General features: G+C 44.7%; 3 protein-coding genes across 3 annotated transcripts; 2 read left to right on the top strand and 1 right to left on the bottom strand.

Moving 5' to 3' along the window:
• The first annotated feature begins 50,490 nt into the window (after window positions 1-50,490).
• Window positions 50,491-88,694, top strand: GLRA1 (glycine receptor alpha 1). Its single transcript, XM_054389027.1, has 9 exons — window positions 50,491-50,546; window positions 65,543-65,673; window positions 69,797-69,864; window positions 78,316-78,539; window positions 82,052-82,134; window positions 82,792-82,929; window positions 83,433-83,647; window positions 84,409-84,555; window positions 88,380-88,694. The coding sequence occupies exons 1-9, from the start codon at window positions 50,491-50,493 to the stop codon at window positions 88,692-88,694; spliced, it is 1,377 nt and encodes a 458-aa protein (XP_054245002.1).
• Window positions 88,695-105,180: 16,486 nt separating this feature from the next.
• On the bottom strand, window positions 105,181-123,826 carry G3BP1 (G3BP stress granule assembly factor 1). Its single transcript, XM_054389045.1, has 12 exons — window positions 123,810-123,826; window positions 112,271-112,384; window positions 111,011-111,092; window positions 110,504-110,677; window positions 109,586-109,676; window positions 108,999-109,092; window positions 108,397-108,601; window positions 107,538-107,639; window positions 106,845-106,956; window positions 106,316-106,441; window positions 106,099-106,208; window positions 105,181-105,528 (listed from the first exon to the last, which is right to left on the bottom strand). Exons 2-12 carry the CDS (start codon window positions 112,363-112,365, stop codon window positions 105,322-105,324), a joined length of 1,398 nt encoding a protein of 465 aa, XP_054245020.1. The 5' UTR covers window positions 112,366-112,384; window positions 123,810-123,826; the 3' UTR covers window positions 105,181-105,321.
• Window positions 123,827-128,035: 4,209 nt separating this feature from the next.
• Window positions 128,036-132,512, top strand: ATOX1 (antioxidant 1 copper chaperone). The gene is made up of 4 exons (XM_054389155.1): window positions 128,036-128,057; window positions 129,257-129,332; window positions 130,410-130,567; window positions 132,321-132,512. Exons 1-3 carry the CDS (start codon window positions 128,052-128,054, stop codon window positions 130,541-130,543), a joined length of 216 nt encoding a protein of 71 aa, XP_054245130.1. The 5' UTR covers window positions 128,036-128,051; the 3' UTR covers window positions 130,544-130,567; window positions 132,321-132,512.
• The last annotated feature ends 11,667 nt before the right edge of the window (window positions 132,513-144,179 follow it).

Below are 144,179 nucleotides of genomic sequence, written 5' to 3'. Positions count from 1 at the left end.
TAGCTGCTGTTAAGTCAGCTACAAGCACATGCAGCTCCATGCACACCCAACCTTTCAGCATTATTGCAGAAGCACAGCATGATCTGCCACCACAGTCATCCCAGACCACAGCCAGGACCGCAATAGCAGAGCCTCTGGCCATGGAGGATGTGCTGCCAGTGACAATGCCAACAGGGAGGCTGCTGCAGCTGAGAACTGAGATGAACCACTAACCAGCCTGGGCAGAGGGATCTCTGCTTCCTGAGAAAGGTTTTGACTGGGAGATAGGTGCAATAGGTCTGTGAGGGCAAGGTGCATCCAGGATGGAAGAGAGAGAAAGATAACTGTGGGGACAAACAAACTGCATAATTTCAGGAGAGCTGAGAAGTCAGAATCACTGTAGCTACAGGGCAAATCCAAGACAGTCTCTGAGCTGCAGACCTGCTTAGATTTGCAGATACCACAGGCTAGAGCTAAGGTACATTTGTGGACTTGAACAGGAGCTCTAGTACGTGGAGAATTTGGCTCAAGCCCTTTTCAGCTAAGGGAAGAGAAATATCTCTTGCCTGTGACTGCAGACTCATGGCTATGATTTCAATCCTGATTATGGAACTGTCTCCTCTCCAGAAGGGGCAGATCTGACAGTCCTGGTTTGGACTGCATGGGTGGGAGTCAGCTGGCTGCTTCCAGCCACTGGCAGCCTGGACTGTTAGACACCAAGTTGTGTGTGCATTCAGTGTTGGGTAACACATGGATGTTGATCTACACACATGCATCTTCCAGAACCCCAGATTACTGGGTCCAGAGTAGAGTTCCCAAACTTCCGGCTTTGGCTTGTCACAGCACTGAGGGCCTCTAGCTGAAAAGCCTTTTTAAAGCTCCACAGGCAGGTAAAGATGGGCTTCAGGAGCAGCAGCCTTCTTGCAGTGCAGTGGTCAGTTCACCACACCCTGCGCTCTTCTTCTCTCGCTAATGTTTTTTGCTGTCTCTGCTCACCCTTTGTCAGGAGGCAGCCTTCCAGCTCTGCCTTACACCAGTGTGTAAATATGCTGACATGCAAAGTGCATGTTTCCCTACTTGCAGGAAACATGCTGTGTAATGAAAGAGTCTCCCAGCAGGAAGAACACAACTTGTGTGCCAATTACCTTGGCACGCACCACGGGATCAAACAGGACAAGAGCATCGCGGTAGCTACAGCAAAGCTGAGCTTTCCTGCCAGCCTCTGCACTCAGCTTAATGCTGCCTTGTAATGAAGTCATTTTGGCCTGCAAGACATGCAAGCAGATGGGCTGTCATTCAGGGGCTACCAGCCTGCACCATCCCTTCCTTGGGGTTGGAACTTATTAAGGTCGGTGTTGTACAAATGCAATCAAGTAAGCAAGCTGGAGAGATGTTATGACAGCAATAAAAAAAGTGTGTCCTGCTTCATCAGCACTTTGGGAAAAAAATTAGTTTAAATGCCCTCAGTGGCAAGCAGCATTTAGTGCTGCTCAGAGCAGGAGAGGGAGGCAGGAAAAAAAAGACTACACAGGATTTTTAAAAACAAAACTCCAAGGAAGTTTGGCACAAGGAGTAAATCACAAGAGACTGTCTCCCTACAGTGCCCTGCTGCATGCAACTCCTTCCTCATATAAAGCAGTGCCACATGTAGCCAAACACAAGAGCAGTGCCAGCTCTTGCAGTACAACTTACCCTACTCCAAGATGTTAGTAAAATCAACATCTCCATCTCTTCAAGCAGCTGCAGCATCTCCCCTTACGCTGCACCATGCAGCCACACCATGGGTTTGGGTTTTACAACACAACCACAGCCACCCACCAGGATCTACAGTGCCCAACATCACTGCATCATTATTCCTATTTTGCCTCTTTTTTCCCCCCTTACATTGCCATGGGGACTTGAGAACAAACTCCACAGTGAAGCTTAAAACACAACTCCAATTCTAGAATCTCATTTTCACTTATTCTAAAATATTTTCTTTCTAGACAACCAAATTTGCTCTGCAATAACTTTTCCTTTCTTCTGAGTGAAACTATATCAGATGATTTTCAAATCTGTGGAAGTGGCTGGGGAGAAAGAAGAGAAGAATAATATACATCCTGACAACTTTTCTTAAAAGTAGCCAACCAAACTAAATAACATCATTTAGTGAGAAAGAAAAAAAAATGCCTCAAGGCTTGAAACTAGACATCACAGCCCTAAAATACTAGTGAGATGCTGTTGAGAAAAAGGGCAACTGAAGGAAAAGGGAAATAATTCTGCATCAGCTCTCCAGAACATCCCTCCACAGCAATTGATCCTGTGCCCTTCTTTCAGGGAGAAGAAATCACAGCCCCATATTGACCTCACTGCATGGTCTCTCTGCCAGCCCTTATAAGTTCATGGTCTGCTGTCCCCAGGCTGCTGCTGGGCCAGTTTGCATGAGGAAAAGCATAAATGTCACACTGAAACACACACAGTGGTGTTCTCCCAAAGCAAGTAAATCTTAGGACCAGTAAGCAGGAAAAAAATGACACCCACAAACCAATTGCAAAATCAGGCCAGTTCCAGGCCCTTAGCATGTTTTGTTCCCTGACAAATACTTGTCAGATGGAAAGCTCTCCTTTAGACAAAATCTACTGTTCTCTTACTTTCCAACTATGAACTTAAAGCCCTTGGAGTACACAAAGGGTCCTGATAACAGAGGACAAGAGACACCTCCCTCTTGAGATGGAAATTATGGCTGGGAAGCCCACATGCTTCATTCAACACCATCACTTCAACTGGGAGACCAGACACAGCTTTCCCACCGCAGCACTGGAGGCTTTTAAGTGGGATGCTGAAATTAGAAACAGAAACTGGTCACCCTGGGCTCTCACCAGGGCAAAAGATGATTCAGTCCACCGAGGTCTTAACCCTGTGCAGGTGCCTTTCACACTCTCTAGACTGAAAGAGGAAGTGTTTTGGATTAGATAGATGCTTCAGGGCCAACGTTTGGTGGGCTGAGCCTGGGGCATGAGCCATTGGCTTTCGATGGGAAGGTTAAAAGGATTTCCTGTCCTTGGAGAAGAGCAGCAAATGACTCCCCCAGTAAAAAAAAAAAAAAAAAAAAAAAAAAAAAAAAAAAAAAATCATATTTTACCACTTTCTATGGGAACTAACCAGAACTTGTCTACATACAAAGCCATTACTAGTGAGGGACCAGGAGACTCTCTATAGCTCATCAGCCCCACAGGTAAATAAAACAGAGCCCAAATAAATAATCTCCCTTACCTGTGGCAAGCCACCTGGCCCACATTGCACCAGAGGAGTCAACCATCTTTCTAACCATGTATTTCTTCTCAGCTTTTCTCCAATACATTTTCAAAGACTGAAACTCTCTCTCTCTATGGCTCAGGTAATGAAGAACAAGATGGGAAAAATGTACATCAATGCCTTGTGAGCAATCTGTGCTATGCACAGTTGGCCAGAAAGAAATAAGGTGTTGAATAAAGCCCTGGCAAGGGTCAAAGCTACTTTGTGATAAATCATTAGTTTGCCTGCTTCCTGAAAGTTGTTCTTCCAGATCAGTGATATTCTGGATGAGGCTTACAGCGGATATTTTTCCTCTCTCAATGAGGATCACCAACTCTGGCACACATAGCCTGCAGCTCCTCCAGCAGCAGAGGCAGAGCTTGTGAGGTGGCTGCACTACAGACCTCAGCCCAGTGGGCTCAGGAACAGGCTAGAACACTGAAAGCACAAGCTGGAGGAGCCCAGAGTGTGCCTACCCCATCTCTCATACTAAAAGGAAGACTGATTTCTCTCTATGCAACTGAGCAAGCCCGGGATGCTAATTAGCTTATCTGCTCCCCAGTTTCTTTATCTGTCTCTTTCCTCCACACTCTTTTACATCTTTCATGACAGCTTTCCTTGCACTGCTGTCCCAAGGTTCAGTGTGTACCTAAGCAAAAAGCTCCTGAGAGCATCTTAAGGCACAGGATTACACTTCAGCAAGCAGGAAACTGAGATCACGATCAAGATGCTTCTCTTTATGCAAACACACAGTGCTAAAGAGGTGTGCCCAAACTGGACAAACTGTACTGCATCTACTCTCCCAGTGCCATTCAGGTAATGTTGAACTATGCTCTTATGGCCTTTCCCTCCACAGCATCCTGGTTTCCAAGCTAAAGAAACAGCCCTGGGAATAGGAAAGTGAATTTCAGGGTAATTGGATAGGAAAAGAAATAAAGAAAAGGGAAATAGCTGCATGTGGCCTGAAGGCTGCTCTCTAACCCTCCAAGCTCCTTTCTAACGCACCTGAGGTTCCTAAAAATTTATTGCTGTGAAAAAAAAAAAAAAAAAAAGAGATAAATTAATCCATTCAATTTTCCCAGAACTTCTCAGTATATAAATCTTGGCGCAAACCCACATCATGGAGCTGCTGTTCTGCCTTCAGCAGACATTCAGCTACACCAAAGCTCTTCCAGCACAAGCACCTCAGCCAAGCAAAAAGAAATTCCTTCTGTCCTTAGTCTCATACTCTGAATGAGCAATAGTTTGGCCCTGAAGATGTTGCTGTGAGGAAGGAGTTTAGGTAATACAAGACTGATTCATCAGCTTGGCATCTCCCAGTGAAGTGCTGGGTGAACATGACCTCTATTTGTCAGGAGGGAGAAGACTCAGAGGTGACTGAAGTAAAATGTAACTCTGAAGAGCATTCATGAGATGATACGAAACTATTTAGGGCTATGTCAAATGTGGGAAGCAGGTGGCATAAATGAAAAAGCCTGGGAAAGGTCAGGCCTCGAAGGAATTGAGTGAGAATCTCTCTGTGCAAGGGAGAACTGATCTGAAATACTCTCTTGCCAGAGGCAGCGAGGGAAGAGAAGTCAAGTAAATAGCTTTGAAGGAACGGTAGGATAGAATTAACCTCATTTTAAGCATCAAAAAGTGAAGTATGTAACCTAGGCTTGTCATCCAGGCTCCTTCAACAGCAGAAAGAGAGAAAGAGACAGTAGGGAGCAAGAGATCCTGGCTAGCTGTGAAAATGCCTGCTAGCATGGAGCCAGGAACTTACTCAGAGTGAACTGGCTGAGAGATGAAGCTAGGTGTGCAAAATCCCAACCTTCTTCACCACAGAGCTCCTGAGAAGGTGACAAACCTTTGCCAATATCAGTTTAATGAGGTGTCTCCTTAGAGAAGCACCCCACCAAACTTTAAGACCAGCTACATGGATGTGAGCCTGGCCACAAGAATCAGCAAAACAAAACAGTCTTTACAAACCTTTAAAAACCTGGGAGGGGGGTTATGGAAAAAACATGGGGAAATCCAAGGACAGCTGATGAATGCTAATGGAATAAATGCAGCAAATACATTCTCTTCGATTCCTCTTTGCCTGGATCTATAGCAATTTCAGGAGGAGTGATTGGGTTATAAGATAAATTGCATTCATTCCTGATAAAAGGACAAGGTTACATTTTCTGACAAGTGTTCTTCAGTATGCCACCAGGGTAGTTCCAGTAACAGGTAATAAAAATGAATCATGATAGGATTCTTAGGAAGGTCCCAGCAGTTAACAGGAGAAACCCTTTCATGGCTCTTTCTTAGGAGGTACTCAGCTTTCCTAGGCATAACAGGAAAGTTTTAAGCAGTCCCATTGTAAAGTGCATCAGATATAAATTAAGCCACATGCTGAAATTATGTCTTAGCTGTGGATGCTACTTAAGAATCCTCCAAGTAAAACCAGAGGCACACAGCTGGATGAAGGCAAACTGCCTCTATAGCTAAGTAGCAGAGGAAAGGGATGCCAGGGGATCACAGGAGGAAAGTGAAAGACAGAATGAGTTCTGTTGTGAGCACCAAAGGCTCAGCAGTTGCAGAATGGAAAACTATAATCACCATTGTGCTTCAGGGTCCAGAGGCACTGAGCAGAAATTCTCTCTCTGCTTTGCCACCAGACAGCACCATGCAGGGAGCAAAGGATAAAGCATTTTCAGCCTTTCCCTATCCTATGGATTTGTCATTACTGCAAACTAGTTTTACTCATCTGTCCTGAGTCTAGCTCTTATTTTGACTTATACAAACATGTCTTTAGCCCTCTGTGACCCATGGGCTGAGCCTGGCTGTAGACTTCCCAAAGCTGCCTGGTCTTGCTCAGCCCAAGTTCCCTGCTAGCTCTCCATGGATTTATATTTTAATGATACTTTCTATGCAGTGCCATGACAGCTGGCTGTGAAGAGGCTACATGCATGAGATACTTCACCAAACCATCCTTCCATGTATCAACTCTACACATGTTAATCACATCAAGAGCATAAAATGTATCAAATCTGATATTTCTCTTAGGTCAGCTTCTTTTTAGCCTTAGGCTTTTGCATCAGTTTCTCCTCACTTTTTAAACACATTTCCACCATCATAACACAGCTCCTCCACCACTAAAACCCCAGTGTGGTCAGACTGCAAAAGAGCCAGGGGGAATCTCTCATTGTAGGCTGCAGTCAACAGGACATAAATGCTGTGGAAAGTGGTGGTGGTGATTACGCAATACATAAATCACAGGGACAGTATTTTTCTCTCTTGCCTTTGCACAGTTCCCATACATCACCATGACTCAGTGAAGTTCTCCCAGTGGGGACAAATTCCAACTTCTAATGCACTTTCCATCCGATTCCTCCACAAGAACAGATGGGTTGCTGTCCTAAGATATTGCATTTTGATAGTAATATATTAAACATGCCTGTGTGTCAGGACAATTGGGTTTGGGGACCCAGTAGTCATCCCATTTCAGTGGGTTGGAGTTTTTGTGGTGTATTTTACCACTAATGAGAGAAAGCCCCTCCAGCCCCATGGCTGTCCTCTTGCCTCCCCTCTTCTCTAGTTTTTCTGGTTGCTTCACCAGACTTCCTAGAAGTGATAAATCATGTAAATTCAATTTAGGGATTATCCCCCTGGCTTTGAAGGCAGGCAAAGTTAGCTCTCTGCTTGTAGCATGTTAATCTTATAACATTCCTCCATCCCTGCTTGGCTGGAATTTTTGTTGAGGAGTGGGGGAAGAGCAATACCTATGGCCAACCTGATCTAGTGTGAGGTGTCCCTGCCCATGGCAAGGGGGTTGGAACTAGATGATCCCTTCCAACCCTGACTGATTCTATTCTACAAAGCATTTGGGACTTGCAGACAGCATCCTGGGCACTGTCCAAACTCTCCTACTGCTGCATAAGTACAATTGCTGTAATCCTGAAGGTCTCCAGAAACTCACTGCATTGCAAACTTCATCACAGCAGTACAAAGCTGATGCTACCATTTCCAAACCCTTCCCTAGTCTTGCTGATCACTTAAGGATTCCTCTCAGCCATGACAAAGACTGAGCAGATCCCCAAATCCCTTGCAGTACCTCTTCATGCATGTCTGTCTGTCATCATTCCTCCCTCCTCATTGCAAAACTGGAGGCCAGCACTCCTTCACTAGACATCTGCACTGGCAAATCTGCAGAGGAGATGCATGAAACAAGAATTCCTGCTGCCTGCAACAAGATGCTATTTCTGGCCTGTAAGGAGAGCCTTTGGTCCCAAGCTGAGGGTTACAAACAGTGCCCAAACAGATTAGCCAAGCAAGCTTTCCTTTAGCTATAAATTGCCTTACTAAGGAAACATGCAGCACCAGAAGAGATTTATAAACCAGTTGTTTCATGGACATCCCAGGTGGCTGTCTTTCATCTCCTTTGCTACTATTTCCTTTAGGCTTGGATAGTTTTTATCATAGGTTGTTTTTTTCCTTTTTGCTTTCTTCCCATGCCTGCACAGTTTTGGCTTCCGCAGCCCCAGAAAGCAGGTTTATGACATGCTTTTTTTTTTTTTTTTAATGTATCAAAACATGCCCTTTTGATTCTTTTTTTTATAAAAGCAAAGTCTGCTCACTCAAGGTTAATAACTCTCCCACTTCAGCTGAACAGAAGAGAGTCCTAAATGTTGCTGAGAATTTTAAAACCAAACTCTCAAGTCCAGAAATTCCCTGGGCAAAACCAGCAGTAAACTTCAGAGAAATCTCAAGTGGTCCTTGTGAAAAAAACATAAGGGAGGGAACCATCATTTCAGCCAGCTTTGACCACCCAGGACTCCTCTAGACACTGCTGCCAGGACATCAGAGGAACAAGGTAGTCTGCAAGCAATTCACATGTTTGGCTTTGATCTTTCACACCAACTGTGTGATGTCACTGGATTTTAATCAAGCTCTTCAGAGCTTTAGCACACTGTTAATGCACTGAAGTTAAGCAACTCAGCTGGTTTCAAGCCTTCCACACAAGAAGCTAAACATTCTTTTAATCTTTACTTTTTCCTTGCAATCCAAGAGGGAAAAAAAATTTAAAAGTTGAGCAAATGAAAAACATTTTGTTGTTTTACCATTTCCACAGTGGATTTCCCTGGGCTTTAACTCTCTGTTTTTACAGGAATTATATTTTTTTTTAAGAAAAGGTTTTAATCTGAAAGGAAGGAGACTTACCAGATCAGGATTGGAGGGAGCATCTCATAGACAGAAGGTGGAGAAATCCAATTTTATACCTTGGTAGAGTGCAGAGGAGCACACAAGGAGCCCAGGTCAACAACATTAGTGAGAACAGGAAGATGGAGGACCTAGAAAGAAAAAGGAGGACATTTTCATTTTAATAACCACAGAGCAGATTCATAGGTAGCAGCCAAGGTCTCATGTGAGCAACCACATTGGCACCTTCAGATATTTTTAGCCCAGCTTCCTATGGCTGAGTACATGTAGATCAGTACTTCCTCTGAAATGCTTTTGAGTAATTTAAACCATAATAGAAAAGGGAAGAAGAGTTTCAAAGATACCCAGAAATGACTTGTCCCACTAGTATTAGTGGCCATGGAGAGGAGAAACTTGATTAATAGTCCTACTGAATAGAAAATACTCAGGTTCAGTCTTGATGAGACACCCAAGAATCTGCAACAAAAAGGGGAGCCGGACCCATGTTTAGCCAGAGTTATAAACTGAGCCCAGGACACCAATCACAGAATCCTTCAAGTAGGAAAAGATCTTTAAGTTCATCTAGTCCAGCCATAAGCCAAACACTGCCAAGTCCACCACCAAACCACATCCCTAACTGCCACATCTATACATCTTTTAAATACCTCCAGGGGTGGTGACTCAACCACTTCCCTGGGCAACCAATGCATCAGAAAGACATCTCCTAGCATCTTCTCACTGCACAGTGCACATCACTACAGATCTGGATGCTCCCTGAGCTAGGCTAATCCCCAGGTTGTTTCAGAATTTTTTTGGATGTGGTAGGTCATCTCCCAACAAGGGAAGCATGATGCAAAAAACCCAAAGCCAATAGAGACTGGACAGACCACAGTGCATTACTAGCCAAGCATGCAGAGAAATAAGCATGACAATTTTTCTCACAGTACATCATACTTTTTCATGGCAGCATTCAGAACTAAGTCAGATTTACAACAAAATGGTGCTCAGCTTCTGCTTTCTTTACTCAGAGCAGCTGATCTTACACAGAATCCTTTGGAAAAAGCTTTGCCAGCTATCACTGCTTCTTTTGTCTTCCACCCTGCTCCTATTTGCCAGGGAGGAAAATGAGAGCTTTGCTCTCTGGGGACAGCTTAAGCAGATCATACAACTTATTCAAGTTGTATTCTTTCCCCTTGACTTCATGTTCAGCTCAGCACCAGCTGGATATGATGTCACTAGTGAGGCGAGCTGAGCAACAACTGGAAAGCAGGAGTAAACTGTAAGGAGAGCAACAGAGCCAGGAAAGGCTCCAGGAGGGCTCACTAGTGGCCCAAGAATTCACTCAAGGAGACACCTTTGCTGTACAAGAAAAATAACCTTTCCTAACACCCTGAATCTATTTTTGTTTGGTTTTTTTTTTTTATACCTTTAGTGTCAAGAGCAGCAAAGCAACATTTAGAATACAACCAAACCAACCTCCCTGCAAAGCATCACATTTTCTAACACAGCAAATCATAAACCTCACAGAGGACAAAACAAAGGAAAAGATCTTGATAAAGAAAATGCCAGAAAATTGTGATATTGATTCCAGCCCCCCTGCCAGAGCAGGATCACCTAGAGTGGGTCACACAAGAATGCATCCAGGTGGGTTTTGAATCTCCATAGAAGAATCATAGAATCAGTCAGGGTCGGAAGGGACCACAAGGATTATCTAGTTTCAACCCCCCTGCCATGGGGGAGAAGACTCGACCACCTCTCTGTTCTAGTGTTCTTAAAGTGCTTGTAAATGTTTTGCTGGTGGGGAAGACAAGTTGCCATAGGAATAACAGAAAAAAAATAACCCTCAAGTGCAGAGAAAACCCAGTTCAGAGCAGTGATAATTCTTAAAGCAACTAATTAACTGAACACTCAAAAAAAAAAAAAAAAAATCCATTTCTACAGCAGCTTCTACCCCAGTCACAAGTTGAATCCCATCAAAGTTCAATGAAGGAGACATTTTCCCCATATTACACCTGGGAATGCTGAAGCACAAAGCAATGAAACACTCAGCAAGCCTTGCATTTGTGTGCCTCCTCATACTGCTTTACTTCCTGTCTAGAAAGGAGACAGCAAAGCTCTTCCCTGGCAGGCTGTGCCTCTGGATGGCCACAGACTCAGTGAAGCAGAGATACAATGCAGTGAGCACAACCAGGAGTCCCACAGGGGAGCAAAGGACTCCTTGTGCTGCCTGAAAGGGAGACAGCTGCCAGGAGCTGCTGGGGACAACACTCTACATATGGTAACACAAACAAAAGCCTGCATGGGGCCATAAACACACCGTGTTTGTTACCCTGGAACACCCTTGAGACAGAGCATTTCTGTCCCTGTTTCTACCCTGTGTGTTGGATCACTTGGAAACAGTTTGTAGAACATAATTGTGTGGAACCTGACTCTCCAGCAAGACTCTGTGGGTGAGATTTACTTCTCAGCCAGGGCACTGCTTTGGAGCTCATCTGCACAAGCTGAGTGTGAGGAGGGACAACCCTTTTCATTTAGACACAGGATGCATTTGTAAAAATAATAACAATAAGGAATGATGTATATATTTATATTAGTGTTACCTTTTGCTTTTCAATGCCATCAAAATCTCTGGGTGGAACAGGCTGTCCTTTCAAGAGGAGCAAAATTCTTTGCCTACACATGAATTTAAATCATCAAGAGCATCGAATCAGTCCTTAGATCAACATTTTAAGGGAACATTGAGGGATTAGAGGATAATTGCAATTCACCTGTTAAATGCAACTAAAGGATTGGGGGTGAAAGGGGTGGGTTTGTGGATGTTTTTGTTTTAAGCATGGGAATCACCCTCAAGGAACCCAAAATCAGCCTACACAGATTTAGTGCATGTGGCCATTCGATGCCATTCCAGGGACCAGGAGGATAACAAAGGTTAGTGGATCCTAAATCAAATCAATTTGCCTTGGCCTAGTGTAGATATGGTCAAAACTACAGCAGAGCTCAAATTATGAGCAAAAGATTTTAGCACAAAAGCTGCTGAGTATTTCCTATACCAGGCTGCTGCCACTGGGAAGTAATGATGTAGCAAGACAGAGGACAGGGGACACCAGCAGGCTTAAAGAGCTCCAAGGACAGCTGCAGACCAGCAGCCTGGTCTAGTGAACAGCACCCCTGCCCATAGCAAGGGGTTTGGAAGTGGATGATCTTTAACAGCCTTCCCAACCCACATTCTGTGAGTCTCTAATTGTTTCTGGTTGCCCTCGTGACCAAAGCATCGCAGCCCTCCGCAGCAGCTCCTGTCAGCAGTGCTGGGCCATCACAAATACATTCAAGTTCTCTCTCTGTTGGCACAAATCACTCTCTGGTTCTAAGTCCCCTGTTCCCTGCTCCTTTCCAGAAATCAAATCTAAATCAAAATATTCTGTGCAGCAAAACTGCCTTTCTAGATTATTACCTTTCCTAGCACAGTATCTTCTCCCCCCTCATCAACAGAGTCATTGATGCCAGGTTTACAGCTGCTAAATAAATCAGCTGTTGTCAAGCCAGATAAGATTTTCTATCAGGTGGAGGTAGAAAGTTTTCCAGTGAAGAGCATCAGCATGGCAGGGGCAGTGACTCACAGCTAGAATCAAAGTTTCTTTGAGAAATAACAGTTTCAAACCAGTGATGCCCAGAAGTCAGCTGAAGAAAGTTTTGCTTTTTGCCTTGTGACCTTTTAGCCCTCCTTCCCCACACCCAGTGGGTATAGAGGAAAATACCAACTGCACTCCAGTGCTACCTAACAACCTCCTGAAGTGACTGCTGCAGATGTGGTCAGCAAGTCTACATCTCACATATGTAGGTAATAACTTCAGTCTGCTCTGCCTGTTCCCCACGTTATTGACTCTCCTGAGACATCATAATCCTCCCAGAGTTCATTTCCATCCATTCTAGGAGGAATTCATTCAGCCTGACCTTTTCCTAGCAAATATTTAGCATCCTCTGTGCACATATTTAAGAAAAATTCCTAACAAATAACTCAGTTGAAAATAATTTCCCCCGAGGAGGGAACGAGAGAACAAATATGTGCCAGATGCAAGTCACACTGTTCACTGCACTCCTGGAAGGCACTCAGATACTGGGATGCTGAGAGCAGTGGGGGAATCGAGGTGGGACACAATTACCCATGTTAGAGTCAATTAATTTTCATTTTCTTTTCCTACGAGGTCCATTGCTGAAAAGAAAAAAAAACCCAAAAAACAAAAACCAGAAGTGATGAGGTTTGATGGAAGCACTTTACAAGGTGAGAGGATGGCAGAGCAAGGCAAAGAAGAGCATCAACACCAGGTTTGGGGTTTGTATTCTTTTTTTGCCTCTCTTTTTCAAGACTTTTGCATACTGACAGGTTTTGATGAGACTCTCTGGTTATTGCTATAAAAATATTACTGCTGGGATTTTATATCTAACGTGTGGGAGTTTATGTTTTAGCTGGCTGGTCTCAGACAAATGTTGACTGCAACCTTTTCATCTCAACAGATTCATTTGGGGGGGAGCTATTTGCACAAAAGTGATTTCCAGGTTGCAGCAATATTGTATCAGTTTCAAGGTTAAAAAAATAAAATTAAACAAACCATTGCATCTTTTTGGAATTTGTGCTTGGGGGGTTTTTTAATGTTAATTTGAAACACTCACATTTCACTCAGAGTACTTCCCCTTCTCTATTCTTACATAGACATGTAGTGAGATCAATGACAAATAAAAATATTGCTGATGATCATTTGGGACAAATCTTGAGGTTGGATTAAATCTTCTTCTATTGTAAATTAAAAGTGCAGCTGCAAAATAAATAACTAAATAACTACATAAATAAATAAATAAATACAATGTCTTTGGAATTAAACAGGTAAGAAAACTTTATTTTCAAAATAAAATAAAAAAATAACTCCCCAATGCCTCACTCTCCACAAGGAAGAATGTCAGAAATTTTCTAGGTATTTGGACAGGAAAAAAAAAAAGGATGAAATTTCAACACTCTTTGTGAAAAAGACATGCTGAAATCATCCATCTCTAACTTGATGCATGGCAACGGAGAGGAAATTCATGTGTTAGGGCACTGGCCTGAAAGATAGGACATTTCTATTCAAATTCCCAAATGGAGAGAGGTTTCTGGTTAGACTCTAGGCTTTGTTGTGTCTCAGTCAAGGAAGCTGTGAAAAGTAATAAGAAAACAGACTCTCTATTCCCTGATACACTTACTATGATAATAAGGTGGCATGGAAATTCCTTGGATGTATGCCAGTTCCTTCCAGCCACACTCACCTGCTCCTGACAGCCAAATGTTTACTGACAATAATTACAAGCTGAGATCATCAAAGATGCCTGAGGGATTTGGGTGCCCATGGGAGCTGGCAGCACGGAAGCTCTCCGCCTATGGATTTTGCTGAGGCTCCAACTGATTGATTTCTCTCCCACCCCAGCACCATCTCAAGTGCATGCATGCAGAACAGCAGGAATATTTCCAGAGGTATCATCTTTGTGTCAGCTAGGCAGAGAATCCTGTGTGGCTGGAGGCTTTACATGCAGACAGTAAAATATGAACTCCCCCTCCAAAACACCAGCACCTTGCTGCAGAGTTCTAGTGCACACCTTTGAGCAGGGATAATGCCCCACCACTAACATGCAGAAAAAATTGCCATTTGAAAGCACTTGAACAGCCATATAAACTCCACCAGATCTTCCTCTGCAGGCTTCTCCCTGCTCCTTTCCAGAAATCAAATAAAAATATTCTGTGCAGCAAAACTGCCTTTCTAGATTATTACCTTTCCTAGCACAGTATCTTCTCCCCCCTCATCAACAGAGTCATTGATGCCAGGTTTACAGCTGCTAAATAAATCAGCTGTTGTCAAGCCAGATAAGATTTTCTATCAAGTGGAGGTAGAAAGTTTTCCGGTGAAGGGCATCAGCATGGCAGGGGCAGTGACTCACAGCTAGAATCAAAGTTTCTTTGAGAAATAACAGTTTCAAACCAGTGATGCCCAGAAGTCAGCTGAAGAAAGTTTTGCTTTTTGCCTTGTGACCCTTTAGCCCTCCTTCCCCACACCCAGTGGGTATAGAGGAAAATTCCACCTGCAGAGCCAAAGGAAGGGATGCTGAGAGGGAGAAGGGGGCCAGCAGCACACTCCCAGCTGAGACAGGTGTTTTGCTGTCCATATACATGGATCCTCACTCAAAGCTTTAGCAATACCTAAGGCTTTAGCTACTTCAGAGACATCTCCTGTCAGTCATAAAAGTAAAGAGGATGCCTTAAGAGAATGAGAGAGGCTTCAGCCTTATAAATCAACTTGTCTGCAGACAGCTTTCCTTGCTGTTCCATCACAGATCCTCCCACTCTGTGATGACCTGGCTACTACATCAAGTGTAATTAACCCTGTGCCCTCAGCACAGGCACAAGCCAGTCACACTGCTCAGGAGAGCCTTTGAAGGCTGATGGAGTTCTGTGCTGTGTTCTGACACTCTGATGCTTTCACCCTCATTTCCACTGTGACTATTTCAATTTAAAGGTGAGGGAAAGAGCTCTCCCATAATGGAAGATGCCATTTAATCCATTTTTTTCCTGTTTCCTCTTCTTTTGTTATTGCTACGGATTTTGGAAGCTTCTTGATAACTGAACCCAGTACATGCAGTTACTCAGGAAGTAGATTGCCCACCTTGTTTCCTCCTTTGCTTTTCCTCTCTCTCCAGGAAAGGTTTGTGTCCATCACACCCCTTCTGCTTTTCTTGCAGAACACACAATGGCTGCTAGGAAAGAGAACAAAATTCTCCTTTTCAAAGTAGAAGTAATTTGTTTACACTTCTCAGACTTTCAGAGGGCAGGAGAGGGATCAGATCCCTTCTTTGTTCTTTATTGCTTTAAACATTTGCATAAAAATAAATTCTTTGTTATTTAAACACTCATCTGCTTAGCTTGAGATTAAAGTTATAATCCTCTATTAACTATATGTCAGTCAGACTGCCAGAGGGATGGCCTGGAAGTTCGACTCTGCAGTGCAGGAGCCCAGGCTTGCATTTCCATATGCATGTGGTTCTGCAAGCTTCAAGGTCCTTCTCTTTCAATAGTGGTCTTTGAAGCCTGGAACCACTGCTGGTATCACTACCATTATGCCAGAGCTCAGAAGGCCCTTGTGGAGGTAGCCAACCTCTCCATTAGCTGTTAGAGCATTGGGTGATTGTGCATCTCCAGCCAGCAACATTGAACAGCTCCAGAGCAAAGTGTACCCAGATCACCTTGGGGACATGGTGCTCCTGCACCCATGAGTTAGGAGTGTGTCTTTCATAGAATCAGTCAGGGTTGGAAGGAACCACAAGGATCAGCCAGTTCCAACCCCCCTGCCATGGCCAGGGACACCTCACACTACATCAGGCTGGCCAGAGCCTCATCCAGCCTGGCCTTAAGCACCTCCAGGGATGGGACCTCAACCACCTCCCTGCACAACCCATTCCAGGCTCTCACCACTCTCATGGGGAAGAACTTCTTCCTTATGTTCAGCCTGAATCTCCCCACCTCCAGCTTTGTTCCATTCCCTCTACTCCTGTCACTACCTGATAGTCTAAAAAGTCCCTCCCCAGCTTTCTTGTAGCCCCCTTCAGATACTGGAAGGCCACAAGAAGGTCATCTCAGACCTTCTCCTCTCCAGACTGAACAGCCCCAACTCTCTCAGTCTCCTCACAGGAGAGGTGCTCATTCTCAATCTTTCATCACTTCAATGACCTCAGTCAGACTGGAAACAAGCAAGGAGCATTATTAGATAGGTCTAAAGATGTCTCCTCCAGCACAAGCAAGAACAACTACATTTTCCTCATGTGTGGACAACTCCTCTAAAAATCAGTGGCATGAAGTCAGCAAGAGACAGGAATCAGCTGGGTGCTTAGGGAAGCAGAAGTTTCTAAATTCTTTTTTCTTCAAACCTAGTAAACATTTATTCTTCATTTCACTTAGGAACATTGAATAAATTTGATTTTCAGCACAGAGCAGGGGCAGACAGTCCTGCTACAAGGAGATGAAATGGCTTTAGTCATTGTATCTGGGATTCCTTTGTTCAAGGCAGGAACAGAAAAGCCTAATTAAATGCATTAGTAACCACAAGGTAGTTAAATGTCAATTGATCATTATAATATAGAGGGCAATAAAAGGCTAAATAATTCCTGAATGGTAAACATAAGCATACACAACACAATAAGTAAAGTAGTTTTTGTTTAAAAGGTGACACTTTTCCTCTGGGAAACTGCTCCCACTTTGTACTTTTCTGGGTTTTCCTTTCATTGTGCTGAAAGCCCTGGGTTTGAATTAATATTATTATGCCCTGCTTGACATAGTTTTATCTCTGAACACAAAAGCCATTAAAACAACATTTGTTTTGCTCAAAAATTTGCAGATTTTTTTTCCTCCAGCAGAATCCAATTCTGAAAATTATTCTTAAGTTCAAAGTTCTTCCTAAAATTCTTGCCCCTCTTTTGCCCAGAGCCACGTAGACATTTGATGGCATCTGAAAGGCCTCTTCTCCAGATCACTGTCAGGATGGAGTCTGAATGATCACTCCAGAGGAGAGTGGGTTGGGGTTAGAAGCAGTCTAGGGCATCACAGGCTACTTCATCTGACATGAAACCATAGTGCCTGCAACTTGAGAGCTGAGGATAGAAGGAGCCTCCAGGATGAGGATTATAGAAGTACAGAAAGAAAAGGATTTTAATGACTCTGGCTCTGGCCAGCCTGATCTAGTGTGAGGTGTCCCTGGCCATGGCAGGGGGGTTGGAACTGGCTGATCCTTGTGGTCCCTTCCAACCCTGACTGATTCTATGACTGATAATTATTCATCAATTCTTTCCTTCCCAGTTTTCCTACAGAGACAGAAGAGTCTTGGGGAGGGAAACACCAAAAAACCAACCAACAACAAATGCAAAGAAACAAACAAACAGTCTTGCAAGCAACCAACACCAAACATGTTGAAGCTTTTTTAGGACAGAATAAAATCATCACACTGGAAGTGACTCTTCTAGCTGTCTGCAAGTGCAACATGGGAAATGTCAGGACAACCCATAATCCCAGACCACCTCTTTATCCACCTGTCCCACTTCCTAGAGGACACTTTTCCTTGTAACAGGAGTTATTGTTTGGTCTGGGTGTCCCCGGTTAACCCAGAGAGAATCTCCATCCCAGTCTGTGAAGAAATCCTGTCCATCCCCCTGCATTTTTGTACTTTAAATTGCTCATAAACTTTCACTGAGTTTTAGTGAATTTGCCATTAGGGAGGATTTATCCCTGTTTTGAAATAGAGCATATTAAAAAAAAAAAAATCCTATCAAAAGGGGTTAATAAGGCAAAAGAATAAAGAACTTGACTAAAGCTACACAGAATATTGTGATTGCTGCTGCACTATCAGCTCATCTAACCACTACTATATATTCCCTCTGAAATACTAAACAAGCCATGAAATTAAAAACTCCTGTGCCCTACCTTTAGTACACTGGGAAAAAAAATGAAAAAAAAAAAAAAAAAAATCAAAGGATCTCCACAAAGGCTTAATTCCTTACTGAAAAAGGCACATAGCTTTTATTTAAAACTTCTTTTTGAAAGCAAAAAATCTTGTATTTGGAATGAGGAGGAGTAAAAAAAGAAAGGACCAAAAAGAAAGAACTGTTGTGATATAGCTAAAAATATACTAAACCATAAAAAGGTGCAAACTTGGCATTACTCCTTCAAAAATTAACTATTGTGGTCCCAGGGAGGGGGAAAAAATATTTTTTAAAAAAATAATAAAAATAAAAATAATAAAAATAAAAATAATAAAAATAAAAATAATAAAAATAAAAAAAATAAAAATAAAAAAAATAAAAATAAAAAAATAAAAATAAAAATAATAAAAATAAAAATAATAAAAATAAAAATAATAAAAATAATAAAAATAATAAAAATAATAAAAAAATAAAAAAAATAAAAAAATAAAAAAAATAAAAAAATAAAAAAATAAAAAAATAAAAAAATAAAAAAAATAAAAAAATAAAAAAAATAAAAAAATAAAAAAATAAAAAAAATAAAAATAATAAAAATAATAAAAATAATAAAAAAAAAAAAATTAAAAAAATAAAAAAATAAAAAAAATAAAAAAAATAAAAAAATAAAAAAAATAAAAATAATAAAAATAATAAAAATAATAAAAATAATAAAAATAATAAAAATAATAAAAATAATAAAAATAATAAAAATAATAAAAATAATAAAAATAATAAAAATAAAAATAATAAAAATAATAAAAATAAAAATAATAAAAATAATAAAAATAAAAATAATAAAAATAATAAAAATAAAAATAATAAAAATAAAAATAAAAATAATAAAAATAATAAAAATAAAAATAAAAATAATAAAAATAAAAATAATAAAAATAAAAATAATAAAAATAAAAATAATAAAAATAATAAAATATAAACTTTAAAAGTAAACAGTAAAAATTAAAAATTAATTTTTAATTTTTAAAATTAAACATTTAAGTTAAAAATTAAAAAAATAAAAATAAAAAAAATCCAACAGTAACAACATCTTGATCCCAAGGGTACTTCTAAACTATTTTGGAATTGAAGAGTCAAAGAATGGCAGCAAATTTCCAGGGTCTAAATGGTGGCCTGGTTTGAGCTAGAACAGAATTCTCTTCAAGGAAAGTTGAAATCTGCCTAAATTTTCCATCACCTGAGCCCAGGCAGCCCAGACAGTTTTTCTTTTTGGCAGCATGGCTCATCTGCTTTTATCAGTCATTCTCATTTCCATGTTCAGTCTAGCCCAGTAGTGAGGAACACGTTTCTGCCTTCATCCAACATTGCTCTGTTTCCCTGCAGCTTGCTTCATTTAACAGATCCATGTAGTGATGCTGGTGATGTGCACAGTCTCAGGGAAACAGAAATAACTTCTTAATACAGAGACAACACTTCAGTGGTATCTTCTTGTATCAATGGAGAAGGAAAAGGAAAAGAAAGCATCTGAATCCATTGTGGAATGAGGTAACAAATGCAGATCTTCAGCATCCATCCTCTGATGTACAAGGGAAATCAACTACCTGTTGATTTGCTGTCCTGCAAGCTCTATCTTCCATGCCACCACTAATGACCCACGTTTGACTAAAGCAGGGCTCCTAAGTTTCCTTTCACAGCCCCACTTTGTGCATCTCTGTTGGATTTAGCATGTACGAAAGCTACCTTCAGTTCTTTCAGCTTCCAATGCCTAAAATGAAAGAATAATTAAATATATATATATATATATATATATATATTGGGCAGGAGAGAAACCTTCTTTGTGGAATTACAGAATCACTATCACAGAATACATCTGGTTGGAAGAGACCTCAAAGATGATCCAGTCCAAACTTAGACCCAGTACTTAAGGGTCAACACTAAACCATGTCCCTAAGCACCAGGTCTTTAAACACCTCCAGGGACTACTCTGGACAGACCATTTCAATGTTCGCTAACCTTCTCTGTGAAGATTTCCTAGCATCCAGCCTGAAACTCCCCTGGCACAGCTTGAAACCATTTCTTCTAATCCTGTCACTTGCCACCAAGGAAAAGAGGCTGCCCCCTCCCCACTCCAACCTCCCTTCAGGTAGTTGTGTTGTCCCTTTGACAAGAGTGTAGTTTGCTTGTAACTGAAGGGGTGTTTGTGATGTCCTTAAGGTTGAAAAGCAAAACCAGTGACTGGAGGTGTGTTTGGCATGTCCCTAAGGCTGAAAAGCAAAACCATGAATCCCTTCCACTGACCAACTCAGCTGAGGTGAAATCTGAACCACAGAGCACCACACAGCTAAAGGCAGAATTTACTTGCATACAAAGAATGAACAGTGCAACAAATAAAGCAGCCTACTTGAGCTCTGGAATGCTGAAATATTAAGCTTGCTGGCAAGAGAGAGCATATGAACCTATTGTTTTGCAAAGTGCAGCTGAATGTAGCAAAAGCAAACATTGAATAAGTAACTAGAAAATCCAGGGGTTTGAACTGTATTTTCTGATGCCTGTAGCCAGACAAACCACTTAGTCTGTTTTGCTTCTACAGCTGGAGCAGATTTTCCATAAACCACCTGCCAGGCAGGTTTTAAGTGCAGGGGGGAAAGTATTTTCAAAACCTAGGTAATCTCATTTCCTACTCTGAAGTCATATCTACTGAGCTGAGACCTAGGGGACATGACTGGGTTCTTCCACGGAAGAAGTTTGACTCTAGAGCCTACAGAGAGTGAACTACAGCACCATTATTCTGAATTAAGTTCTTACAACAGCAATGTCAAGAAAGTTTGACTAGAGACCCTCAAACAGAGTAGCTCCACATAGCTACCACCACTGACACTATTTTCCATGTCCATCTTCCTGCCTGCATTGCCTGTGCATGAAATCTTACACCAAGGGATCTCTGCAGAGTATTCAAGGAATAAGACACAATTGCCATTCCATCCCCATGTTCATTGTTAAGCTAAATTCCTTCTCAGGAGGGAAAATACCAATTGCAGGAGAAGGAAAAGCAGAAAGTCCAGGCTCATTATGCAATCAGTGAAAAATGCCTCGATCAATGCAACGGAGCCTTAACAACTGCATGCAGGTAAATATTTCTCAGCATCTCAGCAAGTGCAAACAGCAAATTCATTGGGCACACCCTTGAATTTAAAAAGGATTCAGAAAAGCCAAGAATCAACACACAGTAGTGGACACAGCATGATAGATTAGCAGTGACTCAATGTTTTATGCAGGCATTGATGCTTCATACATCAGACAACAAGCTAACAACATTGGCTTCTTTCATGTCTTAGGTTGCAGTCAAAGGGCTGGAATTCAGTTTCCTCTTCTACCTATGGTATTTGAATTCACATTTCTCAAAAAGCACCAAACAAACCACAGATTCCCCAGGGCCCTTGCTCACCAGATGTGGTATCTGGGCTGCTCAGAATACAAAGCACTATCCTACACAGAGCAGGGACATGCTCTTGCCCTTGCTGAATAAATAAGGATTGGGTATGAAGTACAACTACTGAAGCAGTAGTTCACAGTCTCACAGTATATCAAAGGTTGGAAGGAACCTCAAGAAATCATCAGGTCCAACCCCCCTGCCAGAGCAGGATCACTTAGGGTAGTCTGCACAGGAATGCAGCCAGGTGGGTTTGGAAAGTCTCCAGAGGAGACTCCACAACCCCCCTGGGCAGCCTGTTCCAGTGCTCTGTCACCCTCACTGTAAAGAATTTTCTCCTCAAGTTGAGGTTAAATCTTCTATGTTCTAGTTTGAACCCATTGTTCCTTGTCTTATCACTGTGAAGCACCCAAAAGAGCCTGGCCCCCTCCTCCTGACACCCACCCCTCACATATTTATGGACATTGATCAGATCCCCTCTCAGTCTTCTCTTCAAAACTAAACAGTTCTTGCCTTCATTCACACAGACAAAAACCCTGCCTAGCACCTCGCTGGTAGGGAAGTCTTCCATGAGACAATTAAAGCAGGTTTGAACACATTCAGGCAGAGGAAAGGGTTGAACTTAAGTCTCCCAAACAACAGGCAGGCAGGCTGTAAGGAAAAACTGCTTTTTAAAGCAATCCTCTGCAACCACAAAGATAATTCACTAGTAAATAGGTAATTGTCAAAGATCTATTCCAATTTTCATATTTTTTTTATCCTTACAGTGACAGTGACTGAGAGGATTTGAAGAAGACTTTGTCAAAAGTGGACTTCTGTAAACCTGCATAAGCCTGTAAGAGTACACAGCTGTTTGGCCACAAGAATTTGACATCTGCTTCTACAGGACAGAGGAAAGCTCACCATGTATAGATCCAGTTTCCTATGCTGCTTCTTTTGCTTATTATTCACAGACAATCCCCTGGCATGGGCGAATCTGCAGATTGTCTCCTTATAGCTGTTTTGGTGTTCTTACTTCAGTAACAAACACGATGGGTTGGGAAAGACCAGGGAAGTGCTATTCACTTCAGCTGAGAGATGGAGTTTGTAGACCATAACCCTGCACAAAAGTTGTGGGGTCACTTCTACTGCTCATGCTCAATCAGGCCAGAAGTCCACAAAGCAACGTGGGCTGGGTTTAAACTTCAGTAAGCAACACAAAATGGTCATTTCAGATTTTGAGAGGTAAGAAGAGGACCTGTGGCTTCTGCTGTTTGAATGCAGGCCACCTACATCCCTCATTTTCACTGTGACAGAAAGGTAAATGGAGTTCCCTCCCTCACCCAGGGAAATACAAGGCAGAAGATTGCAGTTATTACAACCACCCCTGATTTGAAACAAAGTTCAAAAGCTTGTCTTCTTTAATCAATCTTCCAGCAGACTAACAGGGCTGCAAATTTCACTTTCAGGGAACCAAAGCAGTACAGCTAAAAAAAGGAGAAAAAAAAAAAGAAATAATCAGATTTTTTTTTTCCTTCTGTTCTCCTTCTCAAAAGCAAAGCACAAGTGAAGGAGCTCAGATGAGAAAGTTAACTGAACTGATGATATAGGCAGCCACACCACATTCTCTGAGGAAAGCAGAAGGTAAGAGGTAATAAAATATTTTGGCTCCAACCCCACATGCTGGCCAAGCACTTTCAGTGGTCAGATATAATAAATATTCAGCAATCTCTGGGTATTGTGGTGTTAGCAAAGTGCCTCTGTCAGGGGAACCATTTCTGTGGCTGAGGTGAGAAAATAATAGATGCCCACTTGGCAGAGGTAGCCCCAGACATGTCCACTCAGAGCACATGGATCTCCCTAGGTAAGTGTCCAGCTGGAGGTTCTCAAGGAGTCCATTAATGATTTGGTTGCACTGTAAAGGAGTGGGGAAAGGGGTCTTAGCATGTGTCTGGAATTCAAGGTTCAAGACAAAAGAGAAGGGGAAGAAAAAAAAAAGAAAGAAAAGAAACATTCACAAACAAGAATAAGATCAGAAACTCATCTAAATATATTGTGCTATTAGAATCATAGAATCAGTCAGGGTTGGAAGGCACCACAAGGATCAGCCAGTTCCAACCCCCCTGCCATGGCCAGGGACACCTCACACTACAGCAGGCTGGCCAGAGCCTCATCCAGCCTGGCCTTAAACACCTCCAGGGATGGGGCCCCAACCACCTCCCTGGGCAACCCATTCCAGGCTCTCACCACTCTCATGGGGAAGAACTTCTTCCTCATGTCCAGTCTGAATCTCCCCACTTCCAGCTTTATTCTGTTCCCCCGAGTCCTGTCACTACCTGATATCCTAAAAAGTCCCTCCCCAGCTTTCTTGTAGGCCAAAGCAGCATCCACAAACATGCACAAAAATGCCTTTTTTTCCCCCTTCTGCACAGAGCAGCAAAGAGCTCACAAGGAGCTCACAAATGCACAAACAGAAAGATAGTTGCAGAAACATCGTTAGCATGAAGGCATCTGAAATGCTTCATTTCTTTCAGTCCAGATAATTTAGACTGAATTCCTTCCAATGCAGAATCTGTGAACCTGTGTTAAATTTACAGGCATAGTGTAATAATTTTGTACATTCAATATAGTTTACAAAAAAAAAAAAAAAAAAAAAGGAAATTAGAAATGTGCTATCTCTACAAATCTTAAAGAGATACATTTATTTTTAGGTTGTCATGATTTAACGCTACTTTTATTCCATACAAGTGTCCCCCTCTTCCACAAAAAGCACTTACCTAGGTGTGGAAGTCCCATCAGGACAAGGGAATGGCTCATATGTGAATGGAAACTGAGAAGAATCTGTGTTTATTAGCCTCTGATGAGCTGCAGAAGGAACTTGATTAGAAAAATAGTAACCACACAAATTTCAAACTCAGGGTCCTGTCTCTGGCAGCGAAAGCAGATGAGACATATCTGAGAACACAGAAACCCAAAACATTCAGAACTCAACCACTTTCTCTGCCTCTACAGCATCACATCATTGCTATAAATTTCCTGCTGTCCCTCTCTGTCCCTTAGGATTCCTCTGCAGCGTTGTTTGTGCTGCTGCAAGACTCCAGCTGTTGGTTCATTCACTTTCATTTCTGGTTTGTTGCTCTGAGCTGCAAAACCTCTGCTTTCCAGAAGGTGAACAAGCCCTTTGATTACTGTGAAATGTCCTCTCTGGATGCTTGGCTCAGCCAGTGCAAGAGCAAAAATTGCAGCTGCCTGATAGAACTTCAGCTCTACAGAAGTTCAGCACCCCATTCCTTCTGCCCTCTGCCCCACTAATTTGTGTGGCCATCTCATAATGTGAGGACTTCAGCCTTGTTTGGATTGCACTGGTCCTTTTTTTCTTCCTCTTCCTTTCTTTTTTTTTTTTTTTATATATGGATCAGTTCTTAAACCCATTTTCCCCTGAAGGAAATACAAGAAATGTAAGAGTCATGCTCTGCTTTCCCAGAGAAGAAAGCCATTTTCTGCATTACTCTCCTGCCAATTCTCAAGCATTGCATAGGAACTGGACCAATATAAACCATCCTTCTATCAGCTCAAGCACATCCCCAGAGGCTGAGATATTTGTAGAGTTAAAGATAGCTATTCTCACTAAAAAAACCTGCTCTCCCTTCCCCCTTCACTGTACTCTTAGAGCATCTCTGGAAACAGCTTAGTGCTGCAGAGAGACATGACTTCAGAGAGCAAATTGATTAGAAGTAGAAGGAGTTGTGTGTTAAATCAAGGATGGAGAGGAGGGACAGGGAGAGGCTGGAGGCAGCTGCAGGATTCCCCTGGGACCACACAAAGGGACAGCTGAGCTAGTGCTGCACCCATCCCCTGCAGCAGTGCCTCTGCAAAGCACCAGGTGAGTTCCACAATGCAGCAATCCACCCTGCCCAGCATCTACCTCTGGCACAGATGCATCTCCAAAGAGAAAGAGGCATCCATCAGCATGCAAGCCAGATCTCACCAAGTCCTCTTGTTATTAAGTAGCTGAGACACAAAGCTTTTCATTGTTTGTACTTTCACTGAGCTACAAGACACCCTGGAAAAGAAAAGGACTGACCTGCAAGCTCCAAGTGCTGGCCTAACACCCATGCACTAGGGAAGGGTTCCCCAGCACCACCTGGTTAGCACAAAGACTGTCCCACAAAAGTCCCCAAGTGTGGCACACTACATCATTTGCCACTGCCAGGCTGCAGGTACAACCTTGAACCTTTTCTACTCTACACACCAGAGGGTTATGCCTGTATGAGGGCTGTAAGAGGACAGTTTCAAACATGTGCAAGGGAACTCTGAAAAGCCTCTGGTATACATAGTCACGTTGCTTGAGAGGTTTTCATGGCTACCACTACTCCTGCTAGCTATAGAGACCCACAAGAGCTCAGGTAACATCTGCACAGCTTTGTCACACAGTCTTACCTACCCCAAGGCTTGTGCTCTGGCAGCCAGTGAACCTGGGCTACAGTCCCAAGGTCTGTCACAGGGCAAGAGCACTCCAAAAGACACCACAACCCAGGCTGGCACCCAGCAGTTCTGCTAATGCAGCAACATGGGGACTGGCATCACAATGCTGCAGCATGTCTGACAGCTACCAAGATCCAAGCAAGTGAATTGAATGCTGTCTATGCTGCAGCACAGACACACCCAGAGAAACAGCACCACAGGGTAGTGTATCCAGCATTGACACCATCTAGGAGGACAGCAAAGAGTGAAGCAGCTGTCCCCTTTGCAGTGCAGGACTGAGCCTCAAATGCACAGTTCACACTCTCAGTAAACAACTGGAAAAAGGGCAAAGTATGAAACTGCATGGTGCTGATTCATCTGCAGATTACACATTAACAGCATCTTCTCCAGAGCCCTTCTGGCATACCAAATGGATCTGGTTCAAATGTAACCTCTCCTTTCCTCCAAATGAAGGAGGAAGGAGCAAGAGGAAGCATCTGCAGCCAAGCCAGGATTTTACATGCATGACTGGGACAGGGAAATAAGGCAAATAGCAGCAACCAGTGCTGGCAGTTCCAGAAGCAGCACCAAATCTTTGGTGAAGGCTCATTTGTAGTTGTCAAAAAGGGTATATGCCAGTGGGAGAACACCTTACATCTCTAGTGTACAATTTTGAGGGATACTATGCACCCCTGAGCCATATAGGGAACAGGTATGCAACAGAGCCAAGCAAGAGCTTCCTCCGTTCATTTGCAGAGACTCCATTGTTTGTGAAATCAAACAGTGTAGGTCTGGGATGATGAAGAGCAAGCAGCACCACAAATCCTCTCCAAATGCATCTAGGTACTCAGGTGGCGTGAATGTACTCTCCATCATGATGCCTTCAAACAGGGGAGGTCAGCAAGGTTAGCATGGGAAATGCCACTAAACCTGTCTGCCACACAGACAGCCCTACTCCTCTCTAAAACACCTCGGAGGCATGAGCTCAGAAGGTGTACAAGAAAAATTTCTGTAAACCACTCACTTCTGACTGGTCCCACCTAGAGGCCATACCTCCAGCAGTTTCAATTCATATTTGAGCTCCACCTGACAGAGCAACTTCATCTAAGCCCAATTGCATGTAGCCAGGTCAGTGTCTCCAAGCACATATGTGATAGAAGTGCTGAGCTGGATGTGGTGCTTCATACACTCAGGCTCAGTGAAGGCAAGACCAGGAAGCCAACTCCACTAGAAAGAGCAATAAGGTTTATTTCCCTGTTACACAAACTTCCTGCTTAAAGCAGGGGGGTTGTCCATCACTATGAAGCTTGTGCTGCTCTCTTCAGCAGATTTTTTTTTTTCTTTGCATGAATTCTAGCGTTTTTCTGCTGAGAAAAATCTGGTGTTTGAGTACCACTGAGGGATCCCAGCTGCATAGCAATATCTCTGCTGAAATTGATACCCACCACTGTAATCCTTCTTTACCAGCATGAGGAGCACCTTCATCATGTGGAGCCGTCAAAGGCATTCTTCAATTACCAGGCTGGGCTCTGGGAGGCTTGATGCTCCTGAAGAGGTGAGGTAGAAGACAGTATGTCTGTGCCATAAGCATATTGCCCACCTCTGGAGAAGTATTTTGTGGAAAAAGCTGCTGCACCTCCAATACCACCAGTCACTCTCTTAACCTCAGGCTCCAGGTCCCTATAGAGCTCCTCTGAAGGATGTGAGTAATGCAGAGGACTGTGTCAGATGCTGCTGGGAGAGTCTGTGGAAGGCATTCAGCTGTGACAAGAGGAAGGCAAACAGCTCATTGAGTGGCCTTATGGATATTTATGTTATCCACATATCCATAAAGCCCCACACACCTTAGCACTGGGGTCAAATCAGGTCACAGTGCCAGGGAGAGCAGTGTGAAGACTTTGGTCCTTTGCAGGCATGAGTGATTGAATGAGTGAGTACATGTATCTGGCACTTCATGGGGCACTGAGCTTTAATGGGCTGGGAGAGAGCTCTGTTCATCCTGCTGAACAGAGACCTTCCCTTCCCTCCTCTCCATGCAGATCAATGTGACATTTGGATAGAAGTCATCCCTATTCCTTCTGACTACTCCACCAGGGCCAGTTACTGGCACACAGGTTCTTCTCTGCAGCTCAGAGATCAGCTGCCTCCTGGTGAGGTGGCCCAAAAAGAGAAGGCAACATAAGAGATCTCCCACCCAAGGAATACAGCACTGCTTATGTTGTCTCTGTCCTCAGAAGAGCAGAAGATATGACATTTGCAATACTGATCAGTGTAAAGGAAATTGTACACAGAGAGCTGGTGTGCTAAGTGCTATCATATGGACTAGTAAATAGCAGGCTTCAAGCAGACCAGAGGAGAAACTCCACCTTGAATGTTGTTAAGCTATGAAACTGCTTGCCACAGGACATTCAGGGTGCCAGCTGTCTGCCAGCGTTCAGAGAGCAGCTGGAAAAGTTCAGGGGAACAAAGTCCCACCAAGACAGAGGTATTATGTCTGGTCTAAGCAGCTGCTGAGCAGCAAACCGCTGGAAACCCTTGCCCTCTTCTTCCAATTCTCCCACAATCATCCATTTCTGATACTGCTGGAAACAAGAATTTCATAGCTAGACCTCTTGCTGGCTCAGAACAGCTCCTGTAGGATCAGCAAAGAAACAGAAAACACCAGAGCTTTGGAGGAGATTTCAAACCAGTCTCGGGACAGTTATTGGTGTTGAAACAGGCCAGGGAGAGCTTGCAGAGCTTGCAAAGTGCCATACCCACGGCTAGACGTTGGGCTGAGGCTCTGCAAAGCAGCAGGTGTGGTCAAAATAAATGTGTAAGAGATGGTTAGAAATTTCCACAAGACAACATGAGCTAGATCTTCAAGATGAAAGGTAGAACTGCACACTGATGGGAGGAGTAGGGGAAGAAGACTGATACCAACTTAAGCTTTTATTACCTTATTTGCTTTAAATAAATATTAAACAGACACTGCTAAGCTCAAGAAGACTTGAACTAAGCTGATTATACTGCAATCAAAAAAAAAAAAAAAAATCACTTTTGAAGCCAGCTGCGAATCTCCACAGTGAAGATTATACTTGTTTGACAAAAATCAGTTTAAATTTGCACTGCGCTTTCGGAGCTGGGGCCACATCCTGGCAGAGATAAACTTTAAACGTCTCTGATGTTTCCTCCCTCTACACCGGGAGATTCAAATTACTCAGCCCCTCCAAACCGGCTCCGCTCAGACTCCAAGCTGGCCACCTGCGGCTCAAACACACAACTCCTGCCACTTGAAAGAGAAACACCAAAAGCCTCTTTCAAAGAAAACCCTGCAGGCGGTTGTGTTTGAAGAGGCAGAGACAAAAGCCTTTGCAACAGTCTTCAGAGACTGTCCTGGGCACTCGACTAACTGGCAGATTTCCCCGGGGAGCCCGGCTGTTTTCCTCCCTTCTGCAAAGGGCAACTGCGTTGGCAGATCAAGCAGGACTCCTCAGCTTGGGCAGATGAAGCCCAAACGCGTGTTCCCTGCTATGGCACATTCTGCTCCTCTCATTGAGTCACAGAACTGCCTAGATTGGAAAAGACTTTTAAGATCGAGTCCAACCATTAGCTTAGCACTGACAAGCCCTTGACTAAACTATACCCCTAAGCACTAGGTCTACAGGACTCCTAAGTACATCCAAGGATGGGGATTCCACCACTTCCCTGGGCAAGCCCTTCCAATGCCTTGCTAACCCTTTCAGTGAAGAAATTTTTCCTGATATCCAACCTACACCTGCCTTGGTGCAACTTGAGGCCAACCTCTTGCTGCTCTGTACCAGGCCAGATACCACAAGGCACTCAGCACTCAACTGAAGTTCAACAGGAAAGAGCCTCCTTGGAAAGCAACATATATCCAACAGTAGCTGCACCTGAGGCTTGGGATCACTTCCACACAAGGTTCTTTCTTTTTTTTCCCCACTGAGGATGTCCAACTTTGACCTCTGCCAGCCTGTAAATTGTTCCCAGAGTTAGTGTTGCTGCTAGGTCCATATGACTCAAAGATGTATATGCACCTCACCAGTGCAGGTACTGATATAATCTCATTGTCAGCATATAAATGTGTCCAGGCACCCTGCTTCTCATCTGTCATACTCAAATCCCTTTAAACCTTCTCCCTCCCACTGTTTCTGATCTACAGAGAGCCTGAAAGCAATGCACTGGCTCCTTAGGTGAGGTAATAGCATTGTGATCTTATTCCTTCTTCAGTGCAAATGTCACTTCTCAACTTGAGTAATTAGGCTTTGAATAGAACACTTTTCCCCCCTCTCAGCCCCTGCTTGTACAATGCTCCATCCTGCTTTGGCCCTAATTACAGGCAACAATAAATTCAGCTCCACAGTGCTTTTCTGAAGAGCAATTTGGGTTGACTTTTGCCAGCACTAATGACTTCATTAATAGAGGGATTTTCCCTCTCCCTCCCCTCTTCTAATCTGTTGCCTTAAATAGCATCACACACATCGGTGGCTCTCCCAGGCCACAGCAGCTGATGCCTCTCCCTGACCCATCTTCTCCTTTCCTCCAAGGGGCAGGGATGCAGAGTGCAGCACCTCCTGACCTTTCCCTTCTGTCAGAGGAGATGGAAAGCAAGCACGATTAATAACTGTTTGCTAACTAGCACCAGGAGGATCACTCCTCAGTTCACAAGTGTGTCAGACAGAACTGCTGGGCTCCTACCCAGCATTGTGGCTTGGAAAGCAGTTGATACTGGGAAACCAATTTAGCTGATGGCACAAACAGGAAAAAGACAGCATCCAAACCTTTCTAAAAACTTAGTGGTTTTTTTTTTTTTCTTCACCAAAACAAAAACATCTCATTTATCTGACAAATTAAATATTTCAAGTGTCAGACAGGGAAAAAAATGTTCCACCTCAGCAAAGGACTGGAAGGGGTAGATGTTCTCAAAAGATTAACAGCTTTCTGCCTATCCCTCATACAACACAAACCTTGACACCCCTCCCTCCCCCAAAAAAGGGGTGTGGGGGAAATGCAGGTTCTTTCCCCCCCCCTCAATTTGGTGACATCTTTGTCCCTAAGCAAACTTTCCTAACAATGTGGACTCTGTGAAAAAATCTCTTCCTCAGCTTTGGTCCCCATCAAATTTAAGCAACATTTGCAGGCACAGAAGTTGTACTTGACAAGTTACCATTAACCTCAGTCTAAGAGGAATCCAACTTCGAGGTACTGGAGGGAAATCACTACATAGGTGACTTTTCTTGCATTGTCTCTACACAGTGGGTACCAGACCCTGGAATTCCAGATTCCATTTTCCATATGAAAAAGTGTTTTGCATTTTTCAGCTTAGAGGTTTTCCATATACACATCCCAAACTCATAAATTATTTCAGTTCCTCTCACTTAGTACACTGTCATTCTTGTTCTGGAGCTGGACCAATGTCCACTGACCTGAAGAGCACCCAGGGCACCCCCAGGTATTTCTCTTCTTGGATCATTTATAGTATAAATCTAACCTAAAGCAGCAAGTCTGAGGCAAGGAAAGAAGGTCCTTGTGTGAAGTACAGAGAGCTAACAATGATTCTGGAGATTTCAGCTCTGACTTCATGCTTGGCATTTTTTCCCTTAAGCCCCTTATTTGACAAAACTATTTTCTCCTATCTCTCTGCAACTCATTGATTATCCTCTCCTTCCCTGATGAATCACTGCAATTTATCATTAAATTAGGAGATAAAATAGGTCTATTTGCTCTTAAACAAGGAGAGTAACCATTATCAACAGGATATTTCTCTGTTAAAAAAAAAAAAAAAAAAAAAACTTATTCTCACCAAATGCAGGAGTAGCACTGCTTAAAGCAGCCCTAAGGTGATGCAAGTTGAGAGGGACAAGCAGAGGTGAGATTCTGCTATATAAATTCAAAGGATCGAGCTGAAAGCAACTGTGAAAGAAAACACATGGCATTATGACCACGATTCACTCTGGGGTTTCCTAAGAGAACAACAACAAAAATAGTTTAACTTGCACATGAATGAGGCTGCCAGGAACTCAAATGACAGAACAGTCTAGACAACAAAAGCCTTCTCTCCCCACACACACACACACCAGTAATTAATCATTCAACAGAAAGTTACACAGGAAAAGCATTCAACCAAATATGAAGAAACTTTCTGCTGGGAACGCACACCAGCCTCTCATATCCTCTTTGTAACATACGAGTCTCAGAAGCTGTCCCTCATCAGATCACTGAACTCTAATAACATCAGCACAAGCACAGAATATATCCTCAGCTCCACTGTGGCCAGGCAGGCAGGCCTGACCCTTGTGAACTCCTCTGCATCATGCCATCCCCTGGACACAAGCTCTGTGAAATTAAAATTGCATTTACCACGATGGATTGGATTTGATCTGCTGTATCAGGGCAGTGGCAAAGCCACAATGTTTCCTGGAGCCTGTTTGCACCCAGAAACAGTGTCAACAAGAGGTAGGTCAAAGCCTGAGAAGAAGAGAGCTCCAGCACACCCCATGCTCCTCTCCAGGAAACCACTCCACTGCAAGGATTACACTTCTCTGCTTGCCTTTCCTCCCATGTTCAACCACCTTTACTGAAATTCAACCTGGCTGGGCTCTAACAGAAGTCAGGCAGCACTCAGAACCACAGACAACAAAAATCTTCAGTATCATTCCCTACCAGTCCTCAGATCCAGCCTCTTCACAGGTCTAGTGACTTGATTCCTACCTCCAGAATTTAGGAAGTTGTTTTCTTCCATTCTTGGATGTTAAGGAGATAATCCATCTCCTGCCCCCACAGGTCTGCAGTACAGCAAGAAGAAAGAATTAAGATTTTATGCCACTGCCACTGCTTGCCTGTGATGCTCTTTCTTCTGTGGGCCAATCTGGGCAAAACCAACCCTCCTGAGCACCCTTCCCAGATGTCATTGTACTACTCTGCTCCAGATGTGATCCCTTCTGGAAAAAAACACTCTGGCTGAGCTATTCACAGGCCTGTGTCAGATTCCTGTAATGAAGGAATCTATTAATTCCAAGTAGAGGCTCATCCTCTACAGAGCTGCTGATAAAATGGAACTGATCAAATGGAGGTAATTTAAAGGTCAGATGAAATCCAACTCATGTTCATCATGCTTACAATGGAACATCATCAAGATGCTTCACTGACAAAGGAGCATTTTTATGGTTTTGTGTGGTTTTTTTTTTTTTTGGTTGTTTTTGGGTTTTTTTTAAATAGAAAAAAATTTGCTTATCTGTAACAGAGACTCTAAATGTCTGATAGGAAGCCTTCACACATTAATCTACCCAACATCTGGCATCCTTCTGCCTGCCTGGGTGTCCCTTTCTGGAAATTATATCTCCTATCATATTTTTATCACACTTTAGAGGGGGGGAAAAAAAAATGGGGGGGGGGGGGAGGGGGGGGGTGGTGGTAGTGGAGAAGTGGATTATGGACAACTAAATGCAGCATTCACATGAGCAAAGGCTGAAAATGATAGGGCTGCATTAATTCCAGCATGCAAGAGAGAAGCACAGCACAAGTTACTGCTACACTTAAACATATTCCTCCCCTTTTGCTCTGTGCCCACAATGGTCTCAGCCAGCACAGTTCAGCTGCCTACAAGAAAGCTGGGGAGGGACTTTTTAGGCTATCAGGTAGTGACAGGACTAGGGGGAACGGAATAAAGCTGGAAGTGGGGAGATTCAGACTGGACATGAGGAAGAAGTTCTTCCCCATGAGAGTGGTGAGACCCTGAAATGGGCTGCCCAGGGAGGTGTTTAAGGCCAGGCTGGATGAGGCTCTGGCCAGCCTGCTGTAGTGTGAGGTGTCCCTGCCCATGGCAGGGGGGTTGGAACTGGCTGATCCTTGTGGTCCCTTCCAACCCTGACTGATTGTATGATCATCCATTTTCTTCACATTTAGCCCAGAAGCTACACAGATTGGCCTTGGAATCAAATATTAGGTCTCTCTTACATCTGTGTTGTGTTAGGTCACTAGATGAAAAGGAAGTTCTTCTCCCTTTTGCCCATGAGATAAGCTACATCAAAGAGAATGTTTGCACTGCAACACAAACAAGCTTTTCATAGGAGGCATGAGCTGACCCCACTGAGAGATCCAACATATTCTATACCAATCTTCAATTCTCCTTTGAGTTTGGATCAGAGCATTTTCCCATCTCAGTGCCCCATTTTCAGAACAGAACTTGAAAGACATCACTGTTGGCAGGTAGGCACTTCCAGGGTGTTCAGCTAAGGCCACCAAATGGCTCGCTGGCACTGTGAGGTACTACTGTGCTACACAAGGCTGGTTCCACTCTGAAGGAGGTGGCAGCCTAGCTGCAGCTGGGTAGATTAACCTTCACATGCACATGGTTTTGTTCTCCACCATTGGAGCACCTGGAGGCAGTCACTGTGCATTGCCAGGTTCCCTGGGGGTTTGGTCTTCTGGACAGTCCAGCTTGACCCACTTCCTCCCTTTTCTCATCTAGAGGTGCTGTGTGTTCACCTTGCCCCAGAGCACAGTAATTGAATGTCACCTGTTGGCCACAACCTGAGATAATCCTCAACTGTCATGCAAATGGCAGTTCAATGGCTGATAGCAATTAAATCCACCAGAATGTGTTTGTGTGGGAGTTGAGCCTAAATACAATTAGGATTTTGGGAACCATTCAAGCAGACAAAGCATTTGGACAAAGAATCAGCATGACCAGAGAAGCAGGAGGAGCTGCAAATTGATGCCTCTCAAGTCAGAGCTTCCTGATGCAAATGAAAAGCAGAAGTAAGCAGTGGGAACCAGCATAACAAAAGGGGCCAGGGGACTACAGCAGGCATCCCTCTGAGCACTGGGACCACTGGGGTTTCTGCCTTCCAAGCTTTGGCTTGTCACAGGTTTCTCCAGAAAATCCTGCAGGAGATTTCAGGCAGTGCCTTGAACTGCTTACCCTCTTCATGCTCCCCTGTCACAGTATCCCTTATTGGCACCTGATTGAGACAGAAGCCTACTTTAAAGCTGGATTTACTACAGTGTTGCTAATGCTCTAATATTGTACATGTTGAGACACTCCAGAGCCCATGGGAACAGGGACGTCCATGCCATGAAATCCAATCCACATACTCTTTGGCTCTGGCCAGTCTGATCTAGTGTGAGGTGTCCCTGCCCATGGCAGGGTGGTTGGAACTAGATGATCCTTGTGGTCCCTTCCAACCCTGACTGATTCTATGATTCTACTCTGCTTCATCCTTTATGCACCCTGTTTGCTGTCTGAACTCAACATGCTCCAACAACCCCATCAGGACTACAGAGCAGCTGGGTTTGTCTGCATCACATGAAGCTTCTCTGCAACCAGAATTCAGCTGGGATGAGGTCCAGATAAACTTTGCCTAAGAGACAAGGCTCATCTGGTTGCTGTTTCCTACTGCAGCAAAAGACATTTGCAGTCAGATCTCCCCTTCCCTCCAGTCTGTTCTCTCCCTCCATCCTTCACATGCTCCTCCCCAAATCCCTATAATTAATATTAAACGTTACAATTTTGTCCTATTAAAACAGATTGCCCTTTCCAGAGGCAGATTAAAGAGTTTCCACTAGGGATTTCTTCTCTCCTTTACAATTTTGTTTCTGTGATCAGTGTTGTCTGTCTCTCTCATTAGCTCTTGAGGGAAAAGGAGTGGGAGGGAAAGAAAAGACAAACACTTATTAGCAACCCCTTTGAAGAGCTACAAATTGTGAATTAAACCAATTATTAACTCCCATCTTACAGGTTCCCCTTTTTGCCTCTTTCTGCTTCTCCTATGGGAGTGGTAATTGGGGAATCGCACAAATCACATGAATCAAGTTGCACTTCAGTAATTTACTGGGCAGCACAAATCACCAGACTTTCTCTCCTTTTCTTGGGAGGGGAGGATGCAGTTGCTCAGTGAGAAACACATGCAGAAAAAATCCTAGAGCACTTAGAGATGTGAGTGTGGAAGTGCATGTTCATTCCCATTTGCATGACTCTTCCTCTTTGGTTCTTGGAGCAGGAAACAAATACACATTGGCCCTGAGGCTGCTCCAGTTGCATTCCCAGCTAGGTCCTCCATGCAATTTTAGCTCTGAGTTCTGAAGGGGTACTTAGGGACAGACCTGACTCATCAGACATGTCACCTGCACTCAGCATCACAGGAGCTGGCAGAAAGTACCCATGCCATCATCCCTGGCACACACACCACCATACAAAAACCCATGCACCATCATAGCCAAACTTTTCGACTCCTCACTCTGACTCCTCATTAACAGAGGTGTATCCAAAGGTAACACAAGCCCAGAAGAGCAAGAAGTGCTCATCCCTGTTAAAAATCTGCATTTACCACCAAACTTTTTGGCCAGATTTGATGATCTCTCATATATACTCCACATCCACTTGTGTTTTCCCAGAGACAACTGGGAGACAGCTGAGATTCTCCTTCTCCAAAGCACCAGCCCCAAGGGAGAGACTGATCAGATAATATCACTGAGGGCTTTGGACAGCAAGTAAAACACTTTTGATCTTGTCAAGTGAAAAACAGCATGTGCATTATCTGCATTATTAAAACCTTTCATAGTAAATGACTATTTCTGGGACTGTGCTGGTAGGCAGATAACTGAATTTAGACACTCACAACATCACCAGAAAAATCTGGCCAGTGCCAACTCACTCTGGACAGCTCATCATTCTAATTAAATAGATGCATATTCTCATGAGAATGAAACTGTATGAAATATGATGCATGCTTACAGTGATTAAGCTATTTATAACCTAAATGCACTTATTTAGTGGACAGGGAGCCTCTCACAAAACCTGAATTAAATGCAGAACTACCTGTAGAGACACAGCAGTTATTTTAAAACCTTTCAGAATGCAGCAGCTCTTTCAGCAAAGAGAACTTAATCAGTCCCTGGAGCTTTCCCTCCTTCTGCTAGGACCAGGGAAGTGCAGCTGTATTGATTTCTACCATACAGCCTAGCCACGTGAGCCTTTTTATTGGGCCAACAAAGTGTTTAACAGAAATCAGGTCCCCAAGGTCTCAGGTTTTATATAGGAGCACAGACACCCCCCCTACAGATAGCTGATGCAACCTTAACTAGAATTTACAAGACAATGCATCATATTACCCAGTGCCAGGAGCAGGGCCTGTACTTCAGAGTGCCTGAAGTCCATTCTCACACCCTCTTTAATTTGTTTAATTGCTTTGTCCACCTTCTGCTGTTACAGCAATTTCCACACTGGATTTTTCCTTGACTTTGTGCCAAAATAATGCACATTTCCTGAGGGTTAAAAAAAAAAAAAAAAAGAAGGAAAAAAAAAAAAAAAAAAGCATCCCTCTGTATAATTTATAGAGGCATTACCCTGTTCCCAGGGATTATGAGTGAAGATTCAGGAGGGCTGGGAGATGTAGCTCTTACACTTCCCAATGAGACCTGTCTAACTTTAGGCAAGTTATGAGTCCTTGGAAATCCTCAGTTCCCTTAAGCTCATAGAATTTCTCATAGATTTCTGTTTTATTTGGATTAAAAAGCTGCTTGAGCACGTTCTTACAACAAAGCCCCCCAGGTGTGATCCTTCCTGCACTGTTTCCAAGGGAACACCAGTTAAGTGAGAAGCAGGCCATCTCCAGCATCTGAAGACCATTTGTATGTGGGATCAAGATTCCCTATGGAATCCATGAAGTGGTTGAAACCTCAGTGTCAACTCTTCGTCTCAGTATGTCCAAAGAGGAATTAGACAAGTAGGAAAATTGCAGTCTAGTGGCCACACATCTTAGAACAGGAGTCTTGAAAAGTCCAGAAGTGACTTCTAAAGAGATGGATGGCACTTTTACATAAGAGAAAGAGGTTTTGGAAGTTCTTTAAGATATTGCTGGGAGTTAGTATGCACATCTTTGAGGTGGACAGACAACACAGCCCACATTTGCAAGCACTTTCCCTTTGAGAGACTCCAGTGGATAACTTGGAGACACAACAAAATACCTTTCTGGAAAGGAAGAAATGTCCATCATGGGAAATTGCTAGTAAATCTGCAGGAATGTTTCTACCTACATAAATGCTTCCTGAGTTAAATGTTACATAGACAAGAGTGTAATGATGTATAGGGATTTACAACTCATGCTACAAGGGTTTGGGAGCTATAATGTTATACTGTGTTTCCACAACTCATGTATCAGAAGGGTTAAAAAAGGTGTTAGAACTTCAGGTTACATTTTCTATCCAGAAAGCTCATGCAGGTGTGATTGGTTATTACATATATACATACAGACACACTCAAAAGTATTATGTTATATCATTTGTGTGTGTATATATATGTATTTGTTACAATATTTGGCTATTCCTTCCCATACAGCTCCCAAATACCAAGAAAAAGTGCATTAGAGTAACTAGGGTCAACGCAATAAAGCTCTCAAGAACTTAACTCAGTAACCAAGCTCTGGCCTTCTGACAGAGTTCTTCCACTTTAAATAATACAACCGCAAAGAGTACAACATCAGAAAGATCTCCAGTGGTTTTTGTCCACACAGAAGTCAGGTGACAAACAAGACAGTTCTGTTTCTCCCTAATACAGAAGTGGGCTGCTTCAAACCAGCACTGCTCCCTGCTTTAGTATCCCTATCCCAGCCCAAGATGGTTTAAGGGTAAAATAAATAAATACATGCTCAGGGTGACAGGATGTTAGGGGTTGGAAAGGACCTCCAGAGATCATCAAGTCCAACCCCCCTACCAGCGCAGGGCCATAGAATCTAGCACAGGTCACACAGAAATGCATTCAGAAGGGTCTTGAAGTCTCCAGAGAAGAAGACTCCACAACCTCTCTGGTGAGCCTGTTCCAGTGCTCTGTGACCCTCACAGTGAAGAAGTTCCTCCTCATGTTGAGGTTGAACCTCCTGTGCTGTAGTTTATATCCATTGCCCCTTGTCCTATCCCAGGGTGTAACTGAGCAGAGCCTGTCCCTTTCCTCTTGACCCCCAGCTATTTATAAACATTTATTAAATCCCCTCTCAGTCTTCTCTTTTCCAGACTAAAAAGCCCCAGGGCTCTCAGCCTCTCCTCATGCTGTCAAACAAAACTCTCCACCAGTGGAAGGGGTTGGTTTTCCCATGGGTTACCCATCTGGGAGGAGAGGGAGAGATTTGTTCTCATGAGCCAGGATCGTCTCCTAGATCACAATACCTAACACAAAGAGTTAAAAAGCTGAGTTGCATTTGCACTTCCCTCTGCAAGCAGAAATGTGCATGGACAGGTTTTAGCATCTGCCACATTCAGCCTATGAGCCAAAGGAGAATACAACCTCACAAGCCTGTCATTGAAAGGTGCCCATCGAGTTGATTTACTGCCTTTTGTTTGCAGACCACAGCTTCATAGTTTCGGTAATCAAGCAGCAAACACAAAGCGAGGCCACGTCTGGTCATAGGCACAGAGATCTAATGAGAGGATTGCAATTCCCCATGTCTCAGCCAAGCTGTTTCTCACCCTCAGTGTTCCACATCTACCCTGAAACCTAACAAAGCCTTTTCTCTCTGCACAGCCTACATAAATCACTCTTGTCCAGTTCAATTGCCTCGGTAGAGAACTATTTCCATGGGGAGGGAGGGCTATACAAAAGGAAAATGCCGACATGGTACAACATCAGGAATGGGTTGCAATTGCTTTTCTCTGGCTCGCCCAAAGAGAAACGCATGATAACACACTGATTTTCTTTTTGCCATAAAGAATTGTACCTGTGTTTGGGAGAAAAATCAGAGCTAGGACATTTTTACCAAAGGAAAAAAAATCCATTGTGTTTATGTCCCGAGGTTTATGCTCCCATTCCTTGTGATACACACAGACCACCAATGCTCAGCAGAAAATTTCAAAGGCTTTGCAGCTTTTGTCTTTGCCAGGCAGGCAAGGGAGTAAAGGCAGCAAGAGAACAACACTGCAAAACTTGTAACCAGTAGCACCTCAGCACAGTAGCACTGTAGACACAAAAGCCATCTGCCTTAAGGGTCACCAGAACCCACAGTTAGAAGAGAATTTTGCTTCTGGAAGGAAACAGTGATTGTGTAGCTAAGCTCAAAAGAGTTGAGGTTGAGGAAATTCAGAGTCCTCCTCCACCATACACCTTTAGGAATACTCACTGTGTAAGAAGAAGGTCATAAATATCACAGGAGAATCAAGAGATTCCGTTGATTAGTGGCAGCAATCGTTTAGAGAAGGAGTCTTATCAAGAGCTATGATCAAGTAGAGCATGTGCAGGTTTTCATCAAGGAGGAGCATTCCCTCCTTTCAGGTCTGGCAGAGGACAAGTGCTGTGGTTTAACAATCAATGGTTCAGCCAGTTCCTGAGCAGCGATTGGCCCCTCCCAGACAAATTCCCCCAGTTTAGCCCTTTGGCTAGTTGGGGTCAGCTGTGCTGGCCATGCTCCCTCCAGCTTTTTGTGCACCTGCTCACTGGCAGGGCATGGGAAACTGTAAAACCCTGCACTTGGGCTAAGCACTACTTGGCAGCAGCTAAAGCATCCCTCTGTTATCAGCATTGTTCTCACACTAAATCCAAAACACAGCACTGAAACAGCTACTAGGAAGAAAATTAACTCTCTCCTAGCCAAATCCAGGACAAGAAGTCACTAAAGATTCCCTTTGCTGAATCCAATGAGTAGTTTACACTGTCTAATACACTTCTCCAGCTTCTCAGTCAGGAGTATCACGTGTGGAAAATGGAGCACACTGAGCAAACTTCCCATTTCCTCTGTGGGGGAAGCTTTGCCCGAGCCCCAGGCAAACAATACACTGAGAGACGTCATGAAAGAAGGCTTGTAGCTGTCATAGGGTTTAACTCAGCAAGCTGCAAATACATAGCCCAAGGCTAAAACAGCCTACTTAGCAAATGTGTTAAAATCTCTGTTCTCTCTCTCTTACCTGAGGCATGAGATACTGCACCTGAGGCAAGGATTTTAGGTGAGGTAAGCATCTCAACACTACCCAGCTGAGATTTTCAGGTGGCACCTTTCACCTCCACTAGGATTTCCAGAAAGAGTTACCAGTAAGCCTAGTGCAGAGGTGCCTGTAGTAACTCAAGCCTATGTTAGCTGTACCTGAAGCAGAGGAGTAAAAGCTGGGTGTTTCTGTAAAAGCCAAACACGTAGCTCAAGACAGTGATGCTCAGGTAAATTTCTGCAAGTCCACAGAGGCACAGTTTCAAACAATGCAACACAATATGGCTGAGTCACGTCTTTTGCCTAAAGATCTTTCAAAATGACTTACTGAGAAACGTCTGGTTTGGATGGCAGTGAGGAGCCAGAGCTGCCACTCCTCAAGAGTGAAATAACCTGAAAGTGCACCCCTTAAATCGGCCAATTTCAGTGATACTGAAGCAAGAAACGCATTCTTCCACAGGGATGCCTGGAGTGATACACTTTCTCTCAGAAGTGCTTTTCAACTTGAAGGCATTTCAGATGGGTGAGAAGCCCTTTCTTCTGCTAAAGCAATGTGAAAACCTGCCTTACTGTCAGCACTTCTGGTGCATTGGAAACCGATTAACAGGAGCACTTGCATCCCTCTCTCTTTAGAGCTTCATTAAAGTGGATGGTGGGGGGAGGTCAGACAATTTTTTTATTCATTAAAAGAGGGATCTTAAAGACCTTCTTTCTGTCCTTTAGATGTCTGACAGACAAATACGAGAGGAGGGGAGAGGAGAGGAGGGGAGAGGAGGGGAGGAGAGGGGAGAGGAGGGGAGGGGAGGGGAGGGGAGGGGAGGGGAGGAGAGGAGAGGAGAGGAGAGGAGAGGAGAGGAGAGGAGAGGAGAGGAGAGGAGAAGGAGAGGAGAGGAGAGGGAAAAGGAAAGAAGGGAAAAGGAAAGAAAAGAAAAGCAAAGCAGCATGGTTCTTTCACTCTGGAAGCTAAATGATGCTACTTGACCCTATGAGTGAATTGGTGCACATAAGAAAGTGTTTCAGTATTTAAACACTTGGACACTGAGGAGCCACTTCAGCATCACTGCTGTCATCCCCTGATTTGCTTTCCAAGTCTGCTGTTTGCAGTCAAAATTTTAATCTCAAGAGTTCCACTTCTTGGTGTCTCCCCCACACACACACTCACTATTGAATTCACAAGACAAATGAAGCAATGAAAGTATGCAAAATCATTATTTTCCACTTCCTCTTATGTTTTTTGGTTGGTTGGTTTCGTTTTGTTTGTTTGATTTTTGGTTTTGTTTGGGTTTTGTTTGGTTTTTTTTATGACAACAGCAAAGAGGGTGATGTGAACAGCTCTGCCTCTGTGCAAGCATCTCTCACAACCTGGTGCCTGCTCACCTCAAAACAAACAGATGGTTTCTTTCATTTGCTGGGAAGGCACAGAGTAGAAAAGTTCTATTTTCTGCTGTGCTTTGGGGCTGCTAAGGCAGCAGCAATGGGCTTCACAAAACTAAAAGCTAAGGAAATATTTCCAACAACTGCATGATGCTCAGCATCTGAGAAGTTCTGGCAAGTCTTTGGCTGATTTTACATTCACACAGTAATGTCACCAAAAGAAGTTTTACTGGCCAAGGTCTTTGAAAGAAAGAGTGTTTCTGGGTTCTCTGGGATTGCCTGGTAATTACACTGCACAGGTCAGAAAATAATTAACTCATGACCTGCAAATCAACTTCTAATGGGAGTAGCAGTGTGAGGGTTTTAGGGCTACAACGCCCATACTGCTTTCTTACACTGCATAAATTACAGCAGTGGCAAGCCTATGATGTGCAGCAAGATTACTCACAGCTCATTATAGATGACATGTGAAACATGGAAATTTATTAATCAATCAGCACTGCAAAGGGAAAAAAAGGACCATCAGTTCTTCTTTATTTCTTCCTTTTCAGGGATTACTGCCTCCACCTGATTCATGCAACTGACACAGGAGGCAAACACACTTTCAGGTCAGGAAGACCTGAATGCTGTACTCAGGAATCACTTCACTTGGCCTTCTGCAAACATGTAGTCTGCCATGAAGTCGTCCCAGCACTGGAGCTTCTGAAGGGTGTATGGTCACAGATAAGATATCACTAGACTCATGGGGGCTGTGTTTCCAGTGATGAGAGATCAATACAGCCCCTGATCTACTTGTCAAGAAATATATTGGCCAAGAGTGTGGAGGTTAAGGACAATCTATGTAACTGCACTTTTTGTAGTGAATGATGTAAGGGAGGAACCTTCATGTTTATGACAGTCAGCATAAAGTGTGTATATGCCCTTACATGAAGGGGAAGATTATAGGCACTGGTAGAAACAGGACAGAAAACTTAGATGTACCTTGTGGGTACTTCAACTGGGAACCTGTACAGCCTGAAGGGAAGGAGGAGAATACGGAGACCTCAGCAATTCCATGCACATGCACTTGACTATTAGAAATGCTTCTGAAAGCAGAATATTGAGGAGAAACTTCTTTACAGTGAGTGACAGAGCACTGGAACAGGCTCCCCAGGGGGGTTGTGGAGTTCTTCTCTGGAGACTTTCCAAACCCACCTGGATGCAGTCCTGTGCAGATTACCCTAAGCGATCCTGCTCTGGCAGGGGGGTTGGACCTGATGATCTCTTGAGGTTCCTTCCAACCTCTGACATACTGTGAGACTGTGAAATATCATATATGAATAAAACACATCTTGTGGACGTGGGTGTGCAAGGCTGTAAAAACCCTGCCTGGCTTAGCAAAGTATCAAAGAAAGATTCCCTCCAGTTTTTTTTTTTCTTTTTTTCTTTTTTTTTAAATAAAAAGGTAGTAAAAGATTAGTTGACAGGCAGCTGTCTGATCCCTGGTTCCTGCACACTGTTCCTCTGCTCTGCATATTCTGCACTTGGCCATCCCATCAATTGCTCACATTGCCAGTAACACACCTCAGAGCTTTGTTCCTCTCTACATTTTTCATGCTGGGTGCAGCTCCTAAGAAAGTGTCCTTAGGAAACCAGGAGATAATTTTAGAAGACTGTACCAGCACCCACAATGGAGTACTTTAAGCTCCAACATATTGACCAAAGTCAACTTTGTTCATTTTCCTCTTTCTATGGTTAGACTTATAACTTGTTTAAACAATGAGGTAAAAGACTGTCAACAGTTATACTTGGTCAGAATTTCAGCCAAAATTATCAATCATCTACACTACAAAACCTCCAGCTCTATTCCTAGTGGCCTTTGAACCTTAGCCAGCAAGTTCTGCAGAATTTACTATGCAAAACTCCCCAGTGGTTGTTTTCCACAGATCCGCTGCCTGTCAAAACAGAATTCATCAAACTTGTCACCAGAGTTCTTGGAAATGTGAATAAGATGAATCTTTACATCAGTTCCAGTGAATTCTCTTTCATGTGCACATCTTTTCAGTGAAAAAAAAAAAAAAAAGAAAGAAAAAGGAAAAAAGAAAAAAAGAAAAAGGAAAAAAGAAAAAAAGAAAAAGGAAAAAAGAAAAAAGAAAAAAGAGAAAAGAAAAAGAGAAAGGAAAAAAAGAAAAAAGAGAAAAGAAAAAGAGAAAAGAAAAAAGAAAAAAGAAAAAAGAGAAAAGAAAAAGAGAAAAGAAAAAAGAAAAAAAGAAAACAGAAAAAAAGAAAAAAGAAAAAAGAGATAAGAAAAAATAAAAAAAGCAAAACAACTGACTAAACACTTAACTTTACAAAAGACTGCAGGGACTTTTTATGGTGTTATTTTACCAGTCATTAATAAAAAGTGTCCCAGTTTCTCAAGTTTCTGAGAAAACTGTGTTCCACTGAGCCATCTTACAGAGAAATTGCTTACTACATGTGGAAAACAACCGAGCAGGAATTTACTTTACAGACTCCTTTGTAAAATCCCCTGAACTTCATTTTAATTTAAAATTTGTTTTTCATTTGCTCAGTGTCAAAAGGCAAGTAGTGCTGCTGTAGCAGTTTGAATCTCTGCCTTGTGAAGCACAGCCCAAGTTCTGGGGGCACTGTTTTCTCATTAGCCACTCTCCAAAGAACAAACTGACAATAATGGATTTAGTATTCCCAAGATATGCTGAGTGTACTTTACTGCCATGCTAGCCACTTCTTCACAGAGAATGCTGCCATTTATTTGGGGAAGGAAGGCAGTGTCTCTCCATGAAGGAGAATTTGGGGGATTTTCAACCCACCACACCCCCATCTATGAATTTATTACCAGACTTTTCATTTTAAAAAGGCAGAAGAAACTAAGAATTGCTCTACAAATCAAGAATGAAAGCAACTTGCTGTTGTGAGTGAGGCTTTAGGTTAATTCTAGAATTACAGAATTAATTCTAGAATCTATAGAATTCTAGAATCTATAGAATTCTATGATTCTATGATTCTCAGCATAGTGTTTATGTCACAGAGCTATTTCCAAGACTTTCTGTATTCCTCTTGTCTTTAAGAGATTCTATCAACTATCAAAACCAAAATGAACTCACAGACTACCAGGAAGACTGAAAGATTCATTTTCTTGAGAGAGAAGAGGAGAAATTCACTTGCACTGTTAAAAGGCAGGAAGGCAGCTGGAGGAGCAGATAGTCCCTGACTCTCAGCTAGGAAAAGAATGAAGAAAGAAAAGGGCATAGTTAGAAAGCATGCAGACCCTTTTCTGCACATGTCCCAAATTTTAGATGAGCACTAAAGAGAAATTAAAACCACTATGATTGTTTTAAGCATTATGTTACTCATGGCTCCTGTTGCAGTCCCTGAGTAGTCTGACTTGATCCTTCCTACCAAAAAGCCTGACCTCTTTCTACTGTACAAGGAATCAAGAGAAGACCTTGAAACAGAGACACAGCTATAGGTCAGTAACTCAGTTGTGGATCAAATCCAGCCTTTGACTGGTTATTAATAAACAATCACCAAATTATTCTTTGCTATTTATTACCTGGCACTTTATGAAGAATAAAATTTGGAAACTTCAGATGTGATGACTGAGCTTTTGAGAGACAGAGGCCAGGAGATAACATCTTAAGGTGATTGTTTCATGCAATTAACTGTGACTTCAACTCACCTCTTTGTTCAGACCACATGGCTTTGGCTTTCCGGGATTCTGTGGCAATTGTGACAATAAAATAATCTGCCCAGCAACACAGAGTAGCAGCTGCTGCTTCTTGAACAATCACAGCTTCCAGGTACCCTTCAAGGTCATAATCTTCACTGTCTTGGCAAAACTCATTTCTAACTACATTAAATGTCATGCCCAGAAAGCCCAAGGCAAAAGTGTTATTTCACAAAGTCTTTGTTTTATCCCTGTGTTTATCTCCCTCCACAGCTACATCTCATCCTACCAGCCACTTAATGGCCTATTCCTGATTAGAGTCATAGCCTGCTTCTGGTAATCAGCATTTGCAGAATAGCCAGCCCTGAGATCACTGGAGATTAAGATCTCATATAGAAAATATCAGAAAGCAGTGATGCTTGGAAATTGTAGGGAAAAAGAGAAAAAAAAGAAAATTAGTTGTCCATCTATCTAAAGCACTAAAGAACAAGTGGATAGTAACAGAAAATCCATCAGCTACACTGGCTAGGCTGAGTCATTAGAGGGTCCTCAGCCATCAGAATGATAAGGAAGGATAAACATCAAATTCACCTGCAGTGAAGACAGTGCTGAGATTATGATGGTAAAACAGAGTCAAGATCTAGCTCTCTATCACAGAACAAGTTTCCTCAGGGCGAATCCTGCAGTTCCAGCAACTTCCTTCCCAACAAGGTAAGCCTAGAGCTGCAAAGAATCCAGTCCCTTCTGTTGGTTGTTGTGCCAGTAACATTCCACTGCCAGCCACAACTTTTAAAATACTGACCTGCTCCTGAAAGTGTAAATACTGACCTCTTACATTCCTCCATACTCCCATGACCATCTTTATGGTGTCTTTCATTGAACAGAATCCATCACTCACAGTCCAGAAAGATGACATAAAATCATCCCAACCTCACCTACAGAGTACAAAACTCATCTGTTTTGAAACAAACTAGTAAAAAAAACCAACAAAGTGAACAAACAGCAGGTAATTGTAATTTTAAGAGCCTCATTTGACATCATGATATGTTATCCTAAGCTCTGTCATTTACACAAGTGCCACCAGATAAAGACAAATGTCTTTCAAAACCATTTGAACTCTGCTTGAAAAAATAAGAGCACTGGCAAGAAAACCCTCACAAAATATCATGAAACATTGAAGCAAACCCAGTCCAAGAACTAAAACCCAGTCTAAGAGCTAAATTCCAATCTAAGAGAAAGCCAGGACAGATCCAGGGAGAGGAGTCCTGCCAACCAGTACCTGATGACAAGAGTTACATGTAGCAAAGGTGATAAAATTGACTTCCAGCAATTATTAGATCTCCAGACCTAGTTTCCAGTTTATCTGCCTTTTGTATTTTGGAGAGCAAAAGGAAGGTTAAAAGTAGGAATTGTACAGAACCAATGTGGGTAACTTCACCACAGATATCCCTATGGATGGGTTTCAGTGGGAACTAGTAGGCAAGGTCTGGGTTAAATCAGAGGATGAGAACTCCAGGGATCTGGAGCCACCCTGACCAAGGTCTGACACATGCAAGTAGCACTGTACCAAGACAAGAAAGAAACAGCTCCCTTGGCACCAGGGAGAGATACAAATGCACACAGTACAGAAGAAAAAATATCTCCAGACAAAGCCAACAACAACAAAAAGAATAGGCAAGGAAAGTTTTATCCAGAATACATTTATTTTCTGATCACAGCAAAAAATAACATAATGCAGAGGGTGCAGGTGCCCTTGGAGTTGTGCAGATAAGATATGGAAAACTCACAGTCCTTAAACTCCCATTTCTCCTGATTTTACTTTCTGGTCTAAATCCTCTTGATGCTTACTCCTGCTCCAAACATCTGTTGCAAGCTAATTTTGCCTCTTTTTCCCAAAATGCAAAGCAAACAATGCTCCTCTCTTTCTCCAATAAGTAGATATTTTAGACTGCCAGTGGAAGAATCCCTGGGTCCATACAAATCACTTTGTCACCATCACCACCAGGACAGATGATAGAAAAGGGGAGAAATTCTTTCCCCGGAAAAAGTGGGTTTAAGACCCTTCAACAGGTTCAGCTGTGAAGCTTCTTCTGCTATACACACAGATTCATCTATGTTCCTGCTCTTAGACACAGCCTCTCTGCTTACCTGAGCCCATGTAATGCAAGGAGCACGAGTGGGGACAAAAGGAAACAAATCCATATTTCTTTGGTGTAAAGAAGATCAAACTTATAACCAAGGGAGAAGTCACACAAGACAGTCATATCCCTCACAGAGCCCATTTCTAGGGGAATCAGAAGGCTGTCAAGCCTCTACATTTAACTCACAGATGCCAAGAGATTATTCTGCCTCCTGCTCTTTGTCCTGCTTCCCAGTAAAAATGCAGGGAAATACCATTTCTCTCCTGCTGTGTGTGTCCTGCTAACACTTCCACTTTGCAGCTCCTTCTTGGGTCTGCCAGCACGCTGGGGGCTGGAAAATCACAGTGACAGAGGCTCATTCATGCGGGGATAAATATCAGGGGAAAAGTCCAGGGAGGAGCCAGCAAGCAGCAGGCAAAAAACGCTGCATGGAATCATGACCCTAGGAATCTCCATGAGTTGTAATCAGAGCCTGTTATTAATCTAGCTAGACACTGGGACCCACTAGCTGGACTAAATCAGATTAAACTCCTTCTGTATCAATGGCTGGAAGCCAAGCAGGTCTTTCTTCCCTTTTCTTTTCAATGATAACCCAAAGGATATTTCTGTCTGCTTAGCTAAGTAAATACACTGCTTTAAACCAAACAAAAACAGGAGATCAAAACACATCAAGTGAATTTTAGTATGGCAGTAAAGTCCTTTGAGACACAACCCAAAGTGAGGGGAGAAAAAAACCCTGGTTATTTCCTAGCCTGGGTGGCTACAGGAGTGTTGGAGCGAGCAGCACATTTCACCTCCACCCTCCCAGTGTGGGATAGGAGCAGTATTTGAACAGCTAAGAAGGGGTTAAAAGCAACTCTTTCTTTGCCCTGGAGAGTTTTACAAGGCACACTACAAGCAAACAAAAGGGAAGTTAAAGAAGAAAAATCCCATTCCATCGGGACGGGGGAGAAGAAAGAAGTCCTAGATTATTTAGAAGAGCTAAGTATTAATTTCAGTTCTCAGAAGTTGATGAGAAGCAGAGCAGAGTGACATGCTGACAAAGTGCCTAAGGAGCCCATTCCTCCCTGCCCCGACCACCACACTCAGCACCCTGTGAGCACAACTGGAACTGCGATAAGAAACTGCTAAATGCTCCTTACCTGCCCTGCCCTTGATGGCTCTGGTGTTTGCCAAATCTCTTTGCAAAACCAAATGCAAAAGGGAAGAAGAAGAAGAAGGGGGGAGGGGGAAAAGGAAAAAAAAAAAAAAAGAACAACCACGACTAAAATAAAGACAAAAGGGGGAAAAAAATCAGAAAAACAAACCACGACAGAGAGACGTTCCTTAAAAGCCAACAGCAACACATAGCAACTGTTAGCCAAGCAGATCTTCCACGAGATGGAGACTAAAGGCACGTTATGCTTGCCCTGTCAGGGGAGACGATTTCAGAGACTTCTTAAAAAGACAGCAATTCGGGTTAAAAAAAAAAAGAAATAAACCAAAACGTATCAGCGCTTTAGAGGTTAATATCCTCTGCTGAACAACATGCGTTTATCCAACCACATCCTAGAGTAGTTTTTTCAGCCCCGAGACCAATGAGCACAGCTAAGAGGAGGGCCTTGGGATGGTGGAGAGGCTGAGTTGCCCCCTCCCCTCTGCCTTCCCTCTTCTCCACCACCCCCCCCTATTTTTTTTTCCTTCTCCCTTTTTTTTTTTTTTTTTTTTTTTTTTTTTAGTTTAGTAAATTAATGCAGCAAGAAACTCTCAAGATCTGGCGAGTCCTAGCAGGGGAGAGAGGGCAGAGGGGAAATGAGATGCATTAGGAGGACACTGAGCCACTTTCTTTCTGAGCACAATGGGAGTGCTTCCCAAGAAACTTCCCCTTTGCTCCCCTCCGCTCTAGCCCTGAGCAATGGGACACCTTCCCTACAGGAGCAATAACTTATTCGGGAGGAAAATAGCCCAGGAAGCGGGAACCAACATCAGCCAAACGGCGGGCAGGAAAGCGACACAACCGGGACTGCAGCACGGCTCCACGCTGACAAATTCCTCTGGATGTAATTAGGAAGACACCTCGGCTAGCAGCGGAGGCTAAAGCCCTGTGTTGTTGAGGGTCGTCCCCCGGCTCCCATCTTACCCTCACCACCCTGATGGCAAACGTACACCCCCTGCATCTCCCCTTCTCGCCAGCCTGATGTCCGGAGCGAGATCCCGCTGAAAGGAGATTTCAGTGCGGGAAGCCCTGGTCCTCCGGCCCCGAGCACCACTGCAGTGGCGGTGGCGGGGGCACAGGCGAAGAGAAGAGAGGAGAGAATAAGAGAGAAGCGGAGCGGAGGGACGAACCAAGGCAGCGCCGGAGCGGAGCCGCCGGTCGCTCCGCAGGCGCCCGCGGAGCGCTGCCGCTGTCCAGGGTGCTGACAGCGCACCGCCGCTGTCCAGGGTGCTGACCGCGGAGCGCCGCCAGCCTCTTCCCTGACCAGCTTGCCTCCGGTGGGACATCTCGCTTCCCCTACCAGTTCGCCCCAAGTGCCGGGTTACTTTATTGGCCAATCCCACCGCCCCCCATCACGGAGTACAAAAAAAAAAACAAAACAAAACAAAACAAAACACCAAAACCAACCGAAAACAACAACAGCGAGAGCTGGGAAAATGTGCAACGTCAACGCACTCGGAGTCTACGTGTGGGAGACGATCGTTTTCTTCAGGTAAGGTTCGGCTTTACGGGAGGAGTGTGCGAGCCGTGGGCTCTGCCAGGCTGGCCAACCCTGCCCGCCCCGAGCTTGGGGCACAGCCTCTAGGCACAGCCTCAGCCTTAGGACGGCGACCTCCCGCCTTTCTCGAGCTGCCTTTTTGCCTCTCGGTTCCCCGAGGCTGGCGATCGCACAGCCTCCGGCTCGGGACTTTCCGCGGCTTTGGGAGTTACTCCGTTTAATTAGCACCGCAATCTCGCTAACCGCAGTGCTGAAAACACCGACCCCAGCTGGTTGCAAAGTGACAACTAGTGGTGGCTGGGAATGCTGCACTTGAATTTGCCCGGGTAAATAATCCCACCTCACCCCCTGCCCGTCCTCAGATTGCAGGTTAAGGTGAGTTCCATGGGATGCTCTCACTGCTTAGCTATGTTATCTCGAGAAACTCTTGGACTCCTTTTCAAGGAGGCCCAACCCTGCCTCCTCAGCTTACTCTGTCTGAAGTGACTGAAAGCAAAGCAATGACCTCCCTCCTCTCCAACTATTTTTTTCTTTCATGTCGTTTTCAACATGCTTTCCTTGCAGAACCAGAGTGAAAGCCAAAGGGGAAGTGAGGAGCTTTTTGCAATTTTATCTATTACTACCTAGCTGTATTTTGACTCTGTTTCAGATGTGTTCAGTTTCTCATCAAGGTTGAGGTAGTAGAAGGAATAGTTTCAAGACTTAAAGAATTGTTTCTGGGTGATCTCTCCTTGCAGTGCTTTTACTAAATGGACAACAACAACAACAATAAATAGTGGAAGGAGCAGCTCTTCTGTATTTGCATGAACAATGGAGCCTGCTGTAGCAAGTGATAGACAAAATACAAAAACCAAGAAACCTCCTTTCATGACCTGAGCTTGCTTTGGTTGCATGGCTCATACTTTTGCATTTCTCTATTTTTACTAAAGTCTCATCCTATAGTTTATTGAGAAAAAATAGACATTATTTACCCCTACATCAAGTTATTACCCCTACAAGTGTAATACTTATCATGTGCAAACCACAGCAGCAGACCTAGTGATGCTAGCCAGACTTTTCTAGCTAGTGGTCTCTTCCCTTTCAAATACTAGAGTCTTTCCAGGCATAAAAATTGGGATATCCCCCCTATTTTCTGTAATTCTACAGAAAAATCAAAGACAGTAGGATTTGTAATGTGAGCTCAAAGCATTTAACATTTGGCTGTCAGGTAAATCAAGAAAGAAGCTCTAGAAATAATTAAAAGCACCCATATTTGAAGAGCAATACTGAATACCCAATACTTCAGAGCCATCCTTTCTCATCTCCTTTAGTCACAAGTATATGGCAGCACTGCACAAAACAGAGGGGTGGACTAACTGAAAGCATATGTATGTGCAATAAAGTCTTTAGATAAGCAATACTGAAGCACAGAGATAAAACATTCCAAGATTAAATGCCACAAATGCTCTGGAATGATGTCCATAGATCACTTAGAAAGAAAGAAAAATTTAAAGAGCATTTCCAGGATAGAGCTTCCTATAGCATTAAAACACTTGTGCAGCTCTCCTTTCAACTGCCTGAACAAGTGAAATTGATAAATGTTTGTCTTGCTGATCCTGTGATGCAACTTTGCATCACACTCCACATGTGAGCACTTACAGATTCTCAGCACATCACTTAAAGTCCTGAGCATTCAAACCTTGGTAAACTGATCCCTTCAGGTTCTAAAGTGAATGTTTATCCTGTTAGAAATTATCCACATATACATACATGTGTACTATATATGATGAAGCCATACTGCATGCAAAAGATATTTCTGGAAGTCTGGCTTTCCTGAAATTACCATTTAAGAACATTTGAAAACACTTTAATTCAAATACAGAAAGATCAACATTGAAACCAAATTGTTTTATACACTGCAGTCATTTCCCAAATAAGAAAAAAAAAATATCAGTAACTTCTGCTCAGAACTGACTCTAAGCAATGTTTTTCTTTTCTTTTTTCCTTTCCCACATTGTGTTATGTGTTCAGTTTATTACAGGCCAAAAAAATCTATCAGCCTTTCTGGTCCAGGAATAGCTTTGCTATTTCAGTAAGTGAAGTTTATTCATTAAGAATCATTCATAAATTTAGTGTGCCAATTACTCCTGCACATAGTGTTTACAACACCCCTAAGCTGATAACCCAATAATCCACAACAGGAGTAGTCACTGCTTTACGTTGCAGGGGGGACCACACTTCATTATCAGCCTGTTGAGAATATTCTGCAAAGAGAATCCATAAAGCCAAAGAAAAAGCTAAAGTTCCAAAGGAAAACTAGAGCCAGCCAATCTAGGAAATAAGGCTAGACTAGACCTGTTGTTTGACAAAAATGCCCTTCACCAGCCTTTTAAAAAACCAGACCCTGTGGGGAAGAGTAACAGCTGCTGTGTGAATGCAAGCATGGTATTGCCAATGTGATATTTGTTTCTGTTACAGTTGGGGTGTTTTAGAAGGAATTTGCAATAAGCAGCTTATTCTGACATGCCCTTCTTTATGGAAGGGCATTTCCCATTTTGCTACCTGCCTTCTCAGACTGCAGTCCCTTAGCTGTGACTAAGACATTTGCTGAGAACTTGGACAGAGGCAGGGAGGGAGACTGGGTTGGAGTGGGAGAGGAAGAGTCTTCTGACAGTGTGCTTGACCAACCTTACCTTACATATATCTACATAAGGCACAATGCTATTTCCTGAAAATAAAAATAGATTGGACAATATTTCCACAGGTACTTAGAATCATAGAATCAGTCAGGGTTGGAAGGGACCACAAGGATCATCTAGTTCCAACCCCCCTGCCATGGGCAGGGACACCTCACACTAGATCAGGCTCACCAGAGCCCCATCTAGCCTGGCTTTAAACACCTTCCAAACATTCTGCTTCCATCTGTGGGGACATATACAAACATTGTCCCAAAGTCTAACCCTACACACTGTTTGTTCATACCCTCATTCAGCTGTGGGTTACTTCATGCAGAACAAAATGCTACCTGATGATCTTGCCAGGACTTTCTGTTGTACCTCCACGTTTTAATAACTGTAGTGGTCCAGAAACACCACTGCATAAGCCTGGGGGTACAAGTAGGGAGATAAACTGGTATCTTACCCAACTGGACACTGTCCTGTGAGGTTTTGAAATTGTTTGGGCCTGCTTTTTGTCCTGACTGCACTTCTGTAAGTCAGGAATCAACAGCCTGACCTTCACTGAATCATGATCAGAGCTGGCCCCTCCTGAACAGCAATCCGTCAGCTAGCAGGAGTGAGTCAAGACTGCTGCTCCAAGTGATTCACAGACTTAATGCTGCTGCCAGCCTCAGACCCTATTGGATTGCTCTGGCATTTTTATTGTCACTCCTGTCAATAACAGAGCTCTTTGATTCCAGTTTTTTAAAACAATAAGAAGATGCCAGTGTGAATATGATGCCTCTTCACTTTGTGGAAAGACAGACACTTCTTCCCAAAACAGACTTGATGAGCCAGTGATTGGAGAGCTGCTGATTTCAGCCCCTTGGAAATAGAACAAAAGAAACAGACAGGGGAGGGAAAAGCAGAATAATGTGCATGTTATCTCCAAACCTTCTGCTATAGCTCTGCAGTGCTAAGACAGCATTACAGCAGTACCTGTGAGCAAACTGCCAACCAAATACTTCCAGAGCCACAAGCTAAGCAATGTAGCAGATATCCTCAGCAGTTATTTTCCTCATATTAACTAAAATCTACTGGAAGTTGTGCCTTATGACCTGTTGTGTCTCAGCTGGGTCTGTCTGCTCCTCTGTGAAATAAAAATGATTTAGCAAAGGCTTGGACTAGGTGGCTGTAAGGACACTCTATCTTCTTTGGTCTGCAAGCTGCAATAATCCCTTTAGAGCCCTTGCTAAAGGGGTTATGTATTCAAAAATATGTGATGAGGTAGACAATTCTCCCTAGAAACTCTCACAGACATTCAGCAGAGAGAGATTAAATTTGGAGTCATCTCAGTAGAAGCACAAGTGCTTCCCTTGCCTTCTGCAGGGAATTGGATACACATTTCCATCCATAACAATTCCTTTGCCTTTTAGGTAATTAAGACAAATCAACATAAAGTACACTAAATGTTCTCTAACAGTCTATTCTTAACCTTCCTCTCTACACAGCTGTGTTACATCACATGAGTTGTCCCCAGAGACTTTCTTCAAGAACAAGAATTTAGGCATGTTAATTTGCACACACACACACACATTCCTCTTCTCCCCTAAAAAGAGGTGTTAGAGATCACTGTGTATGAAGCAAATCAACAGCAAAGGGTCCTCTAACTCCAAATATCTCAGATTTAATTGAACAGACTAAAGGCCAAGGAGTTCATTCTGCTCATGATCAAGGGATTCAAGTCAAAAAGGAAGTAACTTGCAAGCAACAGCAGTTCCCCTGATCTCAGTCAAACACTTTCTTTGTTGGCTCATGAATTTCATCTCACCCAATCCTCATGAGCTGACCTGGATAGAAAAAGATCCCAACATCTGAATTAAGGTGTTAATCAATGTCCAAAATTAAATTACCTCTTATCCCAGCACCAGCCAGTGATCATTTATCACAGCAGAGAAATCTGTTCTCATTTCATCCCAGCATGCAGGTTAAAAGGGCTCTTCAAGCTTCAGTATTGAGAACAAGAGATCAGACCACCTAATGGATGTAATTGCTATTTAGGCACCAAAGAAAGGCAAGGGAGGTAAAAAAAAAAATAAAACAAAATAAAACCATGCTTTAAAATCACAGCATTCAAATCAAACCCACGACATGGAAATATGTCACATCATTTAAATCCATTCACTGAGCTTCACTTGCTCATTTCCTGTAACCTGGAGCTTTTGTGGGAATCCCAAAGTGATTGGAATTAAGACGACAGATAGGCTGCTGATACATCTTGACTTCTCTCTGGGTGATTTGCCTGTATCAACTCTTGCTCTTGTGGCACATTAAATCAGGCTTTCACTATTTCCAGTAAATTACCCTTTTGCTGTCATAACCTTGCATATTTTCTAATGACCTTTATCTATCAGCAAGAGCACAACAATTTCTAGTCTTATGAAGTATCGTTACATGTGCACACCTCACATCTCTCAAGAAAAAATGGCTCACCATGTTCTTTCACAGGCTAAAAATTTCATTCCAGCATACCCTCATAAAAAAGTTTAGATTGGAAAGGACCTTGAAGATCATCTAGTTCCAATCCCCATAGTCAGAGACATCTTCCATTAGACCAGGTTGCTCAAAGTCCTATTCAACCTGGCTTGAACAATTCCAGGGATGGGGCACCCACAACCTCTTTGGGAAGCCTGTTCCACTGTCTCACCATTCTCACAGGGAAGTATTTCCCTTTCATATCTAATCTAACTCTACCATGGTTTGATTCGATTTTTGACTGACAAGAAAGAAAAAAAGAAAAGAAAAAATAATTCCAAGTGCTTTTGATAATTCCAATCTGGGAAAAACAAAAACAAAACCCGACCAACAACAGCTTTGGGATAAATGATGGGAGAAAAAGACAGACAGGCAGAGATAGAGGCAGACAGACAGGCAGAGGGGCAGACAGAAGGGCAGACAGAGGGGTAGAAAGGGGAAAAAAGAAAGACAAGCAATTCTTCCTGCTGCTCCAGTACAAGATATTGGGAGGATCATTAACAGCCAAGACCAGAAAACTCGACACTAAGCTGTCTGGTTGCTGACTTCTAGACCTTTTTGCACAGCCTAGAAAAGAACAACTTCTGCATTGCACACAGCATAATAAAAATATTGCTAATTCAGCAGGTCAGTTTCCCTTAAAGAGGCAAAAATAAAAAAGAATTGCTAAAAAAATATAATTACAAAAGTAATTCACCTCTTCTTTTTTTCTCTCGCCTTTCCCCTGAAGCATCCAAGTGGTTTACATTTATGTTCACAAAGCCAGAGAACAGAAACCATTTCCCTGGAGGGGAGGTGGTTTGCATTGGTATTTGTTAGCCAAGGTGATTGGTTGATTTGTTAGCCAAGTGTGAAAGGATGTGGTTCCCTTAACCTCTTGGGAAACTGCTGATTTGCTCTAGATGATGATCAGGTCCTGGAGGGCTGCAGGCTTTGATCCCATTGGTACTATAAATCAACTAACACACCTCCAAGCTCCTCCTAAATCTCTCTTGAGACTTCAGGAGACTGATGCACAGAAGCTGAGGAAAACAGAGATGTAGCTTTTGCCCCCTTCCGCTCCCCACTTGGCAGGGCCAAAGTACGGAGGCAAAGAACAGAAATAGATCAAGACAGATGCACTCATCATGGACACACACTGAGCACTCCCCATTATGCAGATAATTATTTCATCCACATAATGCACCATGGTAAGCTGCTGATTTGGGGACTGCACCACATCTGGCTGGTACATAGACACAGTTGGCATCCTGTAAATACATCTCTGCTGGATCTAAGTGCCAGCTAAGAAAAGCAAGAGAAATCTTAATTTACCAAGCCCCATGAAATGTGGATTTGGAGACACACACTTTTGCACCTGTTTTCCTTTTTATTTCTCCCTCTTCATCCTTCCACTGTGGCTCACAGCCCACTAGGAGAAAAAAAAGGGAAAAAAAAAAAAAAGAAAAAAAATAAAGGCAAAACCTTTGCCTTAGCAGACATCTAGGGAATTCTTTTGTTTTCATTAGTGTCTCTTCACAGAGAGGGTGAGTGAAGAGGGGGGAAAAAAGCTACCAAGAGGCTGCCAAGAGCAGGAGTGTCGCATGCCCGGAGCAGCAGGGCTTGCAGTGCAATCAATCATCCCACACGCCGCCTGCAGACGAAAGCTGCTGACAGCGGCTCCCCCCAAGCGCCTGCCCCGCCAGCCATGCCGGGCCCCAACAGCCACTCGCCCAGAATGCAGATCCTGTCCCCCCAGCCCCAGCAGACACAGACAATCAGTCAATAGCAGCAGAGCTGGGATCAATGGTGGGGCAGCCTGATCTCGCGTGCCTGGCTCGGCAGCAAAATTCAGCTGAACCGGGAATCATGCAGGAAAAGCCAACAAAATTCATGGCTTCTCAGCTGTGGGATTTGTGTTGTTTTATTTTAAATGTTTGTAAATAGCTGAGGGCTGGGTAGCAAGAGGGAGGGGACAGGCTCTGCTCAGTTGCACCCTGTGATAGGACGAGGGGTAATGGATATTAACTGCAACACAGGAGGTTCCACCTCAACATGAGGAGGAACTTCTTCATTGTGAGGGTCACAGAGCACTGGAGCAGGTTCCACGGTGAGGTTGTGGAGTCTCCTTCTCTGGAGACTTTCAAGACCCATCTGGATGTGTTCCTGTGCAACCTGTGCTAGATTCTATGGTCCTACTCTGGCAGGGGGGTTAGACTTGATCTTCATAGGTCCCTTCCAACCCCTAACATCCTGTGATCCTGTGATTTCAGATGAGGCACATAGATGTTTTGTACCAAGCCCCAAGCAAAGGTCCCTCTCCTCCCCTCTCTTATGGAGGAGGCATAAAACCTAAAGCACAGAAGGAGCTGCTCTTATCACCACCCTTCAAAAAAATCCTTAGGTCTAACTGTCCTTGTTGGTGCCAAGAGCCCCTGTGCAAGATGGGTCAAGCTACATTTACAGCAGGATCCATGCATGACATAAAAAAAAAAAAAAAAACACCTTACTTTCCATGGAGTATCTTTATAGTCTTGCCTTTTGTTCACTCCAAGTGCTCTGGGAGCACTGCTGAGGAGGGCAATAGTTTCTGGCACATCCACACACAGAGAGGAATTTTTTTTTCCTGCACCACAGCTCCCAGAAATCTGATTTACAAACCAAAATGTTTGCATCCCACCTCTCCTGCCATGCCATGTGCCTGAGAACTGCAAGCATCTTCCATCCCCATCCATCACACTCTGACACAGAGCTATGGCTTAGAAATCATCTCCCAGCAGCCTAGCTGACAAGGTACAAGCCTCATCAAACACAACCTGTTCTCCTGCACCAACACAGCACTGCCAGGGTTGAAAAGATGGGTTGGTGGTTATTTTTTTTTTCAGGGATCTGAAGAAGCCAAACTCAGAGGGCAGCCAGGGTGGAAAGGCAAAGAGCTTGCCCAGGCAGAGGACCCAGAGCTTAGCCATTTGTTCCAGAACCTACATTTCATTATAGTTGGCAAATAAATTGCTAAATTACACCAGGAATCACAGACAGCACAGAGAGGACGTTCATCTCCAGCAGGGTATTTGGGTTGCAATGCCAACAGCTAATTCTCCCAGAAAAAGAGAAAAAAAAAATACAAAATGAGCTCTCTTTTCACACAACTCATTTCACACACTACAAAACACTCAAGTCAGCAAGCCCCAGGTTTACTATGAGCCCCACGACTTTGGAGGTAGGTTATGCCTGTCAGTTCAGGAAGGTTTGTTGGGGGTTTTTTCCCCCCAAAGGATCTGGAGCAAAACATTTCAGAAGATAAAAACCCCTCCACCCCTCTCTGCACCCTGGGTGGGTTTTTTTTTTAATCTCTTTTTAAAAAGAACTGTTCATACCCACCTCTGGGGAAAAAAAAAAAAAAAAAGAAAAGAAAAAATAATAAGAAGAAAGCAGTTAGAATATTCTTAGTCAACCTTAATGAGCAGCATAAATCCTTAAACTAAAGCTAATTTTTTCCAAAGCTGCCCTGGGAAGCTGTTTGAACTGATGACGCCGCCGCGCCTGAGCGAGCGACTGCAGAGCTATAGATAGCAGAGCGCCGGCGATTTCTCCTAACGCTCTGACACTCGTCTGGGCTGTGATCTAAAAAACCCTCTGACGTCAATTGAGGTTCCCACCAACAGCTCTCTGTCCAAACACTAAGTCAGAAGCACATCAGTGAAGAGATCATTGCGGAGCTTTGTCTTGTAAAGACGTTTTCGCCCCCTTTATTTACTGCATTCGGGGAGGCTGCTTATGCATAACTTTAAATACCTGACTAGCAACCCCCCTGACTTTAAAGGGAATATTCAGTGTGTCTGAAGCTTTTGTCTTTGCAGGGATTTCTTTTTTTTTCCCCTTTGTTTTATTTTTCAACAAAAAACCCAATTATACCTTTTTTTTTTTTTTTTCTTTTTAAAAGAACAAACTTCAGTATATGCAGATGTAAGAGTCAGTACTGGTGTTTGCTGGGTTGTTGATTTTTTTTTTTCCCCACAAGTGATTAAAACTTGTGCTTCTCTGATGTTTGAGTTATGTTTTCAAACCTGTCTCAGCAGCTTAGCATCATAACTTCTCCAGGAAGCCACTATTTGTGCTCCAGGAGCTGTAGATGCTTCTGGAAGAGGGACCAGTTGAGAATGCCACTGGAGAACATCTCTGGCTCAAAGCTGAGTTTAAGTCATTATTTTTCTTTTAATATACACTAAGCAAGAGTGGCCACAGACCACATGAGAGTTTGAACAGCAGTGCTTGTACGAGCAGGGACCTTCCATACAGCTGGGCACCGTTCTGCAATTTGTTGCTCTACCTGTGCTCTTCCCACGATGTGCAGAACTCTCCTTCTTCCCCAGCTCGACATCCAGTCATTTATTATTCCCTTATTGCTCTGTCCAGGCAGTGTCAGCAATTGTTCCAAGTGCTGGTGTCTTTCCATGGAGTTAATCAGTGTAATTGGGATGTTTTATAGCTCTGGACAGGGTGTTTTGCCATATGGGTGTAGGAGCCACAGGCTGCAGGAACGTGGCAGTGGAGCACAGAGACATCAGAATACTGCAGTCTGAAGAGAGTTTTCTCATTCCAGTAAAGTTGCAGCTTTCCCTGGATGGGAATAATAACAGAGGGTTAATTCTCTGAGGCCCATGGAAAAGTGCCTCCCAGACCCTCTCTTTCTGTATAGGCACAGGAACTAGTGGAAACCGTGCCGAGAATGTTTTGGGATCCTTTGAGTTAAAACTTTAACTGATTACATCCTGTGACTACTGCAATGCAGCTACTTCTGGTGCAAAAGGTAGAATTGGTTTACACAGCTCACAGCAACAGAGCACAATCCTCCAGGACAGACAGCAACATTTAACAAGCCTACTTTTTCTTTCCTGTCCCCCTCCTCCTGCCATGAATAGGGAAGAAGAGCAGCTAATTGCCCATTTCTTTCTGAGTCAAACCTCCTTCTCACAGGTTCTCAAATTCCCTGTTTCACCTCTCACTCTACATGACTCTTTCTCAATCCCACCCCAACACCCAGCTCTGCTCCACCTCTCTGCTGCATGAACTCACAGCTGAATTAAGGAAAACAACCAAGTCCAAATTTCCTTCCTACCTTTGAGGATTAAGCTTTGCAAATTCATCCCTGTAGCACACTCCACATCCACACTGCAGGAACTGTAATTGCCAGCAGCTGAGCATGACCACATGGATTGCAATCAGTACTGTGTGACAAGCACATCCCTGACACTCAGAGCTCCTTTTACTCTGCACCATGCCAGGCCAAAAATCCAGCATTGGGGATCTCTTCTCCCCACATATATCCCCTTTTCTTTTATCCTGTCCACCTCTACTGCTGCAGGCCAGGAATTCAGGCATTTGACAAAGAAAAAACATGTAGACAATGAGATTCATCCTTTTTAATTGAATTGCATATCAATATTGATTGTGCTATTCATTTTGATAGCAAATCTAATCATTCCCAAAAAGCCTGCTTGCATCCTCTGCCAAGCTTCCCCAGGCTAGCATCTGGCAGCATTTCCCTCCAGATAACATGTTGATGTGCAGTCAGAAATCACAGACTGGGTACAGAGTTTAGGGATGACCCTTTTCCATTTCACGAAGGAAAAAAAACATTACAATAAAACGTCTCCTTTGTCTTTCCTCCCTCTCTCCAGCTGCTGACATGGAGTCAGGCAGCCCCAGCATCAGCAGAATCTGAATGCAGGCTAGGCTTTGCTGAGCTCTAGTCTCTGCTCAGGGACACCTGTGCCCAAAAGCATCATCTCAGGGACCATAGGAGATGGCTCAGGAAGAGCAGAGGGGGAACACTAATTAATCATGGACAGCACAGTGCCTTTCTGTGCCCAACCATCTGATGTTCTCTTTGTGACTACACCTCCTAGAGCCTTCTGGAATCAATAAATTAATCTGATGAATTCTCCTGTGTCCCCAAGAGCCCACACTGCTTTAAAGGTAACAAGGAAAACAGTTCTAGTGCTCACCTCAGCCTGCCTCAGAGACCTGATGGATAATCCTCCTCCCTGGGATGCCTGCTTACAGAACACCTCACACTGAAGGACAGATGCCACCTGAACACTGCTCCAAACACATCTCCTGGCTTGTATTGTTTCAAAACTAAACCAACCACTTGAGAACCCTTTCCTGAGCAGCACTGAACCAGGGGAAATGATGAGGTACCTTCTATTTCCCCAGCCTGTAGGGAGCCCAACCAGAGGAACAAGCCCAGTGCTGTTCTCTTGAGCCACTGATTTTGCATCAGGTTATCTTGAGAGGGACCTGAGCCCTCCACACTTTGCAGAGAGATAGTTCCTCTGCAAACACTTGCTTTGCAGCAGTTTGTGTTTCTGCTGCCAGACATTTTTTTTCTCCTCTCAGAATTAATGATTAACAATTAAATTATTTGACAGGGGAATAGAGGTCCCATGCTAATTAAATTCCTTCATCTCTCTTCTTTGCAAGGAAAAAAATAAAATAAAATAAAATTGAGATTTCTCAGTAGCAGCACTCAACCAGAACAGGGCAGTTTGGGATGTTGGACTTAATTAAACGGAGAACCGTGGGCACAGGCAAAACAAAAATAAAATAAAGCACAAAAACGTTGCACAAGGACCATACAAATTGTGGGGAGGAGGTGACAATGGCCAACTGGAGGTGAAAATGGCCAAGTGGGGAGCTGGGAATGGGGCAAACTGATACATGCAGACTGCAGAAGAGCTGCTTTCTAAACCAGCTAATTTTTTATAATCATATATCATGTTTAGGTGAGGCAAAACAATGCAGAGAGAGCAAACAGAGCCTGTATTGGCTGGGAGAAATCAGTGATAGGTGTCCTGACTGCCCCATCCTGAGCAACTGGGCTGTTCATCTCCACCAGCTTTCACCTTCACAGGCCTGATAGTGGGCTGGACCTCCCGAGAGCTTTTTGGTGTCTGCTTACACACTAGCAACAGTATCACAAAAGAGGATGCTAGCTCATCGACCCTCTAAAGGGATCCTCTCCGTTGTTGTTGCTGTGATGATTGCCTGATGGCACTTTCTCAGCCAGATTCACTGGGGATTACACGAGTGTAAATAAGATAAGCTGCTGGCTGGCTGCTATTAAAATGTACCAAGAAGCTCTCTGCTCAGACAGTGCTCTTGCACCGATGCAGACTACGTCCACTGTGGTTTTCTAACCTCCTTTTTGTTTATCCAGAGAATAAATTTTAACTCTGAACCACACAAAAAACCACCCTAAATTTCCAGTTCTCTACTATCATCAGTAATTCTCAAGTCACTTGGCACTTTCCCTCTCCTTGGCTCTGCTGAGCCAGGAGATCAACAGTTCTATGGGACTTCCAAGGGTGCTTCTGTAAGATCTGAGGCGTGAAGGAAACCCCAGAAAGCTCCCAAGGCAGCACACAGCACTGGTCAAGACAGACCTGTGTGAGCTAAACTGCCATGGCAAAGCTCAGTTGTCACAATCAGAGTGAATAGGAACTGGAAGAAACTCAGAGCTTATCATCCCTAGGTCACCTGGGTAACACCACACAGCAGCCAGCCAGAGCTTCTAAAACACACCCCAGGAGGAATGACCCCATGGTTGACAATTGCAGCCCACCACTGGAAGAGATTTAGAATTTACCTCCCCTCTTTATTGTAGATATGGAGCAATTTTTACCAGTTAAAAATCTTGTCATCAGAGAACCCCAAGGCAGCTGCAGCTTGCAAATGAAGCCAGACTGCAATTATGAGTTTGCAGGACTGCAAGCCATCACTGCTAACACAAGAGAAGACTCAATGCAATGCAGACTCCTGATCTCAGAATTACAGCATCCTAAGCCCTTTTGAATCCCATCCATTTTTAAAGTCCCAGGGAACTCAGCTCAAAATGCTCTTGTCAAGGCCTCGTGTAGATAACGTTTGTGACTTTGGAGTCTCAGCTCAGATTCATGTTTTATGAGCGGGCCTTTGAGAGCAGGGTCACATTAATGCCATGCATAGTACCCATCCCCAAATTCCTCCTGATAGATCACAGACTCACAGAACATTAGGGGTTGGAAGGGCCCTTTGGAAGATCATCCAGTCCAACCCTCCTGCCAGGGCAGGATCACCTAGAGTAGGTCACACAGGAATGCATCCAGGTAGGTTTTGAATGTCTCCACAGAAGGAGACTCCACCACCTCTCTGGGCAGCCTGTTGCAGTGTTTTGTCAGCCTCACAGTGAAAAAGGTTTTGCTTATGTTCTCGTGGAACTTTCTACGCTCCAGCTCGCACCCAGTGCCCCTTGTCCTAGGTCTTATGACAGTACCTAACACCACCCTTCTGAAAGACAGCAGCTGTGACCGCTGCAGAGACTAGAGATAGGAGATGCAAAACTTCCCCAGGCAAGGGCCTCCTGCTCTGAGAAGACTCTGTGGTATCATTTGGTGAGGACATGTGCAGCTAAATACCTTGTGCCTGTCGTAATCGTACTTGGAGCTCTCTGCTCATAAAATGCAGGAGTTGTGCAAAAGGTGAAACAAGAAGCCTCACTTCCTCCTGAGCAGCTTGCTTTGGCTTATCACGCATTTGCATTTGCAGTACTGCCCGTAGGCCCTAACTCTCATCAGGCATCTGAACCCCCAGGCAGAGACAGCTCTTTCCATAAACTCATTCCATCTCACCTATCCATTTGGGAGTTTTGTTGGTTGGTTTGTCTGGGGGAGGTTTGTTGGCTTCAGGTTTGTTTGGGTTTTGTTTTCATAGAATCATAGAATCAGTCAGAGTTGGAAGGGACCACAAGGATCATCTAGTTCCAACCTTTCTGCCATGCACAGGGACACCTCACAGTAGATCAGGCTGTTTTGTTTTGCTCATCTAGCCACATTTTCTGACTAGAAGCAGATCTGCTTTGAAGCCATATAGGCATAAAGAAGGACTTGAACAACGTCTGTTCCTGTCTTGGAAACCAAACCTTCCTGCCAAGTTGAGAAGGAGCATCTAGTAGCAAGGGTCCTGTGTAGATAGCAACAGCAGAGTCTTCCTAAGTCCAGATCATTACCCTGCAGACCTTGCAGACTCCCAAAGAGTCAGAAGGCACATTGCCAGCCTTAGATTTTCATCTTCTACAGATGATTCAGGAATTTCACTCTTTCTGCCCCAGAAGCCATAGAAGTCCTCAAAAGATTTCATTTCCTTTCATCCCCAACTCAAGTATCATTTCAGGATCACATTCCAGACATCTTCCAATCCAGAGACCACATTGCTGTATTGAACTCAGACCCCTGCATTGCAGGTACCAGTAGCAAACGCTCAACTGACCATCAAATGAGAAGCAAAAAACCACATCTATCCCCTACAGTCCCAAAGGCTCTGCAGGGGCTCTACAATCACATGGCACTCATTTCACCTTTGAATTGCAGATTGCTGATTCCACCTGCCTTTTGCAAAGCCAGACTGAGAGAGTACCAGATATGCTCCTTGCTATTTGCCATGTAATTAAGCAATAATTGCTGCCCAAGGCTAATCTCAGAGTGTATTTTACCTGTGGAGCTCAGTGCCAGAGTTCACATTTATAATTTAGTGGCATGCCAAGGAGCTATACCTAAATTCACAGAAGGATTTTCTCCATTCATCATCTCTCTTCTGCTCTGGTGGCAGCTGGGATTCTGTCTTCAGAGATGTTTGGGCTGGGCAAACAAATTAGCAGAGACCAGCCTCATTAGGAATTCACACAGGCACCCATCCTGCCTCACAGCAGGAATGAGATGCTGGCTGCTCTGTTTCTAGACCCCAAACCCTCCCCACTATGGGATGTAGACTAAAGCCTCCTCTTTCTTTCTCCTCACACAGCTTGGCAGCTTCCAAAGAAGCTGAAGCAGCTGCACGCTCTGCACCCAAACCAATGTCTCCTTCCGATTTCTTGGATAAGCTGATGGGAAGAACTTCAGGATATGATGCCAGGATCAGACCAAATTTTAAAGGTAAAACCCCCTGCTTTGTGGCTTGCTTTGGTTTTTGGGACTGAAATCTGCACATAGTCCTCATGAATGTCTCTCTGACTGTATATGCAAAATGAGTAATCTTCATATCTATACAAAATCTGCATGATAATGAGAGGTTTGGCTCATGGATCACTTGTAGATGTCTGGAAAGGCATCCAATTTCCACTCGGAATGGAAACGACCTTGTAAGAACTTTACATGCAGGAAAAACTTCAATACAGGGACTGGGGATCCTGCCAGACCAAGCAGTGACTGGCAGGGAGCTGAACATCTTACATGAGAAGAAAAACATCAACTTTCCTTTCCCCTCAAGTCAGTGCCCACAGCATCTTCTGGTGCTCCCCTGACACCCACTGATGCCAAGAGGAATCTCTCCCATCAGCTCAAGTGGGATTCAGCAAGGTGCCAGAAACAGCTCTGACCTTTCACTGTCCCCATGGTAAAGGGGTTCTGAAGCCAGTGCCTAACACAACTCAGACCTCACTTGCCCAGGTCGCCCCATACTCACTGGCCACCAAGCAGCAGTGGTCCTGGGAGCATCAGCAGAAGCTCTTTATTCCTCAAAACACCTCTTCTAACAAGGGTGAGGTTTGGTTTGAGGGCTTTTTGGTTTTGTTGTGGTTTTCTGGGTGCTTTTCCACTCGGTCTAGTGAAAGGTGTCCCAGCCCACAGCAGAGAGATTAGAACCAGGTGGCATTTAAGGTCCCTTCCAACCCAACCCAGTCTGTGATTCTATGACTTTTTTTTGTTATCTTTTCATTTTAGCTGATCTCACTTTCCAAGAGCTACGTGCCCTTGACTCACACCCAGAGACAAAGCAGAACTTGCCCCCTCTTAGCCATTGTCCTCTCCAACACTCATTTTATTCACTTCTTGTTTCCTACTCCCAATTCCTCCTCTTCCCCAAGAGCAGCAGGCAATGCCAACAGAGGACTCCCAGTCCCATTAATCATGGTGACAGCACCTGCCATCAGCTTCAAACAATCAGCTCTATACTGAGCTTTGAAACCAAATATAGGTGGGAAGCTTATCCCCTAGTAATCAGCTGGGCAACAGAGAGCACTCCTGGATATATCCACATCATAGTTAAAAAACCCAAACAAACCTGCAAAGAGTTAAAAAACCACCACCCTGCAAACCTGCCTGCCACTAAATTATGCACATACACAAAAGAAATTAAACTTTAATATTTAATGAAATGTACACATTATCTTCCTGCTGCAGGCATCTGCGTCGCATTTTTATTTGAGATAATTTAATTGGAGTTTTATTTCAATGAACTACACCTTCCCCACAGGGCAGTTTTGCTGGCTTAGCCTCCCACACATAAATCAGGCTCCAATTTATATGGGAGGCATAGGAGGTGTTTTACAGAGCTTGGGGTTGTAGCTCTCAAAGCATGTCATTTAAATGAACTGCAGTAACTCATAAGGGCATCTTAATGGCTTAGATCTAAATGAAAACAATAACAAAGATCCCTATCTGATTGATTTTTGGGGAGGGGAAGATTAACAAAAAGAAGATGGCAGGTTTTCCATACATGCTGTAAAGTCTGGATTTGATTCTGGGAACAAGAAAGAAGTGTTTGGGCTTTGGTTAGAGTTGGCAGATGGAGTCAGTAAGTGGGCTTTGGTTAGAGTTGGCAGATGGAGTCAGTAAGTGGGCTTTGGTTAGAGTTGGCAGATGGAGTCAGTAAGTGGGCTTTGGTTAGAGTTGGCAGATGGAGTCAGTAAGTGGGCTTTGGTTTGAGTTGGAAGATGGAGTCAGTAAGTGGGCTTTGGTTAGAGTTGGCAGATGGAGTCAGTAAGTGGGCTTTGGTTTGAGTTGGCAGATGGAGTCAGTAAGTGGGCTTTGGTTTGAGTTGGCAGATGGAGTCAGTAAGTGGGCTTTGGTTAGAGTTGGCAGATGGAGTCAGTAAGTGGGCTTTGGTTTGAGTTGGAAGATGGAGTCAGTAAGTGGGCTTTGGTTAGAGTTGGCAGATGGAGTCAGTAAGTGGGCTTTGGTTTGAGTTGGCAGATGGAGTCAGTAAGTGGGCTTTGGTTAGAGTTGGAAGATGGAGTCAGTAACTCATGCAAGGACAGAGCTGAACCCAGCAATTATGGGACAAGTGACCTCTCATCTAAACTGTGCTATAGAGTCATGGAATCATAGAATCACTTGTTTGGAAAAGCTCTCTAAGATCATCAAGTCCAATCACCAACCCAACACCACCATGGCCACTAAACCATGTTCCCAAAGTGCCATGCCTACACATTTTTTTAACACTTCCAGGTATGCTGACTCCACCACCACCCTGGGCAGCCTGTTCCAATGCTTGACCGCTCTTTCAGTAAAGAATTTTTTTCCTGATATCCAAACTAAACCTTTCCTGAGGCAACCTGAGGCAATCCTCTCATTCTATCACTTGATACTAGGGACAAGACATCAACCCCAAATGCCTGTCTAGGAGGTAGGTCAGACAGAAGTCTGCTCAGCTTGTCTGGGACTCACCAAGAAAATCCCAACCATGGAGCATTACTGTCACATGGCTGCAACGTTGCTCCTGCAGAGCACAGGCACAAAGTTTCAGAAGTGGCCAAAGCAGGAGAAAAATAAAGGGAAATGAAGAGGTGCAAACCAAGCTCCACACATTACTCAGTAATCAGGAAAATCCATTACTTTCCACACAGGAGGAAGTTTGCACTGACTAGATGCACAAGCCTCTTGTTAAAAGCCATACCTCCCTCCCAGTATTTCATCCTGCAGCAACTGCCAGACTGCAGATGTGGCCTTCACAGGCAAGTGTCACTCCCCCAGCAAGGCTGAGCCATCAGGCAGTGATTGAAATGCAGACATCATCCTTGTCTCCATTAAAAAAAAAAAAAAAAAAAAACAACAAAAAAAACCCCACAACCAAACAAACAAAAAAAAACCCCACTAAAAATCCACACTTGGCAGTTCCATAGAACTATAGAACTTACCTTCCCACAAGCATCTGTAACTGAGGTGAGATGACATGAGATGAGTTCTCCCACTGTTAAAGGGGGACCTCGGTTCCTGGGGCAGTGTCCTCTGTTCTGTCTGGGCTGATTTTCCCCTCCATACACTGGGCAGCACCAGCAGCAGGAACTTCGGGATCTCCCAACAGAGAGATCCTTTCTGCTTCTCTCCACCTTTTGTTAAGGCTCTACAGAAATCCCCTTATTGCGTGTGGGCAAGCCACTGTTTGCCAGGCACCAGATATGGCTCTGCTTCCAAAACACTCTCTAGTTTGTTGCATTGTGCTGAACTGCAGCTCTTGGCATTTCTCTTGGTGCAAATGCAACACTTCCACCTCAGATTTGCCAGGCAATATTGAGACCCACTTCCAGTCATAGTGTGGTACTGGTCCCTAAAGGTATCAGTAATAGACAGTCCTCTATGCACTCTAACCAACCTTCTCATCCCTTAATCTTCAGACCTCTCCTTTGGTGCCACCTTAACTTTTCTACCATGAGCAAGCTAAGCAAAGCTTCAGTCTGAAAGGAAATAAAACTCAGGAAAGGCATGGCCCAAAGTCTGGGAGCACCCTCTCCCAAACCAGGACAGGCAGAAGATTTCTGCTCAGAGCCCTCAAAGTCTCCTACCCAGGCACCATCATTATCCCATGGAGTACCTGCAGGATCCCTACAGAACATTCTGCTGCAGTGGCTCTGGAGGGAGCATATGCTCCCAGTCCAGAAACACTGAGATGATTTAAACAAGTATTTTGAAAGTACAGAGCTCTAAACAAGGAGGGGCTGTCAATAGTCTCTCAGCTCTTTTCTGGGATACATTGCCACCCATGCAGCAATCCTGAGATACCTAGAAAGCTTTCCTGCCTGGCTGTGATCTAGTCCTCCTCATCAAAACAGTTCACAGAACAGTTTCCATCCCAAACAGGGGGTCAAAGGCGAAGAGCACTATCTGACATCAAGCTGCCATTAGAACCAAGATTAGACTAAACCAGGTCATCCAGACATCATTCCCATACTCCCCTCTCAGTCAGCCTGTTCCCACCACAGGTTTTAACACGATAGAGTGGTAATACTTTGTCTGAGAAGCACAGAGTGAATTGCTGTTCCCATCTGTATTTGTCATGCAGGCCCACCAGTGAATGTCAGCTGCAACATTTTCATCAACAGCTTTGGTTCGATTGCAGAAACGACTATGGTAAGTAAAAACCCCAGCACAGCTGCTCAGCCTCATTGCACTCCCCCCTCCAAAAATGCAGCATCATTCTCCTCTTTCATGTGAGCAGAGGGAAATACTGTCTCCATGTTCCTAAGTTTACTTAAGATGTGAGTAAATTAAAGGCCAAGACACAAGACTCACACGGTGCACAGTTAAAGATCACACAGTCTCTGTCTGCATCTCTACAAAAAACACTGCACAGGCAAAACAGAAGGGTCGGAGAAAGAAACAAATCTTCTTTTCTGAGCTCTTGCCTTGGGCTCCAAGCTCAGAGACAGCTGCAACTACTTGAAGTGCATAGAAGTCCAGAAGTTTGAACCAATGTTTTAGGGAAGTGAAAACGACTGAACCCAAATTCACTTTGCACCACACCTCGGTTTCACAAAGCTGAAGAGAATCTCTAGATGGTCATTTTCTTGGGGATAGACTTCTGTTAATAAAAAATCATCACAACCAATATTTGCAAGTTAAGACTCACCAGACAGAATTAGTGAGCATGGCTGCAGGCTGTGTCTAATTGGCAAGACACCAGGAGCAGAGGATCACTAGAACAGGAGATAATTGCTCCATCTGAAAACTATTGAAGATTGGTTGTGACAGAACCAGTGAACAGCAAAGGAAAACTCTGGAGGTACAAAGACTTACCTCTGTGCTAATTAAAGGTAATCCAGAAAGATGGTGTTTAATTACTCTCTGGTAATTCTTTCTCTAGAAGGGTGTTGAATGAAGAATGGAAGACTCCAGTTTCAGGTGTTTTGTGCATTCAGGCGGGAAGAGGCTTTGCAGGCTTTACATACAGATCATACTCCTTGACTTGGACAAGTTACTTGTCATGCACAGCACTGTTAGAGATCAACAGACAGACAGATAGAAAATCTGGGGTTAGAAGTCTCTTCTGGCCCTATATCATTCTTCTGGAAATGTTAGGAGCTGGAAGCAGTTCAGTTCTGACAGCAGGAAACAAACAAAAAAAAAACAACAATAAAACTCTTGACTGTTCCAGCACAGAAAATGTCACATTTCATAGTTGGATTGCTGAATTTGTCAGATTTCACAGGTGAGAAGTATATTTCTGGGTTCATGTATATATAAAGCAAAAGAACTAGAACTGAAACACACATCTGTTCCTCATGAATCCTGTTAGATACCTCCTTTAGTGGTACAGGCAAGGAATACTCAGTTCTGACACAATCTAGCAGAGATGATCCAGAGTGCAAGGGAGAGGGACAGCCCTACCAGGAATCCCTGTGCAATGCACAGGCCACATTACAACGATGTGGTTTTCAGTGTCTCTGCCCTACCTTGCAGGATGCATTGGAGCAAACAAAGACACCACAGGATCCCTGTAACTGGGATGCTCCATAAAATCAGCACAGACTAACATATGCGAGAGAGATGCCATTCCCCTCCAAGACATGCTGCAGGGACTTGGTCTCCCCTCCAGATGCCACTCATTTCATAGTCTGTCTTCCATAGCAAAAAAAACCATTTCCCATGAGAACCCAAGAATACCCTCTGGGCTTGTTGCTTTGTCTAGAAATTCCCAAGCCAGCTCTGACAAGCTAGTCCAGATGTCAGGCTGACACAGCACTGCACACAACCCAATCTAATGTGCTGCTGCTGCTTCTTGCAAACACTGACAAGAACACAAGCAACATAGGTACTGAAGCATCTGAAAATGAGAGCCCAGCAAGTTCAGGAAGTCTTGGGGATTTTACTCTGCAGTGAAGCCAGTCTCTCCTCACTGTTGGAGCAGGTCACAGGATCATCACAGGATGTTAGGGGTTAGAAGGGACCTCCAGAGATTGAGTCCAACCCTCCTGCCAGAGCAGGATCATAGAATCTAGCACAAGTTGCACAGGAATGCATCCAGATGGGTCTTGAAAGTCTCCAGAGAAGGAGACTCCACAACCTCTCTGGGGAGCCTGTTCCAGTGCTCTGTGACCCTCACAGCGAAGAAGTTCCTCCTCATGTTGAGATGGAACGTCCTGCATTGTAGTTTACATCCATTACCCCTCATCCTGTCACAGGGTGCAACCGAGCAGAGCCTGTCCCTTCCCTCTTGACCCCCAGCCCTCAGATATTTATAAACATTTATTAAATCCCTTCTCAGTCTTCTCTTTTCCAGACCAAAATCCTCCAGGGCTCCCAGCCTCTTCTCACAGGGCACATGCTCTAGTCCCTTAACCATCCTCTTTGGACTCTCTCGAGTAGATCCCTGTCCCTCTTGAACTGGGGAGCCCAAAAATGGACACAATATTCCAGGTGAGGTCTCACCAGGGCAGAGTAGTGGGGGAAACAGGTCAAACAGGCACAGCTGGCTCCCCACCACAGTTTCTGGGAAGGGCAAAAAGATCTTGCCACAGAGGGACTTTGAGACAGACCTGACTGCTTTGAATTCAGACCAGTGACCAAATATCTGTGGATGGGAAGCTTGGGTGGCAGAGGTGCAATTAAATGCTTCACCATAAACCGAGCAGAACTCTATCACTGACCTTTAGAACTTCCCCAGCTGCTTCTCTGGCCAAAAAGAAAACCCCAACATTCTGATTTAAACCTTAATTATTCCACACTCTAAGTCTGGCCATGTCCAGGTTCTGAGTACTATGACATCTTGTCTTTGGTTAGGATTGCACTACTCCCTGCAGCAGAAGAAACACAGGTTTATAGGGATACCACCCATGCAACTAGAGCAGCCTTTAAAATGTCTCCATGCTGGGGATGTAAGTTCCTACAGAAAATACCTCTGCTGGCATTTAAATTTAAAGTGCCCACATCTTACAAATCAACATAAGTCATGGGGTCATCACACAGTGGATTAGAGAAACTGAAGGTGAATCACATCAGGAAAAGTAGAGGAAAAGGAGCAAATGGAGGAAAATAGAACAAAACAGGCATTTGATGCAGCCACTTGGGCCGGCAAACCTCAGAAGTGAAGATAATGAGTTGAGACCAAGAGAAGGCACAGAGTGGGCAGAAAGCTGATATCTGCCCCACAAAGGTTCTAGAAGAACAAGGCAAGAAATGGGGACTTGAGAACCACTACAAGGATAGAAAAATGACCAAGTCAACCATCAAACTGGATTCCCCAAAGCAGAGCTAACTTCAAGAAAGGGAGGTTAACTCCTTTGAGAACTGGAGACCTGACTTAACAGCCTCTAGTGGTGCACAGAATTGATTGGACATTTCTGTTAGAGCTGATTGCAAGTCAGGTTGCTGGATACAATCCATGGGCCACAATCTAAGGACAAGGGACCCTGCAATTGAGAACACATCCCTGGCAACCCACCAAGAGCTTCAGAGGTAAAGATATTACCAAGTACAACAGCCAGACAAAAGCAGGTAGTCTCTTTCTGTCCTAAAGCATTACTGCAAGAGTGCATCCAAAAGCAAGGGATTTCAGAGGACAAATGTAAGCTGTATCCACTCTATCCACTTATTTTCATTTAAAACATTAAACAAATTCCAATCACAACCTGGTAAATCCCTTTTTTACTCTTCAAAAGCACAACCACCTTCTCCCCAACCACACCAGAACAGGAAACCTAAAGCAAAGCTACAAATTCTTCATTCAAAATGAAAGAGAAGTCAAGCACCTAGGGACCAGGGTCTTCATTTTAAGTGAATTAAGAGAGCTTTGCCTTTCTTTGCAGCACAAGACAACTGGCAGGATTTGCTGAGCTTTCCATCTAACCAACTTCCTGCTATAACAACAGATTTGGAATGAAGCTACATCCTTGATCTCTCTTCCAATGGCAGCTGCAGTTTTATGGCTCTTTCATCAGCCTGGGCAGTTGGGAGCACAGCATACAGAGAACAAGGAATGTTCTTTTCTATCATCATCTAGAGCTATTAGGAACTGAACTCTGTGCTTTGGATGACCCCTACCAGTCTCATGGTTGAAAAAGAAAACACATGCAGCAAAGGGGAGGACAAAGGAAAGAAAGCCACAAAACAGCCAGCACAGGCTCCCCTGGACCCAGTGTATATATGCAAACTTGTTGTTGCTGCTTTCATGCCACAGTTATTCCATCTGAAAAGAGCAAACCAAACATGACCTCCCAGCCAGCTGCAACACAATTGGTCTCCCAGCTTCTCCTAAGGACAGGAGAAGCTGGAGGCTGTGACTGTCCAGATGTTAAGAACTTGTTTAGAGCCATCTTGTGATGAGATTAACGAGATATAACAAACCACCCTTCCAAACAGACTAAGCAATGCACTCCAGCCTCCCAAGCCAGAGTGCAGCAGACAGCAAATATCACTGACAAATTACATGGGTCACACACTGAATGCCAGGGTCACACACTGAATGCCAGGCCCACTCACCCCAAGGTCAGCAAAACACCTAAGTATCAGCACACAAAGCTTGGAGTAAAGGCTAGGGTTTGAGCTCAGTTTTCTGCAGTCAAGTCATTCTCAAAACCTACCATCAGTCCCCACAGAGATGATAAGCACAGAACAAATCACACAAGGCAAAACTGGAAAGAGGGTTTGGGTTGGTTTTGGCTTTTTTTGTCACCAGTCAGTTGCACTACTCCTTTGCAGGGCAAATACAGCCTTAAAAACGTTTATTTCCTTTCTAGGGAATGAACTGCATGCCAATACAGCACCCAAGTAGGGTAACAGAATCCCCTCCTCAGGCAGGTCAAGCTCTACCTCGTTTTTTCCATCAGCAAAATGTAAACTAATCAAAGGTCCCTCAACAAAACTGTTCAGTGCAGCACCCCTGACTAAGGAGTTGTAACCCACTGAGTTTCCTGACAGCCTCCATCCCTTTTCCACATCACTACCTCCAGCCTGCCACAGCTTTCATCAGCTTTCTGAGCATCAGATGCCAAGACTGTGGTACCTTGAGAAGGAAAAGTCTCAAATGATCTTCTGTTTCCTTGTCTCCTTGCAAGGTCACTAAGCAGAATTTAATTTCAGCATTATCAAACTGAACTACTCTGATCACTTCAGTTATTTCATTCTTGTCCTGTGTCATCTCCCCCTTGGGAGCATTGTGACTTTGTTCCAAATTGCAAAGCTCCTGAATACCTTCACAGAGTTGCTGCTCTCCACTCCCAAGCCAGACAGAGGAGCAGGCTGCACAAGATAATCAATGCCTGGATGTGAATGGCACACAAATAAGGAGCTCATGTGATAAGGATATGGAGAAAGAGATTTGAATACTGCTGAGTTTGCAGCACCAGTTAAACCTCTTTTTTTTTCTTTTTTTTTTTTCTTGGAAGTTCACGTCAGAGATTAATCCATTCTGTCCATCATTTAGGAATAACCATGGACTTCTTGGTGATGCTGATTAAGATCTCATAGAACAGGATCCAGGAGAAACACTACATCTCCAGGTAGCCAACAAAAAAATGTTGCCCTGCTCATCACCTCTGAGCTTGACAGCAATGCCCAGCACGAAGCTTTCAGCACATGGGGACCTTTCACTGGTACAGAATAGTGCAAGCCTCATCTTAGGCAATGTCACAGCCACAGGCATAGCCTCTTTCCTCTCCATGCTTTCTTCTGGCTCCTCAGGCAGTGTCATGTCCAGTTTGCAGTCATAGTGCCTGTTTTCACACATGGGTGCAAATAAGCCTGGAGGTTTGCTCAACACCTTCACTACTATGGTGCAATGTGACTCTATCATACAGGACCAGGCATCAGGGAGGAAACAGCCATTCTCAGTGGCCAGGCCAGGACTGAGGAAGAAACTCACTGAGAAGATCTTCATGAACACACTCACAGAGGCAGGTACAACCCTAATGCCAAAAAAGAGCAGAGCCAGAGAACTAATACATGCACCAAAAGCAGATTTCTCTGTCCTTACCTTTTTTAAATCACAATATAAATGCTCAGGTGTCTACATTCCAAACAACAAAAGAAAACATCCACTGCAAACACCTGCCTCTAAAGAAGCACCAAGGGTAGAACACACCAGAGTTACCACACTGCTGAACACCCTCTGGATGAAGGCAGCACAGCCTTTCATATCACACAACCACAACATGCCCCTAACACAGGACATGACTACAGGATGCTTGGCCTCTGGAGATGGGTTAGGAGGAGCCTTCTCACAGCCATCTACTCTGGAAAAATGTATTTTCCTTTCTCCCACAAGCATGTGACTAAGATCCTCCACCATGGTGCTGAAGACTATGGCAGTCATTCTGTCTATGGCCTCTTGTGTCTGCTGTGGTGGCAAACTAAACCACACTAAACCTCTCTTCTCACCCTTTCCTTTCATTTTTGCAAGTTTTGGAGCTGAGGCAGTGAATTTACTCCAGCAAGAAAGCTTATCCACAGCAGCAGTGGCTTGTGTAGGGAGCTTGGTCCCAAGTTCCCCCCTCCTCTCATTCAACACTCTATCAGGCTGAGAACACTTCTGAGCAGCTACCACTGAAGTTTCTTCCAAACATGAGTTTAATTTGTGTTGTACATGACATAAGTCCCTAACTGGAGCTGACCTGCTAGCATCCAGCTTATTTGTAGCTGAATAAGCAAAACAACCTTTTGCTTTCTCCCTGTTAGGTCAGTGACATTGATTTCCCCTGACTGCAATGGCTGCAGGTCTTTACACACAGAAAAGGGAGAACTGAAAGCACACAAGGTGTTCAGGGAGCTGCTGCATGCCATGGCAAGAGGAGATCCAGGGCTGCTTTCCTTTCTCAGGTCTGTGTGATGAGCCAGGCCTGAGCTAAGACCCTGGGCTCCCCCGTCTGCAGCTATTCACATTTCCTCAAGACACATTGTCCAGGCCCGACAGAGATGAGTAATTAAGTCAGAGGGATGCACCAGGACTTGTGAAGGTGACCTTCAGCATATCAACAGGAGGAGAGAGTGTTGAAACCCTTTTTCATGTTCAGAAGTCTGCTTCTTTTAGCATCAAGTCCTTGGTCCATTTGCTGTTGTCATAATCATTATGTCATTAGCAGCTTCTCTGCTCCAAGGATGCAGATGGCTCTAAGAGGCTTGAAACAGATGGGCTTGGCTATCAACTGCCCCATCCAAATCATGAGCCACCCAAGACACAATCCTCTCCCAACTCCTCAGTCTGACTGGACCTCACAGGAGTCATGTCCTCCTGGACCAGAGCTTGTATGTTCATAATCAAGTGAGCACTCGAGGCAGCACCACCAGGAGGATTCTCCTTCAACTCCAGAGCTCAGTGTTCTCCAAATGGAAAGAACAGACCTGAGGCAGAATCAAGGAGACCCCCTCAAAGGTGCCAAATAGTCTCATTGAAGGTCCTTGTGCCTGCAGCAGGTACCAGATACTGATGAGCATGTCAGACACCCTTCATCAACTGCATCTTAATAAAAGCCTTCAAAGTACATTAGTGTTAGAAAGGCACCAAAGAAACCTTTACTCACAAGAGGAACCATTAGTTTGGGCCAGGGCAGCAAAACTGGTTTATTACACACTGCTCTTCAGACACAGTCTGCCTTTATGCTTAGAAAATGTTAGTTAATTTAGGGACATGGAACTTTTCTCCCTCTCCTAATAGCTGGCACATCCTCTCCACATTTCAATTTGTTGTCTCACTTTCTTATGTGAAAGTCAGCAGAAAAGGGGCAATAGGTCACGCTGGGAAGCTATTGGTCAGAGAGGGAGAACAGAAACTGCTTTTATTTGTCCAGGAGAGTGTCTGAGCTTGACGTCAACAGTCAGCCTTGGCCTGGGAAACTCAGGGGAGTTGTAAGACAACAGCTGCAAGGCAGACACCACTTTGCATAAGGCTGAGGCACCAGCTTGAGTTAAAGATGATGCCCATCCTATAGTGGCATTTATGGCATTTTGACATGAAAGAGGGGAACCCAGAATGCTCAGCTAGGATTAGGAGAGCAGTCTTCATACACATCCCTCCCATGTCCACATGCCCCCACCAAGGGTATGTGGTCCCATCAGTTCATCTGACTTACCTTTATATTAGTGGGCACAGAGAATATCCCTCCCATGGTCTGTGTCACTGTGTATTTTCCCAGGTCTAGAAGGACCATAGATAGCCACAATGTGAAATGGTTCAGCACTGAAAGGATGCTGTCTTCATCTCCTTTCCTCCTTAACTTCTTTGCAACAGTCAGCTAGCTGACACCAGCCCTTATGATTCCTGCAACTGAACATCTCTCCTGCAGCCCCAGGGCTCAGTCTGGAGTTTTCAACTCTTCACACACCGCTGATGATTGCAGTGATGGAGGGATGAAAAGATAGACAGCTGCTCATGCTGGGAGATAGCTGTGAGCTACAGAGCTAAAATTAACAGCTACTCCTGGAGAAATAATACCAAGGAGGCTCTCCATAGCTTGGGGATGTGGGCTAGGTAGCCATTTAGACCTGGTTTGCTTTGGAGAATGATTTTAGTACTCGTTCCCCAGTTCTCAGCACTTCCAGCCTGCTCTGATCACTAACTGCATTTCTCTGCCCCCTGCTCTCACCATGCAGGACTACAGAGTGAACATCTTCCTGAGACAACAATGGAATGACCCACGGCTGGCGTACAATGAGTACCCTGATGACTCCCTGGACCTGGACCCCTCTATGCTGGACTCAATCTGGAAGCCTGACTTGTTCTTTGCTAATGAGAAAGGGGCCCATTTCCATGAGATTACCACAGACAACAAGCTTCTGAGGATCTCCAGAAATGGCAACGTCCTCTACAGCATCAGGTGAGGTGACTCAGTGGGAAGAGCTCCCATTTCTTTTGAAGGGAAGGAAATAAGGTGTTGGGTTCTTCTAAGTGGAAGATCATACAATTAGCAGTGTCACAGCAATGTGGTGGGAAGGGACCTCTGGAGGTCTCCCAGGCAACCTCCTCCTGATGACTGACAACTGATCAGGTCAGCTGTGGCTTTGTTTACTCACATTGAAATAGAGATGGAGAACCCATGACTTCAGTGGGCAGCCTGTGCCAGTGTTTATTCCTCCTTGTGGGGCTCTGGGCAACCTGATCTAGTTGAGGATGCAGAGGGGGTTGAGACTTCATGACCTTCTGAGGCCCCTTCCAGCCCAGACCATTCTGTGATTCATCTCTACCTTTCTCAGTCTGAGGACTTCTCTTGCTCAGTAGTAGATTCCTTAGCATCCCTGGTGTAAAATTACCTGAGATGTTATAACACCAAAAGCCTGAAGCTAGCTGAACTTTGTGAAAACTAGCAGAAGCCCAGGAAAGCTCCTTTGAAAGCTGCACCACTTCCTGACCAAAAAGGAAAAAAAATAATTAGGGAAACTGCAAAGTAGAGCCCCATGGCTTTGTCCCAGCATAACCCTTCCCATTTATCCCTTTACTGCTTGATCTGAGAAGCCATCAACAAAGCTGAACTAAGTGCACTGAATTGCCCAAAGGATATCAATCCAAACCCCACCTTCACTTCACTGACAACCCAATCCACTCTTTATTTTAAACTAATGAAATTAAGATCAAGGTTTGTGAATTCGAAAAGGGAAAGTTTAGCTCTGTCCTGAAGACTTTTTCACCTCCTGTGTGAAAATTAACTTTGCCTAAGGTGCACAGACCCTGTCTCACACTGCAGCTCCCACTGGGGCTATAAAATGGAAAACAAACAGCTTAATGTTGTGATGTAGACAACCTCCATCAAGCATCAAAGTGGTTCCAGCCCAGAGACCAGATCCCTGATGGCCAAACCAGTAATGCATCGTGGCTGAACATAGAAACCTCACTGCTCCTCATTTCTAATGACAGGCAGAGCTAAAACTGCCACCAGCAACCTGGCAGCTAGCATGACACAGAGCCCTGTTCCAGGTGGGTTTGCAGGAGCACAGAAGGTGAATATTTAATCACTCCAACCCTGGAGATGCTCTGTAAAACAGAGCAATGACTCAGCAGGGGACATGGAGCAATGTAGCTGAGCTAAGCACTGATTTCAAGTTGAAAACTTGAAAACATTTCTTGTTTTAAGGAAAGGACTTCTTCCCCCTCCCCCCCCCGCCCCTGCATCTCCAAATGAAAATACAGGTTTCTTTTTAAGTACATTTTCCTGAGAAAGCCAAAAAGAAAGAGGATATCCATGATGGAAGAGCGCAGTGTAAATGCAAAGAATTCCCAAAAGCAGCAATAACCTTTCCCTTTCAAAAGACTTTCCATCTAAAGTGCTCCACCATTCTCTCTGTTTTCTAGTGCTATTTTCAATACTCAAACTCTGTTCAAAGCACTTACAAGAAGGTGGACTCTACCCTAGAACCAGGACTCAGCGTCTTCAGCACTAGGGGATGAGGGATAAAAAGCAGCCCTGTGGAAAAGGATTTGGGGGTGCTGATGGATGAGAAGCTGGACATGAGCAGGCAGTGCGGGCTTGCAGCACAGAAGGCAAATCACAGCCTGAGCTGCAACAAAAGATGTGTTGCCAGCAGATCCAGAGAGGTGATTCTGCCACTTTGTTCTGGTGAGACCTCACCTGGAGTACTGTGTCCAGGTCTGGAGTCCTCAATATAGGACGGACATGGACCTGATGTAGAGGGTCCAGAGGAGGGCCATGAAAATGATCAGGGTGTTGGAGCAGATCTGCTGTGAGGACAGGCTGAGGGAGCTGGGAGTGTTCAGCCTGGAGAGGAGGAGACTCAGGGAGACTTAATAGCAGGTTTCCAGTACCTGAAGGGGGCTACAGGAAGGATGCAGAGAGACTGTTTGCAAAGGCCTGCAGTGACAGGACGAGGGACAATGGCTTCAAACTAGAGAAGGGCAGATTTAGATTGGATATCAGGAAGAAGTTCCTCACTATGAGGGTGGTGAAACACTGGAACAGGTTGTCCAGGGAGGTGATTGAGCCCTGGAGATATTCAGGGTAAGACTCAACAAGCCCTGGGCAGCCTGATCTAGTTGTGGATGTCCCTGCTGGCTGCGGGGAGGTCAGACTGGATGACCTTTGGAGGTCCCCTCCAGCCTAGACCATTCTATGACTCTATGAAAGCCTTGAGGATTTCACTCTCTGATCCTTTCTCAGCATCTAGCATATGTTCAGCGTTTCATGACCTAGCCACAGTCATCCCTGTTTCACATCTGGCAGATATTTACAGTAAATTCTTCTCGAGGGGATGTAATTGAAGGCTTATCTCTCAGTTGATCAGAGATGGAGTCCCCTGCCAGAGCTGAGATGAGCAAAGTGGGAAAAGGCTGGTTGTGACTCTCTTCTACTAAGGTGCTTGTTTAAATACCAAAACTGCAATTGTTCTCATAAAAAGAAAACTCCACTGTCACATATTCTCTCCCAACATGCCTCTAAACTGAAGCAGATCATTTCTTCCAACATAAGGGTTTAAGTTAAGCTCTCTCTCTTTTGCTAAGTTTCCTGATGAGAGAAAAAATTCCATTCCTGTCTCCCAGGAAATTCCCCTATTTCTACATCAAGTCAAAAAGCTGAAAAATCTGAGCCCTTTAGGGAACAGCATTTTCAGCATTATCAAACCAAGTAACACAAACCTACCTGTCAATCAAATTTTTTTTCATATTAGCTTGTTGAATCCAACAAACATCTTCAGTATAGATCATGGTATAGGACAGCACAGCAATATATCACAGAGAATGCAGCCTGCATGGAGCTTGAGAGACAAAAGTAGAGGTCCCCAGAGGCACTGGAGGAATTCAGGAAGATACAGAGGTTCACAGTGACTAATCACAGGACATTTTCCCTGCAGAAAATCCTACCAAACCCCTTTTTTTTTTTTTTTTTTTTTTTTTTTTTTTTACACACAGCCCCTCACTGCACCATGCGATCTTGACCAAACTCTATTTTTTGTTCTGACATAGAAATGTTCTCTTCAAACATTTCCAAACAGTCCCAGCCTCTAAAAACGCATCTGGGGGTTCCAGAGAATGAGTTTGGGCTTGCTGCTCACGCAGGCTGTTGTGAACCTGAGGCAGGAAACGAAGACTGAAGCAGCAAAATGGTTTGGTGTGGGAACTCTCTGTTCTGTACAGTCCAAAGCAGCACGGCAGGGAAACGCCATCTGCAGCAGGCAGCTCAGGCAGGACTGTCATCACAGACCCAAATGCTCAGCATTTCTGATGCTTTCCAGGCAGGGAAGGCATGAATGATCAGTCACTCCTCCCAGCACACCAGTGTGTCTCAGGCAGGGCAGCAGCCTGTTTGCCACGTTGGGATGTCACCCATTCATCAGCACCACAAACTGTTTGGCACTACCCTACGCTGTCTTCTCTCCTCAGGATCACGCTGACTCTGGCTTGTCCCATGGACCTGAAGAACTTCCCCATGGATGTACAGACATGCATCATGCAGTTAGAAAGCTGTGAGTCCTGTGTCCATCTCCATTCTGGAGAGGAGGCTACATGTTTCCCCCCCTCCCCTGCCATCTCCTTCCCTAGATGCAGCCCATTTCCAGCTCAGCCTTCAGTGGGGCTCACTCAAGAACCATTTCCTCAGGGTTTTCCATTCATTCAACGCTTCCTACAGAAGCCAAACCTTAAAAGATCCCATGAGAGGAGCTCTGGCTTGCTTGTATTTACATTGGCCTTGCACTCTGAAAGAGAAAGGTGAAACTGTTTTCAGCTGCCAAAGGGATTTTTTTTCTCTTCAGATGAACATTTGCTCCTTGTACATGTGGCTTATCCCAAAGGAGGGAAAGACAATGAACAACTTCATTCAGAGGAAGAGGTCAAGTTTGAGAAAATAGCAAGCAGCTCAACAAGCCAAACCCAAGGGGGAAAAAAAAAATGTGATTTATTGCAGATAACTCATTGCACTCCATCACAGCTCCAGAGCAGGTCATTACCCTTTTCCCATATGCACAAGCAGTTGTGCCTCAACCCAAATCCCATTCGTTACAGCATTGCCAAGGAAGGCCAGGATAAGTCCCTGCCTCCAAGGATAGCTCTCTTCCACAAACCTGTTCCTTTCTAGATCAGCATTTACTATGTTCTACGTGGTATTTGTCCTCTCCTCACAGTTGGTTACACAATGAATGACCTCATATTTGAGTGGCAAGAGAAAGGAGCTGTGCAAGTTGCTGATGGGCTGACACTGCCTCAGTTTATCCTCAAAGAAGAAAAAGACTTAAGATATTGCACAAAACACTACAACACAGGTCAGTGCTGCTTACCTTTGGCTCCTGGGGTCATTGAAGAGGAATTCAGGGTTGTGCATTGTGTCTCCTGTCATGTCAAATAGCACTCTGGTGATACAGACTTTGTCCTCCACAGCTAGGGATAACTTACATATAAATGCACATGGATATGTTAGTAGTAAATATACACATTATATAGCCAATAAAAAGGTAATAGACACAAATGTGTGGAACCTTCCTGTGCTCTGTAATACCTGCAGAAGTTCAAGAGTGTTTAGTCTGGACCTTCTCTCCCAACATATTTTATCTCTGATGCCAGGGAGCAGGTGGAAATTAAGTGGCAAAGGACATAGTGCTGAGAGCTTTCATGTTGTACATTCATACCTCAGAAGTGGGCAACAGCTGTTATCTTCATCCTCTGACAAGACTGGTTCTGGGCAATGCAAGGAAAGTCCCCAGACAAGAGCTGAAAGCAGGATGCTCAGTGTCTCTTATTAGTAATCTTCCATGCATCTCCTTCTCAGGCAAGTTCACCTGTATAGAAGCTCGCTTCCACCTGGAGAGGCAGATGGGCTACTACTTGATCCAAATGTACATCCCCAGCCTCCTCATTGTCATTCTGTCCTGGATCTCCTTCTGGATCAATATGGATGCTGCACCTGCTCGTGTTGGCCTGGGGATCACCACAGTGCTCACCATGACCACGCAGAGCTCTGGTTCCCGAGCATCACTCCCCAAGGTAGGGAACACACTCATCTTCTCACAGAGGCAAAGTGTGCATGGTCTGGGTTCAGCACACACACTTCTCCTGCTCTACACAAGCAGTTCTGATGCAATTAACTCCTCCAGTTTAAGGGCAAACAGAACAAACTTCAGTCTCCTCCTGCAAAACTTTTAGCAGAGTTTCTTTGACTAGCAGCAAAACTTCCCCTAAGATTCAGCTCTCACCTCAAGATCCACCACAGATCCCAGGAGCTCTGTACCTTACAAACTCCTGCAACAAAGCTCTGTACCTTACAAACTCCTGCAACAGCCACACAGATACACTGTACAGATGAAGAGAGAAAGTAAATGCATGTTTTTTAAAGGGAAAAAGTAACTGAAGGGTGTAAAGCACACAAAGATCCTGCAGGTCAGTATGTTCTAGATTTTTGCTCATTTGACCCTTATACTTTTGTAACAGTACCAAAATTCCCTGTTAGGAAGGCTTCCAATATCATCAGTCTGGATTACTATCTTCCTTGTATAAAAACCATCACAATCAAGACCTGGAAAAATTAAAACCTGTGAATTAGCTACTAGTAGAGAGCCTAGAAGCAGTTTCAGTGGGCTCATAATACATTCATGTTAAATGAGAGATTTCCGGATCCAAGAGCAGGTATCAACCACATCATGACTCGATCAACTCCTTTCAAAGATCTTGGGAGTTGCCTGTGAAATAGTAAAAAGGCATTTAGATGAAGGAGCCACCCCATCTAAGCCTCTCTCTCTGTCTCCTAGGTGTCCTATGTGAAGGCCATAGACATCTGGATGGCTGTATGTTTGCTGTTTGTGTTCTCTGCACTTCTAGAGTATGCTGCTGTCAACTTCGTCTCTCGGCAGCACAAAGAGCTGCTCAGGTTCAGAAGGAAGAGGAGGCACCATAAGGTAATACACAAAGCATGAAGGACACAGCTGGAACCTGTCCCAGCACAGCATCTCTACACTGTTAACTGAACCGAGCCAGGTCCTCAGTACCTGGTCAGATGTTAAGGAGGGTCACACACCACAAAGCAGAGCTACCTCAATGAATTGTGCCTCTTGTAACAGTCTGCTGGCCCCAGGAGTCTAGCAAGCTGAGTTTTGTTAGCTAACCAAGTGGTATAGGCCAAAAGAATCGTGTTCAACAGAACAATTTTCACACAGCAGTGTTCTGGTCTGAGTTCTCCCTCTTTAGAAGACACAGTGAGGGCTGGGGGGAGACAGGCAGGGAGGTGTGAGGGATGTCTAACAGCAAACAGCATCCCCCACATAAGGCAGCCTTCATTAGCCTGGAGGTAAGTGACAAGTCTTTTGTCTCTGTCATCTCCCTGTTCAAAAGCATCTGCTTCTCAGACTGACTGCAGATTCCTCTTGGAAGGAAAGAGCAACGTGCTCAGCCTTAGCCTCGCTCCATGCTTGCTCGCCATCACTGATGCCAGTCTGGGCACGCATGCATCACAGACAGGCATCTCCTGCAGCCTGGACTCTAGCAGCTTTTAGCCTGAGATCACAGCAAAGGTTTCACCTCACGAGATGCACTAGAAAGAAACCTAAAAGTGGTTGTGATCACAAAACCAAAGGCACTTTAAGTTTGTCTTTAATAAACAAGTAGAATCAGGTAGGTGATATCAAATCTTCAGCACCAAGCCTGAGAGGCTACTCTCCAGCTAGCTTTGAAAGAAAGGAAGGAAAATTTTGCTGATAGGAACTTCAAAAGAGGAGATGACCAAGGACTCTCCAAAATATTGCTCATAGGTGTTTGTCTATCCTCTATTTTAAAGAGCTCTCCATGATCTGTCTTAACCATAGATCTCCCATTCCACTGCTTCACTGTCCCATCCAGTAAAGTTTTTCCCAGGGTCTAACCTATCCTACAGCAGCTCACAGTGCGTGCCAGGAGAACTGCCACCATTCCAGGAGGCAGTGGGAAAAAAAAGGAGCAAGAATCCCTGTCCCTTGGTAGATTTGCCTCTCCCTGCTTCAGTTGTCCCATCTGCAAAACAGAGAGGACACAACCCAGAGAGGAGCACAGATGAAAAGTGTTGGACAAATGCAAGGGAAAAGAAGCAACAAATGAGAACACCAGCACCCACCGACTTTGTCTGGCCAGAGCAAGACCTTGCCATCTCAAAACCTACTCAGCCAATCTGTTTTGGTTCAGAAAATGCAGGTGAAGCTAAAACCACCCAGCATGGGTTCCTCATAGAGCTTTTAGCTCACCTAGCTTCAGGCATCCTATCTCTGGCCCCAGGCTGTTGCATGCAGATCACTCTGTTATGAAACAATAAGGAGAAAAAAGCCACTAATACACAGCTGAGTTTCAAAGGGTTTTGCCAGAGCTGTTCCACTGAACACCAGGCTGCTGTTGCAATCCCTGCCCAATCTCACAGGGGTTTAATTGGAACAAAGCATAAACAAAAACACTTGCAAGAGCAAAATGAACAAGGTTTGCAGGCTCATCAGAAAACTAGGAGCTGACTGCAAATATGCAAATGGATTAGTGCAGCTGCCAAAGAACCTAATTGCTCCATTCCAATGGCCTGACTTGTCTGGGTAGCTCTGCCTGGTTTAGGTATGACATGCTAGGCTAAAATCCAGTGAGATGTTGCAGTGGTGGAGGTAGCTGGGGAGAGGACTAGCTGGTGCTCATGTTTGTTAGGTCTGTCCCTGTCAAAACCAAGTAGTCATTCTTTACAGCTCAATGTGCCAGGCAGTGTGCCATGCTCTGGCACAAAATGCATCCAGACAAAGCTGTTCCTTAGTTTCCTCAGAGCTAGATGCAAAGTGTTAGTTTATTCTCATCATTAAGAGTCTGTCTTCCTTGCTAAGGAATAAAGATAAAATCAATAAATCTCTGTTGCCAGGTTTCAACTGGCCCTTTCCATTTCTGAGCCATCTCTTACCTCCTTCCTTCTGGAAGAAAGGGGAGTATTGGACTAGAAAGATCCTAGTGCCTCAGTTTCCCCAACCAGTTCACTGCCCCCTCACAGAGGTGTTGTTAGAGCCCAAAAAACATTTAAGGATTGTCAGGCATCAGACACCAAGGACCAGAGATACACCAAGGGGGCACAACCATAGCAAGAAAGAATTATCCAAAGCCTAACAAAATTGTCTCAGCCAGAAATGAATAAACCTGCTGGTAGGTCACACAGCTCACCAGCTTGCCACCCTCCCCAAAACAACCCCCAAAACAAAGAGGGTTATTTGGGTTGTTCTGCTTTGCTCAGAGCGTGCTCTTCCTCCTGCTGCTCCACCCCAGCCTCCCAGCACAGACCTTCCATCCCATGCAGCTACCTGCTGAACACAGGGCCATCCAGAAAAGACCCTCTGCAAAGGAGAGGAGAAGGGGCAGCAGGGGCAGGTCAGGCAGGAAGGTTATGAGGGAGAGGGCTGGGATGTGCACATTGGGGGACATAGCATGGATCAGCCTCCAGGACAGTTAATCAGTGCCATTGGTCTCAGAAACCTTTAGTCAAGAGACCTGGGTTTCTGACCCTGCCTCTGCAACTCACTGGTTGTATTATTTTGGCCAGACTTGATCTTCCATGTGATTACATCCTCATATTGAATAGCATAGGGCTTGGAGAAGAGAAGGGCTCCAGGGAGACCTTATTGTGGCCTTTCAGTCCTTAAAGGAGCCTATAGATGGGCACAGGCTTATCAGCAGGGCCTGTTGTGACAGGACAAGGGTTGATGGCTTTAAACTAAAAGAGGAAGACTGGATAGAAGACAGAGGGTTTTTGTTTGGTTGGGTTTTTTTTGTTTTTTTTTTACACTAAGGATGGTGAGACCCTGGCTGTCCAGAGAGGTGGTAGATGCCCCAGCCCTGGAAACATCCCAGATAAGGTTGGACAAGGCTCTGAACAATCTGATGTAGTTGGAGATGTTCCTGCTCGCTGCAGATGCTCCTCACCACTGCAGGGTGGTTGTACTAGATGACTCTCAAAGGTTCCATCCACCCCAAACCGATCTATGATTCTGTCAATCAGTCAGAGAAGCCTGCAAAGCCTCCACCAACAAATAGCCTCCACCAACAAACAGCCAGAGCAGTTGCCTTTAGAGGGGAAAACAAAAGATTTTTTTTCCTTTCTTCCTCAATAACTAGAATTAGTACAAGCACTCAGATCTTACCACTGACTTGTAGAAGGGCACTTCTGCTCCACACCAGGAAGACAGCTTGTGGGGAAGAGCTGTGGGGCTCAGGGGCTCCCATGGGCAGGTGAGCAGAGGGCTGGTTGCACGTTGCTGCAGAGGTCTTTTCCTGGACAGGTCTCGGCGCCTGCTCAGCCATGTAACTCCGGAGGAAGTCTCACACTGCAGCTTCACCTACGTGAGTTACATGGAGCCCACTCCTTCTGGGCAAGCTGACACAGCACTGGCAAAGCAAAGAAGGTGCTGATAGGAGGGGGTGGGGAGGGAAAGGCAGAAGCAAAACAGGGGATGCAAACAGAAAAAAAAGGAGGCAGTACCGTGAACCCTTCAAGCATGTCAAAGACCCCAATGGGGTGGAAGTCAGCCCTGTTCTCTGTGGGGTGCCTTGATCCCCTGATTTGCCTCTGTGCATCACACAGCTGGCACCCTTCTATAAGGCTGTTCTCCCAAGAGCAGAGAGTTTGTCCAAAGGCACTGAGGCTGGGGCACAACGGAGTCGTCTTCCCCTCGCAGAGCAGGCAGCCGTCAGCGGAGAGCCTTATAGCGAGGGTGCACTGTCTATATCTCATTTTAAGTAGAGTCCCATGCTGAATCTGTTCCAGGAGGACGAAGCCGGCGAAGGCAGGTTCAACTTCACCGCCTACGGGATGGGCCCAGCTTGCCTGCAGGCCAAGGACGGCATCTCCGTCAAGGGGGCCAACAACAACAACACAGCCAACCCGGTTCCCCCGCCCTCCCGCTCCCCCGAGGAGATGCGGAAGCTCTTCATCCAGAGGGCCAAGAAGATTGACAAGATCTCCCGCATCGGCTTCCCCATGGCTTTCCTCATCTTCAACATCTTCTACTGGATCATCTACAAGATCGTCCGCAGAGAGGATGTGCACAACCAGTGAGGGAAGAGGGGAGCAGCCGGGAGGGAGCGGAGCAGTCCTTTAGCTATGTGCAATAGCAATGCAGCTATGCATGAATTTAAGAATGTGGCAATATCTACTAAAAACAAACAAACAAACAAACAAAAACAGAGGTGGGGGAGGGAGGGCTGGGAGGGACTTTTAGTTATGTGAACTGAGGATAAGTGGTACAGGGAGGAGAAAAAAACAAAACAAAACAACACAACAAACAACTCTTGATCTAGGGAGAGCGGGGTGGGGGTTAGTTTTACAGCATAGGGAAGGTTTGGATTGCTCCAGCTGCAATCCAAGCAGTGTAATATATTAATATATATTCATGCTTAATTATAATGCAAAAAGAAAACAATCAACAACAACAAAAAAGCCCCCCCCAACCCCCCAAAAAATCCTTTTTTTTTTTTTTTTTTAGCTTATTAACAGCTTAGATTCTCAAATCACTGGAATGATTCATGGATTCCATGTGCAGAACTGACTGCAATTATGCTTTTTCTGACTTTTGCTATAGAAAGGCCATACCAGTGGGGGGGCGGGGAAAAAACAAAACAACAAAAAAAAAAAAAGCCCTAAGAAAAGGTTAAAAAAAAAAAAAAGCAAGAAAATCATTCTATGCTTCTCTAGGTTTTGCACTTTGAAAATGGATAGAGAGGGAAGGTGAAGAAAGAGGCTATAGGCTGTTGCTTATTTTATATATATTTACTTTTTTTTTAGTCATGGCTTTCCCAATCAAAGGCTTTGTGACTTTTGGATAGAGGAAAGCATTCACATTCCCTTCTCTCATCCCCATCAGAGAGCAGCCAATGAGAAACCCAAGAAGGACATCAGGGCCTTCATCAGAAATCACAGGTACCTTCTGTCCTTTCAAATTACCTGGCAGGATTCGAGTCCCCGGAGTCAGAAAAGCTGTTCAGAACACTGGAAATGATGAAAGACTTTTAAAAGAGTTTTTAAATTATTATTATTATTATTTTCCCAGACCCCTTTCTCATCTGTTTGTTTACAATGAGAAGATGGAAGTGTTGGATGAGTTAGGGCAGAGATTCTACTTAAAATGTAGAGAGAAGTAGGCATATTTGATGCCTTGTTGTGACAGGACCGGGCAAAGAGCAATATTGTTGGTGAAGGGTGGGGAGGGGGTGGGGGAAAGCGTGTATAGAGAGAGCAGCTTTTATTTTCAGACATTTCATAGCAGTAATATTAAGAGTGAAGCTGGGCCAATGGGCCCAAAGCTCTATTTTTGTATCTATTTTGGTGCTGCATTTAGCTTTAACATGGATAGGAAGATGGGACAGGCTGCTTTGCCTCTCCCTGCTGCCCAGCAGAGTCCTGGGGGAGGCTGGCACAGTTTGGTGAGGATGGGGAAGGGTGGGAGGGAAGTGGGGATGGGTGAAAAAAAGGGTTTCCCTTTGGCCAAGAGGTAGCACAGGTTGATGTTAGGGGTGGGGAGGGATGCACCAAAAACCTCCAGGGTGTTGTTTGAAAGCCTGGTACAGGCAAGTCAAGGGCTTAATACCCAGCTTGCCTCTCTGGGACCTTGGGCACAAAGCGGGATGCAGCACCCTGGTGATTTAGTCATGTTCATTTGCACTTTAGCAAGGTGGGTAAAAGGCAGTATGAAGGAAGAGACAATCAGTCTGCACTGAAGCACTTGGGGTTTGGTCTGGCTTAGGAACTAAATGAAAGCAGAGAGACAAGTGGCACCTTGGAGGTGCTTCCACTTTCTTTTCTCTTCCCCATTTCCTGCTCAAGACCAAACCACAGCTGACCTGGGCTGCAGATTAGATGCTTGTTCTGGGAGCAGTCAGATTGCTGCTTACAGAAGCTGCATCCTCTACAGCAGCTGACACAGCTCAGAGTAATGTGCCCTCCAGCACTATCAGGTCCCAGGTCCAGTGCAGCAGCATTCAAGCCTGGGACAGGAGGTGGAAGTCAAGGCTCAGCCACAAGTAACCCAACTAGTACAGTTCTGGGAGAAGGCAGAGGAGCACAGAGAGCTGTGAGCTATCCTAGCACAGGGTTGGTGTTAAGAGGAGAAAGCCAGAGAAAATATCAGGGCTCTCCAGGACTAAGTAGATGGACACCATCTCCAAGGCTGCCAGTTCAGCGTCTTTCACCAGCACTAAATACACTTTATTTACAAGGAAAAAAAAAAAAAAAAGAAAGAAAGAAAAAAAGGGAAAAAAATTTAAAAAGAAAAAAACCACTATCAAATCACAATAGAGGGAAATAAAAAAAAATTTAAAAGGAAAGAAAAAAAGAAAAAGCAAGGATAAGGAAAAGGGAGAGAAAGAAAAAAGCCATGATGGTCACTGTATGGACTAGGGCAAACAGCAATGTTTCCTAATGTTTTGGCAGAGGCCATCTAGCTTGGAGCCCTTTGGCACTGCTGAGACAAGGAGCAGTCATGCAATGCCAGCCTGAAGCAGTACATCAGCCCCCTTTCCCCTTCCTTCTATCCGAGCACAGAAAACCTGTGGGCTCAGGCTTCCTCCCTCCCCTGGCAGACAATGTTTTTCCAAGCAGGCAGATCTCAAGCTGTGGAGCAGAGGCGGGTTGTTTGTGGGTTGGGATTTTTTGTTTGTTTTTGGTTTTTGTTTTTTTTTTTTTTAATGCTAGGACAACTTTCCGAGCCTTGGCTGGAGCCCAAGCCTGCTGCTGGCTCTGCTTTTGCTTGCTGAATTATTGAACCCTCCCTGCACGCACGGGGGCCGGCCGTGCCAACTGCGGGTTGTGAAATTGCTCTAAGCGGCGCGTCCTTGTCTGAGATGAAAGAGCAAATCCAGGGAATTCCCCTCCCTGCCCGGCGGCAGAGCTCGGCAGCCCACACACCGCAGCTCCTTGCTCACGCAGGGGAGCAACTGCAAATCGCTGTCATCTGGGGGTGAAAAAAAAAAAAAAAAAAAGAAAAAAAAAAATATGTCCTGCCTCGATGCCCAGACCTTGCACTTCAGAGTCAGGCAATGTGGTTGTGGTTCAAACAGCTTCTCAGTCTCTCCAGGCTACCTGGGATTGCTTTGCTGGCACCCAGCCAGCTGCGGGTTTCCCTACCAGCTGGAGCTGCTCGAGGGAGTTGCCTGTAGGTTGTTAACAAATCTTGTGCACCATCCTTCCCAGACAAGTGAGTTTTGATCCTACATCCCAAGGGCAAGACTAGATGGTGGAGAAGGAATACATTCCCACCTCACTTCACTCTGTTCCAGCTTAGAGAAGGGCCTTGAGATCAAAGAGGAATCCTATGGTCATCCTATTGCTTGGAGAAGCAGATAAGCTCACAGTTACTGCTTCACTTGAGCTCCAGTGTCACGTCCTGGCACCGGCTAAGGCAAATTAAAGACCAGAAATCAACAGAAAAATGTGTTCCCTACTTATACAGAAAGACTTTAGCTAGTGGAGGACATAGGACTTTCGGAGACTAAAATAAGAACTACATGCTTACCAACCTGTCTTTGCATCCAGTTTGACTCTGCCAACTACTAGGCACGTTGATGCTCCCCATAGGCAGCATTATTTCCTCTTCATTAAACAGCCAGTTTCCATTTGGGCCATTTTCCACTCCCAGGGTTGCCAGCATGGTGACAATGAGCAGCACTCCTCACATGCCAACATGAAACGTGCTGGAGTCTTGGCAAAGGTCTGATGGTGCTGAGATAGCTGTCCCACAGCCATCCTGCCAGCCCAGTTCATCATGTAAGCAAGACTTTAGACTGTCCTAGGAGCCCTTGGCAAGTCTGTGCAGTTTTCAAAAACAAAACCTTTCTCTCCATCTGTACTAGGCTGTGTTTAGTCTCTGTGTTGCAACAGAGCTTGCTTTGATAGCCCATCTCATCTTCAAAGTAGGCTGCTTTCAAAGTGCCAGCAATTATATTTATTAGTCAGGATGTAGAAGATTTGATATTGCAGGCTGGCTTCCAGGCATACTGATAGAATTTAACTCAGTCATTGTTCACCCTTGTTAGGAACAAGGCTCAAAAGCAAAATCTCTGAATAAAAGAGACAGCAGCTGGTCTGGCAGTAAAAAAAAAAAAAAAAAAAAAAAAAAAAAAAAAAAAAAGGGTCCTAATTCACTTGGACTCTTGATCCCAAACAATATTATTTCCAGATGTTGCTGGGAATGTATCCTTCACTAGCAGGAATTATTTTTCCTCATATATAAATGCAGCTGTGGAAAACAAAAAGTAGGATAAATTTACTTTTTTTTTTTTTTTTTTTTTGGTTAGGTAGATGAGGTTTTCCTCACTTGAATTCCTGATTAAAGTGACTTTCTACTTAGGATCCCAGTAGCAGGGAAATCTGAGAGAGGTGCTGAAGAGCATCCAGGACAGACCAGTCAGCACACAGTCTGCTACAGATTGCAAGGCTTAGCCTTGACCCTGGCAAAGCACCAGCTTGGATTTAAACACACAGGCAAGGTCATTCACTTCATGGGGGCTGGTAATACCCTCATTCTTCCTGTCCTGGAAGCCTTTGTAGGTCAGGGCTGAAGGACTTTGGTTGCAGAAGCATCAAACAATTCCAAGTGGTGAATAATCTCATGTCCTGTGGACAGAAACTTGTTCTTATTGTTGTTTTCCCTAGACTTTTCTGGAAGGTTTTTCTCCTTCTGCCTTCTCTGAAGAGGTTTCATTTTGAGGCAAATCCAAGACAGTTCAAATAACACTATCCTGACTGTAATTTCTTGCTGGATTTCTTAATGCTGGTGGGGTAAAAAAATAAAAAGAAAAAAATAAAAATATCAGAAGTATTTCTAATATAAAAAGAGAAAGGCACATAGGAAATGAGAGAAAGCTATTTGAAATGGCACCATATCTTTCACAGAATTTATACAACCATATTTTTGTCCTGCACTACCATTCCTTAACTGGTCATAGTTCTTAAATCTGTGTCAAAGAAGCAACCTCTTTCAATAGCTCATTCCTTACTCCAAAAGCTTGCTAACAGCAGCAGTGGGTAATGCAGCATGGACCCCTTGCCCCTCAAAACCCACCCTACCAGTGCAGCTGCAGCTCTGGGGGCTCTGCCTGCCAGCTGGACATTGTGCATCTCCTGTCTGCATAACTGCAAGCAGCAAGTCCTGCCCTGCTGGAGCATCCCATAGAGCTTAGTTCATTGAAATATCTGCTCCCTTCTCTGCTAGAAAGCACTTGAGGCTCTCCTCAACAGAGATTTAAGGAGTGTCTTCTGTTGCTACTGCTTCAGTAGATTTCCATCATTCATATGGAGGCAGTATACAATTTAAAGTAGAAAACTGAGATACTTGATTGTTCTTCAGGGTACTAGGATAAGCACCAGAGCAGAAGAATTTTAGCAGCTTCATAATTATTTCAGGTCCTTGAAGCCTTCCCATCCCCTCATCTCCTTCTCCTTAACATTTCTTAAGAATAGTTGCACATCTCTGGTTCAAATGAACCTACACAAGTTTCTTTACTTTGTTCAAGTACGTTGCATCTTTCTTTATTCATCTCCCTCCTTTCACCATCTGAATTTTCATTTCTTATGGAGTAAATCTCTACAACCTTTGAAGGACCTAGTACCAATAGGTGTCTTGGGAAATAAAGGACAAAATATGGCAATAAAACTATTCCTTCTAAGTGGGCAGGCTAACAGAGCCACCAGGGAATTGGCCTCTCAGTAAAGTATGCATGAAGAGGACTCCTGGGGAATGCAAGGGAGGCCAACAAGGTCTTTAATGATTGTGCTGTGTGTGAAAGCAAAGCAGCCTAATTCAGAAGGCAGAATTTTTGGCTGTTACCTCTGTAGCTCTCCATAGTTTGCAGAACAGCTGTTTATTGGAAAGCAGGTTCTTATATTCCAAGTCTCCTTCTCCTCTGGTGTGTAGCAGAAGGCCTGTCATGGGTTGGGAAGAAATAAGCTGTGGTGAACATGTAAGGAGATGTTGTGCATTTTGCACAGGGCATCTGCTGAGAGATGCTTCAGGCTCTGCCCACAGCTGATGAGGAGATGCTGGTGCTGGTACTAAATGACTCATCTCCTCTGAGAATTGCTGGGGGAGAGAGAGCCCTTGGGGGATACCCTCAAGAGATCCCAAATTGAGGTAACACTGATGTGCAGAGCCTGCACTGGAGATAGAGTTAGTTTGGTAACAGGAAGCACAGGCTGAGCCTGTTGCTGAGCAGTTCCAATCCCTGATCTCCCCTGCAGCAGATGTCCTTTTCATTTGGAGGGTCTGCAGTTTTCCTGGTTCATTTCTACCCTCACTCACCCCATCACATTGCCCCAAGCATCATTCTGCCAGCAAAGGACCAAGTACTGTAAGATAGTAAAGGACACAAACCACATGGCAGTCTGTGAAGAGAGGGATGATATCAGCACCTAGCAGGGGAAATTGCTGGTTAATTGCCAAATGAGGACCCTGGCACAGACTGAAAAGCAAAAGCAACAGGAGATGTTTGTTTGCACATCACTTCAGTGTCTTCAGGCATTCAAGGTAGATGCTGCTAACAGACAGGATGCAAGAGTCAAAGCTGGCAGCAGGAATTGAGATTGCATTATGTAATGGTGACTATTAACTCTAGCAACCATAAGGTACACTCTTCATGCACTTTGCTGCCAGGCTTCTGAGTAGAAATTGTAAGGGAGTCCTCTGTTAGTGACATTCCTGCTCATGGGTCTGTTACAGATGGAGTGCTGAAGCCCATCCTGGGATAGGGCTGGCTCCCAGTGGTGATGGAGGTTGGTTAACCTGGGTTTGACCCAAGGGACAGTGCATGTACTGGGAGCAGATTCAGCACAAAGGGATGTTGCCACTTTGGGGCAAGGCAGGGATGGCTTCATTTTGGTTTTATCCCATCAGCACTCAAAGCATCACTGTTAGGGCCTGCACACCCTGCTTGTAGCCTCAACTTTAACCAATAGCAAAAAGCCAGCCAAAAAAAGCACAAGGGAGAGGGACCTCAGCAGCTTCCCAACAGCAGTAGTCCTCGCAAGGAAAGAGGATACTAAACTCTACTACCTGTTCCTAGCCTGAGGTTCAAGAATGTTGGTGTTTCCAGTATAAAATCATCCATCTTTTGCTGGGCATAGGATGAGACCACCATAAATAAGCCACCAGGGTGCTCTGAAATTATCTTTCGTTTATAGATTTGCCATTTGAATTGCAGAAGTGTAGCTTAAGCCAAACAAGGACACCCTCTTCACCATCCAGGGAACTTGGCCATCGTTAACCACATGCTCTGGCTTAGAGCTGCAAGTATGTCATTGCTATGGCAGGTGAGTCAAGCTCAGCATAAGCAGGGACAACGAGCAGTGGTCTGGAGCTGCCAGGTCCGACTGGCACAGAGCTCACAAGCAGCTTTTGGGAAGCTGGTCCCAGGATTATTAGCCCTGCAGCAAGCTGAAATCACCTTCCCCAGCGGGTCTGTGGAGGATGTGTCTGCCTTACTTTGGCATGTTGGTGATAGTAGGTCATTGCTGGGTTACTTGTCTGACAAAAACATGGATTAAGCTTTAGGCTGCAGACCAGCTGAGCCAGCTGGCCTGGGTTGAGCACACCACAGAATGTGAGCACTAAATTACAGCTCCAGGTTCAAGCCTGAATCAACCTCATAGGAAGGCAACCTCACAGTCAAAATTACAGTGGAGACCTGATTGCTTAAATCAGCATCAGCCCATCCTAGTCCTGCTGCAGAGATGGACAGGCCATGACTTCCAACAACAGCAGAACTGGGGCTTGGGCTTCAGTGTTTCTTGCTTGGCACCTAATCCCCAAACACTGACCTTTACTGAACTAAAACTATGCAATACTGAACAGATTGTGCCACAGGTGGTGCCTTTGCCACCTTTCCTGGATATGTTGTTTGAATCACCCTCATCACAGTTGCTTGTGATGGGCTAAAGAGCCAACACAGGAGCCCCTGAGGAGCAGGGCCAGCTCTGCAGCTTGTGATGTGCCACAGATGGACACAACTATTGTGCCCACAGCTTCTAAGCCAGCTCTGCTCCTTCAAGGCTTCAGTGTTAGCAGAAAGAGTCCTAAAAGTTCTGCTCACTACACTCAAGAGTAGAGTGAGGGCAGGGATCAGAAATGAGCAGATGAAGCATCATGTAGGGCATAGGAGATTGTAGTACTTCTCATTTTGCAGTAAGTGCAGTCAGAATTGTAATCCCAGTCCACGCAGTGCTCCTGGGAGTTGAGGCTTGTGTTTGTTCTTTGAGAGGTTGGAAAGAGAATTCCTGAGGCTTGACTTGTCTCATGAAGGAAGAGGAACACATGGTAGAGCACAGGCAGTGTTATCTCTAAGAACAAAGCACAAGAAACCAGCAAATAAAGGGAGCAGAGAAAGGGCAGCCTCTGTAACATCTAAGAACAGTGCTGGAAATGCATCTTGCTGATCAACTGCATGCTAAGGTAGGGGACACTGGGACATTCTTCACAGGTAGGAGTATAGCAAACAAGTCTGGCAAGTCCTTGATCAAATGTATGTCTCAATTTGCCATCAATCAAGACAATTATAAGAAAAACACCCTTAAAACTAACCAGCAAAACTGCACCACTAATGAGCCAGGCTACTGTTACATCCTCTCCTTACCATTTTAAGTAATTGTGGTCAGTGCTATTGGTCACAGCAGTAGAGCTCAGCACTGCAAGAAATGATCAGCTAGACGCTGACCCAAGCAAATCTTAGCAGAAAGGAGCACAAGCTCCTTTACCTTATGCTTGCCTAAGCTGAGGAAACAACTGAACAAAAGCTTTGCTCTGCCTTTGCCTGCACTGTATCTGTACTGTTCCCTGTCCCCCCTCTTCCCAAAACTGTTTGTTTCAGTCCAGAACACTTGCATTCTTCTAATTGCAGGGTTAGATGAGAAATAACCAAATAAGCTCAGAAGCAGCACAGACCAAGCTGACAAATCCCTAAATTAACCTACTCAAAGTGAAGAACTCTGAAGTACAGCACCTCCCCTCCCAGGCTGATGCCCTCTTCAGAGTCCTCCAGCACCAAAAGAGGGTTACTAAACTTGACATGGGATTTCAAAACCATCCTTTATAGGTACCTCCTTAAATCAGGTCAAGGCAGCAGGTTAACCTGGGGATCTGTCAGCTTTGGGAGTGCCCAAACTGGAAATTTTGGTAAATAAAACATTAAAGTGATGTTATGTGAGAATTTGAGGACAGGTTTGTAATTCACTTTTCCCTCACTGGGCAGAGCAGTCTGTTGTGCTTGAACTCTGGCTGTGAGCTCCATCTTACTACTCACAGCAAGGTCAGAGCACCTCACTGCACAGTCAGTGGTGCACTCCCTGTGAAGTTGGTCAGGAGACATTGGCCAACTCCAGAGGTGTATAGGTGACAGAAAGGCCAAGTGACTTAACTCACCACATGCATTTAAACTTAATTATCCTGAAAAATGTACTGCCTGGAGCATCTCAAGCTTACTACAAAATGGAATTCATACACAAAAAGATCAGTAGGTGTGGTTCCCAAGTCTGGCCATGCCATATTGACAACATCAACCATGGCCAGAGCCCACCTCTGCTTTCATAGACTTACCAAGCTGCAGGAAAGAGATGGTTTCAAAAGAACTGAAACAGAAGGCAGCTGTGCTAAAAGACATTCAACACAAGCATCTGCAATCCAGTAGAACTTCAGCGAATTAAGAGAACTATGGAAAGATGAAGCAACACACTAAGGAACTCACTTAAAGATGACATGCAAAGGTCACTGCATTTCACCAGCCTTTACCATCCCTGCAGCATCAGTGATCACCACTCTGGAAGCAGGCTTTGAATCCTGAAGAGACACAAGCCTGGCTCAAGCAGCTGGTTTGTAACCACCCACTCACAATCAAGCAACAGCCACAGGCAGGCAGAACATTATTGTGGACAGTGCCAGTTAGGGACTGCGTTGTCTACTCACATTCCACCACAGTGTACAACATATCATGCTTATTATATTAAAACTGAGAAGTACTGAAAAACTTCAGTGATACTAAAAGAAAAAAGGAGGAGAAAGACCCAGGGTTTTCTCCTTTCCACCTCTAAACGCACACCCATTTACATTGTTTTGTAAATGAACTTATCTTTAGAAGAAAAATAAAGTACTTAAGCTATTGCTCTTCAGGACAACCATTGTGCACTGGGCTTTACTTTAGAGAAGAGATACAAACACACAGCAGGAGTACCTTGATTGGAAACACACAAAAGGAATAGAAACAGAAACACTTTAGCACCTGGAATGTTTTACGTCCTTGATAAATTCTGTCAGTTTCCCCTAAGTATTCATCTCATTGGTCAAACTCCCCTCAAAAAAACGGTTATCTACCAAGAATACCTCCCAAAACCTTTTAAAAAAGCCTACTTAGTGGCATTGTTTTATCCTATGCTCTGTTACCCCTCTCATCTGTAAGCCAATTTATAAAGAAAATGTTTGTTTCCAAAGCCTGAGTTAAAGCTCGTTTGTTCCAAAATACAACAGAGCCTTGATGCTGTTGACACAAGGGACAGCCAAGGGCTGTGACACACAAGCTTGGCTGTAAGATGTTTCTGGCTGCCCATCCCTCTGCCAGCAGCCAGTGCTCCCCAGTGAAGCATGAGGCTTGCCAAAACAGACCCTCCTGCAAATGGACAGGACAGGCCACTGAGGACTACACCCTCATGGCACATCCATCCCTGAGCTCATTTATCGATGCTCTTTTGGAAATACTAAATCCAAATTTGATCCACTTCTGCAATTTGTATGTGTGCTTGTTAAAAATTAAAATCAAGCAGGATGCAGGTATTCTCCCAAGCATGCTCATAATCAGGAAAAGGGCAGGCAACAAAGTCTGAGAGTTATTTTCACTCTTCAGTCTTACTGAGACTTCAGAAGGAAGCAGTGGCATTAAAACTGCCCCCATCAACTCTTTTAAGGATAGGAAAGAGAGGCAGCTGCTAAGAGGACAAAACTCATCTTCCTTTAACTTCAAAAGAAGCTTCTTTAACACAGGCATTGAAATAGTTTATATTCAGCTGTTTAAACATTCTCCCTTGCAAGGTAGGTGCTAAAATATCAGAATCTCACAGGAGATAATCAGAAAAGTCTTCACAGAGTAAGAATTAATCATTGGGAGTTAAGGTATGAAGGATGAGACAAGTGGGCAACTCAAGTGCTCTGAGTACCTCTGCTGGCTCATTAACACACATCTGGGAAAAAAAAAAACAATGGAAAATGGCAATGCTTATTAATTTTCATGCTGCTCTCTCCTCAAGAGCAGAGGAAGGACTAGAGAAATACAGAATATAAAGCATTTTCATGCTTTAAAGAATAAAAAAATCCAGGACACTACATTCTTCAAAAAGAATGAAGCAGTTTAATCATGAAGCACTTAATGTCTTTCTCCCTACCCACCCTAAAAAGGAACCTCCCTATTTTTTCTATGACTTTATTACACTATATATATATATGCATACACAAAGTTGGTATGGCCTTACACCCCATTTAAAGATAATTTTGCTACATTGGTCAGAGTGCAAAGCAACTGCTTCCCTTCCAAGCACCATTTTTAACATCATGAGGGAATAAAGCTGTAACTTCTACAATTTGCATGACCACACAAAGAAGCAGTGGCAGATTATTTTTATTATTATTATTATTTTTGGCTTGTAAAGAAAAAAATAAATTTTAAAACAGATGTTCTATTTCAGCAGTTTGAAGATGGAATGTAAAGTTTCTGCTGTTACATGTATATAAAATATATTTATTGAATCATACATTCATGCTGATTCTAATCAAAATAAAAAGATTTTTCTGACACACTCTGTGGTTCTTTAGTGCCAGAGGTTTCAAGCTGCAGGTCATGCTCCTGGTGTGTTTGTGCTAAGCTAACAATTCATGGCAATAAGGGGGAAAAAAAGTTTTACTATTAAGCTTTTTATTCTGAATAGTCTCTCACATCTGTGACCTCCTGAGCTCCACCCCACAAAGGAATTCCTACAACAGCACCAGATCAGTCATAGCATTCAGCCTCCTGAACTGCTCTTTGTTTCAGATTCCTGTGAGGTTAACACAGTTGCTAACACACCAGTAGCCTTCCTTTCCCAGGACTTGAAATCAAAATCCAGGCAGCAGAAGCAAGTTTTCCACAGGAGGGATGTTATCACCTCTCTGTAGTCACTATAAAACACCTCTTAAGCTGCTCTGGTCTTTCACACAGCAATGACAGATACTCAAAGTTCTGTTGGTCTTGTTTTTATAATGTCCTGGATTTTGAAGTCAAACACAAATGAACAGCAGTAAAAGTACTGCTCCACAGAGCCAAACTATGCCTTAAATTCTCATGCATGTTGAAGCAGGTTCTGGCAAGGTGCTCAGTTAACCATTTGGGTCTAGGGTCTATATAAAGAGAGAAGGGAAAAAAAAAAAAAAGAGGGGGTTTCATGCAACATTTTGCATGCTAGGACATAGCCCTAGATGAATTGACCTTGGTGCAGACACCCAAAATGACATTTCATAACATTAAAGGACTGCCACTCATGTTGAATCTCAAAGATGGACAAGATAAAGTATTTTCCTTCTACAGTCTGGTGCTTTGTCATGTTTGCAATCTCATCAGGGCAGCAGCAGATCCCACTTGGCTTGGCAAGTGGCATTTTGTAACAACAAAAAAACAAATAGAAGGGCAACATCCTCCCCTTCAAATGCATTCTGAGAACTCAGCCTTGCTCTAGAATCTGCTATCTTCAAGGAACTATGGACTTTGAAAGCATTTTACTCTATTGTTTCATGTCTCATAACCAGATAAGCTGTTCAACTCCCTTGCCCCATCTACCATACAAGGTTCTAACCAGATTATCAAGAGCTTTGGAGAGCAGTTTTTCAAGTTACCAGCCAGAGTAAGAACAGTGATGCTGGGAACTGAAATCATCACCGAGATAATTACTTCCTGCTAAGGCATGCAACAACTTAGGGAAACTGCTTTGTGTCATGTGTTCCTAGCCCCAGGCAGGGTGTAAAGAAAGAGAAACAATTTAAAAACACAACCCACATTTTGTTCTAAATTATGTCCCTCTGAGAGATGCAGAAAGCTGCAGAGATCAACTCTTATCTTCATACCTGCACCCAGAACCTTCCTTTTCACCAAGGAAAGCAGACTGCCAGGTCTGAAGGACATCCTTTCCATGTGCCACTGGTGAAGAATGCTTCATATTCAGATTCAGAGCCTGCTGTTCCCACAGAGGTTCAGCCTCCTACTCCAGGAAGAAATCCTCTCCCCAAAGCCCTGTTTCCAGTAGTACACTCAGCCCTCACCTGTGTATGATTGGTGTACACCCAGGACCACCAGAGCTTTGCCTCTGAGCAAATGGGGAAAAAAAAAAAAAACCACAAAAAACAACACCAAAAAACCAAGCCAAAATGAACCTGTAAAGAAGGCTCTGCAGAGCAAGTGATCCCTACCTGAATCCTCAACTGCAGAACAAACACCTGCAGTCCAGAATACACAGCTTCAGTTCAACTTGACACAACAGCCCCACGCAAGCCTGCTGATATCGAAGAGCACTCCAGGAGTTTCTCCTTGCATAAGGGAAGGGGTTAACTAAGCCTCTTAACGGTACACCAGTAAGCAGTGAAAGTGCAGCACAGGCAGCATGGCTTCCAGTGCTGGCCCAGGTGGTATGAAGTGAAACAGCCTGACTTCTACCTGTCTTATAGTCAGAAGAGGCCAGATCACACTGCTCATACATGAAACACTGTGCTCTTAGAAGGGTAGGTCACTAGCATGTCAGGTTCATTTTGTTCCAGATGCTGTCCATATGGTTTGTGTGGGTGCAAAAGCAGCCTAATGTCAGCCCAAATCTTCTATTCTCTGCTAAGCACATCAAAAGCACTTCAGCAACCACCACCTCACTGCTACAACTGAAGGAGGTGCCAGCAGGGAAGAGTCTTACTCATTGGAGACTTCCCTGCAGCATTTTCTTTCTAAGAGTTAGACTATCTTGGTTTATCAGAGGTTAGCCTTCTTGTAGGTATTCTAGCTCACTACATCCAGCTGAGCTAAATCAGATCACTACTTCATAGCCATCTTCATTAACGTATGCAAGGGAAACCAGAAGGGCTGCAGGCTACTATTAAATTTAAACAAAACAGTCAATGTGACACTTTACAGCAGGTCTTTTCAGTAAGACTCTGTTATTACCTAGTCACAGAACAACCAAAATGCAAATACTGAGTCACTCTACATTTTGTTCAAGATGCTGTCAACACAAACAGCTTTTGAAAGGTATTTCTTTACAAGACATTCCAATAAAACTTTATGTAAATACTTTATTTTGCCTGTCATCTTGGACAAGAACATCACTTTCTGGGTGAACAGAGTATGATTCAAATGAAAAACAAGCACACACTTCACCTTATAGGCTTTTGAATTCATCACTGACATTCCTCAGCTCTTTCAAACCACACAATGAGCCAGAGCTGTCCAACTCCCACTACAAAAAACTGTTTCAGGCTTACAGGTGCTTTTGCAGATTAGGTTAAGAGCTACAAAAGTTTCTATTAATAGCACTTTGATAAGTCTGAAGTGAAATGTTACTGCGGTCTCAGGTTTAACATCAAAACCTCAAAAAATAAAAACAAACATATCATGAGCAACAAGGACAGAGCTCAGTGGAGGACTTCCATGCATACCTTCACCTCACAGTCACCCCATATGAAAAATACAGAAAGCTTTTTTTTTTTTAAACAACAAAAAAAAGTACCAGTAACCACCACAAGAGGAAGCAGTCTGTATTCCCAGCACACTGGCTGTGAGAGCATTGCAGACACTGCTCTCTCACACTTTGCTCTCCTCCAATTCATCAAGATGCTTAAGTCTTGAGGAACAGATCGTAAGCAAGTCAACATGAGAAACATTTGTAAGGATGGAATGGAGACATAGCACGAGAACTCTGAAGACAAAACAAAACAGAAACCAAAACTCTATTTAGTGCAACCATGCTCAGCCACTAAGTTTGGCAAGTAGAAGGCAAACGATTACTGTTCTGGAACAGGTAATATACATCTGCCCTTTGGGCAAGGGCAGCTTTGCTCCAGCTTTAAAGCAAGCAAAGCTCAAAAGATACTGCATATGTACAGTGATTATATCAATTAATCAAGGAAAACATGGAAACAATGGACTCTGACATAGATAAGCAAACTTACTAAGCAGCACTTTTGTATTACCAAGAGATATGAAGGTCTGTTGTAGGCTCAAAACTGTCCTTTTCATCCAGATGTTTAACATCTCATATTACAGAAGTAATACTGCTTTGTGCAGTACAACCTCACAAGATCTTTGACTGACATCACCCAGTTTTGTATTTTATTTTCACTTTCAACTTCATTCAGAGGCAGGGGGAAGTGTTCAACATCGTTCTGAACACCAGGACAGACGAGGCAGCCTCTGTGCTTCTGACAAAAGCCATCCTTCCCCTTCAGGTGTGGCAGAAGCAGGGGATGACATTAATGCCTAAACTGCAAAAATAACTATTTCACACAATAGTTTGAACTGTAAAGAATGCAACCGAGGTACTTGTACTTTGGTTGTACTTTTGCAACATTTGTAATGGGCCCTGCCCAGCCTCAAATCCAAGTTATTAAATTCTGCATCCAAAAAGTACTTGTTTTCAATTGTTTCAATGCAGCACTCAGGAACAGAAGGTATTAAAAAACTTCAGCTCTAACCTAATAAATCTAGTGACTGAAGGAAGAACCTCTTTCCCTTGGAAAAACTCCAACATACTCTTGACTTGATAAAGCAAATCTAGACCTTTTTTATTTTTTATTTTAAACAATTTGCCAAGACTGGAATGAGAGATAAATAGAAGGCACAACAATTTTGCTTTTTTTTTTTTTTTTATACAAATACAAACTAAACATGAAAAAAAAACCTCCCTATTTCAATAAAAAATTTCACAAGTTCAGGAAAAGCGTTTTAAAGAGTCAAGTTCTAGACATTTAAAACCTATCCCACAATCCAAAATTTTGAAGTGGTAAAACAGTAGTTCGAATTCCTTTCCGTGATCATGTATCAAAAGAAAAAAAAAGATTCTACAGATACCCATTATTCCACTTTTACAGCGCCACAAAGAAAAAGGTCAACGTCAATTTTTCAAGTGGCATTGTCTCCAGACCAGAGGATGTTCATATGACCTTCAAAATATATCAATAGTTCTTTCCTGCCCTTGAAAATACTTGCCAAAGTACTATGTTTTCCTACAGGCTCTTGAACACATGCACGTGAAATATTATTCCACTGACTGAAACGCACCCAAATTCAGTAGAAAGGGGGAGAAGAGAGGAAAAAAAAAAGAGGAAAAAATATTAGAGACATTCCTCTAGGAAAAACCACTGGTACCAAAAAAATCCAGTCCGTAAGTTTGAGGTGAACAAGAAAATTCAGTTCTTTTCTTTTGAAAATCCACTTTTCCTAAAACGTTGTTCCACAAAGCTGGAATCTGGGACAAGGACTAGAAAAAAAAAAAAAAAATCACAAAACCATAACACAAACAAAAAAGGGCCAAAATAGTATCAAACGTAGCAGTCTATAACAGGCTAGGGCCACATTCCAAGATACCCAAGGCTGAAATTCACAAATCTGCAGGAAAAAGGGTTTGCGCCACCATGTCAACATCCGTGATGCATTCATTGGCGTTGCCCGATCCCCCTTCCAGCTCCAAATCCTGGCTTCTGGGACATTCCTCCACGTGGAGGCCCTCGAATCCCACCTCCCAGCCCCCCACGAGTGCCTCCAGGTCCACGTGGTCTGTTATCTCTGCGGTCACCCTCCCTGGCAGCCCGTGTTTTCTTCTCCTCCACATTCAGGCGCACATCTCCCCTGAACATGATGGGCTGCAAACAGAAGCAGAAAAGGTACTTTTGTTAATGACTCATCAGTAACTCTTCAAGGTCTAGCATCTGTGGTGTATGCAGATTCATTACCTACCACCACACTGCAGTCATGGGGTGCACATTTTGCACTAGCAATCACTGCTGACAAGCCAAACAGGTACCCCCTGCCTTTGCTAGCAGAAACCCTTTTGAACTTGCACACTTGTACAGCTTCGACTCTTCCATCTCTTCTCCTCAGTCTCTTTAACAAACAAGATTCTACTTGTCTGTAGGGTCAGACTCTACCTTGCCTTCCTGAAAGTTATTTACCTGCTTCCTGTGTGGAACTCAGCAACTTCCCATTGGGTGTAAGCTCCATAATTAATAAATTCATGTTCCCCTAAGCTGTTAGAAGCTATTTCAATAACAAAAGACTGAATCTGCGTAAGTGCTGCACAAGTCCTAACAACAGGAGGGAAAAACATCATAGCTACTTTAAGATGCTCAGGAAAGGCCAAAGGGACAGTTTTTGTCCCAAAAGCATTGTCTGTTATTAACAGACCGAAACACACCGGCTAGAAATTTATTTACCCTGCTGCTAAGGATCTTCTGAACTGGTTCAGGATCATCAAACACCACAAACCCAAAATTGGGGAGCTTTCCACCACTGTTGATGCGGAGTTCAACAACATTGCCATAGCCTGCAAGAGAAAAGCCAAGTTCTTGGGTCATACATTAGAATGCTCTGTTGGCCACACCAATGGCTGCAACCCCCAGACCCCAAAAGTTGAGCAAAGCACTAACTTACTTTGGAAAAAGTCTTTCAGTTCTGTTTTATCCACATCATGGGGAAGATTCCCAACAAACAACTGATGACTGTCAGGGTATCTCACAATCCGACGAGTTTCCACATCTCCTTGATCACCCTCACGAACTTGATCAAAAAAAGTAAAATTTGGTTGAGGAAAGTCAATCCCCACAACAAACAATAATCAAGCCATAGTCTAATTAGCACCTTATAAAAGAATCAGAATTCATATTATTTACCCATTCATATAAGAAAAGGTAAGCTTTCTACAAACAGTTTGTAACTGTTTGCTTATTACGAGTGAAGCCAAACACCTGAGTAGAAACCTAGATACTTCAACAATATGCTAGCAAAATTCAGCTCTACAGCTTAACACTCAGACCAAGATAACCTAAAATAACCATATCTAAAAAAGTAGAACTAATTCATTTATTGACAAAATTAATGTGATTTTAAAAGTTTTGTCATATTGCTTCTCCCCAAACTATCAAATAGCAGTAAACAGTTTATTCTTTGTAGCTTCTCTTACTTGGTCTAGGACCCCTCTGTGGTGGGATGCTTGTTCGTTGCTCCCTCACTCGCTGATCCCTCTGAGGTCTCTGGGGTGGGGTCTGAGATTCAGGCTTTGCCTCAGGGCGGGGCTGTATAAATTCAGAAAAAGAGAGTTAACAGGAAAGAATCAGAAATAAGAGTAGAGTTCTGCTTTTGAGAGACCACTATGAAAGCGTTGATAAAACAACTGGAAAATACAGTGGAGGCAAAGTTCTTTTGACCTGTAATTAAGATGCCTGTTACCTCATCTTGGTTTATATGCTAAAAGCAAACCTGTAACTTGACTAAGTCAGAATTTCAACATCACCTCACTCAGTTATACACAGTGAAGTGTCTGCCCCAAGTGCAGAGGTAGTTACACAGACACTGTTACATAAACTCCCTCATCACAAAACCTCATTCATGATGAGGCAGTGGGAAAAAAGTTGTCTCTTGTTAGGAGGGTGCAATCATTTTGGATGCAGGTTCATCTAGCCTCTCGTGTGAACACTCCCCTTTTCCTCCTCCATGAGAAAATTCCTTCTCAACCCACAGGAAACACTGAATTTCAAAGTCTTTGGAGTGTGATCATTCAGACCACACACAAGTAGATTTCACACTATTTTTCCCCACCTCAGTCTACTGTCAGTCCGTTTAGCACTTAGAGCTTCTTTAGGTACTGAATTCCTACCTGTGAGACTGGTACTTTCACAACATGAGGTGGTATTCCAGACACTGGAACAGCTCCACTGGGAGGGAGGTTCTTACTGGTTACTAATGCCCAGGAAAATGTCTGAGAGATAAGGGAAGGGAAAAAAAAAAAAAAAAAAAGATTGTAACTCAACTTCAGATGCTTTCATCCTTCTAAAATATATTTCTGGTACAGCTAAGACATACAGGATAACTAAAAAATTTTAACCTGTCCATGAAATTCCAGATCCAGCCAATGACAATCTCCCCACAGCTTTCTTCAAATTATTTTAATTCAGAAGATTTAATTAATGTAATGACAATAGAATCACATTTCCACCCTATTTCTAAATTCTGCATAGAGTTGAAATAGGCCACTGCCATGTCTTAAGACCAATTATCATATCAAGGTTAACCAAAGTACATTTCCTGAGTACCCACTTTGCTTCCCTAAACATTGAAGAATGACAAAACTTCCCAGGTAGAAATAACATTTCACCCATTTTTCTGATTCAGCATCAGGAACTGCAGTCTGTTCAGAACACCAGAAGTTCTGTTTACAAAGAATCTGATCCTCCCTCAGTACCTATACCTACCAAATATACCTTAGCTCCTGGCATTTTAACCAACTAGTCACTAGGTGGAATTTTGACTACCTGTTACTGTACAAGAATTAGTGAGGGAGAGACAACTGGTCACAAGAAGAGTAATTTAGAGGGGTGGAATTACAGAGAGTTTAAACGCTTCTAGTTCTTGATATTTTATGTATTACCAGAGAGGAACACACTCTGTAAAACAGGAGAGTCAAACATACTGATGAAACCACCATATCACAGAAAAAAGCCATCCACTGTCATTACCCTGGAGTCCTCTTGCACTGCAGGAGCTGGATCAGCAGGAGCTGGAGAAGGACTCTTTTCCACAGTCTCTTCTGGAGCCGACTCCTCTAACACCGGCTCAGATTTTTCCTCCTGCACCTCTGGTTCAGGTTCTTGTTCCGGTTCTGGCTCTGGCTCAGGCTCTGCTTCTGCAGCTGTCTCTTCCAGGTGCTCCTCAATGTCATTGCTATTATACAGCAGCACAAAAAGCAAGGGGGGAAGAAAAAAAAACAAAGGTGCTATCACATTGAATTCTCTTATTGGGAAGTAAGGAATGCTACTTGTCCAGTACAGAAGTCAGGTACATCACATTTGAGAGGAAGAACAAGGCTGATCTGTCTGAAAGGCCACACTGCACAAGGATGAGAATTTCACTTACATTTCAGAGCAGCAAAATGCATTACATCTACTGAAAATTCAGTCTCTACATTTAGCCTCAAAGCACTTAGGTTTCAGCTGCCCAGTAAACAGAAATCTTTTGACTGTGAAAGGAAAAATGATGAGTAGCAATAAACTCATTTGACCTGTCCTACAAGCAGTCTGTATTATGCAACATCTGACTTCACCTAATAAGATATCCTTACCTGACAGTCTGCTCGTAATAAGCACCAGTATCATCAGGAACAGCCTCAGGTGTCTGCTGTCTTTCCTCAGGTTCCTCCCCTTCCTCTTCTGATTCTACATAAAGTCAGAAAAGGAAAAAATACACCACCCACATATTTAGTACACTGTTTAAACATAAGATATTTTCCACAACATACAGGTGAAGTCTCTGCACATGGGGAGCATTATCAAGATGCAGGATGGAACAAACATTTACTTATACTGCTGTTACTTTGGTTACTCAGTTTTGACCAAGGTCAAACAACATGTTCCAAATACTTCAGAGAAGCAGATTTATAGCCTACAAATCTAGCTGCGACTGCTAAAATAAAGCTTACAGTTCTTTTAATAGAAAAAATATGCCAGAAAAATAATCATCTGCATGACAACTGTTCACTGGAGTGCAAGGAAACCAGAGGCAAGGAAAAAAAAAAAAACTAGGAGACCATGAAGCTTTATGCTGATGTGCCTTCTCCAGCAAGATTTCCTCTTGTCTGTGGGAATGGAGTGTTGATAGAGACTCAAAAACAAATACCTGAGGAACCATGCAAAAATTCCTGCTACTTACCCTCTGGAGGCTCAGTGTCAGAGTCACCAAACACCTCATCTTGGTAGCGGAAGATATCATTGTGGACATAAAACTTGTTTGCAACAGAACCCTAGAAGCAAATCAAAGAGAGGAATTAATTTAAATTACATCATGTAAAAACTGAAAAAAAAAAAAAAAAAACCCACCCCACCCAAAAAACACAGCTTGAGCAAATCATCCTTCCCATGTAAGATTAAACCAAAGTTATTCAGGGAAAAAGAAAAAAAAAAAAAAACAAAAAAACACAAGCACCACAAACAAAGAAGCCCCCAAAATATGCATCATACTATCAAGGGAACAATGGGAGAACAAAAATTAATCCTATTAGTGCTTTTAATTCTAATAGCTTATAACACTGGGAAACAAAAAACTTTCTGGGGTCTAAGTATCAAGTCTTAGCTCCAAACAAGAAAATAAAGTGATCTTGCAATCTTCTTTTTTTGCCATCAATTATTAGCAATTTTTCAGTTATGTGAACTGTTTTGTTCAAAAAAGATGCCTATTTAAAAAGTGACCTCAAATGCCAAGTCAGCACTTTTTACAAGAAAATCTGGACTTGGTCTTCAAATGACAGGAAACATGTTCCTCTACTAGGTCTCTTCAGTAAGAGGATCAGTTGCTAGGGGGCAAATCAAAGATAACTTTAAAATGCTGAAGAAAAAAAAAAATGCATTGCACATACCTAGTGGCCAATATTAGGGTATCTACAACTGTAACTGATCTCCAAGGTGAGCATATCACCACACAGAAGTGGTGCCATTTCCCAAGGAATTTGCAGAACCCTGATGAATTTTGTGGCAAGCTTTCTAGCCTTCAGATCCCAACACCGAGCCAGACAGGCCTCATTAACCCTGACACATTACAAGCACTACAACCCCAGCACTCATTGCAGAATACCTCAGGCGCAAGAACGAATGTCTGCATGAACCTGCGCACGGGCTGCATGTTATTGGAGAGCTCTCCCATCACCTGGACTACAACACCATCGTTGAGGGTGGCATGGGCATCCACATGGCGAATCTTTGTGTGGCAGTCCTTGAAGTTTAATGACAGCACCTTCTTGTGGATATCCTGTGAAAGAACAGTACAGATGTTACACTGCAGAAGACACCTCTGCTAAGTTAATGGCTTTCCGAGAAAACAAACCCGTAAGACATGGTTTTAGAATATATTCCCTAACTCCAGAGAAAATTCATCAGCTTTTAAGTTTGCTTTATAACCAATTTTACATTATTAATTTCAAAGGAACCACTTGTCTAACTATTGCTGTTTACGTAGCTTTGTCTCCCCATTTTTTAAGTGAAGGCACTTGGACAAAGGGGGTAAATCACAACTGGATGTGATTCTTCTCAACCACAAAGGAGAGAAAAAAAGCAGGACAGTAAGGGGTTATTAAGCACTTACAGATTGCCCATAAACTGCATCAGCTGGTTTTCCATTAGAATCCAAGCCACCATGGACATAGGAAGAGTTCTTTCCATAAAACCTGTTGGAAAGAAATATTTTTAACACTAAACTTTATCACCTAAGACTGAGATTCCACACCAGAGTGCACTAAGAATAAAACTCTCAAGCAAATTTTCTATCTGAATTATTAGAACAAATTCTATTAACCTCTCAGTGATTTAAGGGCTTTTAATTGAAGAATGCAAAGTTCTCCTGTGTAAGCTGTAGCAACCAGCCATAGCAGACACCCAGTCTCAAAGGAGCTAGACAGTTCCACCTCATTCTCCCCTTTCTGTACAAGGTCTCTAAAGCAACACAGTGCCTTCAATATCCAGGATGCTGAAGGCTTCCCTTCAAGCTCTACTTTAAAAGCTTGAGCAAGGAGCTATGGTACTTTTTATTTTGTTCATCTATAGGGAAGTACTACAGATAAATCTTCCACCTTGAAGGATTACAAGCTAAGCAGTCATAAACATCAAGGGATCACATTCTGCTTGAAGATAAAGGACTAAAACTGAATTCCATAGGACACTGTAAACTTTCCTTCCCCAGTGGAAAAGGTCAGCTGCCTAGTGTTCTTGAGATTGGAAGAAGGAAGGTTTCAAATATTTGTCTAGCTACTGCTAGACAGCAAAACATAGTGTGTCTTCAGAAATTAGATTAGTTCTAGCAATGCAGGATATTTGTCAAATCAAACAGAACCAATTTGTTTAGATAACAGATTGTAGTTTTCTGCACATTCATAATTCCTCTGACTTTGCCTTATCAAATCACTGCTGGTATGACCGAGACACCGATACACAAGCAAACAATTTCCAATGTTTTGCCCCTAGTTAGGGGGCACTGTATCAAGACAAAACTACAAAAATGCTTAATTAAATAACATTTATCCAACTTCAATTTATATTGATCACAACTAGAAGCAGCAAACAACACACTTCTGATTTACATTATTTCTTCTTGCTTGCTTAGAACACATCTAGCAGCATTTCAGTAACAATCAGAATACAGATTTAAAGAATTCCTCCAAGTTTTATTACTCATGTTTGAATCCAGCTGATCAAAACTTAAAGCAAACTACACCCAGGGTTTGTCTTAAGTCAGATTTAAGTGTCCAAATTCAGCAAGCCAAGACATGGTAATAAAGCTTATTCACCAATTTTAACATACAAAAGCAGAAATTTACACAGAAAAAGGGATGATAAAGTGGAATGTTACCTGTGCAAATAGTCAGGTGCTTGGTTCAGCAGAGTATAGTACTGCCTCACGAATTCCCGCCCGACCAGCAGGGGACTTGGCTTCTCCATCACCATTTCTTTGGTCAAGTGAAAACTATGGGAAAAAAAATAAAAAAGCTCCATAAAATAAGAGATGCACACTGCTGTTCACATACTGATAGCATAAACCAAATAATCACAGCGGAATGCACACACCAAAACCCATCAGGTGTATTACCACAATAAACAGTTTAACACCAATGCATTTTCGGTCACCAGTCTTTTGTGCTGAGACCACCACTGGGTACCAAACCAGTGGTGGGAGAGGCCACATGGGTAAGGGAGGTTACCTCATAACATGCCAGCATTTAATCATCCTACAGTAAAAAGCAGGTGGGAAGCAAGCATGGTTCTTCAAGAGGATTTGCTAAGTAGCTCAGTCATTTACAGTCGATCCCAGTACTATTTACCTCACTTGACTCCACAATCAGAATTAAAAGTCAGATGTTCTAAGGCAAAGCCTGTGCTAGTGTATTAGAGGCATTTTCAAAAGGTCAGAACAAGTCCAATCTATTTTTATCTAGCAGCACAGTCCTTGCTTTTAAGTGCAATACTGTAGAGGAATATCAGATTATATTAAAATTACTATGCTAGAAACAAATCCATGCTGCTTTTCCCTTGCTTTCACCAAGCTCAGCAGGTCACCTTATTTAAATCCAAAGATCAGACAAATGGACAACACCATCCAAACAAAGGGACAAACCAATTTAAGTACCTTGTCCCTAATTTCCACAGAACTGTAAGCTACAAAATGGAAATCTTTACAGGTAGACTACACCACATGGACCTTCAGTGTAGGTCAGTCAAAACTGACTGACACATTCATGTATTTCCTTGCTTTCAAATGCTCATACAAAACAGGTTCAATCTAGAAGGGGAAAAAGACTGATACTAGAGCATATTTTTGTTACCTAATATAGAAACAAAAGCAGGTTTTCCCTTCATACTGAATTATACCAACAGGCAGCAGAACGGGTGCTTAGCAGATAGTTTTGCTGTTGATGTATCACAGACTATATATGATGGTTTGTTTTCAGGCCCTGCATTGTGAACACAAAAGAACTAGCAAAACTGCTTTCTGCAGTGAGTCAAGCAGCTGTTGACCACAAAGGGCACTAAAAGACCACATGCAGCTCAAAGGACTTTCTCTCCCAATAATGGTCAGACTGCATTGCATCCAGCTTAGCTGAAGATACAGTACACAAATTCCTACCCTGGCAGGTGTGCGGTTTAAGTTTCAAACCAAAAGATATAACTAGAATTATTACCATCATAAAAGGAAGTACTGCTTACATGATAACATGCAGAAAGGGTAAGAGCAAACCTAATTCAGAATTCAACAAAGCTTTTTTCAATACACTCAGAAGCTTTCATTTGTGTGAGGCTACTTTCAAGAGTCAACTGTGCAGAAAATGATACTGGCCTGCAGGAAATGCTCAGATTCTGCAGAGCACTTTCGTTTTAGGAAAAAACTGTGGTTTTGAAGAAGCCTGTGAATTACAACCACCATATTATAGATAGGGACATCAAGACCTAGTCTAAAGAGACAATAACCTCAGAGATCTGAACTTGTTTGCCTTCTAGTGCATGTTAAATCAGATCCCCACAATGTATTATCAAACAGCAAGGAAAAAACAACAAGGAAAGAAAAGATAAAATTGTGGGTACCACTGATTTCCTCATTTAACTTTGTTTCCTGTCAAGCACTTGTGAAATTCTGTCATTACAAGGGCAGGATGACCCTAAAGCAGTGGGAATTAAAACGGAAAAAAGACAAGATCTGCACTTTTAGATCCAGTCAGCTTGACTGACAATGCAAGACTGAATTGCTCCACAACAGTTAAAAAAATTGCCTCTGCACTGTGAGTTTGCAGTTAGAAGCCAGTCCTACCATGCACCCCAAGATACCAGTGGGAGCAGGACAAAAGCTCCACACAGAAGAACATACACATGTTGCTTGTTCACTGTTTCAGGTGAGGATGAGGAAAATGCAGGGGTTGCCTTTGATGTCTTTGTAATGATTAACTTCCCCTGGAATTCAGGGGAAAACCATCTTATTTCTATAGATGTCAATAGGTAGGTTTTCTTGAGAATTCTTTTCTATTGCTTCTAGAATATGAATGTACAAAGCTTGTCTTCTACACATAACAGTAAACTGCTACCTGCAGCACTCAAAGCTCAACAGCTCATTCATCAAAAGCTTTCAGGTTCCTATTCAGTGAGTCCTTGCCGGCATTAATCCACTAGCACATCAACTTCAATGCTGTTCTAAGCTGTTCCAGTGCTGTACTCTAGACATTGACAGTCAAGTGTCTTGTGCTTATTAGGTGTATCATATTTACATGCTAAAAATATTAAGCCAAAATGCTTCCCTACTGTTAGGGGTGCAAAATCTATTAGAACTAACTTTAACATGGAACGAGGAATAGCTGAGTGCCCAGTTCTCAATATGCAGATCTGAAAAGAAATGGGAAAAACCTTTACATGACCTAATCAGAGGACAACAATCTGTTTTCACTCCTGCTGCACCTGCTGCTACGCTGCCAGTTGCCATCTGTTCTTGCTCCCCAGCCAGCACAACCTGAATGATAGAAGCCAAGCATCTCCAGAGAGAATACTTGCTCCCTACTACTCATGAGCGATTTTTACTCTGGTATTCCCTGACCTAAGAATAACTGCAAATATTTTATACTCCATTTCTGCTGCACAGAAGGCTTGAACTGTCACTATGTTACTCCTGATAGAAGCTTACCCACACACTTCCTTGAGATAATGATGAAAGGGTGAGGACTGACAAGAAATGCTGAAAATCAGATGATTTAAGATTCATTCATAAACATGCATTCCTATCACTCCATACATGTAAAACAAATTGGGTAATTCAAATTACAACAAGTACACTGGAACAGTTCTGCAATATAACAGAGCCCTTTCCTTAAGCCAAGAGATTTACAGAAAGACAAATATCTCCTCTTTACAGTGGTTATCACCTGGCTGGTGGAAAATTCCGCCATCTGTTATAATGCTCCTACTTGGCAGAAAATCAGTGCTAGGCACTCAATTTCTAAAGTACAGTTATGTAAATTAGAGCTATTTACATAAATTCAGATTTAGGTCCACAAAACCCAATAGCATCTCAATATTCAGAAAAATAACAAGACTCCAAAAACACATAACAGCTAGCATCAGTTAGTGTTTTCCCACCAAACTGCTAGAGTTACAGTGAACTAAACATTGCTGTCTCGACTCAATTTTATTTTATTATTTTTAAAAAACAGACAAGGAGCTTAGTCTGGATCTTGTTTCCAATAGACTTTGTACAGAATAAAAATCTCTCTAATGTACATTACACAATGTTCAGGCTCTAAGGACAACCAGTGGCTGAAGAATCGACTAAGCCTCACATAACAAGCCAGAGGAAAAGACCCCATTGCAATAAGTCACTTCCTAAAGCATGTGGCAGCTTTAAACATCTTCTGTCAAGAAAAATATCAGTAGTAACAGAAGTTAAAAATTCCACTGAACCATATTCTAAACAGTTTGTCTTTAACATTACCCTTACACCTTTCTCTGACATCTTCATTTTCACATTTTTGACTTGGCACTTCAATAGAACAAAGTCTCAAATCCAACATTACTACATCGCATTATAGCCCTGTTTGACTGGAATATTACACAGCAGATCAAGGGAAGGAGCCTACAGCAGTTCACACTTTCTCTTGGGGCTATTTGTATGCTATAAGGTGATTTGTTTGATGCTACACCCCTGCCCATCTCCATAAATTTGTAGTTTACAGGGTACCAAAACAGTCGTCCCCAATCCCTTCCACCCTCCACATGTGTCCATCTGTCCATGTAATTACAGGTTTAACCAACCAAGATATTGTCATAGAGCTGCGACAATTTCCAAGCAGCTCATCAGCTTCTTTGAAATGTAATTCAAAACTTTCCTTTCTACAACTTTACCGTTTAATGATACAAAAGCAGCTCTGACAGTACCACAGATGCATAATCCAGATGAAGAGAATTTTCCTCTTTAAACCAGAATGTCAAACTTAATTCAACACTACTCCTTCATTTTGCTATCAATTAATTTCATAGCATAAAAGGTTTTTTGGAAACTTAAACACCCAGAAAAGCTCGCATGGAAAAAGAGGTGTGTTTGCCTAAGCACACCACACTACAAAGTTGACAACCAGCAATTTCATTGGACATTAAAGGTTTGGTCAATAGTTAATAGGATTGTGTAATTAAGTGTCATTTGGGATGTCTTCAGGTTGCTTAGCAACAGGTGAGCACATTCAAAGCCACAAACCATTTATCTATATGGAGTAACCAGCACTACAAGCAGGTACTAATGCTGCGTTAGGCAAAAAGAAAAATAGTACAAATAAAATCATGAAGAAAAACCCTAAAATGCCTCCAACAGGCATGATCTAGATTAGAAGTTAAACAACAAAAGCAAATCAAACCCCGTTAATTCCAACTCTCCACATCTTTCAAATAACTAGCATTTGCTAGTGCTGCTGATTAAGCAAAAAGAGAGAAGCCGGTACCTGTGTGAACTGAGGTAGAAAACGTTATGGAGAACAGTGAAACACAAACACACATCACTAGACAAATTCCAGGGCCCATCTCAACTGGGTATTTATGCTGTTACACCAGCTTGCTCAAGTAGGAAGAGTAATATACACTACATTGTACCAGATACTAGTATCTCACATCTCAGTATGATACAGCTTTAACTACTGGATGCCAACAATATAAGAAAACTCAGTTGCTGACCTTGAGCCTAAATTATGAAGCACAGAAAAAGCACTTCAAGTAAGTAGGCAAACTTAGTTTTTTTAAAGGAGATTAGTGTTTTGAGACTATCTCTACTTGCCTCCCACTGGGTGCAGAAGTGGACAATGTCACAGGGAACAGTGTCACAGCCATGCAGCCCATGTTTTATACAGAAGCCATCATAGAGAACTGCCTGCTTGCAACCAGTTCCCCTCTGAAACTGTCAAGATACAAAAAGGTGAAGTACTCTGTCTGAAAGAAGTTATCTTAAAGGTCACACCATTCCACATGAGGCAAGACATTTAGAAGCCACAGCCTGAAAGATAAGTGATGAGATAACTTATCCAATGAGTAACGAAATATTTGAACTACTGGAACAAGTTGTGAGGTTACCACAGCAAGCAGCTCTCACCACTATCTCCTGGAAAGATTAAGATGGTCTACAAGATACATATTCACTAGAGCACCCAGAAGTAGGCACTCTCTAGCTGAGAGTAGTGTGAAATGCTAGACATATAGAGGCACAGGAGCCCTCATTCCTTATCTTCAAAGCAACACCTAATGAACCATAGATCTGGTTCCTCAAACTTAATGCAGACATTTCTCTACCCACTATAGTGACTAGGGTGTATTGTATGACAACCACAGTCTACAAAGGGTCCAAGTTCAAGGGTACTTGAGGTGTTACAAGGAGCTGGATCCTAAATAAAATAATCAGGCTGTATCCTTGGGCAAACAGCTTTCTCTGTGCTTAATTATCCTGATGCTGCAGAAAGACAGAGCAACACCTGAACCCCATTCTGAAGCTCTGAGATACACTGATGAAGGGCACTAGAGAAAAGCTAGACACTACAACATACAGATGAGAAGAATCAAATTAGAAGCTTATCTATTTTCTAATCAAAGCATTCAAGCAATCAATCCAAACTTAAGCACAAGAAAAACATTTTCATTACAGGATTAAAAAAAAAAAATACAGATTTAGATTCAACGGTGGCCATGCTAGTACTGAAAACACCCTCTGCTTGCCAGTGGCAGATGGGAAGCCTTACTCAGCAGCAATGCACAGCCCTTTAAACACTGCAAGAATACAAATAAACAAACCATGGATTGCTGCAGAAGAGCTGTCATTCTAGAAGTCAGCCTGTGTTTTTGCTAACAAATCTAAGTGTGATCCATAAATTGATGGATATGATGGAGTCTGCCAGGTTGCAGTCAAAATTCAGTGCTTCTTGTATTGTTCGGCTTTGCCAAGCAAGAGAGATGAACTGCTATCATTCAGAATCTAGAGTAACAGTCATCCTTTCAGAGAAAGATGATTTCTAAAGCATTAAGCCCAAAAGCAAAGAAACAAAACACAAAGAAGAGTACCTAAAGCCTCTGTTAAGGTGGATGAGATCAGTAAGGGATGTTTATCTGGGGAAGGAAGGAGACACTAGGTAATATTCCTGTAGTTAGAGAAGTATAAAGGTCCACAGACAAAAAGCAAATTAGGTCTTATTTAAAAGGAGAGAAGAATAATCTTAATAATTTGGCATTAAAAGGTAAGTGGTATTGTAAGTTTCCCACAGAGCTGTTTGTCTTGCATTCTCCCCTCAAGTTCACCTTCCTCAAGTGCTGGATCAGTTTTAGTGCATTTGGTGTTTTTTTCTTTCTACCTTTTTAAAGCTGTCTCAACTGGCTTCCAGTTTTCTACTTTGTATCACAGAATCATCATTTCTATTCAGCAACACAAAAAGTAGCCATACAAAGAGGAGGATAGCGTTTCTGCAGAAGCAGCAGAAGCGCTGGAATCCTTGCTGAGAATTAGCAGCAAGAAACAGGTTTTATTGTTAGTTTGTTTGTAACAACTGCCCTATGCCCACAACCCAGCAAGTATCACCTTTCAGTAGCCAAGTATCTGGAGCTCCCCTTTAGACTGCAGCTATGATATTTAGCATTACTTCTTCAAAGTTCTGCTGTATTGTGTCACAGGAGAAAAATATTCAAAGATATATGTGTACCTAAGTTCTTTCTGACATTACACACAGATCAGGACACCAAGTTCCACATGCATTTTACTACCTTTGTTTCAATAATGTACCCTATAGGTTTATGATAGGGAAGTGAAATTTTTGTCTTCTCAGATTTCTCAGTAAGACTTTGCATCTCTGAGCAAGCCACTTAGAAGTCTCCTATTCATGACCAACAAATATGAAGCAGACAAGGAGGAAGCTCTAAACGCATAGATTTAAGCTCCTAGTACTTAATCTCTATTGCAAAAAAAAAAAAAATGCAAAGCACCAAATTAGACAATCTCTGGTACTCCTAGATGCCCAAAAGGCAGGAAAGCAAGCCCTGGGCTGAGAGCTACTTTACTACATTCCTCCTGGGCCAGGACTCTGCCATTAAAATTAGACTTGCACTCACAAGTATGACCTGAAGCTCAATCACTGCTTGGGGATTTTTCATAACTTCACCTGCAACAGGTCGGTCAATAAAAGCAGGTTTAGACAATTTGATCCTCCTGCCCTCAAAAGTGCCACAAGTCTGTATACTCAACAATTACTTTAAATTTTTTTGTGCATTTCCACAAGTCTACTTGTCAGCTGTTGAGAAGCTGCAACTAGGTATGTTAGATAAACAGCTCCAAAATTAATGGAACATGCCTCATCTCCTCTCCCTTAGGTACTACAGTTCAGAGAGCTGCTAGTATCCTGCTTCAGTTTGATAGAAAAAAGCTAGAAATAAACTTGACACTAAAGAAAAGTTAAGCAAGGCTGCTGTAAAGGAACTGCTCTAACATTAAGCTAACTGAGCCTAACTAGAAACACTTCAGACCCTCACAGAAAGATAGCTATGCTGCATTTAGCATTACAGAAAAAGAACTGGCCCTTGCAAGTGATTTGACAGAAGTCCAACATGAAAGTTAACCGAGTTTTCTCAAAACACAAACCCTTGAGAATTTAGAGGCATTCATACAATTTTTAAAAAATAATCCTAAATCGGATTCTCCTAAGCAAACTTTCTCCTACACCTGGGTGAAGGATTTTCTCATTTCTAACCGGGCCTGTTCCAACCTCATTTACCCTACAATATCAAGTATGTTTTCTGTAAAATTACATTTTAAAGATGCACATTTCATCCTCAAGAGTGGTAGGATAGTTCTAGTCTGAATATTTACTCACATTTTTTAAAATGAAAATTAAGTCAGCTTTATGCCTATATGGCTCTCCAGACTGCTTCATGAAAAAGTAGCTACTCAGACCCTATGATTTTGCCATTAGAACAGGTTTTGTTTTGACATCCAAGAGCTGCTCCAACAACTTGATGAAGTTGACAGCAGGTCTGGTCCTCTTCTCTTAGGTCTGCAATTTTTCCATTTGGCTCCACTGCAGCTTTTTAAAGTCAAAAGCAAAAGTTACTCATAAGCAGAAGAGGCAGATTAGAACACCCCAAGCTACACAGACATTACAGTGAAATTCAAGCTCACTCCCACTTGGACTAAAGTCATCAGGATTAAGGTTTAACAAAATATTTTCTGCACACCAAGCAACAGATACCTATAAAGAGTGAACTCTCACCTCTATCCATCTTAGCTAATTTCATGTACGAATTGGAAAGTAGCACTTAAGACTGATCCATCATGCCACTGTCACTGTGTTATATACCTCAAAGCAAACAAGAAAGTGAGCCTAATAGTTCCCAGTGAAACGAGGAAACAGTAGAGAGCAGCACAGAGGACAATGAAAGATGGCCACCAGCATTCCAGAATGCAGAATTTCACACTTGCCTCAGCAAAGAGTCAGGTTCATTAGAGATGATTTGTATACAACTGAGAGCTCACAATACCCTAGCTCTGAAAGCTGTACTCCACCAGTTATGTCTTTCTGGAAGAGGTTCAGACTTCATACAGTGAAACTAGAATGTCAGACCAGTGTAATAATTTTTCTAATCACTCAATGAAGTACCAAAGGTTATCAATCAAGTCTATTGGCAGTTTCAGCAAAAAGTTAACAATTACATCAGCTCTGGAGATTTTATATATAGGTACCTGAAACGTATCCAGTTTTCTATACAAAACTATCCTTTTAACCTTCAATTTAGTTCAAGCCCAATAGACCATGGTCAGCATAATTACCAGAACCACCCTGCTCTATTTTGATTTCCTCTTTGATTCTTCATCCATCCACATTACTTAGACAGGCCCAGGTTCTAATATTAAAAACTACAATAATTAATTCAAATGTTTTCCAACTCAAGAAACAAGCCATTTATGTTAATCTCATGAGTGCTCTCCAATAGATAGTACTGTCATGAGAAGAAATATCCCTATGTATGTATAGAAACATAATCTTCACTTTACTTTCTTCTATATATGTTCACCTTACAATTTTCAAGGCTAAAAAGCAAATGCTAGCTTTCTGAACCAAGAAAGTGCTTGCTGTTTCATCAAGTGACTGAAGATTTCATGTTTAAAATTAGGATGTTGAAACTTAGAGACTATCACCAGTTGTGTTGAACTCCATTGATGCTTTTGTGCCAGCAGCAAAATAAACAGCAAAGAAGTGGGCTTATAATCAGAGTACAAACAAATATTTTTTGTATGGTTTTGATGTTTCTTAAGATTGCAAATGCAAAGGATTCCACAGAAGATCCTGATGTTTACACCTGACCCACACAGACAAAGGAAATATTGTCTACCAGATCTTCTATCTTAGTTATGTTTTCTAGCCTTCAACTTAAGGAGTTCACACTTGACAGAATGCAACCTAGAAAAAAAATATAGTTGCCTAATTCACACCAGTCAAGAAGTGAACACCACTATTCAGTGTCTGATGCATACAGGATCCTTTTAAATAGAAGATTGACATTTAAAGCTAAAACACACATTTGTAAAGGTTCCAATGTTGATTTGATTCTTTTACTAACAGATTTTGTGCAGTTATACTTCCTAGCATGTTTTAACGTTGCCTTTCAGGCAAACTAGTCCCCAGAACATGATTGCATCAAAGAAGTCAAGAGATCTTAATCACAAAGATGCTCCATAAGCATTAGGATACAAGGCCTTAAACATGCAAATACTTAGAGCTAGCCCTCAATGTAGCTGTATATTCTGTCCACTACAGTTTGGAGAGTTTTAAAGCTAAACTCACACTTCACATTAAGTATCCTGAGTGAAACACCCCAGGAAAAGGTGAGTTCAGTTCACAGGGTGTGGAGATGCTACCACCAGTAACATAGAAGTACCTATTTAATATTATTAGGCTTTTTCTTTACAGAGATGGAATAAGAGAAGAGAAAACTTGGTTTAAGGTAAGACTTCAGAAAAGGTTTTAAATGCACTTTTTGCCTGTCAACTTATGTACTTCTCTTTAAGACACCAACCTAAAAAGTCTTGTTAGATAAAAACAATCCAACATACAGACACCACATTTGATTTATGACATCTGGAAGCATTACTTTTTAGAGCTTGGTAGCAGTGTCCACATTTCCTAGAGCTGTCACTCCTGGCTGTGAGAACACAGGCTAGACAAAAATAGCATACACTGGAAAGATGGCAGCTTGCTGCAAATGCTGTTTTCAACCAATTATGAATTAAAAAGTATAATTTTCTTTGTGAAGTATACTTACTATATGCCTGCAACCCTCAATACAAAAGGTCAGCAGGTAAGGACATTGAGAATGATATATCATGAAGAGCACGAGTAAAATGGATCTCAAAGATGTATGGAAGCCTATTTTCTGGTTTTCCTCCAGGAAGTATATCTAGGGCCTTATAAAAGGCTGGAAAGTCTTCATTCAAGCACTACTTCGCATTTAAATCTTGGCTTAATCTCGGATCCAGCCAAGGTCATGAGGTAAGTCAGAGTAAGATACATGCGAATTGTGAGTTTCTTCGTCTATAAAGTTTGAGCAAGGAAGACCGAATGATACACCTGTACAGACGACCTCGCTATGAAAGCACCCAGCATCACTGCGTCAATCTGCAGCTACAACTATTTAAAGGAACTACCTCAGCTACATGCGAGGCGTCAGACCCCCTCACACCTAGCTTCCACCCCTCTCAAAAAAAAAAAAAAAAACAACAAAAAAAACCAAAAACAAACCCAAACAAAAAACAACCAAAACCACCAACAACCGACAAGCAAACAAGAAGACCAGCGGATGAAAATTACATCAATCTGCAAAGCCGAGAACAAAGCTCGTAGCTCCGCATCTCGACTCGCACAATGAAGGCCCGTCGATCCCCATCCCCCATCTGCTCCCCCCGCACATAAAGCTCTCTTCCAGGTAACTGCTCGCCCAGCAGCGCGCCACAGTGTCCCGCTCCCGCCTCAGCAGCCTCTGAGGGCGCCGCGAGAGGAGGAGGTTCCTCCCGTCTGAGGGCCCCGCTCCAGAGCCCCAGAGTGGGCTGCGAAAGTCCAGCAACGGGGTCAGGCGGGAGGGCGCTCGCCACAAAGCACTGCCGAGATCAGGGCAGCGGGAGCCACCACGGCGCCAGGAACGCGAGTAAGTGCACCCTCTGCCCCCAACCAGCCAAGGACTGCGGCCTACCGGGATAAGGGGGAGGAGGAGGTGGGGGGGGGAAGCGAGGGGAGTTGAGCCTGAGGCCAAGCACCGTGTAGTGCGGCCCCCAGCTTTCCCACACACACCGCGGCCCTGCCGGTGGCTGCCGGCCGCTCTCCCTGGGGCCGCTGACCCTCCCCCCTCACCTGCGGGCGGAGCGGGACGGGAGCGGGAGGCGTCGCTTCACTACAGGCCTGCCCGGCGGACGACAAGCACCTCACGCAACGGCGTGCTCTGCAGCCGGCTAGATATATCCGGCGCGCAGCCTACCCCAACTGTAGGCCCCTTAACCAATCAGAGAAGGGCGGTCGCCTTCACTCGGATACTAATTGGCCCGCAGCCCCAAAAGTGGTGGGCAGATAATTGAAAGGCACTTCAGTTTACCAACCATGCGGCCAGGCTCCGCTGGGGCAGTAAGAGTGACGGACACCTAGTAAAACCAATGGGCAGTGGCGCTCCCGCTGATGGGGTGGAACAAGGCCTGATAGATTTCCTCCTGAACCAATAGGACTACGGTACCCAGGCTATGAGCCGCGGAGGGCGGGGCAGGCCTGACGCCATAGTATGGTTGAGCCGCACAGCAGCGCCCTTGAGAAGGTGCTGGTAAACCCCGTTATAGAGCAGGGCGGCTCCCTCGGTGCGGCACGGAGCGCAGCGACCAATGGGAGAGCGCAGCGGCCCCTGACGGACAGGCCACTTCCGACGTTCTTAAAGGGACAGGAGCCCGCCACGAGGGGTAGCGTTCCGCGCCCGGCACCACCCCCTGCTGGCGGGAAGAGGATGGCGCCCAACATGGCGGCGGGGAGGGTTGGCGGGCAGTGCACGTGATGAGGGCATATGCGCTGCTGCCGCCTTTCTCAGCACAGGGGAACCCACACTCATCACAGGAGACAGAGACCTGTAACAGTAAACATGTCACGGGCTCCCTCTTTGCTGACTGCACCTCCTCCAGCTGCCACAGCCTCCTCTGCACCACAGGTGCTCACCCAGCCTGAAGTTCACTTGGCACAACCGACCCACTCACCTGAGAGAAGCTAGCAGTGGTTGTGGGTAAAAGGAGCTTCTAACACTAAAAGGCACTTGTGCTGAAGTGCAGCCAAGGCCACCTCCACCAGAAAGAAACCCAGCCACTGGCAGAAGGCAGTGGTCACCATCACCGTTGCTGGAGCAACACAGACTGCCTTCACTGGCTCATGCCTGGAAGGCCACAGGTAGAGCTAGGACACTCAGGCAGCTCCTTTTCCTTCACAATGAGCAAAGCAAACAGATCATGTGCCCCAAAGGAAATACAAGCCAAAGAAGGACATTTTATAACCCACCTTGCAAGGATGTATTCTCTGATTCGGTGATCAATTAATCCTGCAAAGGAGAAAAAAGGCCATCCAAGCTCCCAGCAGCAGTGATGGTTCAGGGATCCCAAGGACAGCAAGAGGGAAGAGAAACAGTCTTAAAAAGCCAGCTCCTAGAAGGCCATCCCTTTCCATTTGCTTGTGTCACATCTCATCCCAAACATACCTATGACATGAAGCAGTCAGAGATATATTTCATTCTATAAAAGTGATTTCTTCCCCATCACCATATCCCTAAATGCTGCCTCAACCCCTCCCTGCTATGCCTTGAAGCTAGAGATACAGTCAGTGGACTGGCACGAGGCCATGCTCAGCATTAATATCCATCCCCCCACACAGCCCAGCTATTTATAATCTAAGCCACGTTTGCAGACTGCCAGTTCATAAATCAGTAGCAAGGCCTTTTGCAAAGTTTAACATGAAACCAGTGAACAACCTTCCAAAATAAACCCCACCAGGGGAACCCCTGGCATCTCTCCCCACACCAAAAGAGGTTCAGGTAATGCATGTTAAATTGAGTGCCCTCACCCCAGCCCATTCAACAGCAACTTGCTAGGAAAGGCATTCATATCATCTTTAGCTCTGCATTTCTGGCTGGGGCTTAGCCTGTTCAATATCAGCTCTGTGAGGGGAAGGGTTAGCCAGGGCCAGCCAACATCCCAGGATGCAGCTCCAGCTGGTGGGGTAGCAAGTAACCAAAAGCACCCCAGATATTTTTGCTGCTACAGGCTGGGCTCCTTAACAGCAGGATGCTGAAGCCCAACACGTGGTCAGGAAGTATCACCCCCCACGCAGCTCTTCTCAGCCCTGACGCACCGCTCTGTCTCCTCTTCTGGTTACCCACAGCCCTGAACTGCTCCCAGCCCTCACCACTGCCTTCTCCACCTTGGCTTGAGTTTTTAAGAAAAAGGCCCATTCTCTTTCAAAGGGCCAAACAGCTAGGGGAAGAGAAATATCAAACCACCCCAAAGCAGACACACAAACATCCTCAAGGACCTTTCTCTCAACTTACTCTGAAGTAGAGATGCCCCCCAAACCTCCCATGTCCAATAATCCAGCCTACCAGAGCTCTTCTAAGCCAGTAAATATCAAAATCTCAAAAGGCAGAGAGCAATAAGCTTTCTGAAGCAGCCTGGAACCCTCACACCTCCTGCCCTATCTTTGTGACACTTCCCACCTTCTTCCCACAGCTGCTTTGTCTCTGCAGACCTTTAGCCTGTAAAAAGCAGGCTGAGCACCAGGCAGCTGTTAGGGATCCACACCACAACTTTCTCCACCACTTTCTTATTAACCCTTTCTGGCATCTCCTGCTTTCTGATAGCCTCAGCCTTATTCCCACCACAGGCTTCACCCTAACCCAGGTGGCTTTGGTCCAGCCACAGCCCTGGTTCCGTCTACTCAGGAATGGCAGCGTTTTATTATCAGAAAAACGGGAAGAGAAACGTGCCCATGAGAAGTGGGGCTGTGCTTTAGAAACCAGTACTCCTGAGAATTAAGATCACTGTCCCCAAAGGGCTCTTAAAAGCCATTTGGTTAGCATGAAGAAGAGGTCAAAAAGTGTCTGAACACTTACATCCCAGATCATGTCAATGCTGAGAAAAACCACCAGCCCCAAACTCCTTCTGTTCTGAAACCTGTCCCTGCCCTCCCTGGGCTTTTCTGCAGCTGACACCGGGGCCTGGCCCACGGGTGGCTTTGCAGAACGTTCTGAAACTGGGTCCTTGGTGGGGCTATGGGGTTAGAGATGAAGGTGGTCACAATGGTTCTAGTTAGAAAGGGCCTGATGCCCTTGTCCATGGGAGGCTGGGGCTCCCCAGGGCTCCAGAGTCGCTGCCCTTGCCTATGGCAGGCTGGGGCTTCCCAGGGCTCCGGAGCCGCTGCCCTTGTCTATGGCAGGCTGGGGCTCCCCAGGACTCCGGAGCCGCTGCCCTTTGTCTATGGGAGTCTGAGGCTCCCCAGGGCTCCGTAGCTGCTGCCCTTGCCTATGGGAGGCTGAGGCTCCCCAGGGCTCCGGAGCCGTTGCCCTTGTCTATGGGAGGCTGAGGCTCCCCAGGGCTCCGGGGCCGTTGCCCTTGTCTATGGGAGGCTGAGGCTCCCCAGGGCTCCGGGGCCGCTGCCCTTGTCTATGGCAGGCTGGGGCTCCCCAGGGCTCCGGGGCCGCTGCCCTTGCCTATGGCAGGCTGGGGCTCCCCAGGGCTCCGGAGCCGTTGCCCTTGTCTATGGGAGGCTGAGGCTCCCCAGGGCTCCGGGGCCGCTGCCCTTGTCTATGGCAGGCTGGGGCTCCCCAGGGCTCCGGGGCCGCTGCCCTTGTCTATGGGAGGCTGGGGCTCCCCAGGGCTCCGGAGCCGCTGCCCTTGTCTATGGCAGGCTGGAGCTCCCCAGGGCTCCAGGGCCGCTGCCCTTGTCTATGGTAGGCTGGAGCTCCCCAGGGCTCCGGGGCCGCTGCCCTTGTCTATGGCAGGCTGGGGCTCCCCAGGGCTCCGGGGCCGTTGCCCTTGTCTATGGCAGGCTGGGGCTCCCCAGGGCTCCGGGGCCGCTGCCCTTGTCTATGGCAGGCTGGGGCTCCCCAGGGCTCCGGAGCCGCTGCCCTTGTCTATGGGAGGCTGGAGCTCCCCAGGGCTCCAGGCCCGCTGCCCTTGTCTATGGCAGGCTGGGGCTCCCCAGGGCTCCGGAGCCGCTGCCCTTGTCTATGGCAGGCTGGAGCTCCCCAGGGCTCCAGGCCCGCTGCCCTTGTCTATGGGAGGCTGGAGCTCCCCAGGGCTCCGGGGCCGCTGCCCTTGTCTATGGGAGGCTGGGGCTCCCCAGGGCTCCGGGGCCGCTGCCCTTGCCTATGGGAGGCTGGGGCTCCCTTGTGCTCCCCAGGGCTACGGGGCCGGTGTGGGCATACCCGGGCCAGTGTTCCCCGCCAGGCTCGCCGCTGCCCTGGGGGCGCTGTGCGTAGTTGGCGCTCATGGCCCGGCCTCGGCCCTGAGCCGCCGGGCGCGGCCCGCCCCTTCCTCCGCGCCGTGCGAGAGCCGGGAGCCGCCGCCGCGCTCCGCCATGCCGGTGGGTCTGGGCCTGGGCAACGCTGAGGAGGGCATCGGAGCAGGCCGGGGACCGGGAAGGGCCGGCGTGGGGCCGGGGGACGTGGTGGGGCTGGGCCCGGCGCCAGCGGAGGCGGTGGGGCGGGAAGGGCGCTTCCTGGTACGCGGAAGGCAGGCGGCGGGGTTCCCTCCGGGAACCAGAGCTTGGGCGTACAGGGCGGCCCGGGGTGGGACCCCTGTGCCAGGACCCTCCTGTTCCGTCCCGATCCCTGCTGCCCAGTCCTGATCCCTTCTGCTCCATCCCCATCTCTCTATCCCACACTCCAACCCTCAGAGCAGGCTGGGCAGTTGTAAAATAAAATCAAGCAAATGCTGTTTACACTGGAAAATCCTAGTGGGAAGCCCTGCGCTGCCATCGTCTTTCCCGGGTGAATGATGCCCATCAGGGTTTTACCCTCTTGGTGTCCAGGTGCAAAGAGTGGTTTTGAATGGAAGGAAGTATGTGTTGTGGGTAACAAATAATAGGGGAGTTGTTTGTTGGTTGGTTTTGTTGGGGGTTTTTCTAGTGTTGTTTTTGTTTGTTTGTTTTTTGTTTGGTTTTTTTTTGGTAAAGGAAATTGAAAAATACGCAAGAAAAGGAAATCAGGATCTGTCTGGTACCAAAGCATGATGATTAGTGTTACAGGAGAGCGTGCTTATGGTGTTTCTCACAAGAAGGGAAGGGATGAAAAAACCATCACTAACATTCCCTAAATTTTAGTTTTGTTGGTATTTTTATAAGTTTATTGTGCTGGGGACCAGAGGCCTTGGTAGACACAAGAAGAATAGGATGGGCAAGCAGCAAGAACTTTGCAGACCAAGTCAGGACAGTGGGTAGCTGGGGGTAGGAAATTTACATCTTGTGGGCCCCCCAGGGCAGGTAGAATGAGTCCAGTGATAGCAACCTGTGCTGACCCTAAAGGTGGTCCTACTGTGAGCAGGGACCAGACAGTCTCCAAAGACACCTCAGGGTGACACTGTGAGGGACAGCACAAGGACACCATAGGGAGGAGTACCAAGAGCTCTCACTTTTGCGAGGGTCCCTTAGTGACCTATGTGGACCTTTTGGTCAAGAAGGATTTGAACTCACCTCCCAAAGGAAAAAGGCAAAGTGTGGAGGGTGAGTGCTTGCGGTGTGTTGCCAACTGGGCTCTCCCTGATGCCTCTTCTGCCTCTTCTCAGAGACACGAGTTCTTTGTGGACATGACCTGCGAAGGCTGCTCCAATGCAGTCACCCGTGTCCTGCACAGGCTGGGAGGTGAGTCAGTGCTGGGTGAGGGGCAGTCAGCTTGTCGGAACAACACCAGCTCTGGGGCAGGATGTCAGTGCCCTGGGGTCCTCCGTCCTGCAAGGGCAGCGCTGTGGGTGAAAGCTGAAAGTGGCTGGTTGGAAACCTCTGTTCCCTGCTCTGCCCTGAGCCTGCTGCTTAGTCAGCGATGAGTCGCAGGTTGTCTGCAGGACTCGGGTGATCTCTTGAAGAAATGTCAAGGGAGGGTGGAGCTGCTATAGCTGCAGGTGGCTCTGAGTCACCAGGGCTTCATCCTGAACCACGCTGGTAGACCCTTGCTCAGGCTGCCAGAAGGAAGGGAGGTGGATGTCCTGCCAGGCTTTGTTCCTGAGGAGGCTTGGGGTATCTGTGGTGCTTCCCTAGATGCGTCATCAGCGTCAACATGCAGAGCCATCCCAGTGCAGAGCTGCTGAGCAGAGCACTTGGTGGTTGCCTGCACAGCCCGTTTTTAATACCACCTGGAAAATTACAACCCATACCTCCTTTGTGCTGGAAGTACCAAGAAAGAAGGATCTGACCCACACTTGCCAATTGTGAGGATGTGTCATCCTGCTCCCCTGTCCTCCCCAAGTGAGAACAGCTTTCAGTCACCAATGTGAAGGGCTTGCTGCTGGCTGGTACCACCACTGACCCTGTCCTAACCCCACACTAACTCCTTCATTATTCCTGTCTGTGCTAAACCACAGCACAGGCTGAGCTGGTTGGAGATTATAGTGGCTGGTTTAAATGCAGCTCATTCTGATAATTGCATGAGTGTTGATCCAAGGTGGGGTGAGCACACTAAAGCAGCTGAGAAACTGGTACCCAATGCAGATCTATAGGAGGTCTGGCTTCCTTTGTACCATTGCTGGCAGGACACCAGTTTGGTTTTGCTGGCAGGAGGCACCTTTACCTTTGACTCGTGGCCATGGTGTGGGATAACTGCCTAGCTCACTCTAGGACAGGTAAACACAAATTTGGGAGCACAATTGTGTGAGGGTGAGCTTTTCCCCTGCTCACACCATTTGGCTACTTCCAGCTGTGCAAAACCTGTTAATTTCCTTGTAGGTGTCCAGTTTGATATTGACCTGCCCAACAAGAAGGTGTGTATCGATTCTGAGCACAACGTTGACACCCTGTTGGAAACCCTAAAGAAGACTGGAAAGAATGCTTCCTACCTTGGGGAGAAGTCTGCACAGTAGACTTGCCTGGTGTGAGGAGGCTAGGTATATACCAGGTGTATGAAATGCTGAAGAGATCTGAACTTTTTTTCCAGTTCTCCCAGTTAAGCAGGCTGCTTTTTGGAAAGCACAAATTAGAAAAGATCTGCAGGCCCGGCTTCAGCAAACCCTTCATATCAGAGAAGCAGCAGGACCACGTACAGCCAGCATCATTTCAGTGTAGGACCCCTGAGCTACTCTGGAAGGCCCACATGATCCCAACCATGATTGTAGTGGAGAGGTAGAACACAGCCTCTGTGCCATTCTCAGCTTGCCAGAGCATATCATGCATGAGAACAAACCACAGAGACGTTTGCCAGATGACCAGAGAGACTGGTGGCCCCTGACAATACCAGGGAGGGTGATGGACACAAAGACCCCTGTGGGTACATGGTGCAGGGAGTTGGGTGTTACCTAAGAACATCCAGCATCTGGTTCTGTTGATCTTGCTGTTAATCCTCCACTAAACTCAAAGATCCAAGAAGAGCAGCACCCTGCTACCCTCACAGATATAAAGTGTTTGGTTTCAGAATAGATCCCAGCACACAGAGCCCCTGGCCAGGTGGACGTCTGTCCCACAGAGCACCTGACTGTGACAGCCTGTTGGTTTTTCTAGGATCCCAGCATGATGAGGACATGTACAGAACTCTTTCCTGACTGAAATCTTTGTGTAGCCAGGGTTCAATTTCAGTGGAAAAGAATGAAGGGGAAGGAGCGAGCTGCCCACTCACTGCATGTTCTGTTCTTTAGTGTCCAGAAGTATGATACTGCATCTCTTCAGAGCTTGTTTCTGTCAGTGGTGCTTTCTAATCCAATGACATTGTTTTAAAACAGTCTGGTTCAATCATTACAAATACCCAGCACAGATGCATTGAAGCCAGTTCATGCTGATTTAATTCCCACTCAGTAAATTAAATCAGAGCTTTACACCAGCAGGAATTAAACAGATACAAGAAAGAGTTGTGCTGATGCTGAGGTGTGTGTGTAGTAGAGCTGCTTTTATTTTGATAGACTGACTTAAGAGATTTAAACTGTGCAGTTTGTGTCATTTGAGCAAGCTCTCAATACTTCTTAGAAATGGTTTCAAATCAGCTTTAATCAAATAGCATTGCTATTTAAACAAGAGGGAGAAACATGCTCTGAATTGATTGTGCCTCAAATATTCTTCAGCTCGTGGTACTGACTGCAGGAGCTGGTTTCAACTTGCAGGGACTTGTGGACTACGTCTCAAATGCCTGCAGAAGTTAACCATTACAGCAAAGCTCACCTCAAGTCCTGTGGACATGTCCCTGGCTCTGTGTTCTCACCACTTTCCTTCACATTACATCAGGGCAGCTGGGCAGTCAGTTCAGCTGGTCGACCTGGCAGAACGTTTCTCTCGATCCTTTCTGTTTTCCTGTTTTATTTTGACTGAAGCTATTTGACTTACCCAGGAATTGCAGGATCCAAAACAAAGGAGAGCAGTAGTTGGACTCCCCTGGCTAGAAGCTTGCTGCCAGATCACTTCAGTTGTCATGACTAGGGAAAAAAAAAAATTAAAATCACAAAATGTAAGGTTTACAGCACATTTCCATCTCCAGGGAGTATTTTTAGGGTTCTGTCTGTGAAAGGAGGGAGGGCGGTTGCCAGTGATTGGAGTGCTGGGGTGGATGCGTCCTTTCGGCTGGTGACCAGCAGAGGGCGCCGTTGTATAGCGCTGCCTCCTGCGTGCTTTGGAGGTTTCTTCTTTCATTCCTTTATTTATTTATTTATGTTGCAGGAACTCAAACACGACTTCAGAAAAAAAAAGATGGCTTAACTGTTTACATATCTTCTAACTTGCTCTGTCGCTTGACCTGTACTGCCCTGCCAGATGTCGGAAAGCAGAGGGCTGGCAGGAGGCAGCCGCGTCTCGGGCATCAGAAGTAGAGGAGTCTAGAGAAGGAGGTTATGTGCTGTTTCTAGTTGCACAGTAAATCAAGGTGCTGCTTCTACCTTCCAGTGCATGTCTGTGTGTCTTGTGTGTCTTTGTACTGCTTTCTGTAAAAGACATGGCTCTTCAGGATGGGAAACTACCCATTACATGCAAGACAGGTCTCCCAGGAAAGTAAGGCTATCTTTAGAAGTTGACTGCAACCTCTGCCTGAGGAGCATGTCTCAAGAGAACAAAGCTGGAGTGTCACTTAGCTTCAGGGAATCAGTATCTTGGCAGATGTCTTTCTGTCATAGAACAAACTTTCCATTTGGGGTGCAAGTGCTGGGAAGGAGAGAATCTTGCAGCCTTTGTAAATCAATAACCAAATGACCTTTTAAGCTAGATGGGGCCATGAGACAGAGGTGTGCATGTCTAAATGTAGCCCATATCTGGGGCTAAACTAGAGCAATTGTTTTAACACCCAGTGACCCCTCCCCAGCTGAGAAGGGGGGTTGGGAAAATGAGAGGAGACCTGTGAACTAAAATGAAAACAGATTCAATAAACCAGCAAAAACTAGTATCAGTACTAATGCAAATTTAAAAAATACACAAAGTTAGATTCAGCCTAGGGAATGTGCAGCAGTCACAACAAACAGGAGAGCAGTCCTTAGGAGCAGAGGGCAAAGCAAGCCCCCCAGGCATGGCAGCCCTTGAGAGGAGCATGAGAAGGGTCCCTCTCCTCAGCAAACTCCTCCCTTTACACTGAGCATTTATGGTCTGGGATACAGCTGGGGGCAGCTGCCCTGGCTTTTACTTCTCCCAGCTTAAGCTCCTGGCTGACTCAAAACTGCTAACAGCCTGCTGGCCTATGATTCTATCCCAGTGAAACCAGGACGGTGCAGAAGAGAATAGCTGTGCTGATGAGAAATGCAGAAGGGATGAAGGAAGGGTGTGGGAGTCTCCAAGGTCTCTTCTTTGCCCAGTGAGCAGTGTCATAGTCTGTACTGTTGCTCTGCCTGGCTCACAGATTAATTCAGGTTTTCAGCCCAGTGAAAGAATTGCACATGTCTGCCCCAGTCTGCTGCCTCCTGTTTCACCTGGGGGATGTCCCCCATGCCTACCAGTCACATATGACTTGTCCTACAGAAAGGAAAAGCAGTGAAAGTTTGAAGAAGCAGGTTACTGCTGCTCAAGTGATTTTTCCCACTGAGGTGACTCCTGACATAGTTACAATTTATTCTTTCCTATTGTGGTTTAGGACTTCACAGTCCTTCTGTACCACTGATCCAAAGACAGCTGTGGGGGTCCTGTGTGACTGAATTAATCCCTTTCCCTAGCCCCCTGCCCTTGTGGTCTAGTGTTTGCCAATGTTAGTTATTATTTACTGCTTGCAGCTTCATCCCAGGCTTGGCCAGTGTGTCCACCAACAGCTGGCTGCCCAGTGGCTCAGCTCTGGTGGCAGTGGGCTGGCTTGGGGAGGATGTGTGCTGTTGGTTTGGCATGAAGCTGGATGGCACATGGTAGCCTTGGACCCAGCAATCCTTGTGGCTCTTGCTGTCTGCCAAACTGGCACTGTTGTGCCTGCAAAAGATAACTCCCACTACATCTTGCTGTAAACCAGCCTGCCCAGCCTTGATGTCTGGGCTGCAGCTTATGCTTCTCCACGCTCCCCTGGCTGCCCTGCTCCTCTCTGCCTGCTCTGCTGGACCATCTATTTTAGTTAAAGCCTGCTTATCTCTGAGCCAAACAAGGAGAGGTAGCTGCCCACAGCCAGCCAGGAGGTTCATGCAGCTACTTGAAGTTTTGGCACCCATCTGCAGGGCTGCAGTCTCCCAGGCCTCCTCTGCACCCTTCAGCATGGCTGGAGGGACTGCTTTAAGTCTGCCTGCTGCAAAAATGACACTGCAGCTTTGGGTGGAAATCACCTGCAGTGACAAGCTGTGGTTGCCCCAAGCTGGCTGCAGAGTGTGGTGGGAATACAGAATCACAGAAACATGCAGGTTGGAAAAGACCCTCAGGATCACCAAGTCCAACCTATAACCTTGCTCTGTAAAGTTCACCCCTGAACCATATCCCCAGCACCACATCCAAACCACCTCTGAACACATCCATGCTTGGTGACTCAACCACCTCCCCGGGCAGCACATTCCAATGCCTGACCACTCTTGCTGGGAAAATTTTTTTTCCTAGTGTCCAGTCTAAACCTACCCTGTTGTAGCTTGAGGCCATTCCCTCTTGTTCTAGCACTAATCACCTGTGAGAAGAGACCAGCACCACTGCCCAGAGGGGAGAGAGGAGCAGCCCTTCACTAGCCTGTCTCCCTCCACTGGAGCTGGGGACTCTGCCTCCTAATCCCTGTTCTGAGCTTCTAAGGAATGGCTCTAATTGTCCCTGGAAGCAGGCAGTTGTTACACTGCTCTGCTCCACCTGGCCATTAGTGTCACTTGCAGACCCTTGACAGGGGTCCCCATTCACTGGCATGTTAAAGGCTGCCCACAGCCACTTCCCTGATGTGTTGCTGCCATTTGCTCTTTGATGGAGACTGTATGTCTGCAGGGCCTGTGGCATTTGCTGTCCTGCTGACTGTTCCAGAGCAGAGGGGTGACAAGTCTGCACAGGCTGCCTCTCTCTTGTGCCATACCCTGAGGATCCTGATGGGAGTGAGTGGTTGGGAAAGCACCAAGGGCTCCTGTGAGCCCTGCTTCAGCCTTCATTCAGTGGCTGCAGCACTCAGACCCTCCCATCACATCCCTCTTCTTTTCCCCAGCTATGGGGAAGGGGAAGGGAGAGAATCTGCTAGGGTTTCTTTTCCAGTCAAGAAGAGGGAAGCGCTGTGATGGTCCCTAAGTCCAGCATTATGGAAAACAGCAAAGAACCAGGATAACTCCTGTTAGAGCAGGGCTGGATGATGTCCAAGCCACTCCTTGTTTTCTCCACAAAAAGCCCATCAGGATCCCCATCATCTCTGCTCCTCCATCAACCTTACAGACTTATCAGGAGAACAGAGTGTTTCAACCAGACCAGGCAATCTGCAGGACATTTCTCTTTCTACCTGCTCTCATTTACTCTGGATAAGAGAAGGTGTTTGGGGAAAGATGACCTGCTGGTCCTGCCTGCAGGACAAGGAGCACAGGAGGCTCTACACCAGCACTCCTGAAGCAGTGACTCTGCAGAAGCCCAGGGTGCCTCCCCAAAGGCCACCTCTCCCTCAAACATGCAGGCAGAGCTCAGTAATGACACCCTGTGACAGTCCCTGCTTTGGTGTGTGGGCTGCATTCGGGCTGGTCACAGCTGCACTAGGAAGGCTAAGGAAGGATGGTCAAGCCTGAAGAGAGAAGCAGACCTGCAGGCTGGTTGTCCAAGAGGCTTATGGAAAAGCCACTGGAGAAAAGCCAGCTCCTTCACAGAGCCTGAAAGGGTAAGACAGTGCCTAAGCAGAGTCTCTTTGCTCCACCATTGCCCAGCTTCAAAATCTGCACTCACCAGGGTGGCCTGAAATTGCCACCCCCCCCCCAGGCTGCATTGTCATGTAGCCTGCACAGGTAACTCCTGTTACTCCAGGTTACTCACAGTAATTTCCACAGGAAACAATATGCCAGACACTGAGGCTGTGAGGCTGCTTTCAGACAAGGAAATGCTCAGTTTGCAGTGCAAACAGGAAAGGGTGGCCCTTGGAAAAGGAGCTTTCCTGTACCACAGACACCCTGGCTCTGCAGGACAGCCCAGGGACCTGCTGGAAGAGGAACTTGTCAGCCCTGCCAGCTGCAGGACAAGCAGCTGGGGAGGTGCAATGCAGCTGACTGCTGTCCCTGAAGATGTCCTGCCAGCAGCAGCGGTTTGCTTCTGGTTTCTTCTCATGAGGTTCTCAGCCCAGCTCCAGCTGAACGGTGACAGTCCATGAATTGTCTCTAACTGCTGCACCAGAGGACTGGGTTTTCAAAATTTGTTTGTTTCCCCTACCTCAAAACCACCTTTGTTTCCTCCCCTCCATGGTGTTTCCAGCAGCAGGTGTTTGCTTTTCTCACCCACCTTCTTGTGTTTGCAGTGTTGCCATCCCTGCGGTGCTGCTCTGCTTCTGGGGGGTCGTTTTTCACCCAGTGTTACCTTCCCCAGCTTTTTTAACCAAAAATCTGATTCCAGTGGGGGGAAAAAACAAAATCTACAGCCTCCAAAGCCCAGTCCTTCAGCCAACAAAAGAAAAAGCTGCCTTGGCTATCCCAGAGCTGCCTTAAGCACCACTGGCTTTTTGGTGCTTTCTAATTACCAGTTGACAGGCAGAGAATGATTTTAGCCAAAGGCACTCAGCTGAACCACCCAGTACAAGAGAGAATTTCCAAAACAGCACCACAGGCTGCAGAAAGCAGACAAATGAGGGCAGACACCCACCCCCCACCCCCCCTTGCTGACTACAAGCAGTGATTGATCCTTGATGGCTTGGAGAGGTAGATGGCTGTGAAATTTCAGGGTGGGAAGAAAGGCTCAGTTTGCAACAGTCTCAGGAAACCCTGGTCTGTGGTGACTGAGTGTTAAAGATTGTTACAGAAGGGATTCATTACCAAAAGTTCTCTACCTTTTGGGTCTTGCAGCCTTATTCTGCTTTTAAACATTGGCTGTGAGAAACAATCCCCCTTGGATTTCCACCTTTGCTCAGCTGCCTGCTGCCAGCTCAGGCATAGCAGTAGCTGAACTGGGATCAGGAGGAGCACCAAGACTGATCATTTACTTGCAGGCAGGATCATAGCCCTGTGCTTTCGAGCTCAACCTTGCCCTGACCAGCTGCAATTTGAGTTAGAGCCATGCAGCTGGACCTGGAGGTCCCTCTTGCACTGGGCTGGGTGTCTGCAGTCACAAGCATCACTTTAGTGCTCACACATCCCTGCAATGCAGGCCAAGCACGATGCAACAGGCAGATAATGTGGTCCCTTGGAAGCACTCAAGCTCCCAAACTGTCTGGGAAAAGCTTGGAGAGGCCTATCTGCACTAAAAGTGCTGGCCTTGCATCCTTTCAATAAGGTCTACAAAGACCCAATCTTCTTTGTAGTGGTGTAGTAGTTCACAGATGGGCTGAGGCCGCTCTGTACTGGGAGATGCCCTGCGCTGTGCTGTTGCTTGCTGCACTGACACACAGAGCAGAGCTGGGGGCCCTCACTGCTTCCCACTGCCCTCTCCATACACACAGATTCCCTGGCTGACCAACACAGGCAGCATCCCACATTTCCAAAGCAGCAAAACACACAAGGACCTCTCAGGCTTCCTCCTCCAAGACTGTGGTAGCATAAATAGAAAAGAAATAAATAAATCAACAGAAAACCAGGCTTAATTAAGGACCTCAAGAGCAGGAAATGTGTGCTAGCCAGAGCACAAATATTTTTGTTCTGAGCTGCTTGCTCCAAGGGTTCAGCAAGGTGAGCGAGGCTCAGTTACAGAGCAAGGGTAGCAAACAGCTTCCAATCCTCCAGAAGGCAGTGGGCATAGGGCACTGCTGTTCTGCCTCCTTCCCTGGTGCTCCATCCCTTGGCTTTCACCTCCTGTGGTATATACTGAAGCTATTCAACCATTTGGCTAGAAGCAGATGGGGAGGGAGGGAAAACAAAGTCAAACGAGAGGGAGAAAGGCAGCTTTTGTGCTGCCTCTGTCTGCAAGAGACAGCCCAAGCCCCTTTTGGACTAAGGTTTGATTTACTGGGCCCTGGAGAGCTGAGCACAACCCCACAGCTGCTGCAGGCACTGCCATTTGGGGACAGCAATAGGGAGCAGGTAGGGAGCCAGTGCTGATGAGTGAGGAGCTCCCCCAGTGAGGCTGTGGGACACATGGGGCATGGTGCAAGGTCTGGGGGCAGTGGATCTGCTCTGTGGCTGTTCTGCTGTGTTCACTTGCCCCAGGTCACCTGGAAGGGACAAAGGAAACTGCTCTGTGTAGGCAGGTGCCTTCAGTCTGCCCTTCCTGCCATTGTCCTTCTGTTCATCATGCCTTTTCCTGAGCACCTCCCAAAAGACTTCTGGGTGCTACCTAGATGGGTTCAGGTTTCCTCTTCAGCAGTTCAGCCCAGTGGGTTGCAGAGAGATGCTTTAGCACTTTGGATTTCCCCATAGTTCCCAGGCGGTCTGAAAGTCTCAGGGCAGGACCATTCCTGGGGAGAAAGACCTTGGAGTCCCAGTGGACAGCAAGTTCTCCACTGGACTGCAATGCGTCCTTGTGGCCAAGGGAGCCAATGGTATCCTGGGGTGCATTAGGAAAAGGGTGTCCAGCAGGTCTAGGGAGGTTCTGCTTCCCCTCTACTCTGCCCTACATCTGTCCAGGTGATACCACACCTGGAATACTGTCTCCAGTTTGGGCCTCCTCGATTCAAGAGAGGCTGGAGAGAGTCCAATGGAGAGCTACAAGGGTGATGAAGGGACATGACCATATCTATGAAGAAAGACTGAGACGCCTGGGGCTGTTTAGTCTGGGGAAGAGAAGGCTGAGAGGGGATCTTATCAGCATCTATAAATATCTGAGGGGTGGGTGTCAAGAGCTGCTTGAATGGAGCAGGAATTCACAATGTCCAGATAGCCTCTTGCCCCATTTTGGATGAACCAAACTCCCCTGCTCCAATGTCTGCTTGGCTGTGGGCAGAGCTTGGCCCACAGAAGCCAGAGTCAGCAGAGAGCACAAAGCCCAGGAATCACAACAGGGCCATGGCTTAAGCAGTTGTGCACAGCTTCAGCAAAAGCCAACCCACACAGCTATTGTCAGGGTGATCCCCCTGATTGCATCACAAGTCTGCATGGGACATGGGGCTCACATGAGGGCAGCCAGGGCTCAGTGTGGGGGTGCCTGGGGTGCTGCCTGCTCAGGACAGCATTGTAGAGAGCAGCCCTGGTGTCCCTGGGGCTGGCTGTGCTGGGCTGGGCTTGGCAAAGGAGACCCAGTCAGGTTTGTGCTGCACTGCTAACTGTGCCCACTGAGCCCATACCTGGGGCTAAACTGCAGCACTTGCTCCATCACCCACTGACCCTCCCCCAGCTGAAAGGAGGAAAATGAGAGGAGACCCTTAGGGTTGAAATGAAAATTGATTAAATAAAAGAGCAAACCCACCAGTAATGCTAATGCCAATATAAAGTATGCAAAGCCATACTCAGCCTGGTGAGTGTGCAGCAGTCACGACAGGATAACAGTCCTCAGGACCAGGATGTCCATGCAAACCCCTCAGTGATGGGGAAAGGCAAGACAAGAAGAAGGAGCAGGAGAAGACCCAGTCCTCAGCAAACCTCCCCCTTTATACTAAGCAAGACATTTATGGTCTGAAACACACCTGCAGCTAGCTCAGCACAGCTGCCCTCACTTCTTCCCCTCCCAACTTAAGCCTCTGGCTGAGTCAAAGCTGCTAATGGCCTGCAGAGCATGGCTGGCCTACTGCCAGCAGGACCAGCATGCTGACCCACAGAGAGAGCCTCTGGTCCTTTGGCTTTTCCCTTGTCCTGTGTCTCAGCTGAGCTGGTTGGGGTCAGTTCTTCACAACATCCCTGCAAAGCCATGGGGTGAAGGGCTTAGGGTCTCCCTTTGCTCCCAAACACTCTGATACCAGTGTTTGCATCTATACTTACTTTTGCTTTTTTCCTTCCCCACTTCCCCTGCCTCTGACCAGTGCTAAATGCTTGTGCCCTCCCAGGAACAGTCAGCAAAGCAGGCAGCTTGGTGGGAATGATCCAATTTCCAGGGCAACTGGGCGGGATTGAGTCCAGAGAGTCCTCGAGTCACAGTGCTGCTCTTATTCCTCCAGTTTCCTCTCCATTTGCTTTCTCAATTCAGCCTGTACTTTGCCAGGGGAGAAGCCAAAAAAGCAGAGATGTGGCACATCCAGAGCCCTCCCTGCTGGCTTTACAGCTGCTGGGGGATTTTTTTAGCTTTCCAGTTTCAGAAGCAGCCCACCAAGCTTGCCCTGCCCTGAGGTCAAAACATGTAAAAGTATGGTCAGAGCAAGAGCCAAGAGGCTCTGTGCTGAGATCCTGGCTTCTCACCAAGGGTCTATGTGCTGGAGACAGGGACATGTATCCCCAGGCAGGGATCACCATCCTTTGCCACCAGCACTGGCCACCCAGGGCTACCTTCACTATGAAGCTGTTGGGGACAGCTGGTTCCCAGAGGAAGACCAGAAATGTGTCTTAGCCCTCTCAGCTAAGTGCTTCCAAATCTCTCCCTCCATCCACTTGCTTCCCTCCTCCCTGGCAGAGCCAGTCTGTCCACAGATCCTCTAAACAGGGTCTCAGTGTGCCAGTGGAGCTGTGGGTGCCCAGCTCCATGCCAGGCAGCTCAACAGAGAGCCTGCTTTAGCAAGAAGCCATCAAACCTTCCCCATGAGCTGCCCAGAGCTCCAACAAACAGCAGGAGCTGCACTTGGGATAATGCTGGAAGAGCCGCTTGGAGGCAAAGGGAGCTGGGAATGAACCAGCACCTCTCTCTGGCATGGAAAACAATAGGCCAAACCCAACCCAATGCAACCCAACATGGGAGGGGTTTAAAATTCATCCCAGGAGTGAGATAATGTAGAAACCCTCCAGCTGTTATTTCCAAATCCAACAGAGGAGCTGCCAGCAGCTGCCAGAGGATAAAACTCATTTGTGTGTGTGCTTAGAAATGGAAGCCAGACATTGCTCCCCACGCCTGGCATTGTCTCTGTGGCCCCCAGCTGGGCAGCAGCTCACAGAGTGGGGAGGGAAAATGTCCCTGTCCCACCCTGAGTGGGCCCTCCCAGGCTGGCAGAGCAGAGCTTGCTCCCAGGCCATGGGTGAGTGTCTGGACCCCACTCCCTGAAAACCTCAGCCCAGAACCATGCTTCAGATGCAGCCATTCATGGGTGCCAAAGTAGGGTCTGGAAAAGGAAATCCTCTCCTAGTTTGTCATCCCCTTCCTTTCTTCCACAGAGCCCCAGCAAAGTCAGGGGCAGGGATACACTTTCTAATTCCACTGGAACAGGTTGTACATGGATTTGGGAAGGGGACAAAGGAAGATAGGTCCCTTCTCATCCAACCTTTTCATTCCCTTTTTCCTTCCAGAAGCAGCACACATTCCCTCAGCACCACTACTTCTAACTGCTTAGAAGGCAAACCAGCAAACATTGAGCAGATGACATCAGTGCCAGTCCAGACACACCTGAGACAGCAGGGACCTTTAAATGTCCCTTCCAGCCCAAACTGCTCTATGATTCTATGGTTTAATGATTCTTCAGAGATAGCCAGGGGAAGAGGAGCAGGAAAAGAGCCTTTGGGCACAGCAGGACCCAAGCTCCTTTGCCCACTGCAGGGATGCCCTTGTTGTTCACAGCTTCATTGGACTCTGTGTCCATTGGTAGAGGAAACAGGTGAGCAGCTTCGTGGAGGTGTGATGAGAGCTGCCTGGATCCCTTTGGATATCTATCCAGAATCCCAAAGTACAGTGTGGTCTCCCTCCTGTTTTGCAGCTGAGAGTCCCACACAATTCCATGTGCCATCCCAATCACAGAATGTTAGGGGCTGGAAGGGACCTCAAGAGATCATCCAGTCCAACCCCCCTGCCAGAGCAGGGTCACCTAGAGCAGATCACACAGGAACTCATCACCCAGAAAGATGATGTTTCCCTAATTTCCCAGTTCCCACCTTTCCCCCGAGGTGAATACCGGAATGTTTGGGAACACTTATGCCATTAATAATCCACTCCACTAATCCTGATAACAAATCCACTTAGCATTTAGCACAGGAGAAAAGATGCAGGGGGTACCATTGGGGTGGTCTGAAATCAAGGTGCTGGGGCAGGTGGCATCACCACTGCTCATGTCTCACCTCTGGAATTTTCTGGTTACTCTTTGCAGAGACCTGCTACAATTCCCATTCACCAGCCCTCAGCATCATACAGAAAGAGTTCAGAGGCTTCTTCCCAGGGCTCCCATTTCAGGGAAGAATATTTTCCATCCTTTTTTTTTTTTTTTCCCCATGAAAGAAAAGCTTAAAAGGGAGTTCTCCAGACCTGATGGTTTGTTAAACTTTGGTTCTGGTCCTTCAATTTCCTTAAACAGCTGCTGATAAGAGACACAGGGCACACAGCCCAGGGAAATGTTGCTAATTTAGCAGAAGGCCTCCAGGGAGGGAGCAGGCACAGGATGGAAAGTCCCAGCACTCGCTCAGGGCCCTGCAGGACTGTGCTATTTTGGGGCTGACCACCTCCCACCTTGCCCCAAGCCCACAGATGTGGTGCAGCATCAGCCCCAAGCCTTCCCACAGCCCAGCTATTCCTGCCCACAGTGCTGCTCCTGCCCACAGCACCAGCTCTGCCAAAGCCTGCCCAAACTGGATGGTGGGTTTTGAAGGGAAGTAAACAAGTTTCAGGGCTAAATTAGGATCCCCAGAACTCATCACACTGAAGCAGTGACAGGTGAGGTATTTTCTGCATGTGGCCCCACGTGGCAGCTCTTCTGTCATCCAGCTAAGGGAGCTGTGTTCTCTTGGGTTTCTTCTGCCCTCTGCTCAGTGAAATCCCATTAAACTCCAGAGGCATGAAGAAAATGATTCCTCCACTGCCTGGCCCTTGCCAAGGGCAGAATGTTTGTGTGTGGCCATAAAGATTCAAATTGCTCAAAGTAGGAAGATTTTAAGGAGCTTGAACTCCCCAGAGGAAAATACAAGCTGGGCAGGGGAGTTTACAGGGGCTCAGAAGGGCACTTGGAGATGATCTGGAGGAAGCCAGCAAGCAGAGATGGCAGGGAGGTCAATGCTTTCACTGTTGCTGTTGGTCTGGAGCAGCTGTGTTTGTAAATCACAGCATTAGGAGATGCTGAAATCCTCAACTGGTTGTCAGCACTGCCCCTACCAGCCCAACCCACCCTGTCCCAACAGCCCTCCACACAGCTGCATCGCTGCAGGGGAGGCTCAGCCTCCCAAGATGTCCCACCCCAGAGCCTTGCTGGCAAAAAGCATTTCCTACTGTCTCTCCTATATCTTTACTTGTTTCTGAGCCTACCTGCGAAGGGCTTTTCCCCCTTGTACAGGACCCTTCCAAATGCATGTTGCCAAAATCCACCTCTTTTTGTTTCCTTCAAGGGACACCTTGTTTATGGACCCTCCTGCCTCTGGCAGCATGGCTCCTTCATCTGGTACATCTCAAGCTGGGGCTTGTTCTGAAGCAAGTTCAGCTCAAGCAGAAAGTGTCAGAGCAATAGACTGAAAAATGCAGGTTCTCAGGGTGGATGCTTGCAGGCTTGGTGGGGGTGGTCCCAGCATGCCAGGCACCCCCAGCACTCCCACACTCTGCTGGGATACAGCACAGCCCCAGCATGGTCTGACTCCCACCCAGGGATGCTGTAATACCTCATCCATGAGTAGTGCTAGAGGAGGGGATGTGGCTTCTTAGGCTCTCTCTGCACAGCTCAAAGCTGCCTCTCCTGCTTTATGGAGCAGCAGGACAGCCAGGGCTGTGCAGCTGGCAGGAGATGGTGCTGGGAGCACCAAGCCAAACACAGGCTGACTTCATGCAGGGCAGTGCTAGCCAGAAGAGGGGATATTTTGATAAAGTGTTGCCAGCACTGATGGTTAATAGGAGGATAACAAGGTCCTGTTCTCTTCAGCCTCCACAGGGAACTGCTAAACTTTCCAGACTTTAACAAGCAGCCCAGGCTCCTCACCACCAGCCTGCTTTGCCCTCCCCAAGATTGTCTTTCCCTGCTCCTCCTCACCTCCAGCAGTGCACAAGCCTGGAGTGAAGGCAACCATCATT

The sequence above is a fragment of the Indicator indicator genome, chromosome 18, assembly GCF_027791375.1.
Source record: "Indicator indicator isolate 239-I01 chromosome 18, UM_Iind_1.1, whole genome shotgun sequence".
Taxonomy (NCBI): domain Eukaryota; kingdom Metazoa; phylum Chordata; class Aves; order Piciformes; family Indicatoridae; genus Indicator; species Indicator indicator.
The sequence above is the reverse complement of the archived record's forward strand: the minus strand, read 5'-3'. Positions and strand labels throughout refer to the sequence as shown.

Bases quoted from the DNA above. Each gene is read 5' to 3' on its own strand.
- GLRA1 (XM_054389027.1), top strand. From the start codon at position 50,491: ATGTGCAACGTCAACGCACTCGGAGTCTACGTGTGGGAGACGATCGTT. The intron at 69,865-78,315 runs GTAAGTAAAAAC...CTCACCATGCAG, and splicing joins CGATTGCAGAAACGACTATG to GACTACAGAGTGAACATCTT. The intron at 78,540-82,051 runs GTGAGGTGACTC...TTCTCTCCTCAG, and splicing joins AACGTCCTCTACAGCATCAG to GATCACGCTGACTCTGGCTT.
- ATOX1 (XM_054389155.1), top strand. The intron at 129,333-130,409 runs GTGAGTCAGTGC...ATTTCCTTGTAG, and splicing joins TGTCCTGCACAGGCTGGGAG to GTGTCCAGTTTGATATTGAC.
- G3BP1 (XM_054389045.1), bottom strand. From the start codon at position 112,365: ATGGTGATGGAGAAGCCAAGTCCCCTGCTGGTCGGGCGGGAATTCGTG. The intron at 110,678-111,010 runs GTAAGTGCTTAA...GTTCTTTCACAG, and splicing joins ATGCAGTTTATGGGCAATCT to GATATCCACAAGAAGGTGCT. The intron at 106,957-107,537 runs GTAGGAATTCAG...GAATTTATACAG, and splicing joins TGAAAGTACCAGTCTCACAG to CCCCGCCCTGAGGCAAAGCC.